Here is a 144,179-nt window from a genome sequence, read left to right as displayed (position 1 = left end):
AACTGTATGGGGATGTGAGGGACTAGGAGAAGAGACATATAATTTTTACTACTTAGTAGGAACAAATGATATGGCTCCTCTCCTCTAACAGCACAGGGATTTGTGCGTTTACACAAACGCACACAGAAGTCACACAGAGGTAAATAGCATTAAACTGGCAGTAACGCACACAGAAGTATATGGCGTTAAACTGGCAGTAATGCACAAAACTATATGGCATTAAACTGGCAGTAACTCACACATAACTATATGGCATTAAACTGGCAGTAACGTACACAGAAGCAAATGGCATTAAACTGGCAGAAATGCACAAAACTATATGGTGTTAAACTGTCAGTAACGCACACAGGAGTAAATGGCGTTAAACTGACAGTAGCGCACACATAACTATATGGTATTAAACTAGCAGTAATGCACACAACACTATATGGTGTTAAACTGGCAGTAACGCAATCAAATAGACTGTGTGGTCTGACTACACTACACTGAAACTATCTGAGCTGTTCCTACTCTACACTAATATATGTATTAATGACACGGTCTCACTACACTACAGTGAAACTATCTGAGCTGTCCCTACTCTAGCTGCACACTATGCAAAGTGAATGATGGTCCTCCCCACTACACTCACACTATCCCTAGACTGGTACTAAACTAATATTCTACACTGACAATTGAAGCAAAATAGCACAGTATAGCACACTAACTAATAGCACTGAACAGAGCCCTGTTCCATCTCTCTCCATGCCGAAATCACACTAAAAATGGCTGCCATTGAAAGAATACTTTTATATTGAGGGGCAGGAATGAGCCATGATTGGCTAAAGTCATGCTGACAGTGTCCAATTATGACTCTGACATTGCTCTGTGCCCTGATTTGCTGAAGCTTTCACTGCTTCGACCAATCAGGGCTTGCAATGCACTGTTCAGCGCCGCAATGCATTGTGGTCGGTTCGGGGGGCCAAACAAATGGTCAAACTAACAATTTGTTCACCTGTTTGCTGAACGTCCGAACAGCAAAAGTTTGGTCTGAACCATTCGCCCATCCCTACTTGTCATTAATGCTTGTAAAATGCCAGTCTAACACCTGTACCAATGCATATTAAAGCCACTCTAACGCCTATTCTAAAGCACATTAATGCCAGTGGGGTGCTTAGAGCGGCGATCTCTGGTGCAGAGTTTTAGTCTGACACAATCATGGGAAGGAGCCACTGATGGAGGCTCTTTACCACGTGATCAGCTATGACCAATCACAGTATGAACTAGGATGTGCCAGTAAACAGCTTTCCTCGATTTTCGCTGACAGGGAGAGCTGATCGGTGGCTCTCCCTGTCGGGGGGGGGGGGGGGGGGGGAGAACATCAAGAGAACTTACACAACTAACCACCCAAACTCAAAAAGACTCCCCCGTCCATCCATCAATCACTAAATATCATCAACTTGTCTAATTATGATATTTCAGTTGATGAAATAAAAGTTTTGAAAAAAGACTCTCTTTTTACACAGTAGCACAGATAGATAAATTCGAGTTGATCAAAGATGTACACCTTTTTGTACGCAATCTCTTACTTATATCTCTATATACCAAAAAACAAGCATGTGAAAGTGCTATTCATACTACCATGGAAGTAGAGGCAATTGAGAGCCTCATATCACTATTGGAAGACAATGAACCTCAAGAACTTATAGATTCTCTTGATTCAGATACTATGTTGGCAGAGGTTGATGATGCCATTCCGGTATCTTTTCCACATAAATCAAATCCAGTTTGCCCCAAAAACAAAATCCAGTCTCTACCCCACTCCAAGCTCAAATCCTAATGCTGCCTCATTTTTGAAGTTGGCCTTGAGTGAAATACGTAACTTGAAGATCTTTCCTCACCAACATGACAACCTTACCCACAATGAACTAGCACTACAATCATTGAGTAATAACTGGGAACATTGTGGTACAAAACAGTACTGACTATGTTGAAATGTGTAATAAAATACTAAATAACCCTCAATGGTACAGACCTATACCCAAATCCATTGGATTGATGGTTTTATAAGGAAATGTTGTGCTAGTTGACCAGGCCTATTTTCACAATATTATTGACAAAAATACTTGGGAATACATTAGAACAAGCTTCCCTAGGGAGGCAACGTTTTATGCAATCCCAAAAATACACAAGAATACCCATCAGCCACTTGGGAGACCAATTGTCTTATGTAGAGGCAGCCTAATGCCACGTACACACGATCGGACTATCTGGCGGACTTAGTACGGTGAACATAGTCCAGTGGAACACCCGCCAGACTTTGCAGTGGAAGTCTGCCGGACTTTCCGAATGAGCGGACCTGCCCACACACGACCGGACTTTTCCAGCGGACAAACCACCGGACTATGGCGGGAGTCCGCCGGACTTTTGAAATGAACGGACTTGCCCACACACGGAGGAAAGTCCGTTTATTTTGAACGTGGCTCTAGGTAGACGGAACTAGCGAAGGAGGTCAATGACGCCGCCTCCATGAGCAAGATTGACACCTCGCTGGCCCCGTCACCTGGTATGGACTTAAAGGGGAAGCCCTACGCCAATAAAACTACGTGGGGGTCCCCCCCAAGTCCATATAAGACCCTTATCTGAGCACGTAGCTCGGCCGGTCAGGAAAGGGGGTGGGTACGAGTGAGCGCCCCCCCTCCTGAGCCATACCATGCCGCGTGCGCTCAACCCATGTTGATGAGGACAAGGGCCTCTTCCCGACAACCCTGGTCGTTGGTTGTCGGGGTCTGCGGGCGGGGGGGCTTATCGGAATCTGGGAGCTCCCTTTAATAAGGGGACCTTCAGATACCGGCCCCCACGCTATGTGAATGAGTATTGGAGTACCATGTACCCCTATCCATTCACCTGGTGAAAAAAACATAAATAAAAAAAACACGTTTTTAAAATAATTTATTGCACAGCTCCATCTTGGGGGATCTTCTCGCCGGACTCCTCCGCTATCTTCTACTAGCGGAGGAGCCCCGCTTTCTTCTTCATCCTCGTCACCCGGGGGTCTTCTTTCGACTTCGGGGGTCATGTCCCCCTCTTCGGGTCTTCTTGCCGGGCCTCTGCTTTCTTCTTCCAGCTCTTTTACTAGCGGTGGCCCGGTCTTCTGTCGCCGTCGCCTTCTCGTCTTCTCTTCTTCCTTGAGATGTTGACTCGACGCTCTCTCTGGTCACAATGATAAGGACACTTTGTGCGTCGACTTATATAAGGACAAGGGACGGGGTCACCGTGTGATGTCACATGGTGACCCCGACCCTTATGATGTCACAGTCCCAAAGGATTCACTGTAGCATCCCTTGCGTTTATACTCAAACATAACTACTTTTCTTTCAATGGTTCCCACTACCTCCAGGTTCAGGGCGTTGCCATGGGCACATGCTATACCCCGGCATACACCATTCTGTACCTGGGGGAGTGAGAAAGTTTACTACCGTCTGATGGTGTGTCTTTGCTGGGCATACCAAGGACTTGTATCGCTACATAGATGATATCATCATGCTGTGGGATGGCCCTAGTGCAACCCTGTCTGAAATTTTGGAATACATGAATTTTATGCAATACATTCAATCTTAAATTCACCATGACCTACAATGCATGCAAAATCCCTTTTTTAGATTTGACAATTATTAGACCCCTTACACATTGAGGGCATTTTGCAGGCGCTATACCACTAAAAATAGCGCCTGAAATCCGCCCTCAAACAGCTGCTCCATGGTCTCCAGTGTGAAAGCCCGAGGGCTTTCACACTGGAGCGATGCGCTGGCAGGGTGTCAGGAAAAGTCCTGCCAGCAGCTTCCTTGGAGCGAGTGTTTACTGCTCCTCCACTGCTCCTGCCCATTGAAATCAATGGGGCAGCGCGGCTATACCGCCGGCAAAAACGCCGCTATTACGGAGCATTGCGGGCAGTTTTAACCCTTTCTTAGCTGTTAGCGGGGGTTAAAAGTGCCCCGCTAGCAGCCGAAATGCGCCGCAAATCTGGCGGTAAAACGCTGCTATAAATGGAGGCCTTTTACCGCTGACGCTATGGGCGGCACAGTGTGACAGGGGACTTAAGCATCCACAGGGCTCTCTTCAAAACGAGCTTTATAGAAAACCCACAGCGGGCAATACCATCGTGGAAGCCTCTAGCTCCCACACTAAACAGTTACTGGCATCTATTCCATTCGGATAATATATCAGAGCTAGACGCAATTGCTCTAGCGATGATTTGTTCAAGAAGGAAGCCAACTTACTTAGAATAAGACTACGAGCTCATGGTTACTCTAATGGTATTCTCAAAAACGCATACAAAAAAGCCAAAAGTAAATTCCGTAGGAACCTTCTTTTCTACAAAAAACAGAGTAAAGATTCTGTACCTACATGGGTTATTACCAAATACTGTCAGCAACATGGACAGATAAAGGTTATTCTACAAAAATATTGGCATTTACTCAGCATGGACACTATGTTAGCACTATTTGTTTCTACCCAACCACTAATCACCTACCGTAGAGCTTCTTCTTTACGTGACAAATTAGTAAAGAATCAACCAAAAAGGTAGTGTAGCGCTGACATCCTTGTGTATTGATATGTGTTTGCATACTTTAATATAAAGTCTATGGACATTGCTACGGTTCAGCATATAGAGCCATCTAGTGACTAAATGAGGTAATGCACTATTATGATTATTTACCTCAGAACAAACACAAAAAGACTGATACAGGAAGTGACTGATATTTTGATTGAGAAGGTTGACCTTATTACCCAGGAGTCTGTGTGACCTACCCATGAACACTCTCTGAAGCAGTGCATGCTGGGTAGGATATAAAAGGGACCCGAACTGACATTTTAGGTCTCTTGGGATCGCCTTGCCAGCCTGTGCGGATCTGAGAGGAGGCTCCCCGGAGACAGCGGCCCACAGCCATTGCAGAGCGCCATTCTGTTGGTGGAGTGACCTGATGGTGCCTGAGAGATGGTGACCGGATTGAGAAGGTTCAGCGACACTCATCGGAGCAGTGGAGGACCGGATACATCCAGAGGAGCGGTACAGAGCGACTGTCCCAGCTGACAGAGAAGCAAGCTGCAGTCACGGGACCCAAGTTATCACACGGAGCTCCAATCCAGTTGGTGAGCGGGTTACAGCCCATCGTTTGATAACTTTTACACGCAGTTAGACTCACATACAGGCCTCACTGGAATTTGTAGTTCCACGGAGGAGAAGCAGAGCAACTGACACTGAGCAGGCTCGAGGCCCATCTACTCTGGCGCCTCAAGCATTGTAAATTAGTTATTGGAGCCACACTAGGAGCACCTCAACCTAACTTCTCATAGACTGTGGATGTGGATACTTTAAGTGAGATCTCATTCTTAGCTTTTAAAGTGAGGTGAGCTCCCAGGTATTAATCCAGATATATATTGTTTTAAATTGTTCCTACTGAAATATATTGTGCTGTCGTCCTATGTTGGGATGCCAGCACAATTTCTGTAACCACTTGTTTTGAATATTCTACAGTAAAATATATTTCTGGTTGAGTATCCAGTGTTGTGGCGTACAGTTTTTCCCCACCAGGTGGAGCCAGTGGATCCTGAGGTTACAATACAGGTACTTTGCATTTGTATTATGTTGTATTGTGTTGCATTGCACGACAGCTGTGCCAAGGGGATTGAGTCAAGTTAGTGGGGTTATTGGTAGAGTGCAGGCCCAAATCAAACCAGCAGCTCCTTTGGGGGTTAGTGCTACAGTAGTGTTAAACTTTCAGGGACATTTAGATGCAGTAATTTTAACTATTGCCAATATATGTATATTGGAAAAAATATAGTTTTACCAAATGGGTAAAAAATTTAAACCTAGACACTTTGTCAACTGCCGCACCGCAGGGGTTGTTTACTTACTGCAGTGTGAATGCAATTGTTACAATGTGAGTAAAACCAAACTCAATTTTTTTGCAAAGAATTTATAGAAACATTGTGGGTTTAAAAAGAAGGACCCTGGTCTTCCCCTCGGCAGACATAGCCGTATAGTACATCATGATCGCATTCCAAAGGTGCGATTCTTGGCACTTGATCATATTCCAAATAACCCAAGGGGAGGAGACTTGAACAAGCAACTTTTACAAAGCGAATTGAGGTGGATATTCTGCCTGAATGCAACTATACCTGCAGGCCTCAATGAGGCGTTCAATTTCAAACCGTAATTGGAGGGCTTTCAATCGGGCATATGTGAATTGGATTTATAGAGGCAAACGGTTTTGATGTCTCTGATTTCTATTCATTACTCTGTCTCAATCCTTTTCCATAAGTATGTGCACGATACTCTTATTGGTATATATATCCTTGTGCATTTGGTTACTACTGGGTTACTCGATCGATAATATCATAACTATGGATTGATTTGTGGTGCTACTATTGCGCACTACTGATTTGATACTTGCTTATTTTATTTTAGTTTCACGGTTATCACTTTTCTGTTTTGTTTTCCAGACTGTTCAAATTCCAGGTTCTACCATGGGACTCTGGTTGTTTTCACTTGTGGGCGTTCTGTCACTGACCACTGGGTGTCACTGTCCCTTCTGGGTACCCGTGCAGCCTTTCATTGGCTTCCCATACTGGGTCACTTGGAAGCTGCTGCCATTGGCAGGCTCTGCTTGGTGGCGGGGGTGTTGCTCACTGCCCAGTGTGTGGGAGGCCACTGGTGGGTAGTCATTAGTTTGACTGTGCCTGGGGACCTCCTTGCTCCCATCTAACCATGTGGGCAAGGTCTCTTCCTGTTTGCATCTCACTCTGAGGCACGGACGTATGGGACACACGCTCGCTGGTGACGTCATGATGCGGGATGCCGATCTGGCCCTTGGGTGGGTGGGCTGGCGCCGCTTCGTCTGAGAGCACCACAACACACCGCCGCACCTATTCCATGGCACACCGTGAGTTGATTCCGGCCCCAGCTGACTCTGGTTGCTTATTAGCAATCACCGTCAGCTGTACTTACCTGTTTCTATATAACCCACTCCTTCAGCTTAGACGGACATTCGGATTGTGCCACGCTGTGGGATTGACTCTCATACAAACAGCTCTAAGGCATGTTATCAGCATTTATTTCATACTATTGGGACTATAGATCGGTCTGTATTTACATTGGACATTGATCTATTTACCCTTTGGTTACACTAGCCAATTTGTTTTATATTTCTAGATATTACCTAGTGCTAAGCATCGCACCTATATTACCTTGGCGTTTGTTTTCTGTTTTACATTTATAGACCCATATATCAGCTAAACGGCTACATATATACAGCAAATTTGTTGCGCTCAATTGTAAACCAAAAAAATTTAAAATTAAACAGTTCATTAAATTAAGCAAGTTGCTCACACAATATTGCTGGGTACAATAAATAAAATGTAAATAAAAGAAATGCGGCACTTACATACAAATACATTTAGATAGAATATACAATATATGTGAATAGTCCAAAAAAGATTCCACCAATCAGAAGCAGATCACTATCCACCATGTCAGGAATAAAAGAGGTAATTGGAACCCATCACTGTCACCCAATTATACTGACTCTTACCGTCAGAGCATGGGTAATGCACATATAGTAACACCAACTCAAAAGAGCAATCCCTCCTGGCCAGCGTGATAATAATACAGAACTTCCTTACAGCTTTAGGGCAAATTCAGCAAAATACAGGGCACAGCTTTAGGGCAAATACAGCTGAACATGGCTCAATATTCAAGGAAGTAAAAAAAAGATCGCTCACTGCACAAGCATCTTATTATAAATTGAAACATTTATTGTAGGTGAAAGTTGCACTCACATATTATGAAGCAAAAAGCGAGAAATAAGAAGCGACCAGCATTTCAGATTAAAAAGATTACCGCTGAGCAATAGTCCACTTGTGTCCCGCATCATACGAAGCTCCACCCAAAGTTTCGGCATTAGAGTGCGTCATCAGGGGCAAAGTCAAGTTAATGCCAAAGAGCTCAATTTTGGTCTCATCTGACCACAGAATTTTCTCCCAATCCTTCTCTGAATAATTTAGATGTTCATTGGCAAACTTCAGATGAGCCTGTACATGTGACTTCTTGAGGGGGACCTTGCAGGTGCTGTGGGATTTCAATCCATGGCAGCGTATTGTGTTACCAATGGTTCGTTTGGTGACTGTGGTCCCAACTGCCTTGAGATCATTCAAAAGCTCCTCCCGTGTAGTTCTGGACCAATCACTCACTTTTTCTCATGATCATCCTTACCCCATGAGGCAAAATCTTGATGGAGCTCCAGACCAAGGGCAATTTATGTTTTTTTTTGTATTTCTTCTATTTGCAAATAATCACTCCGACAGTCTTCTTCTGACAAAGCTTCTGGCTGATGGTTTCTTAGCCCATTCTAGCCATGTGCATGACTACTATTTTTTCCCCCGGAGGTCCTTGCCCATGATGGTGAGGTTTGAATGGAAGAAAAAGATTCTGTGGACAGGTATCTTTTATATACACATTGTCCTTAGAAGCACCTTCTTAAATTGACAGGACTAATCTGTTTACCTGTAGCCAGTCTGTGGGAGCCAGAATTATTGTTGGTTGGTAGGGAATCAAATATTTATTTTACTCACTGAACTGCAACTCAATTTATAACATTTGTATCGTTTCCTTTTCTGGATTTTTGGTTGATATTCTGCCTCTATCATTTAAAATACACCTATGATAAAACTTATAGACCCTTAATTTCTTTGTAAGTGGGCAAACTTACAAAATCTGCAGGGGATCAGATAATTGTTTTTGCCACTGTAGAAGACATCCCTATTAAATGCAATGTTTACTTTGTTACTGGAATTTACCTTTAGAAGTTTAATCATTCTTTTCTTTGGCTCTTTTTGTCCAGGGTTTGAAATTAGGCATAAAGCTTAATAAATGAAGAGACACACAGCAAGCACAGACATAAAATCTTTTCTCAGAGGAAACGTTACAGAAAGGCTCACTCAAAAGTTTCACAGAAATGTTTCATTCTCATGGGAAGCCACAAACTATTACATGGACTTACAAGCCTCTTCTGAGAAGACTTTGAATAATGTCTAATCCATCTTTCTGTGTATCTATACACTTTATCTGAAACAGATGAATTATGTATACATTTATTAAATGCAAACATAGAGAATGATTTTTTCCATAATGATCTGCAAAAGTATTTGAAGGAAATGGAAAGCAAGCCTGTTATAAAAATATACAAGACGATAAATATATCTATATGTTTATGTGATCTCTGTTGAAATACGTTTTAAAATATTGCTGGCCTTAAACAGAAGTAATTAGCTATGTGAACATTTCTTTCTCTTCTTCCTTGCATTTACACTGCTCTCCGTCTTGCCTTTGCCTAAATTTTGCGTAGTTAACTAGATAACAGCATATGTCAAACAATATACATGCAGCTTATGTCAAAACTTCGTCCTAGCAAATGCTTTTAAATTTACCCAAGCATAGGGGTGTAACCCCCTCCCTATACTACATAGGTTAAATGCTTGTTAGGTAAGAGAGGGAAACAAAAGTATAAATGAATGCCTAAAGGGTAGTAAACCGTGGCAAAGTAAAAAAAAAAAAAAAAAAAAACACCTGTAAGGCAGTTGCGTAATGTGTTATTATGTATCGCATACTAACACTTTATGAAATAGGTACATTAGAACAAAGCTCTCCAGTGGCATGCAGTTAACGCGGAGAGGGCTGACATCTTCTCCCGGTCTTTCTTCTAGTGTTCTGTAAAAAGAGTCAACTCATCAAAATCTTCAATTACATCACTTCCGGTACTCTCCAGCAGCAGAAATTGCTGATTTAGACGGCTTGGCTGTGTTTACAGAACACCAGCAGCGTATACACTATGGCACATGATATAATGAGTGAACATTGTTAGTCCGCCCCCTAGTAACCAACAACATGGTTGCCTACAAGGTGGCAACAACTCTTCTACTCCTTAGCTGGTGTTCAGTCAAAACAGCCAACTCATCAAGTATATCAGTGTATATGTTGCCAGTGTTCTGTGAATACAGCCAAGAAGTCAAAATCTGCAATTACTGGTGCTGGAGAGTCACCAGAAGTGACGTAATTGGAGAGTTTGACAAGTTGGCTCTTTTGACTGAACACCGAGTTTGCAGCCTCTGAGTGAGTGAGCGAGTGGCTGGAGCAGCAATGACGTTACTCCCGCACATGTACACGGGAGCCCTTGGTTCCGGCATGAAGCTCTGATGATCCAGCATGCTATGACAGAAGTTCAGAGCACATGCAGCAGTGACGTCCCTGGCTACATTCATGGCAGATATCTCCTAAACTGTGCATGTTTAGGAGATATTAATTTTACCTACAGGTAAGCCTCATTATAGGATTACCCATTGATAAAAATCACAAAGCGGGCTTTACTACCGCTTTAAACTTCACAGCTCAAGCCTCAAGCTTGCAGGGCTTTCTACAACTGGGCCCCTGAAACCACTTCACTTTCTTAGCTCTCGAACATCATCATGTACAATGCAGGGTGCTGAGGTCTTGCCTATATTTCAGAGTGTTGGACAGCAGAGTTGTTGGCCAGCTGCTAGGGGAGCCAGGAACAAGGTAAGTATTTTTACTTATTCCTTTCTGATTGCCATCTATTACATGGTGCTGGGGGACGGGGGCCTTGGTGAGCTGGTATAAATGGGGCTACATACAGGATATGGGTCCTCTTTGCATTTGGTACGCTCCCTTAATAACATCTAGGATTCTTGGACTGCGTGTATAAGTACATGTAAGTTTGGGATCCCAGCAAGACCATTGCTCACGCTACATTTACCCATGTAAGATTGGGGCATTCCATGTATTATGTACTTTAGGCATTTGTTTTTTTGCTATATCTGGTGGTAGAGTCAGTATTGGAAAATTATAGTACATTACCTTATTACCATAACAGTATTGTGTGAACTATTGTCACACTGTCATGTACCACTCTTTAGCATTACATGGATATATTTACAAATTCTACATAGGATTTTGTTACATGGCGGACACCTTTTTTAAAGGATAGGCTCACTTTTACAAAAAATAAGTAAATGCACAATTTTTTTTGAAAGGCTGTTGGGACACATAGTTTTACCATTCTCAGAACAGAATGAAAATGTGAATGAATGGCACAGCCGGGTGGAGCCCCACACAGCCATTTTTTTTTAGATTGTGACAGCGGATGGGCTTATCCTTTAAATATATGAGTTTACACCTAAGGCTGCATTTTTATTATATGGTCATGCACATTGCAATATTACCCTTTATATGTTTTTTGTAGGTTTTAGTAACATCTTAGCGGGTCATATTGGACCATTCCTCTCTACTGTTGTCCGAATGGACTGTGTGTACCCCCACCCTCTCACAGCTCCTAGTTTTTAACTTTTTTGGTTCTAACTTCTTTTTGAATCTGATTTGGAAGATTATAATTTTTGTAAATAGACATGAGACCAATGTTGTCCCCTTTATGAAGGCATATATATGATGATTTTTCTCAATTTGTTAATTTTTATCCTATAGCCACCCTGGCAGTAGCTTCTATTCATAATGCAATTCACCCATCTATTTTGCACATTTATAAAACTCAATCTTGAGCAAGTTGGAAGGGGGGGGGGGCACCATGTAAAAAAAGGAGTGCTTACATGTTAAACAACCTGCAAGACCTTTTTAATAAGTACTGACTGATGAAGCGTCAGTCAAAACTTTGACTCCTGCATTATTTTCTAATAAAGAAGACGTTTTTCTGGACACGGGTCTTGGAAGCTTTCCGATAGATGGCAGATTCTCCTGTGCAGGGTCTGGTATGCAGATGAAAAGTGTGTGTTCAGTATGTATGAGTTATAAGTATTTAGGAGTTCTAAGTAGTGACAACTGCTTCACACCGTGCCAGATTTAGGAAATACAGTTTTTTTGTTTTTTTTTTAGTCTTCTGTGTCTCATTGGGGAAATGTCCCTCCATGTTGGTAGACACAACAGTGAGAATAATTCTCTCTTGGACAGTTATCACACAGGTACATGTGTCCCTATGGGAAGATTTCCCTTAATTCCTGTTCTGGTGACAATTCAAAACATTTGGATTTTCACTTTCAGTTCTGAGGACAATGGTTACCATGACAAATACAAGTATAAGGGGAACCTTCCCAAAGGGGTTCAGACAGAAATCCACCTCCCCCACACTCCAAAAATAAAAATAAATGCTTTGGCATTAGGTTAGAGGCATCTGCTTGATTAATCTACACTGGATAATATTCCTGGCATGGTAACAATGCTAGGATTTCTTATGAGATATCTTATTAGAAATTCATTTCACAAACAGTCAGTTGCTAAAGGGAAATGTTGACTAAGCACTCTTTCCTAAATCTGGCACAGTGTGAAGCAGTTGTCACTACTTAGAACTCATAAATACTTATAACTCATACATACTGAACACACAATTTCCATCTGCATACCAGACTCTGCACAGGAGAATCTGCCATCTATCAGAAAGCTTCCAAGACCCGTGTCCAGAAATAGTTCTTCTTTATAAGAAAATAATGCAGAAGTCAACGTTTTGACTGATACTTCATCAGTCAAATACTTATTCAAAAGGTTTTTCGAGGTTGTGTAACATGTAAGCACTCCATTTTTTTTTTTTTAACAAAAAAACAACACAGAACACATTTGATAAGTGTCAACATGTCAAACATTATAAAACTTAAAACAAAACATAAATAAATTGATCAATTTTTGTTCAATACTTTCTTTTAATAAAAAAAAAGTTAAAAATAACTGTGCATAGTAAATAAAGTAGATGCAAACTCTAATTGAATGACAGTTTGTTAAAGCACCAGGTCTCAAATAATAGGATTTTTATAACAGCTTACCTGTAAAATCCCTTTCTTTGAAGTACATCATGGGACACAGAGCCATAGTAGTTACTATGTGGGCTATAGGCCACCTTCAGGTGATGGACACTGGCACACCTTAAGACAGGAAGTCCACTCCCTATATAACCCCTCCCACTACTGGGAATATCTCAGTTTTTGTAGCAAAGCAATACGTGATGTACTTCAAAGAAAAGGATTTTACATGTAAGCCGTTATAAAAATCCTACTTTCTTATAATACATCATGGACACAGAGCCATAGTAGTTACTATGTGGGATGTCCTATAGCAATGCCAACTGAAGGGATGCAACAAAAGTAGGGCACCATGAGATCAGAGTATTTATACTGCTGCCTTCAGCACACTGTGCCCAAAGGCGATATCCTCATGACCTTTTACATCTACTTGATAGAATCTGCTAAATGTATGGACTGAAGCCCAATTTGCGGCCTTGCAAATTTGAGCCATGGAGGCTTGGTGATGCACAGCCCATGAAGTACTACCACCCCTGGTGGAGTGTGCTTTAGGTGGAACCTTCCTCTTTAAACCATAAGCTTGAACAATCACTTGTCAAATCCATTTAGAAATAGTAGATTTCGATGTGGCTTGTCCTCTTTTAGGACCTTCAGGCAACACAAACAAAACATCCTATTTTTGAATCTGAGCAGTCGCCTTTAAGTAGACCTTGACTGCTCTCACCACATCGAGAGAATGCAGTGATTTTTCCCCCATAGTACAGGGTTCTGGAAAAAAAATTAAGGTAGAACAACATCCTGGTTTAGATAAAAACCTGACATCTTCGGTAGACATGTTGACAGGGAGATATCGGGGTCAAGGAACCATTCTCTCGGGAACAACTGCTGGCGACTCAAGTAATCTGCCTGCCAGTTTTCTATTCCTAGAATGAAGACTGCCAATAGGCAAAGTACATTGTTTTCCTCCCAAGACAGAATATGATTCACCTCTCTCTGGGCCGCTTAACCTCCTGTGCCCCCTTGGTGATCGACACAGGCCATTGCTGTGGCACCGTCAGATTGGATCCTGACAGGACAATTCCGTAAACTGAACGTTCCGGCCCTCAGGACCAAGAGCTTTGCCCAAATCTCTAGAATGTTAATGGGCAAGGTCATTTCTGATTTGGACCACTTCTCTTGAGACAGTTACCTCTTCCAGGACTGCTCCCCAACCCAAAATAGGTTGGCATATGTTGTTACCACTTCCCAGGTAACTGTAGGAAGGATTTTCCCTTTGCAGATTTTTGGTTATTAACAATAAACTGAGGCTCCGGCACACCTTTGGAGTCAGACACATTGGGAAATCTAGAGCTTGAACCTTTTTGTTCCAAGCTGAAAGGATACTGTTTTGCAGCATTCTCAAACGAAACTATGCATAAGGAATGGCCTTGAATGAAGCCACCATCTTTTCAAATAACCTCATGCAAAGCTGAATAGAAAGATTCATCTTGCTTTGACCACCTGAATCGGTTCCTTTATGGTGCTGATCTTTGCCTGGGGCAAGAATACCCTTTTCTGGGGGTATCTATGATCAGACCCAAATATTTTAGGCTTCTTCATGATTTTGAGGAAGATTTCTCTAGGTTGAGAATCCAAACTAGGTATTCCAGGTAGTTGAATGTGGTGACCATACTTTAGTCTAAGTGGGCTACCGACTGGCCTATCAAGAGCAGATTGTCTAGGTAAACCATAATCGTTATACCATGGGCCCTTAATCTGGATAGAGGAGGGGCCAGAAGCTTTGTAAACACTCAAGGTGCAGTAGCTAGACCGAAAAGCAGAGTTACAAACTGAAAATAAAGATTTTCTACCTTGAAAAGTAGATATTACTGCTGAGCAGGGAAATAGGCACATGGAGGTATGCATCTTTGACTTCAATTGATGCCAGAAGTTTTCCTCCTTGTAGGATGGAGACAACTGATTGGATGACTCCATGCGAAAAAAGAGCAGATATTCAGGAACCGGTTTAGATTTTTGAGATCTAGAATGTGTTTGACATCTCTATTCTGTTGTGCCACCGTGAAAAAAGGTTTGAACAAAACCCCAACCCCTGCTCTTTCATGGGGACCACCATGATCACTTTTTGCCAAAAGATGGTCCAATTCTTGAAAGAAAGACTTCTTTTTCTCTGGATCCTTAAGAATGTTTGATCTGAGAAAACAAGGAGACGGGAACTCTTGGAAATCCCGTTTGTACCCTGGAGCTATTGAGGAAGTCCCCCATATGTCTCAGCACTCTTCCTGCCAGATCCTTGAGAACTGCAGAAGTATTCCCCCTACTGGAGCGAGCAGGGGCGCCTCCTCATAAGGAGGCTTTAGTATTTTGTAGGTTTACTCCCCACAAGACCTCTTTTGTCCCTGGGGTTGACCCTGAGGATTACCTCTTGAACTTGACGGTGGAGGCTGACGTGACTGTCTGGAGGCTGATGCCCCTGGCACTGAAGGAGCTTGTTAATATGAAATACATTTACTCCTTTTCTTAAATGGTAAAGGGGTACTTTTTCCACTAGAAATTCTTTGGATGCATTACCCAAATCATTCCCAAACAGCCGTTTCACCGCAAAAAGGAAGACTAGCCAGGAGCTTCTTGCATGGCGCTTAGCGAAAAGCGCAAGGCCTGAAGGATAGAATCTTTCATAGCGACTATTGCAAACATTAAGCTGCTCAGAGCTTGCCAGATCCTCAGCCTGCTGAACAGGATAACCTTGAGAACCTGTTTAAACTGGTCTCTCAAGGATTGACCAATTACTGTCAGCGCAGGCTGAAACACTCAACCTGCCAGAGGAAAAAAAAGTGTTTTTTAATAGGAATTCCAACTTTTTATCTGTTGGATCCCTAAGCATTTGAGCATTGTCTGCTGGACAAGTCAATCTTTTATTCACAGAGGATATAGCAGCGTCAATTGCTGGTATCCCCATCTGAATTTTTTTTTCCTCCATAATGTAAAGTGTGGAAAAAACATTTTAGGAGGGAAAAATGCCTATCTGGGTGATCCCACTCAGATACAAAAAGCTTTTACAGCTATGAATGGACAGGAAGGGCATGCACAGCTTGAGGAAGCTTTAGCTAACACAAACACTCAGTTAAGGGTACATAACATTGAGGGTCCTGGGTAATGGAAGGGAACCTGTCGCATTTTGTCCCACACTGGGATGTAATTAAAGCCGCTAACCTTTTTTTTTTTTCACACATTTCATGGCTGGGGAAAAAAAACCTCTTTAGTAAAATAGACAGGGGCTGCAGTGTTAAAAACAATTGCAAACATTTCATGGCCCTGATGCTCACTCTGACCAGCCACCCCCTCTCAGGGGAGGATGTCATTGTAGAGATGAGTAGGCTTTCCAGAGCTTGAGGAAGACCATTTTAGCCCTCGTCTGACTATAGCCCGATGCACAAATGCAGAGGTACTATCAGAAGAAATCGCATCCACTGCTTGAGCAAAAGACCAGCCACTGCCGCTACTATTAACACTCAGCCTAATGCTTTTCGTAAATGTACCAAGGGAATGCCTGTGTCACCAACCTCTTACATGCACCTTTTTGCTCTTTGTCCCTCCGACATCTGCAGCCAGCAAAAATGGAGCTTTTAAACAAACTCCCACTCTGGACGTTGCACATCACGCCCCCCTCTTTATCTGAAAGAGGGTTTTCCCGCATGAACGCGGGCCTCTGATCCGACGGGATCGGCTTTTATTTGGGGTGGGAAATGGCGAGGATGAAACCCGAGACCGGCCGCCGTGCAGGGGTGGTTAAACAAATGGAGCGGCATCACTGATCATTTTTTGGCTTCCCCTTTCTAAGAAGAGGGGAAGCTTGGACCAGGTGGGTGGTGATTCAGTGAAGAAACCCCCACCCCCAATCTTCCCGAAGGTCTGAGCTGCTCGCCGTGATCTCTGAGGAAAGCATGGCAAGGTATGTGCTCTATACAGCCCCCAGTGGTGACTCTTAGGCATGACATTTACTTTTTTAAAGGAGACCTTTCATAAGAAATGTTTTTTCTTTTTTTGAAAAACCCACTACAGGGTTCTCTGTGATAAAACCAACAGATCCAATATTCACCCCTCACAGTGGGCTCTGTTACCAAATCTTCAGGAATCGGGGACCCTCAGGGAATCCACACTCCTGGACCTGTAAAGCACCCCACCAGTAAAACTTTATGGCTGAAAAAACCAAAGCTCTGGATCCCGGGGTCCAGCTCTCTAAAGAGAAGTGTTACAGGCAAAACCTTGTTTCTTCAGACACGAGGCCTGTGCACCATTCAATTAGGCCTAGAAAAGACACTTTGAATGGATTTGGTTGCCAGCAAAGGAATTTTCCAGTGGAGGTCAGCACAGCACATCTTTACTCCTGACCAACACCTAAGACAATAGCGAAAAAACTGAGGTACTCCCAGCAGTGGGAGGGGTTATATAGGGAGTGGACTTCCTGTCTTAGGGTGTGCCAGTGTCCATCACTTGAAGGTGGCCTATAACCCACATGGTAACTACTATGGCTCTGTGTCCCATGATGTATGATAAGAAAATTTCAGATAATCCCCTTTTTGTCCATATGTACGTACTTAAGAGATCGCTGCATGGCATTTCTAATATTGAGTTTTCTGGTGGGGATAACCATGGACTGTGCCTGCATAATGAATTCTAACCACTTCAATACTGGGTACTTTTCCCCCTTCCTGCCCAAGCCAATTTTCAGCTTTCAGAGCTGTCGCTGTTTAAATGACATTTGTGTGGTCATGCTACGCTGTACCCAAATACATTTTTTATAATTTTCTTCCTACAAATAGAGCTTACATTTGGTGGAACTTGATTTTTTTTTTGTTAAACAGATAAAAAAAACTGAAATTTTTGAAAAAAAAATAAGTTTTACTTTGTTATGCACTGCTGGGCACTGATAAGCAGACACCAATTAAGTGGTACTGATATGCAGCACTGATGGACACTCATAGGCGGCACAGATGGGCACTGAAAGGCTGGTACAGATAGATGGCACTGATAAACAGCTCTTTCTGCTTACATCGTGATCAGCTGTGATTGGACATAGCTGATTACATGATAAAGTGTCTCTGTCAGAGACTCTCTACCTAGATTGGAGTTGCAGAGTGTCAGACTGAAACGCTGCAACAACAATCGCCGCAATGCGGGTCCCTGGGGAGGCGAGGCGGCTTGTTATCCTGACCATGTATATGATGTCCGGTCAGGTTATCGCAACCACTTTGCCGACGTCATTTTGCTATATGTCAGGCAACAAGTGGTTAAACAGTCACCTGTAGGTTACTTTTTTAACCACTTTAGCCCCGGAAGAATTTACCACCTTCCTGACCAAAGCACTTTTTGCGATACGGTACTGCGTCATTTTAACTCACAATTGCGTGGTCATGTGACATTGCACCCAAACAAAATTTACATCCCTTTTTTCCAGAAATAGAGCTTTCTTTTAGTGTTATTTGATCACCTCTGCGTTTTTTTTTTTTTTGCACTATAAACAAAAAAGCGTAAATTTTGAAAAAAAAAAGCAATAATTTTTACTTTTTGCTATAATAAACATCCCCAAAAAATATTTAAAAAAAACTAATTTGGTCCTGTTTAGGCAGAGATGTATTCTTATACATATTTTTGGCAAAAAAAAAATTAAAAAAAATCGCAACAATTGATTGGTTTGTGCAAAAGTTATAGTGTCTACAAATTATGGTCTAGATTTATGGCATTTTTATTATGAACTTTTTTTTTCTTATTAGTAATGGCGGCGATCTGCGATTTTTATCATGACTGCGACATTATGGCAGACACTTTTGACAATATTTTGGGTCCACTGTCATTTATACAGTGATCAATGCTTTAAAAATGCACGGATTACTGTATAAATGACACTGGCAGAGGTTAAACACTAGAGGGCGATCAAGGGGTTAAGTGTGTCCTAGGGAGTGATTCTAACTGTGGGGGGATGGGATACATAGGACATGACAGCGATCACTGCTCCCTATGACAGGGAGCAGTAAATTTCTGTCATGTCACTAGGCAGAATTGGGAAATGCCTTGTTTACATAGGCATCTCCCCATTCTTCCGCTCCGTAACATGATCGCGGGACACCGGCGGACATGGTCGCACGCCCACAGTGTCACGTCTTAAAGGGGACATACCTGTACTCCCATTTGCGCAGCCGTGCCATTGTGCCGACGTATAACGTTGTGCACTGGTCGGCAACCGGTTAAGCTGTGTGACGGGGTGTGAACGTGGAAGCACATTTTGGGGACAGGGACAGAACACTGTAACCCTATAATAGGCGGTGCAAAAAGGGAAAGGCTGGCACCAAAAAAAACTGGCTAAAACATTATTCTGTATTAACCCCTTCCCTGCCTGCGCTATAGCCAAAAGACGGCTACAGTGCAGGCTTAATTTGCCTGGGAGGGCATCCATTGACATCCTCCCACGATCGTGGCGCCAAGATCGGGTAAAGGGCCACTCACAGCAGCCCTTCACCATGTAATCAGGTGGATCCAATGACAACTGATCATGGATGTAAACACAAGCTGGTTATCAGCTTTTTTTCCCTCATGCTGACAGCGTGAGGAAAGGAGAAGAGAGCCGATAACTGGAAAGGGACATCTACACTCATAATCAGGGCACTGATTATCAGTGCAGTCCCAACAGTGCCCACCAGTGCTGCCAATCAGTGCCTCATCTGTGTCACCTATCGGTACTCATCAATGCCGCCCTTCAGTGCCACCTATCAGTGCAGCCTCATCAGTGAAGGATAAAAATTACCTGTTTGCAAAATTTTATAACAAAAACTATGAAAAACGTTGTTTAGAAAAAATAAAAACCCAGTGGTGATTAAATACCACTAAAAGAAAGCCTTATTTGTGTGAAAAAAATGTGAAATGGCAACAATGTAGCATGGCTGCATAATTTTCATTCAAGTGTGAGTGTTGAAAGCTGAAAATTGGCCTGTGTAGGAAGGGGGTAAAAGTGCAAGTGGTCAATACAGGTGAAAAACAGCTATTAAAAGTTTTGGCAGTCAGGCCTTATTCATGGCATCATCATCTCCTTTCCAGTTCTCCTAAAGCAGAAGGTGCCTGAGCAAAGGCCTTCATGGAAAAATAAGATTAATAACAGCTGCATATTTGGAAACCCCTTCTGAAATCACACTAACATGTTAAAGCTTTTATGAAATTTTAGTGCTTGAGTTTATATATATATACTGGACGGCATATTTCTAGTTTTGCAGTTAAAGTTAAAAATAACCCACTCTATGTTTGTTATGCATTCTCAGTCACACAGCATGCCTATCAATTGTTGTAAAACATATATTTTACCCTTTAGATATTTTTCAGGAGAAAGTTCCATAGCTGACTGAAAGGATTTTTGAACAATGCTAGAGTGACACTGTCCCCAAGTTTGTCCTCATTGCCATACAATGCAAGAAGCCTGGTTTCTAAACCTCTAACCCTTTGTTAGGACAAGGCAGTGTTCAAATATAGTTACATGAAGCTATGCCTGCATTGTACACACAAAGTAAAGCCGACTATAGATGGATCGAATCTTGGCCAGTTTAGCAGGGACCGGCTGAGCTTTAATCCATCTATAGGCAAGCTGATTGCAACCAAGTCGATTAATCGATCCATTTGGGCACAACCAGCATGTAATTATCATAGCTGCTTAGCATGAATCGTAAATGTCCACCAGAAGAACACAATGGCTCTAAGGAAGGGATTCCCCCATCAGCACTGTGTTGATGGGGGAATCAAGCGATTTTCTTTTGGTTTCAGGAAATAAAATTGCATAATAATCTTTGGCCTGCTTTAATTACAGCAAACAAAGCTGCCTAGCCCCCTCATAAACAAAGGGAAATAGTAGGTTTCTCCAGAACCAGAACATTTAAAAAATAAAATTCAAGTTAGATTTACTGATAACTTGTTTTCCAGGAGTCTTTCAGGACAGCACCTGAGAGAGTGGCTCCACCCGCTAGGAAACATCAATTCCACCAAATTTTAAAAGGAGGCTTCTCCCCACAGCTCATCAGTTTTAGCAGAGTACCTCTGGCCCAAGCTGGAACACATCATCAGAATATGGTTAGTCACAGCAAATATATAAACAAGAAAAGGGAGGGTTGTTGCTGTCCTGAAAGACTCCTGGAAATCACGTTACCGGTAAGTCTAACTTGAATTTTCCCTAAACGTCTTTCAGGACAGCACCTGAGAGGATAATCGAGACTTACCAACTAGGGAGGGACAACAGCCTGCAGGACCTTTCTGCCAAATGCCTGATCATCGGATGACAGAAGATCCAGTCTGTAATGACGGACAAACGTTAGATAACTTGACCACGTAGCTACCTTACAGATTTGATCTGGGGTGGCACCAGCTTTTTCTGCCCATGTAGTGGCCAGAGCTCTAGTAGAGTGTGCTTGAATTTCCAGCGGGGGAGACAAATCCATCTGGGAACAAGCTTCTGAAATAGCTGATTTTAGCCATCTAGCAATTGACCCATTTGACGCTTGGCGGACCTTTCTGTTGCCAGAAAAAAGAACAAATAAAGAGTCCGAAGACCTAAAGTCCCTTGTTACTTCCAAGTAATGTAATAAAATTCTTCTTACATTTAAGTTATGGAATCAATTCGCCATTTTTCCAGAAGGATTTGAACAAAACGTTGGCAGGATGATTTCCTGTGACCTATTATGAACTGATGCTACTTTTGGAAAAAACCCCAGATCTGTTTTAAAGTTGTGCTCATAAGTTTGCATACCCTGGCAGAATTTATGATTTCTTGGCCATTTTTCAGAGAATATGAATGATAATACAAAAGCATTTCCTGCACTCATGGTTAGTGTTTGGCTGAAGCCATTTATTATCAATCAACTGTGTTTACTCTTTTAAAATCATAATCACAACAGAAACTACCCAAATGACCCTGATCAAAAGTTTACATACCCTGGTGATTTTGGCCTGATGTGTGCGTGTGTAAAAGGGCAAAAAAAAAAAAAAAGCAAAAGAATTGCCAAAGGTATACGGGAAAAGGTAGTTGAACTGTATAAAACAGGAAAGGGATATATAAAGATATCAAAGGAATTGAGAATGCCTATCAGCAGTGTTCAAACTCTAATCAAGACGGGGAAAATTAGGGGTTCTGTTTAAACCAAATCACAGTCAGGTAGACCAACTAAAATTTCAGTTACAACTGCAAGGAAAATTGTTTGGGATGCAAAGAAAAAAAAAAAACAACTTCAAATGAAATACATGTGGTATGGCACAATAAGGAGGCACTTGAAGAAAGATGGGCTGCATGGTCAAGTCACCAGAAGAAAGCCATTACTACTCAAATGCCACAAAATATACCGCTTACAATATGCCAAACAGCACAGAGACAAGCCTCAAACCCTTTGGCACAAAGTCATTTGGAGTGACGAGACCAAAATTTTGCTTTTTGGCCACAACCATTTACGCTACATTTGAAGAGGCGTTAACAAGGCCTACGATGAAAAGGTACACCATTCCTACTGTGAAACATGGAGGTGGATCCCTGATGTTTTGGGGATGCATGAGCTACAAAGGCACATGAAATTTGGTCAAAATTGATGGCAAGATGAATGCAGTATGTTATCAAAAAATACTGGAGGAACATTTACATCCATCAAGCCAGGAAGCTGCGCATGGGACGTACTTGGACATACCAAAATGACAATGATCCAAAACACAAGACCAAGTTGACCTGTCATTGGCTACAGCAAAATAAAGTGAAGTTTCTGGAGATACAACCATCAATTTCCTGACCTCAATACCATTGAGCCACTCTGGGGAGATTTCAAACGTGCAATTCATACAAGACAGACCAAGAATTTACAGAAACTGGAGGCTTTTTGCCAAGAGGAATGGGCAGCTTTACCATCTGAGAAGATAAAGAGCCTCATCCACAAATATTACAAAAGACTTCAAGCTGTCATTGATATTAAAAGGGGTTACTTTTGATCAGGTTCATTTGGCTAGTTTCTGTTGTGATTTAAAAATAGTAAAACACAGTTGATAAATGGCTTTAGCAAAACACTAACCATGAAAGAAAAGTTTTTGTGTTATCATTCGTATTCTCTGAAAAATGGCCAAGAAATAATAAATTCGGCTAGGGTATGTAAACTTTGGAGCACAACTGTAAGTACAATCCTGTCTGGGTAAATGAACAAAAAAGGTTCCTTTACTGATAGAGCGTGTAGTTCACCGATTCTTCTTGCAGACGTAACTTCAACAATACCGTTTTAAGAGTTAAATACCTTTAACCTTTAACCAGTTTGTCTGTAGCGGTTTAAAAGGATCCTTTGTGAAGACTTGAAAAACTACTGACAGATCCCATTTAGGAAAAAGTTTAGTAGGAGCTGGTCTGGACCTAGTAAGTGCCTTAAAGAATCTTATAACCAAAAGGAACTGAAGAAATTGGTCTTTCTAGGTATACTCCCAGGGCAGCCACTTGCACTTTAAGAGTGCTAATCGCAAGACCTTTGCACCGATGTCTTGGTGCAGGGAAAAGAACTGAGGGAGCTGAGAGTTTTCTTTTAACGCAAACAAATCCACTTGTGTATGCCCACACATCCTGGTGATCAATGAAAATATTTCCGGATTCAAGCACCATTCTGCTTCCTGAATTATTTGTCCGCTCCTTCGTTTAGTGTGCCTTTGAGATGCACTGCTGACAGGGAGAGTAAATGCTTCTCTGTCCACTTCAGGATTTCTGATGACAGCAATAGAAGAGCCTTGCTCCTTGTGACACCTTGTTTGTTCAGGTATGCCACGGTAGTGGCATTGTCTGAAAGAATCTTGGACCCCTGGAGGTTTGGAGAGAAGGCAGCCAATGCTAGGACAATTGCTTTTTAACTCCCTCCAGTTTGAGGACCTTCCTGCTTTGGATCGGGACCAAATTCCCTGTGCTATATTTTTATCCCAGTGGGCCCCCCCATCCCCAATTTCTGGCGTCTACCGTGACTCTTTTTTTCTAGTTGGAAAAGACCATATTAAGCCCTTTGACAAAACTGACTGACTTCTCCACCACCAAAGGGTCCCCTTCACCCTGGTGGGGAGTTTTACTTTTGTGTCTAAGGTTTCTGGCTGTGATCCCAAACTTTTAAGAGAAAACTCTGGAGGGGCCTGAAACGGAGCCTTCGCCCATTGAATGGTCGGCATTGTCAAAGTCAAGGTTCCCAGGGCTGACATAATCTTTCTGATTTATATCTCCTGGTTTGTTTGTAGCCTGGCTACTACACTCATGACTTTGTTTTTCTCTTCTTCTGGAAGAAAAAAAAAAACCTTTGTTCTACAGAATCTATTTGATAATCTAGAAACTGAGCTTTCTGAGCTGGATTGAAATTTGATCTCTGAAGGTTCACAAGCCCAAGGCTCCCGAATGATTGTGGGCCTTGGCCATGTCTACCTGCAATTTTTCTCTGGAAGGAGCAAAGAAGAGGAAGTCATTCAGATAAGGGATTACCGCAATTCCTTGCAGCCGGAGAGGAGCAAGAGCTTCCGACATTATTTTTGTAAATATTCGTGAGGCGGATGAAAGACCAACAGGGAGGGCCTTGAATTGTAGATGCAGCACCTCCTTCCCCATTTTTATTGCCAGCCTGAGGTACTTTTGAAACTTAGAGGCTATAGGCACATGCAGGTATGCATTTCTTAAGTCAATTGATGTCATGAAGCATCCCTTGACTAAGAGATTTCTGACCGAAAAAATGTAGTCCATCTGAAAATCTCCTATATCGGACTGACCTGTTAAAAAGTTTTAAGTTGAAAATGAGACAAAAGCTTCCAGACGGTTTCCTTACCAGGAAAATATGGGAATAGAAACCCTGATAACATTCCTCTGGAGATACCTGAATCACAACTCCCTGTTGCATCCTTACAGGCTCTTCATGGCTAGGGCCTTGGTTGTGTCCCTTGGCAGGTTTGTTACAAAGTATCTTTCTGGAGGAAGATCCGAAAGCTCTATTATGTATCCCTGGGCCAGCATGTCTAGAATAAATGGGTTTTTCTGTCAAGCTTGCCCAGTGAGGAAGGAATTTCTGAAGCCTTCCTCTCACTAGCAATGACGAGCCATTGTGATTTATTGGTTGGCGGCAGGAGGATGGAAAAGGACATTCCCTCTTCCTTTTCCCCTTTGTACTAACCAATTGGGGCCTATTGCCCTGTTCCTGAGATTTTTTAGGTTGAAAATGCCGCTTAACTGGCTGCTTTTTCTTTTTAACAGGAAAATATTTATTTTTATCAGCTGTTCTATCTAAAACATTCTAGATCAGGACCGAATAAAAGATCTCCCATAAATGGGATTCCACAAAATTTACTTTTAGACACTGCATCTCCTGGTCAGGTCTTCAGCCATAGGGCTCTCCTGGCTTAATTAGTTAAGGCCGCGGATCTAGCTGACATCCTTATTGATTCTGCAGATGCATCAGAAATGTAAGCCACAGTTTTTCTAGGGTTGAAAAAGAACCCAGAATCTCCTGCTTGGGTGAATCTTCTATAATGTGGGCTTTAGCCGATTTAGCCAGAACTCCATGTTTCTAGTAACGCAAGTAGTAGCCATAGCTGGTTTGAGGTTGCCTGTGATGGATTACCAAGCCTTTTTAAGCTGTTGATCCATCCTTTTGTCCATGGGATCTTTTAATATTCCCAAGTCAGTCGATCTGAACGGGAAGCTTTTATGCACTTTTGGGAAAAAACTTTTTTTCTCTGGATCCGCCCATTCTTTTTTTGATGGCTTCAGAGATTACTGAATGCATTGGGGGAAGTGCGATTTTTTGTTTCACTAAGCCCTGCATACATTCGGTCATGCAGCGATAATTTTTTTTCTTCACCTAAACCCAATGTTGCATAGACTGCTTTTAACAGACTGTCTACTTGTTCTAAGGACAGTTTGTATCTTGAAGGTGCATCTTCTGCCCCTTCGTCCTCCTCATTTTCTCGGGAGTGAGAGGGGAATGCTCCCCTTGGGTAGATGGGCCAGCTTCAGCCTCCAACACTGGGATTGTGAGCCCTGAGAGGATCCTGAGGTAGTTGGCTGATTCAGGAATGGTGTAAGAGAAGAGTGAAAAGATTAGATAGTAGCATCTAGCTCTTAACTGATGCAATTAAATCGCTTCATCCAGAAGAAGCTTCTTCCTTAACTAAGGAGTCAATGCAAATTTGACACAAAGTCTTCTTCCAACTATCTGGTAACTTAATTTTACATAAGGGACATCTATTTTTTATCCTTGGATCAGAGCTTTTAGCCTGACAAAAAAAACAACAAGAAAGAACACAAGAGCATCCCAGTGAGTCAGGGCTCCCTAACGGGCTCACCACAGGTGCACAGGTAGTACAACAGCCAAATTCCTTGTGCTCAGACAGGCCCCAGCCACCAGGGGGAAAAAATGGAAAGAGAGAGGCACCACAGTATACAGGGTAGACCCCCCATACCTGGGCTTTGCTGGTGTCTGGCCCACTTGCTCCTGCCACAGAGTCCATCATGGTGTTGCTCGTTAGTGGCTTAGAACGTGGTTCTGGAGCCCATCAGTGCTACTGAGCTGGACCAGAACCGTAATATAGGCAACCAGGACCGCTCCTCCCCTCTCCCGCTGCGCAATTTCCGGAGGAAATTACTCTGTACCCTGGTGCCGGCCCTTGCAGAGTCTCCACTCTGCCACCAAAAAGATGGCGTGACGTGTAGCGCTGACATGCTGGGGATCCCTGCGAATGGCTGCCACCACCTAGGTGCAGCCCCAGAAACAGTCAAGTTCTCTCTGAGCTGAAGAGGAAGAAGGAGCCCACTTACCAGCTATCCTTGGTGTGGCATGGGAGGGGCAGACTCTCTGGAGGCAAAAAGGTATGGTTGGGTAGACAGTCTGGCCTCTCAGGACAGCACCTAAGAGACCCCGACTCCCACTAGGTGTTCCCTTGCCAGAGGAAACGCAAAAGCTGATGCGATGTGGGGAGAAGCCACCTTTTAAAATTTGGTGGAGTTGGTGTTTCCTGTTTCCTAGTGGGTGGAGCCACTCTCTCAGGTTCTGTCCTGAAAGACGATTAGCGAAAATTATGCAATGTAATAAATATAAAGCAGATGTTATCCAGATTTGGCTGCAAAGGTGGACATGTGCTTTAAAGGGTACATGCACATAAGCTGGCAACAAAACCGTGCAAATTCAACCATTGCAACTGTGGCTGACAATGAATTTTCACTAGTTACTAGTTTTAAAACATAAACATATGTACAGTATTTCACAAAAGTGAGTACACCCCTCACATGTTTGTAAATATTTTATTATATCTTTTCATGTGACAACACTGAAGAAATTACACTTTGCTTCAATGTAAAGTAGTGTACAGCTTGCATAACAGTGTAAATTTGCTGTCCCCTCAAAATAACTCAACACAGCCATTAATGTCTCAACTGCTGGCAGCAAAAATGAGTACACCCCTGTAAAAATTTCCAAATTGGGCCCAATTAGCAATTTTACCTTCCCGATGTCATGTGACTCGTTAGTGTTACAAGGTTTCAGGTGTGAATGGGGAGGAGGCGCGTTAAATTTGGTGTTATTGCTCGCACCCTCTTATATTGGTCACTGGAAATTCAACATGGCACCTTGTGGCAAAGAACTCTGAGGATCTGAAAAAAATAAAAATGTTGCTCTACATAAAGATGGCCTAGGCTATAAGATTGCCAAGACCCTAAAACTGAGCTGCAGCATGGTGTCCAAGACCATACAGCAGTTTAACAGGACAGGTTCCACTCAGAACAGACCATGCCATGGTCGACCAAAGAAGTTGAGTGCACGTGCTCAGCGTCATATCCAGAGGATATCTTTGAGAAATAGACGTATGAGTGCTGCCAGCATTGCTGCAGAGGTTGAAGAGGTGGGGGCTCAGTCTGTCAGTGTTCAGACCATACGCCACACACTGCATCAAATTGGTCTGAATGGCTGTCATCCCAGAAGGAAGCCTCTTCTAAAGATGATGCACAAATAGGGCTGCAAATGGGTTGCGAAAGACAAGCAGACTAAGGACATGGATTAGTGGAACCATGTCCCGTGGTCTGATGAGATAAACTTATTTGGATCAGATGGTATCAAGCGTATGTAGAGGAAACCAGGAGTACAAAGACAAGTGTGTCTTGCCTACAGTCAAGCATGGTGGTGGGAGCATCATGGTCTGAGGCTGTATGAGTGCTGCCACCACTGGGGAGCTACAGATCATTGAGGGAACCATGAATGCCAACATGTACTTTGACATACTGAAGAAGAGCATGCGCCCTTTGGAGACTGGGCCGCAGGTCAGTATTCCAACAAAATGACCCCAAACACACCTCCAAGATGACCACTGCCTTGCTAAAGAAGCTGAGGGTAAAGGTGATGGACTGGCCAAGCATGTCTCCAGACCTAAACCTTATTCAGCATCTGTAGGCCATCCTCAAATGGAAGGTGGAGTAACGCAAGGTCTCTAACATCCACCAGCTCCGTGATGTCACCATGAAGGAGTGGAAGAGGACTCCAGTGGCAACCTGTGTAGCTCTGGTGAACTCCATGCCCAAGAGGGTTAAGGCAGTGCTGGAAAATAATGGTGACCACACAAAATATTGACACTTTCAACCCAATTTGGACATTTTGACTTAGGGGTGTACTCAATTTTGTTGCCAGCGGTTTAGACATTAACCACTTCAATACAGGGCACTTATACACCTTCCTGCCCAGACCAATTTTGAGCTTTCAGCGCTGTTGCACTTTGAATGACAATTGCGCGGTCATGCTACACTGTACCCAAACTAAATTTTTATCATTTTGTTCCCACAAATAGAGCTTTCTTTTGTTGTTATTTTTATTTTCTACTAAACAAATAAAAAAAAGTCAGAAAATCTTGAAAAAAAAAAAAACATGTTTTTTTTGTTTCAGTTACAAAACTTTGTAAATAAGTAAGTTTTCTCCTTCACTGATGGGCACTGACGGGGCTGCAGTGACGGGCACTGATAAGGCAGCACTGATGGGCACCGATGAAGTGGCACCAATGAAGTGGCACTGACAGGCGGCACCGATAGGTGGCACTGATATGCGACACAGATAGACACTGATAGGTGGCACAAATAGGCACTGATAGGTTTCATGGATTGTCATGGATAGGTGGCACGGATTGGCATGGATGGGCCGCATGGATAGGCGGCACGGATAGGCGGCATGGATGGGCATGGATAGGCGGCACGGATGGACAAGCACTGCCTTGCTAAAGAAGGTGAGAGTAGAGGTGATGGACTTGCCAAACATGTTTCCAGACCTATATCCTATTGAGCATCCTCATAGAGAAAGTGGAGGAGCACAAGGTCTCTAACATCCATCAGCTCTGTGATGTTGTCATGGAGGAGTAGAAGAGGACTCCAGTGGCAACCTGTAAAGCTTTGGTGAACTCCATGCCCAAGAGGGTTAAGGCAGTGCTGGAAAATAATGGTGGCCACACAAAATATTGACACTTTGAGCCCAATTCGGACATTTTCACTTAGGGGTGTACTCACTTTTGTTGCCAGCGGTTTAGACATTATTGGCTGTATGTTGAGTTATTTTGAAAGGACAGCAAATTTACACTGTTATACAAGCTGTACACTCACTACTTTACAGTGTAGCAAAGTGTAATTTCTTCAGTGTTGTCACATGAAAAGATAGAATAAAATATTTACAAAAATGTAAGGGGTGTACTCGCTTTTGTGACATACTGTACATGTGACCACCATATTTGCTCACTGTATATACCTGCTGTGCATACTGCATAGGGGTAACGCACTATGCCTGCTCTTTACTACTCCTATTCTTTCAAGTGTATGGACAGACCAAACTTTCTGTGAAAACAGAATACCATATGTGACTTCTCTAGCAAAAGATATACCGAGTGGCAGTCCTTAAAGCGATAGTAAATCGCTGAAAAAAGCCAATATCATAACCCGGTCACCACTGAAGGAGCTGACATGTTCCCTCTGCATTTTCTCCGGCTCCAGCGCTGTGAATGGCTGATACCAGGCGAGAGTTCTCCGTTCCGGCAAGGAGCTCTGAATTTCCATCACGATCCGCCGGACCTACAGAGCGCATACACTGCTGACGTCAGTGGCTGCATGCAGGGTTTATATCTCCTAAACTGTGCAGGTCTAGGAGCTATTTATTTTACCTACAGGTAAGCCTAATTATAGGCTTACCTGTAGGCAAAAATGACCAAGTGGGGTATACAACCGCTTTAAGAAAGCATGCCGACTGCACTGCCTGAAAGGTAGACACTAGACGGAGACAAAGTGTCTGTATACGAAATAGAAAAGTGACAATTTAGCACAAAAAGTAGGAAAAATTTGATATAAATGTTGCCATAATAGCTCAAGATAAATACTTAAAATATAAAATTGTGTTCCTAACTGAGGAATAGGCTAGTATTTGCAAAGGGATTCACCTGGAATTAACCTGTGTGTTGCCTATGCACAGAAAACCTTATAGGCACTTGCCCTGCTGCTGTGAGCTAGCATAAGTTTCAAATCACTTTGCTTCCCCGAGTAAATTAAGTGGCAAGGGGGAAAGTAAGATATACAATATATTGTATTAATATTACTTAGAAGTCCGTAGTCTAATAGAAAATATAACTTTAGAAAAAAATTATTAGCATGGGCTGCAATAGCAAATGCAATCTGTTTACCAAAACTGCACACAAAAGCACACAAATATTTTATGCATATTTTTATTTTAATTTATATTCATAAAAAAAAATACATATATATATATAAAACTTCAGACTCCTAGATTGTTCCCTTGCATTGTCTTCAATCTTTCAGAGCATAGCATAAAATATAAATGAAAATTGCTATGAATTTCTTCAGAGAAATAGAATGTTTGTGTCCTCGATTCCCTCATTTTCACTACAACAAAATCATTATGTAAAATAAAAATCAGCTGCTCCACCTGGTGGTTATTCTGGAAAGTGACTCATGTCTTAGAAAAAGCTGTCAGAAGGGAACCAGATAAGACAATACAAAACGCGAGTACTAGCAGCAAGTAATTTCTTCTTCCCTGCAAAAAAAATAAAAAAGCCAAAATGATTGTTACAAATAATACTTTTTTTTTTTTTTTTAACTGAAGCTAGTAGTATACACAGAGATAGTCAAGATCATTTTTGAAAGGAAAATTAAAAATGTAATGATTACATGTCTGGTCTTCTAAGTAAACAGTGAAAAAGGAACACGCTACCATGGGTGTCCTACATCAGATACTGTTTAGCATTACAAAAAATGTCAATATACATGCACATTATCAATAAAGCTTTTCAATTATAGGTGACTTACATTAAAGTCATTTTCACCCTCCCCACCCTGCGTTTTTGTTTTTTAAATGAATCCTTACCTTCACGGGATAAGCACATTTTAGATACTCACCCTCTCAGCAGATCCAGTGCTGTTCAGCAGTGATCCTCCTCTCTTCTGGCAGGGCTCGGTTCTGTGCCATCATCGAGAAGCTGTCAGCTAGGCCCACCCCCCTCTTCGTTTACTCAATGAAAGGCTTTGCCTACTGGGATATGTGACGTTCCTATCCCAGGAGGCAAAGGGGGGAAAGTGCACATCATCCATCTAGGTAAATGAAGTGCACGGGAAAACAGGGCCGGACAATTTCATTAAAGAGAAGTAAATAATGAAAAAAAAAAAAAAGGATCCATAATTGTGCAAAGCAGGGAGGGGTGTAGAGGAGGGATGATTACATAATTACATGGAGGGTAAAGATCCGCTTTAACTGGCGAGTATATATTCTGTATAACACTCACTTTTTCACCCTGAAAATCGGATGCAAATAGTGTGTGCTTGTTATACGCCGATGCTGCAATTCGGGCCACCTAGGGGGAAATGGGGAGGGGGCGGGGCGAGCGCCATCAGATTACATACAGCAGGAATCTCCTGTTCACTCAGTAGCCTCTGTAATAGGAAGTCCCGTCTCCTGGGCCAGCATTGGACCACAGCTCTGTCTATCATAGAAGCCGGTTCAGGAGGCGGGGCTTTGTATTAAAGAGGCAGCTGAGTAAATAGGAGATTCTCGCTGTATGTAATCTGAACCTGAAACGTAATCCCGCCCCCCTCCCTGTCCCCTCTGAGACAGCCATAATCTGATGCGAGACTGCAGATGGGCATTGATCAGGCTGGATTAATGGCAATGGTGAGGCTGCATATGGGCATTGATCAAGCTGCATTGATGGGCAGTGATCAGGCTGCAGTGAGGGGCAATTGAGAGACTGCAGATGGGCATTGATCAAGCTGCATTAATGGTCAATTGTGAGGCTGCAGATGGGCAATGGTAAGGCTGCATTGATGGGCACTGACTATTATTTTGCTTCAAAGTTCATCATTTAAAATGTAAGCTTTTTTCCTGAAACTTTCCTCTTAAAATGAAAGTGCGTGTTATACGCCTGTGCATGTTAAATGCCGATAAATACGGTACATATATTTATTTATAAAAGAGAAGTATGGGTTATGGGGTTTTTCCTGATTCATACTTCCCTAGGAGGAAGTATAGGTGAGCATGGGCCCTATGCTGTATCTGTCCCTCGGCACCTCTACACTGAGAACCGAGCAATCGAACATCCCTGATCGCTCTGTTCTGACAGCTCCCTGAGCTCACTGGAGCGCTGAGCTGTGGAGCGGGCAAGGAGCAGCGGGCTCATTCTATCAGCAGCTCGCTGAGAGGCTGAGCGCATTGTCAGTCCAGGCACCTGGCGGTCATGACTGTCGCAATGACGCAGTGCCTGGACTAATTCCAGTGATGTCAGCAGAGAGCAGGTTGAAGTCCGCTCTCTGCTGAAAACGAGTCACAGGAGTGCAAGATGAATTGCACTCCTGCGATCCATAGGAGAAGTACAGAAAAGCTTTGGCTATACTTTTCCTTTAAAGGGTTTGTTAATCCATATAACTCAAACACTGCCAGACCCTCTATTAGAGTCTTGCTTAGCTCACTGCATTAGAAAAACGAGCATTGTAAATACCTATTTAGAGCTGACTTGAGGCCGGCCAAATGACTCGCGGCTGCTGTACAGCTCCGATGGATGGCTTCTGCAGGAAGGGCCGTTATCTCCCTCTGACGTCAGCCGGAGAGATCACATGGCCGCTCAGCCCCTCCTGCAGTAGCCCTGGAAACTGGCCAAGAGTCACATGACTGGCTGAAGACAGCTCTAAATCAGTATTTACAAAGCTTGTTTTTATAAATGCCTAATGCATTGTGCTATGCCAGGATAGCATAAAGGGGCTGGCAGTGAGAATGTAACATTTTTAGTTTTGCTAATAGTGGCAGGGAGCAGCGGAGACACACAGACAAAAGCTGACAGGCAGAAAGGAGGGGGTGGGGGGGAAGAGAGGACAGCTGTGTATGACAGAGGGACACACTCTGACCACGGTGGTCAGGGCTCAGCAGCCCTGATTTTCATGGTCAGTATAGAGAGGGGATACAGGAAGTGGCTGGTTCAGGGAGGTTTTTTTTTTTATAAACTTTAGAGGGGGGCGGATTACACAGCAATGTGCTGTTTAATCTGCTTTAAGGGACCAGGAAATCCATTTTTTTTGTTTGGGTTAACAAAACACTTTAAGGCTGAACTCCAGGCAAACAGCTACACAGTTGAAACACTTTTGTGATCTTCGTTACCTGCAAAAGGATCTGCATTTCTTGCCCGTCCAGTTCTAAGATAAACACGGACCTACCACGAGGTACACTGAGCCTGCAACCTAACTTTTCTCTGCTGCAGTCAAGCAACACAGCTAAGTCACTGCCCTACCCCCAGCCTGTGACAGGGCAGTGAGCAAGGCAGCAAATGAACAGATTATATATATCTTCTCTTTATCTCGCCTTCTGTCAGCAATTGTAAATGCAGTGTTTAGAATTTTGTTAATACATACATAACTGGTACCTGCCTGGAATTCAACTTTAAGACACATATCATGCCACCAGACAGCTATGCCCTGGCAATGCTAAAATAACACAACTGAACTAGAACACAAATGTATGGCCTGTCCACAGAAAACAGTTTAGCACTGGATAATTGCTGGTGACCACCCACCATATCCTTCTATAAGTCAGTAACTCTGACAGATTTATTTTTATTTTTTTCGTTCTACCTTTACAAATTATCCCACTTTTTATTTATCATGTTTAACAAAGCTAAACAAAATGTTAAAATACAATTATTTCAATGCAATTCATTCCAAAATCTAGCAAACCTTACTCACCTAAAAAGGCATAAAACCAGCATTAGCATAATGTAAAGTTAAAATCTACTGAGGTGAAAGAGCCAATAATTCCAATGTGGGTAGCTCCCAGTATCAGAGAGATTATGAAAATCTTGAGTTTTTGAGGAGTACTATGATTGCATTACATCCCTGACTTCCACCAAGGCTGGAAACATTCTCAAAAATTTGGCCTATGTCATAGTAATACTAACTCCGGTTTTATGCAATGCTGAAAAATATTTTTTTTTTAGGAGTCTGCACTTTAGGAGGCAATTACATGACAGTACCGTACTTTATTTTTTTCTTTATTTGAGAATTGCAACATACACTTTAGGTTGACACACCCCTTAACGGGTAAAGTACTCATAGCAACCAATATAGCTTTAACCACTTGCTTACTGGGCACTTAAACCCCCCTCAGTCCCAGACCAATTTTCAGCTTTCAGCGCTGATGCACTTTGAATGACAATTGCGCAGGCATACAACACTGTACCCAAATGAAATTTTTATCATTTTTTTCCCACAAATAGAGCTTTCTTTTGGTGGTATTTAGTTACAGCTCGGAGTTTTATTTTTTGCTAAACAAACAAAAAAAGATGCAAAAAAAAAAAAAAAATCATGGTTGTTATAAAATTTTGCAAACGGGTCATTTTTCTCCTTCATTGAAGTGCGCTGATTAGGCGGCACTGATAGGCTGCATTGGTGGGCACTGATGGGCTGCATTGGTTGGCACTGATAGGCTGCATTGGTGGGCACTGATAGGCTGCACTGGTGGGCACTGATAGGCATAGTTAAGGCGGCACTAATAGGCACAGATAAGGCGGCACCGATGGGCACAGATAAGGCGGCACTGATGGGCAAAGATGGGCACAGACAAGATGGCACGGATGGGTGGCACGGATGGGCACTGATAGGTACCACTGATAGATGGGACTGATGGGCACTGATAGGTGGCTCTGATAGGTGGCACTACTGGGCGGCACTGCTGGGCGGCACTGGGGTGCAGCACCTTTGAGGCAGATTGTGGGCACTGTGGGTGGCACTGCTGGGTGGCACTATGGGCACTGCTGGGTGGCACTGACGGGGGGCACTTACGTTTTTATTAGGGTGGCACTGCAGGGGGCAGGTGGGCACTGGCAGGGGGCAGGTGGGCGCTTGCATTGCTGGCCGTGATCGGGACTGGTGTCCCGATCACGGCCGCCGGTGATCGGCTTTTTTTTTTCTCCTCGCGCTGTCAGCGCGAGGAGGAATACTAGCCGATTACCGGCTCCGTTAGGTCACCTGATCAGCTGTCATTGGCTGACAGCTGATCACGTGATAAGGGGTCGGGATCGACCCCTTGCACGGATCGGTGATCAGGCGAGTCTCATGGACTCGCCGATCACAGAGCCCTCAGGGGGCGCGCAGGCCGCTCGTACACGGGACTACGTCAATAGACGTAGTCCCGGAAAAGGAGATCCGCGCTGTAGCCGTCATTTGGCTATAGCGCGGATCTCAAGTGGTTAATCAAATTGTTAGTCAGGACAATGTAAATAGTTGTGATACATGCAAACTTGCTTTGTGCATAAAATGATATCAAACTAAGTACAGAGGGCTCAATTAAACACCACTTATAATGAAAATAAAGAACTAGAAGCTAAATAAAACTACAAATCTGATCCAAAACGTTTCATAAAAAGAAGCAAATGCAATTAAATGAAAATAAACTGAACATGATATAAGAAAATACGATGCATAACTAGAAGTAAAATCACTTTTTTTGGAAAATCTGCAAAATGCAATTTTATATTTTAACATTTAGTTTGGTAGCCAGCACTGCCAGATTCTAAAAGCCCAACTAAAGGTTAGGTATACATCACGGGAGTCCTTATTTATTCCTGCTATGTACCCAAGTTCCTACCAGGGGTGGATCCAAGGGGGGAAGGGACTAACGGGGAACCCCCCCCCCCCCACCCCAGAAAGTAATACAGACTCCAAGACTTTCTCCCTCCACCACCTCACCAGATTTGAGTTATGAGGCATCATCAAAATGCAGCTGCAGGGACTTTATTTCTGCTCCCAGGTGGCCTAAAATATATTCCCTGGGCCCCAGTGGTGTCACTATGGGGGTGTGGATCGCAGTGACACCGGGCCACTGCTACACACTGTAACATTACTGACAGAGTTGCAGCAGAGTGGTGCAAGTGTTGCTTCACTTCCCTGTCAGGCAGAGTAATCTCCACCCGACAGGTCCTAGACCCTACCCAGCACAGCAGCTGATTTGCCGATCAGCTGGGCTGAGGTAACCAGGGTGCATGCGCACATCGTAGGAGGTATCTCTTGATGGGAGATACCATTTCACAGGCACAATTTAAAACTATACAAACAGAGGGGGAGACCATAGTTCTCAGATTGTGCATTTCTGCTGCTGGAGGGTGGCTAGTGGCTGTGTTCAAGAGCTGGTTTTGTCTTTGTTGCAACCTGCCCTTTCACACAGCAAACCCGCCCTGCAACACAGACAAAACCAGACCATCAGCACACACTGTAAAGCAGCCCCGCAACAGCTAGATACAATGTGAGAACTATGGTCTCCCCCCGCTGTTTTGTACAGGTTTCAATTGTGGCCATGAAATGGTATCTCCCATCAAGAGATGCCTCCTACGATGTGCGCTTGTGCCCTGATCACGTCACTCCAGCTGATCGGCAAATCAGCTGAAGCGCAGCTCAGTCCTGTGCATGCGGGGCACTATTCAATGGGGGACACTTCTCAACAGAACACTGGCATCCCATTTATTTCTACTGAGACACACAGCCACTCCAATATGCCCTGTGGGTCCCAGAATGCATACAGGGTGTGTTCGGGGACCCGCACCAGCATGTTATATTGGCATACAGCGGCTGTGGGTCTCAGTAGAAATAAATGGGATGCATGTAACACTTTAAAACAGTGTCACGGTTTTAAACAAGGTTAGAACTGTATGATACATTAAATACAATTCTGTAAGCAACACCTTATTTTCTGGAAGTGCCCTTCCTGAGACTAGACTCTGGATCCGCCCCTGGTTCCTACTGCAGATACGCCACTTCTACGCTAAACAGGATCAAAGGGGTGAATGAGCGCAGGTGAATAATGTGAATGAGGGAAAGCGAACGTAGCATGTAAAGCACCCTCAGGTTTATGTTCCTGCTTGTAAAGCCCACTTAGATCCACAGCTTGGAATCGTGGCCCATTCCCAATAATGTCAGCCCTTCACAAATTTATAGGGAAACTTGCAAGTCTCAAGTAGATACTGAAGTAAGTTGCTAATCCCATAAATGGCCATTACAATTATAAATTAGGGTAGTGATGGCGAACCTTGGCACCCCAGAGGTTTTGGAACTACATTTCCCATGATTCTCCACTACACTGCAGAGTGCATGATAATCATGGGAAATAAAGTTCTAAAACATCTGGCGTGCTAAAGTTCATCATCACCGCATTACACCCCTTCTACCCTAAGCCATTGATTTTAATATAGAGTTGCATTATAAGACAAGTCTGCACAGTGAGAAAACCAACAATGATGTCCTGTTATAGTTAGAGTTTATGTTAAAATATTGAACACAGTCATGTGTTAAACGTACCTTTATTTCTTTAAATACAAGCACCCCCCACAAAGCAGCAACCAGTCCAGGACCCTGTGACCAGAATATTAAGTTAAGATACAATTGTGTACAAGTGTGTCAATACATTACATTTACATTGCCCTTAAATTATTTTGGTGTCCCTCTGTTGGTGGAGATTAATCATTGCTTCTTGTCCCAATGTTATTTGCAAATGGTGCAGAAAGCAAAGCAACATCCCCCATTGATAGCTAACACTGTCAAAGGAACAGGAGGCGGATAGAAATCTCCCAGTGAGGATGCTTGTCCTGCAGACATCTGCCAACGTAGAATTTCCTCCTCACTTCCTCTCCTAACATTGGGGTCAGAAAGTTATGGAAACTCTCCACAATAGGAATGTTTTCAATTGCTTTAGCATTAGCAAATAAAAAATTGGCTGGAGTTCAAACCCAAAACTAAAAAATTCTATACCACTTTACATGCAGACACTCTTGTTAAAGGCCTAACTCTAGTGATAGACAGCACATACCGTACCATATATATTATATTATACTTTATATATGCTTCAACCCATGATTTTTGAGTCTTAAGATGGATATACAGTACAGTGCTTTGAAAAAATATTTTCCTGATTCATTTATTTTTTGCATATTTGTCACACTTACGCCTCACGTACAGGGGGCGGTTGAAAACCTCTTCTGAACATTGAAAACTGACAGCTGATAAATGACAGTGAAAAACCTCCATTTAACAGCTTTTACATGCTAAGTTTAGCAGCAGTTAACAGCAGTTGAGGTTAGAAGCTTCTTTAAAGATAACCTCAAGAGAACCTCCCAAATGTCCCCAATGCAGCGAAAACATGGACATTATTAACTATTCCAGCCATTCTGTGAGAAGAGAGCAGTGTGCTTCAACTATGGAGTCTCTCTCTCGCGCTCTGCCAATCTCTCTCTCTCTGCCTGTCTCAGTCTCTCTCTGCCCGTGCCTCTCTCCTCTCTCTCTGCCCGTGCATCGCTCCCTCTCTCTCTCTGTCCGTGCCCCTCTCCCGCTCTCTCTCTGCCCGTGCCTCCCGCTCTGCCTCTCTCTCTCTCTCCGGCTGCCGCTCCCCCCTCAGGCAACAGCATGTGGTGAAAATAGTTTCTCCCATATCTTACATGTTCCCCTTTAGGAACGCTTATAAATGAAAATGTGCCTAAACTCAGGTTACAGCTTTTACACAAGTTTGTAATACGAAGAAAAAAAGATCTCACCGCTCTAGAAACACACATGCAGGTAATGAACTCCTCTCTCGGCCCGGAAGCCACAGGTGCAGGCAATTGCCGATAGCAACAAACGAAAGTAGACTCTGGACTGCCGCATTCTTGAGAAAAAACGCCTTTCTTTATTTTAAAAAAAATCACATAAAAAAAATACAACGAAAACAGCAGACAAAAAAAGGCTGACGTTTCGCACTATAGCATAGTATAACTTGGTTAGCTATGAGTAAGCACTACTGCTAGTGTTGGTGTTTTTTCTCAAGAGTGCAGCAGTCCAGAGTCTACTTTCGTTTTTTTACACAAGTTTACAAGCTGTTACAGGCATTTGGCCTTTCAAATGCCTCTGATTGTCCATCCTGATTTTCTCACCGTAAAATCCTTTTCTCTGTAATTCACCGACTGACACAGCTCCTCTCTTTAGACCATTGGGTTGTTAGGCCACCTTTAGGAGAGGACTAGGCATAAGATGTTAACATGTCATGAAAAAACTCAGAACTTCTAGTTCCGCCCAAGGGGCAGTCCCGTAGGCAACAACCCCTCAGCCTGCCATGCAGCTTCAGTACGTCAACAAGTAGTATAACGTAAAGAAAAATAGGAGTGGCAGGTGCTGTGTCAGTCGGTGAATTACAAAGAAAAGGATTTTACGGTGAGTACAAAAAAAATCCTATTTTCTCTTATATTCACCGACTGACACAGCTCCTCTCTTTAGACTATTGGGACGTCCCCAAGCAGTGCCAAAATGAGGGGTGGGAAAACCGCACAAAACTTCATCCACCATGGCATGTGGGAGTAGTACAAACTTTACCCACAAAACGACAGTGTGTAGGAATAACCAAACTTTTTTACCCAGAAAAAACAGGGTGCTCCTCAACAGAGGCACTACCCTCAAACCACACCAGAACTGCGGTAACAAATGCAACAGTGCATTTACTTAAAAGCACTGCGTTTTTAACCCAAAAAAACCCAGGAAAAAATGTATGTGCAATTGCAATTATACAGCCGTCTGCAAAACTTTGCAAACAAAATAGGCATCAGCCGATGCACTGACATCTACCTCGAAGAATTTTGTAAAAGTGTAAACAGACGACCAAGTCGCTGCTTTACACACTTCAAGACGCTTGATGTTGGAAGGCCCAAGACGTTCCGATTGCCCTTGTGGAGTGGGCCGTGACCGGAAAGGGGGGCACCTGTCCCTTTAAGGCGTAGGCCTGTACTACAATCTGTCTGATCCACCTGGAAATGGTGGCCGATGAGACCGTCATGCCTTTTTTCGGACCAGCCACCGAAACAAACAGGGAGTCCGACTTCCGAAATGGAGCTGTGGCAGACAAATACACCCTCAGAGCCCGAACCACATCCAGGGCATTAAGGGCCATCTCCTTAGGATGTATCGGTTTAGGACACAGAGATGGTAGCACGTCGTCTTCATTGATGTGGAATGCCAAAACCACCTTCGGCAGAAAAGAAGGTTGCGGACACGACACCACCTTATCCCTGTGGATAATCAGATAGGGCGACTTGCAAGACAAGGCCACCAGTTCTGAAACCCTCCTGGCTGATGTAATGGCCACTAGAAAGACCACTTTCTGGGAAAGAGTCAACAGAGGAATCTCTCGGATATTTTCAAATGGCGGTTTTTGAAGCGCCGATAACACCAGGTTCAGATCCCACGGGGGTAATGGCGGACGCTCCGGAGGAACTAAATGTCTGACCCCTTGAACAAAAGTGTTCACTAGAGAGTGAGATGCCAGGGGTCGCTGAAAAAAGACAGCCAAAGCTGATATTTGTCCTTTAATGGTGCTTAAAGCCAATCTCTGGTCTACTCCTTGCTGTAGAAACAGCAGGACCCTGGATATAGAAAAGGAGAGCCGACATCATCCTTTCTCCTCACACATAGAGATGTATGCCTTCCAGATACGATGGTATATCTTCTGAGAAGAAGATTTCCATGCTCTCAGCATAGTTAGGATCACAGAGTCCGAAAGACCCCTTTTCCTCAACACCGGGCTCTCAATAGCCATGCCGTTAAAACCAGCGATGGTAAAGCAGGATGGAGAATCGGACCTTGAGACAGAAGGTCCTCTCGCAACGGCAGTCGCCAGGGAGCGTCTGCCACCAGACGCACCAGGTCTGCATACCAGGACGCTGAGGCCAATCTGGGGCAAATTAGTATTACTGGGATCCCCTCGGCTTCCACTCTGCGAAGCAGAAGTGGTAACAGTTTTAGTAGAGGAAAGGCGTAGATCCCACGGAGCCACCAGCGCATTTGACGCGTCTGCCCACGGATCTCTTGTCCTGGACACGAATATTGGCACCTTCCGATTGAGATGGGAGGCCAGCAGATCTGGTGTGCCCCACTTCAGGCACAGTAACCTGAATATCTCCGTAATGCAATGCCCATTCTCATGGGTCCAGCATCTGTCGACTCAGTCCGCCTGCCAGTTCTCCACTTCCGGGATGTAAATGGTCGACAAGGCCGATACATGTCGCTCTGCCCACCGAAGTATGTGAGCGACCTCCCTAGCAGCGGCTGAGCTTCTTGTTCCCCCTTGGTGATTGACGTATGCCACTGCAGTGGCATTGTCTGACTGGATCCTGATCGGACGCCCTTGCAGTCTCGTCGACCATGTGGAGAGGCACAGCCTGATCACTCTCAATTCGAGCAGATTGATTGGCAACTTGGATTCTTCCGTCGACCAGAGGCCCTGAGTCGACTGAAACCCCATCACTCCACCCCAGCAAGATAGACTTGCATCCGTAGTGATCACTGTCTATCCCAGAGGTAGGAATGATTGTCCTGATTGAATCACCGGGGACCTCAACCACCATATCAGTGGGTCTCCGACTGACTGGCTCACCTGGATCTGTCGATCCAGGGACAACTGAGATTTGTCTCATTTTGTTAAAATCTCCTTCTGCAGGACTCTGGTGTGGAACTGGGCATAAGGCACTGCCTCGAATGAGGCTACCATGAGGCCCAGTACTCGCATGCAAAAGCGGAGCGACGACCACTTTCAGTTCATAAGCAGTTTTACCGCGGATCTCAGAGTCTGCAGCTTGTCTGAAGGGAGAAACACTCTGGCTTCCACGGAGTCCAGCAGCAAGCCTAGGTACTTCAGACGCTGGGTCGTTACGATCACCGACTTCCTTAGTTTCAACAGCCACTTAAATTCTCGCAGGGTCTGCATGGTGATCGCCACATCCTCCTCTAATTCTGAGGCGGAAGATGCCCTGAGGAGGAGATCGTCTAGGTATCCTATGATCGCGATCCCATGTTGCCGTAGCAATGCCAAAACTGGAGCCAATACCTTGGTAAAGACTCGGGGGGCTGATGCCAGACCAAAAGGAAGAGCCACAAACTGGTAGTGGGCTTCCCCGACTTCAAACCGCAGAAACTTTTGATGCCAAGGGCATATAGATAAGTGCAGGTACACATCCTGGATGTCTAAGGATGCCAGGGAGTTCCCCTGATGGAGTGCAGCGACTACTCAGTGAACTTGGGACTTTTAGGTCCAAGATTGGACGTACCCCTTCCTTCTTGGGAACCACAAACAGATTTGAGTAGAATCCCTGGAAGTGTTCCAATTCCGTAACCGGTACAATCACCCCGCGATTCAGCAGGTCCCTTAGCTCCCCCAAGAGGGCATCCCGGCGAGCCGGGGATACGGGTATGCTGGAGGGGAAGAATCTGTTTGGCGGCCAAGAGAGAAATTCTATCTTGTAGCCTGTGGAAATCAGATTGCAGACCCATTGGTGGAATAACCGGGAGGACTACCGGGCTGCAAACTCCCGAAGGCGACCCCCCACATGGGTGGGGGCAAACCTTCATGCTGTAGCACTTTTATTCGCAGGTTTGCGGTTCAGGGACGTTTTTGACCGTCCATGGACGTCCTGTCGGGCTGGGGACGCTTTGACGAAGCTCCGGGTGGATGAAAAAGCCATTTGTGAGAGGAAAAAAGAGGGCCCTTGCCTACGGCGTGGCTCCTTAGCCTTCCTGACCTGTGGGAGTAAGGTACTCTTAACACCGGTGGCATTTTTAATAACGTCATTCAAAGAGGCTCCAAAGAGCAGGTCGCCAAGGAAGGGAGGATCCGTCAGGACTTTTTTGGATGCCTGGTCAGCAGACCAGCATTTTAGCCAAATCAGGCGCCTCAGCACCACAGCTGACACTGAAGCCCTGGATAACAGAGGAAGAGTATCCAAGGCCGCATCACAGATGTACTTGAGGCCTTGCACTAGTTGGTCTGCTAATTCCACAGACAGGAGAAGCCTGTTGCTCTCCCAATTCGCGGTGCAAAAGTTTTGCCCACTCAGTCAGTGTCTGCGACACCAGTGCGAATGCCAGTACTGGTCGCACGGCGGACCCCACAACCGTAAACAGGGAACGAGCCACTGCCTCGGCATTCCTGTCCGTGGGATCCTTGAATGTAGGAGTCCCCTCAACCAGGATCGTGGTTACTTTATTTAATCTGTATACTGGGGGGTCCACGACTGGAGGAGCCGACCATTTTTTGAGAAGGCTCTCCTCAAAAGGGTAACGCACCGCCATGTATTTTGGGACCAAAAAGGTCAGTTGCGGGTGACCCCATTCCTTGCAAATGAACTTGTCAAAATAAGTCAGATAGGGGAACACCTTAGGTGAACGTGCTGGCTTGCGGGACCCAAAAGGGACCGGTACATCAGCAGAGGGATCCGCTGGCTCCTGAATCTTCAGGGTATCACGCACAGCTGTGATAAGTGCTCCAAGAGTTTTGTCGCGTCCGGACAGGGACTCATCCTCACTGTCCGAACGGTCCTGGTCAACGTCATCTGACAAGACAGAGCAGGGGTCACCAGACTCAGCAGGATTCGAGTCTGCATCAGAGCTCTCCCCAGAGGACGGGGAGTATTGAGGACCACCGTCAGGGTGTCCATGGGCACTGCGCAGTCCGCAGGTGACCCGGTTGCAATTGCCTGGATTTCGGGGGAAGAAACACCAGTTTCAGAAGCCATGCTGACCCTACTCTGTCTGCCACCCGAAGGGGACTTAGGACAGTGACAGTACCACCCTCCTTGCTCCCGCTGACTGAGGGGCACTTTCCCGCCGGACTCACCATCCTGAGGAGTTCCGCGCTGTCCACAAGTAGTGCCTGTAGTCCCTGAGTGTTCCAAAGTGCAGAGGAAACAAAAGCTGTGTCAGTGGCAGCCGCCGGAATGAGCGCTAAAATGTTCTAGAAATGTGCTCAGGCTTTAATAAAATGGCCGCCCAGCGTCCAGTACACAGACAGGAAACACAGTGAAAATGGCTGTGAGAGCACATGAGCCATGCTGCTGCTAGAGAACACTGAACGCGTGTTCAGGCTTCCAGAAAATGGCCTCCAGTGTCATGAATAGGAGATGGCTTGGAAAATGGCCGCTGAAGCCCAGGAAGGCATGCTTCCCTCGCCTACACCTAAAATGGCCACCAGCAGCTCCATGAGGTACAAAAAAAAAAACGAGGCAGAGACACGGCGCCGCACCAGACCACAGCAGACCCTCACAGGCACCTTCCAGGGGCATAAAACACAGGACCCAGGACATTACTAGCCAGCCAGCCCCTCCATCCCAGGTGAAAGCCCACAGAGATCCCCTGTATATGCACACATACACCGCTCAGCAGCCACATGCAGCATCCCCCCAGGGGGGGGGTGAGGGAAGATAGGGACAGGGGAGAGAAGAGAGGGAGGTGAGGGACCCTAAATCAACCTCCCAGGGAATGCCCAGCTGCTCAGCCCCACCAAGGCAGGGAGAGCTGTACTTACCAGTCCTGAAGAGCTGGGAGACATTCCATTGCAGAACTACTCACTGATCAGTACAGGGTAGCTGCTGGCCCGGCATACTGTGACGCAGACATCAGTAGCCCGGTCATATGTATGCCCGGAGCATAAAAGCTCACTGACCACCTCTGGAGCTGAGGTTCGTCGTGGCCTGCCGAGCATGTAGCTGCGGCCTGCACACGCTCAATGGCCGGACTGGGGAGACTACAAGGATAAGGGTATCCAGCCTGTCACCCAGCCGGCTGTTGATAGCAGATCACAGGATCATTCATCTTGCGCAAAAAGCCAAGCTTCTGCATAAAAAAAGCACGGACCGATGGGCCTGCAGGGTTTCTAGGTCCTTCTCCTTCACTAGGCAAAATAAAACTGAGGTCTGTCTGCAGACGGGAGGGTTGTTACCCAAGGGCCACCCCCCTGGGCGGAACTAAGAGTTCTGAGTGTTGTGTTACAACTAATGCCTAGTATTCTCCTAGTGATAAGGCTAACAACACAATGGCTAAGAGGGGAGCTGTGTCGGTCAGTGAATATAAGAGAAAAATGCATTTTTCACCTTAATGCATTCTATGCAGGTGAAAAATCTCCTGTGATGCAGCAGCCCCTCTTTTACTTAACTGAACCTGGTCTTTCCAGCGACTGGGACGAGCACCCCAGCAGCCTCTCTTTTACTTACCTGAACCTAGTCTTTCCAGTGACTGGGACGAGCACACCAGCTCCAGCTGATGTCTCAAATCCTGATTGGATAGATTGACAACAGCAGGAGCAAATGGCTGCGCTGCCATACATCAAATCCAATGATGCGGGATGTCTGTGTCAATGGAAACAGCAGCAGGACACCAGGGCATGCAAGCACGAGTCCCCAAGGGAGAGCACCTCTCCAAGGGGGCACTCGAAAAGAGGAAGAGCCAGGAGCACCACTGAGGGACCCGAGATGGAGGAGGATTGGGGCCACTCTGTGCAAAACTAACTACAGAGAGGAGGCAAGTATGACACCTTTGTCAGTTTTTTAAACAAACCTTTACATAGCCTTTAATTCAGCCCCAGCCTGTTTAAGGTCATGCCACAGCCTCTCCATTGGATTTAAGTCCGAACTTTGACAAGGCCACTCCAAAACCTTAATCAATTTTTTTTTGAGCCAAAGGTGGACTTACTAGTGTGTTTCAGGTCATTGTCCTGCTGTATAACCCATGTGTGCTTGACCCTGAGGTCAAACTGATGGCTGGACATTTTCCTTCAGGATTTTCTGGTAGCGTGGCGTTTTCATGGTTCCATCAAGTCGACCAGTTCCTGGAGGTGCAAAGCAACCCCAGACCATAACACTACCACCACCATGTTTGACTGTTGGTATGATGTTCTTTTTATTAAATTCTCTTAGTTTTAAACCAGATGTAATGCACACCTTCCAAAAAGTACAACTTGTGTCTCATGAGTCCACAAAATATTTGCCCAAAGACCTTAGGGATAATCAAGATGTGTTTTGTGAGACAAATTATCTTTTTGATCCACAGTGGCATTTGCCTTGGAACTCTCCCATGGATGGCATTTTTGCTCTGTCTCTAATTGTTGAATTATGAACTCTGACCTTAACTCAGGCAAAAGAGGCCTGCAGTTCTTTAGATGTTGTTCTGGGTTCTTTTTATGACCTCCCAGATGAGTAATCCTTGTACTCTTGGAGTAATTTTGGCAGGCCGGCCACTCCTGGGAAGGTTCACCACTGTTCCAAGTTTTCTCCATTTGTGGATAATGGCTCTCACCATGGTTCGCTGGAGTCCCAAAGCCTTAGAAATGGCTTTGTAACCCTTTCCAGATTGATATATGTAAATTCCTTTGTTTTCATCTGTTCTTGTATTTCTTTAGATCACGGCATGATGTGTTGCTTTTGAGATCTTTTAGTGTGCTTCACTTTGTCAGACAGCTTATATTTAAGTAATTGCTTGATTCAACAAGTCTGACAGTAATCAGTCCTGGGTGTGGCAAAGTGGAATTTAACTCAGCTTTTCAAAAAAAAAGTGTGGTTAGAATTAATTCATGATTTAGCAAGAACGGGGCGCAATTACTTTTTCACATAGGGCTAGGCAAGTTTGAGCAACTTTTTTCCATTAATAAATTAAATCATAATTTAAAAACTGGATTTTGTATTTACTTAGATTATTTGTGTGTAATATTAAAATTTGTTTAATGATCTGAATCATTTAAGTGTGATAAATATACAAGAAAAAGAAAAAAATCAGGAAGAGGCAAATACTTTTTCAGTTTTGTGAATGTGTCCTGGACAGCAAGTACATTTCCCTAATATTCGAGTTGTGGTCCATTTAAGGGGACGATTTGGAGACATTGCTGAATACTCAGGGGTTTTCACAAATTCAGGGTGAGGTGTCCTGTGGGAGTTTGCCTAGACAGAGGACTGACTTGATAAGTCCATATTGGGGACCCAGAATTTCGGAGGCTTGAAAAGTTCTGGGTTGGAATAACCTCCAAACCCTGAGTACAATTGCTCTGGTCCTGAAAAGGGGCGTGAAAGATGGTAGGATTGAGTCAGCACCTGTGTCTGCGGCAGTGTTGAGTAGCTCAGTAGCTAGTAGGCCCCAGGGGCCCCTTGCTTACATCTTGTGAGCTACTCAACACTGCCTCAGATACAGGTGCTAACTCAATCTTGCTGTCTTTCAAGCCTACCTTTCAGGACCAGAGCCCTTGTAGTCAGGGTTTGGAGGTTCTTCCCACCCAAAACTCTTCAATATATTTTATTAGATATATATATATATATATATATATATATATATATATATATATATATATATATATCTATCAAACACACATGTACGTACATACATACATACACACACAGGGCTCAACATTTCAAGTACTGAACTACTAGCCAGGCATCAAGGGTTACTCGCCACTAGTTGCCCCACCCAACCCCTGTCCCGCCCCTAAACACTCCCTCATAAATTATCTCATGAAATGACACTTAAATGTTTTATGCAGAATTAAGTTATAAAAATAAATATTAACAACAACTTTATCCATGCCTCATCTGTGTCCATCAATGCAGCCTGCCCTGTGTCCATCAATGCAGCCTGCCCTGTGTCCATCAACGCAGCCCGCCCCGGGTCCATCAACGCAGCCCGCCCCGGGTCCATCAACGCAGCCCGCCCCGGGTCCATCAACGCAGCCCGCCCCGGGTCCATCAACGCAGCCCGCCCCGGGTCCATCAACGCAGCCCGCCCCGGGTCCATCAACGCAGCCCGCCCCGGGTCCATCAACGCAGCCCGCCCCGGGTCCATCAACGCAGCCCGCCCCGGGTCCATCAACGCAGCCCGCCCCGGGTCCATCAACGCAGCCCGCCCCGGGTCCATCAACGCAGCCCGCCCCGGGTCCATCAACGCAGCCCGCCCCGGGTCCATCAACGCAGCCCGCCCCGGGTCCATCAACGCAGCCCGCCCCGGGTCCATCAACGCGGCCTGTGCCCACCATGCAGCCTGCCTGTGCAGTGGAAGAAGAGAGGGATAGGATTGCCGCCCAGATGCGATAACAGTTTTCATTTCAATTGCTGTGTTCCCCACTGCTCGCCATCACTTGCAACCCCTATTTCTGGCCGGGGAACTTTGATAGGCAGATGAAAGTGGATGGGTGATCTGTCTAACAAAGTCCCGGGACCAGGAAGAAGAGCTGTACAAGACAGCGAGCAATGGGGAACACAGCAATTGAAATGAAAGCTGTTATTGCGGTGTTCCTCATGCTCTGATCATCCAGGTGGCTCTCCTCTCTCTTCCCCTCCATGATTGCTGGGGGAAGGACTCCCATTCAACCCAGGCTGCTACTATGACATAACTTACCTTTAATGAAGTGAGTCCAATGTGTTTCACTGCTTTTATAAAACAATGCAAATGAGTTTAGTTTAATGCCTTGGAATGATGAGCCCTTAGTACCAGGCTCTGGAGGCCCAAAGGTCTTTGCACTTGTTGGCTTTCTTTGGAAGAGGAGAAAGCTAAAAGAGCTCATAAAATTTAGCCTGACAAAATATGTATATATGGCAAGTAAAATGTTATTTGGATGGTGTTATCTAACAAGAAGAGGCTTAAAACGAAGGGACTGAATCTTCTACATTCCTTAAAGGTCATTTCATGTTGTGTAATTGTGCAGTTTGACATTTGGAAGATTTACTTTTCTCTATCTAATATCACAACAGACCACAATAAATACTGACCGCAGTTATTATTGGGAAGCTGACCACAGCACTGAGGTAGTTATTAGCCAGGAACCAGCAGCAGTTTGCGATTGCCCAAAGGATGCCAGAGATAAAACCTTAGGGTTGCAGAGTAGGTAAAAATTGTCATTACAAAGTATATGCAAGCCAGAACAAAAATGGCTTTTAGAAAGCTTAAATATCACATAACTAACAGGTTTAGGAAACCCTAAAGACATTGCAGATTTCTAGGTATTGGGAGTGATATCAAATGTTAAATATGAGTTACCAATAATAAAAATATTAATTCTGTAACCATACAATTTGTAAAGTGTATATATGGCCAAATTCTTCTATTTTAAGTTTAAATAAGGTAAGGAATGATTAAAACCTCTGTACTTTTTTATTTTGGTTCTCTGTGTCCCACTATGGGAATTTCCCTTACCATTTTTTCAGGGAGACAGGACAGGAAGTGAGGGGAATCTCCCCACAATGAGAGGAAGCTGTTTAAAAGCTGTGTCTACAACAGATGTCCACATTGGAAGATATTTTCCTCACTAATGTATTTCCCATCACATATACAAGAAGAGGTTGTAGCGCCTGTAAAGCACCTCAGTGTGAAAGCAGTCTTAGGGCTATAGGAATGTGTTCTCAACTTTAGGGAGTTAGATATGTGAGCAGAGTGGGTTGATTTACTAAAACTGGAGAGTGCAAAACCTGGTGCAGCAGTGTATGGTAGCCAATCGGCTTCCAGGTGTTTTTGTCAAAACTTAACTGAACAAGTTTAAGTTCAAAGCTGATTGGCTACAATGCACTGCTGCACCAGATTTTACACTCTTCAGTTTTAGTAAATGAACCACATAGTATAGGGGTGTCAAACTCAATTTCATCACAGGCCGAATCGGCACTATAATTGGCCTTTAAGGGCCATTTGTATATGTAAGACCATATACATTTATCCAGGGTTTTTTTTCTCAGAGAATAGGTGCAAGAACTTAACCATGCCCCCTTGCTGAACCACACTGAACAGTGAGTGGGGCCAAATTGCTCTGTGCACAGTAGGAGGATCTTTAGGGGCAATAAATACTAGGAATGCGTTGTGTGTGATGTTCAGGGATGCACTATACACAGAGTTCAGGGGGATGCGCTAAATAGTATAGAGTTCAGAAGGATGCACTATGTACATAATACAGAATTCAGGGATGCCCTATGCACAGAATGCAGAGTTCAGGGATGACCTATGCACAGAATGCAGAGTTTAGGGGTGCACTACATACACAGTGCAGGGTTTGGAGGTGTGCTATGCACAGTTTGCATTTCTTTCACAGGAGTAAAGGGGGCAATAAATATCAGGATCCACTATAAACAGAGTGAAGAGTTTAGGAGGATGCACCAAGTACATTTTTAGGGGTGAGCTATGCACAGAGTGCAGAGTTCAGGGGTGCACTATGTAGAGATTGCAGGGTTTAGGGGTATGTTATGCACAGCTTGCAGGGTTCCGCTCTCTTTCACAGGCTGTCCACATTTCACTTCCACTCTTCTTTCTCTGCTCCGACCTCTACACCACCGTCCCCTAACCTCCACCTCTGCACACATCTCCCTACCAATGCATCTTGCATACTCAGCCTGGCTCTAGTACCTCCCAGCAGTGTAGGAGTCTCTGCATCTCTCACTTACAGATCATTGCTCGGAATCTGTCCCCCTGGGCACTGGTGGGGATCACAGTGCAGCATACCATGTGATGCCTCACACTGCACCTGCATTTCCCTTGTCTCCAGGCAGGGATCTGCGAGAGCCACTGAGACGAATGCTGTCCTTGTAAATACAGAAGGCTTCTGTGTTTACAAGTTACAGTGGTGAGCAGAGGGTGAGAGACGGAGGTGGTGGAAAAAAAAAGCCCTGGGTGAGAGGGCCATAGTGCATGTGAGAATATGTACACTATAAGCCATATTTATAAAGCAGTGTTGTGCCATTCACCAATTATTCACAGGTGGTTAATTACTCCCTATAATTTAAAACGCATACACCAGAAAAACTCTCCTGCAGTGAACGTTTGAAAGATGTACTGCTTTATAAATATGCCCCTAAAGCTGGCCATACATGGGTTGAATTTCAAAAGAGTTTTCTTTTGAAAGACGTAACCAAGAATTTTCGTTCAAATGTCGCACCATTAGTGACCACAACAATGGAATTTAAGTAACTGTTCACATTGGAAATTTTTTGACAAATTAATTTATAATCAATGATAGGAGAATCGTGCGAGAAACATAAAGAAAGGAAATATGCATGAGCTGTGACCTGGAAAGAAAAGAAGATTCACAAAAAATCTTTTCTGTAGCAACACAAGATGAAATTGAAGGCTTGGATGGTCAAATTTCGACATCAATGGTAGCACCATCGGATCACAAAACCCACCATATTTCTGGTTCTCGAAAGAAAATAAATCCAGAATTTGACTCATGTTTGGCCTGCATAAGTGTATATATGTTAGGGCAAAAAGAACAAAACATACACAGTACGTCTCTGCAATACAGGCACATTTCCTTGTTTTATAACCTACAAGTACAAAAAAGTTTCTCTTGATCTGCCAGAAATGCTCTGAGCTTCCAAGTCCTGTTCTGGGCCGACAACATGTAAAGGGGAATTCAATAAAGCTTTAAACAATGTGTTTTTGGAGGTAGCTACCTTTACAACTACCTGTACTTATTTAAACAAACATTTGCGCCAGTTTCAATAGCACTACCAACATATGCACCAAATTCGGGTAGTTCTATGGCCAATTTAGGAACCTGTTGCTATGGCAGCGATAGATGCTTAACTACCTTCCGCCCACCATATAGTAAAACAACGGCGGACGGGATCCCCTCTAGTCCTGGGACAACGTCATATGATGTCACCCAAGTGTCACTGCTCTCGCGCTTCCCTAGTACACGTACAACCCGATCTTGGCAAAGACCCAATGATATGACCCTTTACCTGTGTGATTGATTGTGTCCAATCACAGCCGATCACATGTAAAACAAGGAAGGGCCGTTTAGCAGCTCTCCTCGCCTCACACCGACAGTGTGCCCGATTATCAGTACATCCCCAGCAGTGCCCATCAGTAATGCCAATCAGTGCTGCTTTCCAGTGCCTGCTCATCAGTGCTGCCCATCAGTGCCACCTATCAGTGCCCATCAGTAATGCCAATCAGTGCCCATCAGGTAAAGAAATACCACCGGTTCACAGATTAGGAAACTGACAGTAATTATGACCAACTCAGAGCTGGTTTGCAGAAGCACATCAGTACTTGGATTGCACCATGACTATGCGGCAAAGTTGACAGTTCCCCATATTGTGGTGTATCCCAGCCCCATTCAGCTGTCTGCTGGGAGAGTCCCCGAGCGAAAGCTAAAAATGCGAACAAAGCGGTAGGGAATAGTGGTAATGTCATTTGGTGGGTGGGTAGAGTCTCATGGGGAACTGAGAGACTAGTTTTCCCATCAGCTCTAACTAGAGGTCAACCAATATATCGGCCGATTATTTGGCCTTTTTTTAACAAATCGTCATCGGTCAATAATTATGCAAATTAGGCCAATTAGTTTTCTAGGAGGAGGAGAAGTCAGCACACACCAATCCTGCAGCCTCACTCCGGCTGGCCTGGACAGGACATCTCCCACTCAGCTCTCCATCAGCTGGAGCCTGCCCTCCTGCCAAGGGCGTAATTGGTTCCATCCCCACTTGGTTTACAGGCCTGTTATCGCACAGCGGTAATGGTATATAATTACATCCACTAATTTTCTTTTGCGGTCAGACCTCGGGTTCCATCTCACTGCCTGGCGCACGGGAGACTTAGTGACCCCCTGCCGATTCATCGGGGTCATGCGGTCCCTTTGCCCTTTGGAACCCAGCCTTCTGGCCGCGCTCCTTCCCGTTTGCGCTCCACTCCGGAGCACAGATGGGAGGGCTCTACGCACTCCAGTGGCGGTGTGACGCGGGACGCTGCTCCGCCCCCTCGGGCGTGTGGCTGCGTCCCGTGGCGCTCAGCCAGGGAACTCTGAGACAGACCTGTTGCAGCCTATGGCGCAACAGTCTGTCTCATCGGCTACAGCTGAGGCAGGCGCTGATTGCGCCTGTCCTCAGCTGTCTTTAACTAGCCTTACTAGCTATTTAAGCTTTGCACCAGCGATAGTACACACACTGCTGGTACATGCTGTTTGGACCTTGAAACCATATGCAATTTCTACGGAGGTGAGCCTTTCCTTCTTTGAACTACCAAATTGGCACTTTGTATATCCATGATCAATGTTTACTACACATTGACATGCTTACCTATACTCTCTATACCTCCATTTATATACAGATATGAAAACCTGTGTATTTTAGCCGACCACATACTGAAAGGAGTTGATAATCTAATCAGTGGGAGTTCCTGCAGTGTATATTGGTCCCCAAGCTTTTTCTGCCTGCTCCATCTTTTGGCTTTCTCCATCAGCCACACATCCTTATACTGCACCGCACTGCTGTGTACATACAGGCCTCACCCACAGTGACAGCCCCCCTCTGCATGGCACGGTACAAAAAAAAAAAAACTTGGTTATTAATCGCTCTATATTTAATGTCTGTTTTGACTGAGATGTAAAACTAATTTCACTGCAATTATATTATTGTACTAATATTAATATGTTTACATTATAGAACATGTACATATGAGATGACTTAAATGCCTGTGAAAAAGGACGTAGAGTCTGAAACATGTCGGCGTCATCCTCAGTCAATTATCTGTTCTAGGCCCTATGTAGGGCAAATACTGTGATGCATACGCTGTTGTACTGATTGATTTTACAGTGTTTCATTAATTTATATACTTCATGAGCTTTTTCTAATAAAATTAATATATATTATAAATATTCACTGGTCTGTCTACAAAAAATCCTGAGGGGTCTTGTGCTGTACCTTGTGCACCAGGCCTATTTTTGTCGATTTGGATTGGCCAGACCAGTCTATTACACACTGTCACTCTATAAATTTCTTTCATTTCTCCTGCCAAGCTAATGTCTCATTTGTCGGCGCCACAGAGTGGAATTGGTCTTCAACAAAATTGCATCCAAAACCACAACTATGGGACAAATGTTATTTGTGAATGAGATAAACTACACTGAACAGGCAGGTGACATGAAGAGGGGGAGTGGGAGAGCCGGGAGGAGAAGAGAAGAGGATCAAAAAGCCAAGGCCTGCCTGAGCCTGTCCTGCACCCGAGCAATGGAGGAGGTGAGGTCAGTTTGACGGTTCCAGCCAGGCCACACAGAGTCTATGGGTGGGGGGGGGGGGGATCACTGTGGTCACCAGAGTCCCCCCTCCCCATTATACCCTTTACATCAAAGTCTAAAGGATTCCCCCGTAGAAAAATAAATAAATCGCCAACATATATTGGCCATTGGCCTCCCCGATTTCTAAATATCAGCATCAACCAGAGTAAAACCCATATTGGTTGATCTCTAGATCTAACCCAGCTTTTAAATGACAGCAAATGGCAAGATGAATTTTGAAAGCCTCTACTGAACTAAATAGGTTCTATGGAACTGCCCACTGTAGTGTGCAGTCAATCAAAAGTAAGGCAGACCTTACTTTTAGAGCCCCCCTGAACTCAATGTGCCTGTTAGTGTGATGGCAAAATACAAAAGAGTACCCTGTACAGACAGTCCAACCTTTTTGCCGGGCTTTGATCAAATCCCCAAAACAGGGAGCAAATTAGTTTATTGCTAAGGTTTACATACACTATAACACAAACAATGACTAATACAAAATGGTTATAATATATATATATATATATATATATATATATATATATATATATATATATATATATATATATATATATATCTTTTATTTGGAAGAAACAAACGGAGAAACTCACCAGGCAATATTGCTTGTGGATAAACTTTAGGACGATTTTTCATAACCGCACAGTAGATCAGGAAATAAACAGTGCTGGTGACAAAAATGCCACTGTAGTGTGCAAACACATAATCTAAATCTGAAAAAGAACATATATCGTTTTTAATAGACTGCACTAACAGAGGAATTACCCAGATCCCACTGAGAAAATAATTGCACCCCATCAGTTGTGGCATTAAAGCATCTCACAAGCTAATGCATAAATTGTATGCGTCATCACAGAATGCTGCCTACACAAAAAAAGGTCACAAAGCATAAATGGATTTATCAATTAAGAAGAGGTAAATACGTTTTACCATAAGACACAAAGTAGTATATAATTGTGTCTATTTGTTGAATTCAAGTCAGCAGGCAACATATTATCTTTACGGTTAATCATGCCTATAAAGTGCCATCATTTTCTTTAAAAAGTGTGATGCCACTATTTAAAGAGCAGTAGAAACACTCATAAATAGGCATACCCTTTCTCTCCTTATAGAGTAAATCCTGCTTTGCTGGAGCTATTTACAAAATATCTTCAACCATCAATAAATTGCAGAGCTAAGAAAATAAAAACTAAAAAAAAAGCAGATCCAGGTATCTTTCTCTTACCAAATTGGCTAGCTCCGGCATATATGCTTTCATTTTGCTTGCTGTGGTCTTTGATATACAGGACAGGAATAAAACAGGAGCCATAAAGGACCCCTGCACAAATTGCCATCACTGAGCCTCTGTCAGAAAAATAAGAGCAGAGAGAATATAAACAAACAAGTGCTGAACGCTTACAAGTATCTTTCATTTAACTACTTGCCCTCAGGAAGATTTACCCTCCTTTATGGCCAGGCCATTTTTTTTTCGATAAGGCACTGTGTTATTTTTACTAACAATTGCGCCGTCATACGATCCTGTACACAAATTAAATTTATGTCATTTTTTTCCCCACAAATTGAGCTTCCATTTGGTGGTATTTGATAACCTCTGGGTTTTTTTATTCCATAAAACAAAAATAGGCCATACAATATATATATATATATATATATATATATATATATATATATATATATATATATATATATATATATATATATATATATATATATATATATATATATATATATATATCCAGCCTTCTGCTATAAAACATATCCAATAAAAATAAAAAAATAAAATGTTTTCATAAAATGTAGGCCAATATATATTGGTTTGCGCCAAAAATTTACAAACTATGGGATATATGCTGGAACATTTATTTATGTTTTTTTTTTTACTAGTTATGGTGGCAATCAGGGAATTCTAGTGAGACTGCGATATTGCAGCAAACAATCTGACACTGACAGCAATCAGTGCTAAAAATATACTAAGTCACTGTACTAATGACACTGGCTGGGAAGGGGTTAAACGTCTATGATGATCAAAGGGTTAAATGTTTGCCTAACCAGTGTTTGTGTGTAATATGTGGGGTGTTTTCTTTGCAGGGAAATACAATTCAACCCCTCCCCTCCTTATAGGATGGAGCTCTGCATTGTTTACATGCAGAGCTCCATCCAGCGGGTTCCGGCAGACATTCATTGGCTGGCACCCACTGATCGGCTTATGCTGTGACTAAGCACAGCAGAAGTGGTGCGTGTCCCTAACCAGAAGTGCAGAATCAAGCATTATATTATATATAGCCATATATATATATATCTCTCTCTCTCGCTCTATCTATATATATATCTCTATCTATCTATCTATCTATCTATCTATCTATCTATCTATCTATATATATATATATACACACACACACGCACATAAGATTCTGCACAGATCGGCCACCCTATAGCAGTAAATCTGCTATGGGGTGGTCAGCAAGTGGTTACCAAAAATAATAAAAAATAACAGTGAATAGCACTGCTGAAGGCGTTATCACTGCCTTCAGGCAGCTGTCTAAATCCATTCTGATCCCGAACAAGCAAAGGTACTGTAAGAAGACACACATCTGCCAAATTCTTTTTAAATCAGGTAACCTTTTTATTTCTAACATGTACTAAGCATGCACATAAACCGAGTGCCCAACCCCAGACCTTGCTCACCCCCCTAAAACAGGTTTGACCCCAGATCTCCCTGAAGTATGGCTCTGTGCAGAGGTTCAGGACCAAAAAAAAAAAAAAAAAAAAAAAAAAAAAACAACAACCTACTACTCTGCTCTCTCCGAATAACCCACAAAATGTGTTATTGCTACCCCCTGCATTCAAGTATTGTTCATAGTATTATACATATAGTGCTAATCATCATTCCAAATGTTTTTCTTCAACTGACTGAACAATTTGTTTCCTAGTGTAGTGAGAATGACAGGATTACTTACTTACATTATTCGTCTTTGTAAAGGTGATAATTTGTCTAACCATGATTCATCTGATGGAGTGTCCCCCTTTGAATTGATCTGTTCAAACAAATTAAACCGTCTTTTTTTCAGCTGCACTTGCCACTTATTCAAACAAATGTCCTAATTAAGACTTGTTCAAATCAAAAGCACACAAAAACCCAAGCATTTTATTTTCAGCTAGCACATGAGAGATAATTATAAAGCACCCCATTCAAACTGGCTGAATTGCAAAATGCAGGTTAAAGCGGAGTTCCGCCCCAATTTTTTACTTTTAAGTCAGCGGCTACAAATACTGCAGCTGCTGACTTTTAAAACATGGACACTTACCTGTCCAGTGCGCCCGCAATGTCCTCACCCGAAACCGTTCTGTCCCTCGGCTCTCGGGTGGAGGAACCGCCATCTTTGGTAAGGGAATCAGGAAGTGAAGCCTTGAGGTCCCACTGGTCCCTGTTGTCTTCTGGGACCTGTGTGTCTCCCAGAAGACAGCGGGGGGGGGGGGGGGGGAAGAAGGAGGGGTCGGATATGGCATAGATCGCCATGGAGCCTGTGGTGATCTATGCATGGAAGTGGGAGCAAATACCTGGATTATACAGGTTTATGCATGTCTACTATATTAACGTGCCCCCACTCTGGATGAGGGGCACAGCAGACCACAGCATTGTTATTCTGGGGGGAGGGGGGTGTGCATAGACTATCAAATATAGATATATTAACAAATTGAGAAAACACTTCAGCTTAAAATGCAGTTACACAAGCAGTATTTTTTTCTTTTACATGAATAAATAAAAGCTGATCATTGGTACCACCAATCAGTAGTAAATGTTTGTCTCAGCACTCTTAACTGATACATTTGCAGGAGAGCTTGTTCTAATGACTTACTGGCTGGATCACCAGATGAAAATAAAGAAAAGAAAGTTTTATTTATTTTTTTAAACACAAAAGAACTGGTAAGCTGCACGGGGGGGGGGGGGGGGGGATGGGATGCGTGGCAGTGTTAGTGGAGGGTGGGATTAGTGGCAGTGCTGGGGGGAGTTGGGATGAGTGGCAGTGCTGGTGGGGGGGGATGAGATCAGTGGCAGTGCTGGGGGAGTTCTGATCAGCCAACTTAGATGCTCTTGATCAAGGTCATCTGCTGATCTGAGAACTGTAGTGGGGACTTTTAATGGCAACTCTAATCACAGGTAGTGTTCCTTACTGTGTCTACGGCTTCATTGTGTCTCCAGCTCTGTGGTGTCTCACAGCAGTGACAGCTATACTGAAATCAGGAGATGGGGTCTCCTCCAGCCCCTCCCACTTAAAATTCCTCACCAGTTAGCTGACCTCTAGTCTCTGCCCCCCAGCCATGCCGTAAACTGAATGGGTGGCTGGGTGGACACAGGCTCCAGGGACAGCCTTGCTGGGCGGCCACAAAAAAGCTGGGAGAGCGGTGCGGCTTCAGGAACAGCCCAGGATTCAGTGACCCCTATCAAATCGTCATTCAACCCCCATGGGGGTCCCAACCCCCAGATTGAAAACCACTGCCTTAGAACAAAGCTCTCCAGCTGCACATTGTCACCGCTGACAGGGCTTCCATCCTCACCCGATCTTCCTCCCGGGTTCTCTGGCTTCAGCTGTTTGACTGGCTGAGCCACAAATGACATCACTCCGGTTAATGCACGCGCGAGTCATGGCCACAGCACGGTCACCCTGCGCCGGTGACGTCAATGGCTGCTACTATGGTAAATATCTGCTAAACTATGCAAGTTTATGAGATATTTATATATTTTAAGCTTACCTGTAGTTACAAGTAAACAGGAACTTTGCTACAACTTTAAGGGATACTCCTGTTAGGGTCTTAATCATATTTTCTATTTCATTCCTAGAATCTTTAAATTATGGGCATTTCCAGAAGATATGAATAGGAGTCCCCCCAGAATTCTGACACAGCCAGCAGGTGTTAGGTACCAGGGCGGAACATGTGGCGCAGTTTTGCTGGAGTTCTGTACCACCGTGTGAGGAGCTTATATCCCAGCATCGACATCTGATGGTTTATGATCCAACCACACCTTTGTAGAATCTGAACAGTATTTTGGAAATTGACTGACAGGATCTGGTTTGAATGTTCTCTGAGCAGGAGGTCATCTAGATAGCCCATGATTGGGACACGTGAGCATAACAGAGCCAGACACAGGGCTAGAACCTTGGTTAATACTTGAGGTGCAGTGGACAGACAGGGAAGAGCTACAAACTTGTTGTGTAGGGTTCCCAAAGGAAATCACAGATAGTGTTGATGTGCTGGAAATATGGGGGCATACAAGTAAGAATCCTTGATTTCCACAGGGGCCAGAACGTCTGCGAGATGGATGGAGGCAATTACAGACCTGGTGGATTCCATGCAAAAGTTTTTCACTTCATCAAATCAATTTTTTTTTTTTTTTTTACACAAATTGATGTGTCAAGTGCAATCAAATCAATTTTTCATACTATAATTAAAAAATCATAATTCCTCAAATCCATAAAGTGCAAAAATACATACAACTTATGTGCAATAAAGTACAATATGCATTAAAAATTAATGAAATAAAGTGAATAAAATCTAAAATTATATATATATATATATATATATATATATATATATATATATATACACACATACACACACAGGTATACATACATACAAATGTGCACACACCCGCAGGTATATTTATATATTTATATCAAGACTTATGCTGTGAAGGATCCAACGAAATAGGATATCTTTCAAAGTGTTCCACCAAGCTTTGGACTCCAGAAAGTCACCACATCGATCAAAGTATAATGTTGCTCGGAAAGAACATACACAGAATCCATGGCCCAGTATCAAATAAACACAATTTTACTTGAAAGAATCGGAAACAATCAGTGTAAAGCAACTATCATAACATTTGCTTGGTGACGTCACACGTAGGCTCCACCCTATGCGTTTCACAGCATGCTGTGTTCGCTTGAACAAATGTATTAACATGAAACACGTCAGGGGGAGCCTACCTGTGACGTCATCATGCATGCCACAAGCTGAGAGCGTCAGGGCAAGCTTCATTATGCCGATTGTTTTTTTATTCTTGTGAGTGAAATTGCACAATAAAACAGTTTTTATTGGATACTGGGCCATGGTTTCTGTGTCACGTTTTGTGCTTGTATAAAATTATTTGTACCATTGCTTGTCATATTGAATGTTTTTCCCTTACTTTGCCAAACAAATGATCCAAAAATGCTATATAGCATTCTAAAATGCACGTCACATGTGTTGATTAAGGCATGTGAAAATGCATTAAGAGACGCAGGTTTATTAGTGCATATAAATAAACCCAAATTATAGCCATAAGGATCACTGGTCCTTGACTGGGTCTCTAAATTAAATGGTTATACTGCCCATACTAATGCATATATGTAAACATAAAAAAAAAAAAAAAAAAAAGTTCTAGGTAAAGTCTTTCCTCTTTAACTAGCTCTGACTAGATTAATGGGATAGATGGGAACGCTTCGTGTGGAATACACAGAACATAAAAGCAAGCAATAAACACTGCTTGGACTTTGTAATACATACACTCATTAGAAGTGGAGTTGTTTCTGGTTCAGATGTAACAGGTTTAATGTCAGTTTTCACAAACAGGAAAATAACTGCACTGTAAAACAAATATTCCGTACATGTTAATCTTATAACATAACACAAGCAACAAATAATCTCATTAAAAGAATTCTGTCAAAACATGACATTTCATGAATTTAAAATGACAAGAATATAGGGATTATAAAATACACATGGAGTTTCCAAAACACATAAAAATGCTCATGTAACAAATGATAAACATTACCTTAGTGCAGAAAGTCCAGCTCCTGCATAGTTTAAATAAGGCCTGTGAACTACTTCTGGATCGATTCCAAACATACCAAATCTGGAAAAAAAAAAAAGATTAGATACTTTATCTTGCGTTTAATAGAACAAAATTTTACATGATCTTTTTACAACAGCAGTAAATACATGCATATACATAAAACACATATAAAATGTTAGCAATAGCCACTGTAAATAATGTAAACATAAGTAAAGCAATGAAAATGTATAAACGCAAGAAGAAAGATACCAATATATTGTTTGCATATTAAAGATAAAATATCAAGATGCATTAACATTTTTGGAATTTTTGAAGAAGATGGAGTAATGGATAGTACAGCTCTGGAAAAGTAACTGTACTTCTGTAACTGTACAGATTTACCACCCCCCCCTTCATGACCAGGCCATTTTTTGCAATACGGTACTGCATTAACAATTGCGTGGTCATGCAATGCTGTACCCAAATATAATTTCTGTTATATTTTTCCCACAAATAGAGCTTTTTTTGGTGATATTTGATCACCTCTGCGGTCTTTATTTTTTGCACTATAAACAAAAAAACAAAACAATTTTTATACTTGTAGCTATAAAATATATCCAATAAAAAAAAAAAATTTGCATACTGCTACACTAAGTTTACATAGATTTGTTTACGTGAACCTTATAGCGTCTAAAAACTATGATATTTATGGATTTTTTTTTTTTTTTTTTTTTTTATACTAGTAATGGTGCAAATCAACCACTTATAGCAGAACTGCCATATTGCGGCTGACAATCGGACACTAACTGACACTTTGTGAGAACCAGTGATACCAATACAGTGGTCAGTGCTAAAAAAATATGCAGTGTCGCTGTACTGTTACCTCCTCTCATGCTCGCCTTCAGGACTTCCCCAAAGCCTCTCCCATCCTCTGGAACTCTCTGCCCCGGTATATCCAATCAGCCCTTAACCTGTCCCACCTTTAGGAGATCCCTAAAAACTCACTTATTCAGGGAAGTCTATCCCACACCCACCTAATAACGGTCCCCGGGCCTCCCCCATCAAATCATTCCCCACATCTATTACCTTTTGTACCACCACCCCCTTCCTTTAGAATGTAAGCTCTACGAGCAGTGCTCTCCTGTCCATTCTGTATTGTACTGTAATTGTGCTGCCCCCCCTTCTACATTGTAAACTGTTGGCTGGAACCCTCTAAAAAGAGGGTATCCGCTCCCCTTCCAAAAAAATGACATGCCAAATGTGGCATGTCAGGGGGTCACCAACACATAAAGTGGAAGTTTCCATTTTTGGGTGGAACTCCGCTTTAAAGATGAACCACAGGTTAACAGCTAAATACACAGTTGGAATGCATGCATGCATGGTGGCTGCCGATAACTTCCCAAGACACATACAGCCTTTGTCAGACTGTCAAACCAGGTTGGTGTCCTGACTTTTGTCTGCTTCAGTTAGGCCACAGAGTGAGGTCACCTTCCTGACCCCAACCTGTGACTGGGCAGCGAAGTACCAGCAACAGATTGATAAAGGTATCTCTCTGCTCTTTCCTCCATTTAACCTGACCTTCACATGTGCCCCTCCCACACCCGTCTAAGGCTGGCCATACATTTTATTATTTTCTTGTACAACTTTCCTTTAGCTTTACCAAATTCATATAATGTGAAGTCAAACCTAAACACTTTCAATTTGTATGCAATCAGGCAGGCCCTTGCATTACAATATTTGAAGATAAATCTAAAGAAAGTTGAATAAGAAAAGTGTATAATGCCTGTCATAAAAAGAGGATTACACGTGCTAAATCAAATTCAGTGAATTGGCTGCATTCAGAATACATTTTATATACCTACAGATGAAATATAAATACCTCGAACTTGCCCAGCCAGTGAGAAGGTTGGTAGAAGCCCATAGGAGAAGGCCTAACCCAAGTCCTACGGTTTTCACAATTGGAACAACTGTAATATTACCTGCACATATAAAACAATACAGAATTACTAAATTAACTTGCAACAGCAATTAGCAAACGTTTTTAAGGAACATGAACTGGATGCACAAGCATTGCTTTTACTGTGAAGAACTTGGCTATAAAGTTTGACAAAAGCCTCTGATAGAAAGGTCTTGTGCTGTTAAAGGGCTCTGATTAAGGCAGGGTTAACAGTTATGCCCTGTACACACAGTCGGACATTCCGACAACAAAATCCATCAGATTTTTTCTGAGGGATTTTGTGCCAAACTTGTCTTGCATACAGAAGGTAGGACAAAGTTGATCGAAAATTTGATCGTTCTTAACGAGGTGACCTATAACACGTATGTCGGGACTATAAACGGGCCAGTAGCCAATAGCTGTGGTCTCTTAATTAAATTTATTCTGAGCATGCGTGGCACTTTGTCCGTCGGAATTGTCTACACACGATCGGAATTTAAATGATCAAATTTTGTTGTCGGAAAATTTTAGATCCTGCTCTCAAATGTTGTGTGTCAGAAATTCCGATGGAAAAAGTCAGATGGAGCCCACATGCGATCGGATTTTCCGACAACACGATCTGATCGCACATTGCGACCGTGTGTACAGGGCATTAGTGTGGACGTGGCTCACAGCAGGGGTCCGGTGCGTCCCTGTTCTCCATTTCTCATCTGAATTCGGACCTGAAACGGGGCCAAAGACGCACAGGGAGGGAATTAAAAAATAATGCATGTTTCTTAGGCTAGTGCACGAGATATGTAAATCACCTGTCACTCACAGCAAGGGGGAGGATTTGACAACGTTTTTCTCTGTTTGTCAAGATTTATCTCACTGAAAAATAAAAGAGGATTTCTCAGAGCTGGATTAACTCTTTGTGGCAAGACTGGGCTCAAATGATAGGAAATCTTATACTCTACATTATGACATAAAAAAAAAAAAAAAAAAAAAAAAAAAAGATAAAAAACCCTTCTGTGTGTAGTAGCCCCCTAATTACTTACCTGAGCTCCTCTTTCCAGCGATGTCCATGACCACCTCAGCCATCAAGTACATTCCTCCCGATTGGCTGAGACAGAGCAGTGGCACCATTGGCTCCTGCGGCTGTCAAAGTCAGTCAGCCAATCAGGAGAGAGGGGGGTGGGCCCAGGTCGGGATCTGTGCCTGAATGGATACACGGAGCTCTGACTTGGCTTGGGTGCCCCCTGTAGAAAGCTGCTGGCTGAGGGGCACTCAAAGAAGGGAGGGACTAGGAGCAGCAAAGCGGGACCCGAGAAGAGGAGGATCCGGGCTGCCCTGTGCAAAACCAACTGCACAGAGGAGGTAAGTATAGCATGTTATTTATGCATTTTTAAGCCTTTACAATCACTTTAAGCCTTCTTACACTGAAATGCCTTGGCGTACCTGGCATGCTTCTATGTAGTGGTTTATCTTTAGGCCTCATGCACATGGGGCTTAAAAACACCTTTTTTAAAAGGAGTTCCAGCCTGTAAAAGCACCTATATGTTAGCCTATGTATCCATGCACAAATAAGCTTATAAGAAGAGAAGTGCCTAGACCTGAAAAAACAAAAAACAAACACACAACACAACCATCACCAGCGCTTTCCGGAAAGTAGCTTTTTAGGCAGAGTGTTCAATTCCAATGGCCAGAATAAATGAACATTCTGGCCAATGGAATCCATAAATTATCAAATGATTTACATACCTAAAAGCACATGCAGACAATAAATAACTCAAGTGCAAATAGGGGAGCAGCAAGTGGTTAAAAACATCTGTGAGGCAGTCAGTTATGAGAAATTCAAAATTCTCCAAAAGCAGCACAAAAGCCTACGTAATATGCTGCTTTAGGTGAGTTTTTTAAGCTGCTTTTCTTTAGGCTGTAGTATTTGTGGTCTTCTTTCCATTTCCCTGGGATCCCAAGTACTGCTTTTCTGCTTCGCGTACTGCTGTTGACGGTCTCGGCCTGCTTTATTCAATAAGGGAGCCTACTGTGTTCATGGTCTGAGGAGGTGCTGTGGCGATTGACTATGGGCATCAAATTGCTTGCCTTTTGGTAAGCGCATATTTTGTGTGGTGGTGGTCACGATCCTTGGTGTTTTTTGGTTGCACAGAAGACTGAACACTTTTTATTTTTATTTTCACATTATTATTACACTCGTTATTACCACCAATTTTGTTTTATTATTATCACTAATATATATTTTTTTAAATGTTAGTTTTATTTCTACTATTAACTTAATAATTTTTATTTTTCTTGAATTCTTATGAATTTTTACTTTTTATCAATTTAGGTATTTATTAAGTTCTCACTGGACTATTTTTCATTTATTGGACTTTTTTTTTATCACTTCACTGGGATTTTTCGTATTTCATTAACACTTATTATTTATAATTCTTTTTATAAATTATGTTATGTTTGATTTATTAGAGGGGTAGATCAACTTTTCTCACTATTACTGCCATCAATTAATCACTCATAGGGGTTTATATTTAATTAATTTATAGTATTTATGTATGTGTGTGGCTTTTTCCTTTTGTTATCGCTTTGGATAAGTCTCTATGAGCTTGCCACATCTTACCACTGGGATTTTTGCCCATTGCTCCTTGCAAAACTGCTCCAGCTCCTTCAAGTTTGGTTGTTTGCATTGTAAACATCAATCTTTAAGTCTGACCACAGATTTTCTATTGGATTGAGATCTGGGCTTTGACAAGGCCATTCCAACACATTTACAGGTTTCCCCTTAATCCACTCAAGTATTTCTTTAGCAGTGTGTTTGGGGTCATTGTCCTGCTGGAAGGTGAACCTCCGTCCTAGCCTCAAATCACACACAGTTCTACAGGTTTTGCTCAAGAATATCCCTGTATTTAGCACCATCCATATTTCCGTCAACTCTGACCAGTTTCCCAGTCCTGACTGCTGAACAACATCCTCACAGCATGATGCTGCCACCACCATGTTTCACTGTGGGGATGGTGTTCTTTGGGTGATGTGATGTGTTAGGTTTGCACCAGACATAGTGTTTTCTTTTATGGCCAAAAAGTTCAATTTTAGTCTCATCAGACCAGAGAACCTTCCTCCATATATTTTGGGAGTCTCCCACATGCCTTTTCGCAAACTCAAAACGTGCCATTTTGTTTGTTGCTGAAAGTAATGGCTTTCTTCTGGCTACTCTGCCATACAGCCCAACTTTATGGAGCGTTCAGCATATTGTCACCCTATATACAGATACTCCAGTCTCTGCTGTGGAACTCTGCAGCTCCATTATGGGCTACATTATGTCTCTGTGCTGCCTCTCTGATTAATGCCCTTCTTGCCCAGTCCGTGAGCTTTGGTGTGTGGCCGTCTCTTGGCAGGTTTGCTGTTGTGCCATGTTCTTTCAATTTGGTTATGATAGATTTTTAATGGTGCTCCTTGGGATCATCAAAGATTTGGATACTTTTTTATATAACCTAACCCTGACTTGTACTTAACAGCAACACTGTCCCTTACTTGTTTGGAGAGTTCCTTGGTCTTAATGGCAGTATTTGGTTAGTGGTGCCTCTTGCTTAGGTGTTACAGCCTCTGGGGCCTTTCAAAAAGGTGTGTGTGTGTATATGTAATGACAGATCATGTGAAACTTAGATTGCACACAGGTGGACAACATTTCCCTTATTATATGACTTCTGAAGGCAATTGGTTGCACCAGAGCTTTTTATGGGCTTCATAACAAAGGGGGGAAATATATATGCACATGCTAACTATCAGTTTTTTATTTCTGAAAGTTTTATGTATATATTTTTCTAATTTTACTTCACCAACTTAGACTAGACTATTGTGTTCTGATCCATCACATATAATTCAGATAAAAAAAAACCCCAATGAACTAAAAGGCTGTAACGTAACAAAATAGGTATATACATACACACACACACACACACACACACAGTATCTCACATAGTGAGTACACCCTTCACATTTTTGTAAATATTTTACTTTATCTTTTCATGTGAAAACACTGAAGAAATTACACTTTTTAAGACTTACCTGTAGGTAAAAAATTAATATCTCCTAAACGTGCACCCTGGATGCAGCTGGTGACATCACTATCGCATGTCCTCTGAAGCTCCAGCATACTGTGCCAGACCTTCAGAACAGTGCATCGTAACCGAGGGTTCCCGTGCATGTGACGCCATCACGGCTCCGGCCACCCACACAGCCGAAGTCAGCGAACCCGGAAGGAAGACCGAGTGAAGATGGAAGCCCTCTCAGTGGTGACAGCACGCAGCTGGAGGGCTTCGTTTTAAGGTATTTTATAATGCGCCAATATGTGAAGCATACTAACACATTATGCTATTATTTTGCAGGTGAATGTTTGCTCTAAGTTTGGCCACCACACGCTTGTGTCCCCCATAGTGGACTTATTCAAATGTTCCCAGAGGGATAATTTTAACAGGTACTTTTCAGTATCTCCGTATGTTCCTTTATCCACTTAATAACCGGCCCATAGCCGAATGACGGCTACGGGGTGGTTGCTTAACTCTGGGAGGACGTCATATGATGTCCTCCCAGAATTCCACTCTCTCGCCCCCTGGGGAGCGCACTCGAGAGCATCCGTGATGCGCCGGGTCCACAGGACCCGACGCATCAAGGATCACGGTAAATGGCCACTCATAGCGGCTGTTTACCACGTGATCGCTCCGTCAAATGCCAGAGCGATCACTTGTAAACAAACTGGCATCATGTTATGACGCCGGTTTCTCCCTCCCCTCTCTGTACCAATCGGTACAGCGAGGGGGGAGAGATTGGTGACAGCAGCGCTGTGGGCTGAATCTGCAGTGCTTCTCACCAACAATTAACCCTGCAATTCCCTGCCAATACTCTGCAATACCCAGCAATGCCCTGCCAATACTCTGCAATACCCAGAAATAATCTGCAATACCCTGCCATACCCAGCAATACTCGCCGACACCCTGCAATACCCAGCCATACTCGGTGATACCCTGCAAGACCCAGCCATAGTCGGTGATACCCTGCAAGACCCAGCCATAGTCGGTGATACCCTGCAATACCCAGCCATACCCGATGATACTCTGCAATACCCAGCCATACTCGGCCATGCTCAGCCATACTCTGTGATACCCTGCAATACCCAGCCATACTCGGTGATACCCTGCAATACTCAGTGATACTCGGCCATACTCTGCTGTACTCGGCCTCTGTATGTGGCCAGGCTGTGGAAGTCTCACACATGTGGTATCGTCATACTCAGGAGGAGTGTCATTTTTGGTATGTACATGCTATGGGTTAGAAATATTGTATAAAATGGACAACTTTGTGTTAAAGAAAAAAAAATGCATTTTAACAACTTCCCACCCGCCGGCCGTCATATGACGTCCTTGAATTTGTGCGGGATATCTGAATGATGGGTGTAGCTACAGGCATCATTCAGATATCGGCTTTTTCAGCCGGCGAATCCCTACACCATAAGGATGATCATAGCGGCTGTTCCACTGCTTGATCGTTCTTACAGGAGGCGAGAGGGGATGTCCCCCCCTCCTGCCGCCCTCCGGTGCTTCTACCGACTCGCCAATACGATCAGAGCCAGAATCGTTTTTGTTTTTTTTATTATTTCAGGCTTCCCAGTCTAGAGGTGAGATGTGGGGTCTTATTGACACCACATCTCACTGTAAAGAGGACCTGTCATGCCATATTCCTATTACAAGGGATGTTTATATTCCTTGTAATAGGAATAAAAGTGATCAAAATATTTATTTTTGGGGAAAAAAAATGTCAAACTAAAATAAAGTAAAATGAACAATAAAAAAATAAAATAAAAAAAATTGAAAGCGCCCCTGTCCCCATGTGCTCGCATGCAGAAGCGAATGCATACGTAAGTCCCACCCACATATGAAAACGGTGTTCAAACCACACATGTGAGGTATTGCTGTGAACGTTAGAGCGAGAGCAATAATTCTAGCCCTAGACCTCCTCTGTAACTCAAAACATGTAACCAGTAAAAAAAAATTAAAGCGTCGCCTATGGGGATTTTTAAGTAGCGACGTTTGGCGCCATTCCACGGGCGTGTGCAATTTTGAAGGGTGACATGTTAGGTATCTATTTACTCGGCGTAACTTCATCTTTCACATTATGCAAAAATATTGGGCTAACTTTGTTTTTTGTTTTTTTAAAGCCCAAAACTGTTTTTTTTCCCAAAAACGCTTTCGAATTGCTGCGCAAATATCGTTGCAACGACCACCATTGTATTCTGTAGGGTCTTTGCTAAAAAAACATATATAATGTTTTGGGGTTCTATGTAATTTTCTAGCAAATAAATGATGATTTTTACATGTAGGAGAGAAATATCAGAATTGTCCTGGGTGTTCCAGAACGCCTGATGGTGCTCCCTGCATGTTGGGCCCTCTGTATGTGGCATCGCCATACTCGGGAGTAATAGCAGAATGTGTTTTTGGGTGTAATTTGTGGTATGCATATGCTGTGTGTGAGAAATAACCTGATAATGTGACAATTTTGTGAAAGAAAAAAAAACATCTTGATTTTGCAAAGAATTGTGGGGAAAAATGACAACTTCAAAAAAACTCATCATGCCTCTTACTAAATACCTTGGAATGTTTTCTTTCCAAAAATGGGTCATTTGAGGGGTATTTGTACTTTTATGGCATGTTAGGGTCCCAAGAAATGAGATAGGCCGTCAGTACTTCTGGTGTGATCAATTTTCAGATATTGGCACCATAGCTTGTGGACTCTATAACTTTCACAAAGACCAAATAATATCCACCAATTTGTACTTATTTTTACCAAAGATATATGTAGTAGTATAAATTTTGGCCAAAATGGATGAAGAAAAATTACTAAATTGCTAAATTTTAACAGAAACAAAAGAAAAATTCATTTTTTTTTTCTTACAGAATTTTCGGTCTTTTTTTCTTTTATAGCACAAAAAATAAAAAACCCAGTGGTGATTAAATACCACCAAAAGAAAGCTCTATTTGTGTGAAAAAAAGGACAAAAATTTCATATGAGTACAGTGTTGCATGACTGAGTAATTGTCATTCAAAATGTGAGAGCACTGAAAGCTGAAAATTGGTCTGGTTATTAAGGGGGTTTAAGTGCCCAGTGGTCAAGTGGTTAAATGTTCTTAATATTTCCACTCACTCATTCCAGGTGAGAGCAATTCTGGTGGAGCGTGTTTCAAGTTACTTATAAAAGTACTGGCACAGAATGGCAGTGATTAAAGAGGATGTCAACACTGGCAGAATTGAGAATACTTTGATCTGATTGCACATTGATACATTGAGACGTGTTATTTTTTTATTGCATTATTATTATATTGATCACAAGATTGAACTGTAAGTGGTAATTATATTGTGAAGCACGGCACTGATTGATAATAACTTTTGTTGGCACATGAGAGTGTGTGCGATTCATGACAAATACAATTTGAACAGCTCACAAGGTTCTTACTTTTTAAATGAAGAATTTCTGAGTTCTATAGAGTAGCATTATGAAGAAATACTGCATATAGTGTATGCATTGCTTAATGCACAGAAACATAGAAGCATGGTCCATCAAGTCTGCCCCTTTTTTCTGTTTTTTAACCCTTTTACTGAGCATAGATCTAGGATTTTCTCAAGTGTGCTTATATTCACTTACTGTAGATTGACTTACTTCTTCTGCTAGAAGCCTATCCCGAGCATTGAATACTCTTTTGGGAGAGAAGTATGTAGAATCACTACCCGAATGACCACTTATAACATAGAGCCCACCCCGTCCCAATGCCTTCAACATCTCTCACCCTTACCGAGACGAGTCTATCATAGCTCCCTGGCGATGCATATGCTTAATTCGGCAAAACATTGTATCCCTATTCACTGGGGAACGCCCAGAGTTCCCTTCATTAAGGAATGGTTTACCAGAATCAACAAAACAGCTGAAATGGAAGTACTGATCCACGTATCCAGAGACACCCCCTTGAAATTTAGTATGAAATGGGCCTGTTGGAAACACTTTCAGACCACCACGGATTACGCGGATGCGTACAAGTAAAGACCTCAGAACCATAGATTTCATACCTTTGACTTATAAGGCCTAGCATACATATAGAGTACTGAATTTGAGCCTCCAGAAACCGGAAGACGAGTAGGAATTTAAGCTACATACCTATTGATCTGCTCTGAGGGGGGTCACGGGAAAGGGGACCCACTTGATATGGTCCCCCCCCATCACCCCCCCCTTTTTTTTTTCTTTCCCCCTCCGGTCCCATTCCTCCGACCTATTCTTGTAACATAACATCCCAGATTAAATGTGCGCACACGCCATTTTACCTTAACACCACAGGCGCCCAACAACATAACTTTCACCATCTCAGGTGGAATCCCACCTGGGAATCCCTTGTTGCGACCCGCTAAGTTAGACACTAAAAATGACTCACCGCCCGCTCCATGACCACATGAGGGCTGACTCAACATTCCATATTTTTAGTCCCTATACCCTCCCTTAAACCGACCTCTTCTTAGACCCAGGGGCAATGACCTCCAGAGTGATACGCTGAGAACCAAACCAGGCCGCTACCATTTTCCGACCCCCCTCCTTTTTTTTTGCTTTCAGATTGCCGACCTGTTAAGCACTTAGCTGGATCATGGCACAAGCGTGTATGGACATGTGATTTTAAGAATGTTTATATGCAATGTGTACTCTGTTTACTCTGAAACTTCGCTGGTATTATATTCAACCAGTTGTTGGCGATGTCTGTTCTTCTGTATTTTTGTGCTTTCTTTAAAATAAAATTTGTAGAAAAAAAAAAAAATTACTCTTTTGGTAAAGAAGCAGCTTTAACAATTGAAAAATGTGTATGCATGTAAAACCTTTAAAAAAAAAAAAAAATGATTGCAATGTCAACTCTGATCTATAAGGCTACATTTCCATACAAATTATAACAATTTTACGCCTCAACTTATTGTGGAGCTTTTGGTTCAAATATACAAACCATGTAGCTCTTTATGGAATACTGCATTTGTATTGGTCTATGTGATAATGAGTTCGCAGGAAGAGGATTCTTCAGTGTTTTTTTTTTTATTATTTCCATTTGTAGGAAGCTGATTTGGGCAATTCATAATTTCTTTGAAATATAGATTCGTTTCTACCTTTTTTTTTTTTTTTTTTTTCCAAAAATTTTTTATTTTCAGTATAACAAGATACAGAGAATTACACCTTCATTACATGAATGCTTCTTAAGAGGAAAAGGAAGGCGGATAAACAGCATGTTGTTTCTCAAGTAACAGATAATTCAGATGTAACATAGGACATAAAACTGATAACTTAGACAATGGGAGTCATCTGATATGGAATAAAGAACATTTAAGATTATGTTTACTAACCGCATATAAATCTAACTAAGACCAAATCTTGAGCTTTAGAAACCTGTATGATACTATCGACATCTCAATTTACTGAGGCGGGTATAGGCCATGTGGAACATGGCTGTGTGGTAGATATGGGAGGGGGAGGGGCCATAGAGAGATAAAGGGATTGAAGTAGAAAGTGGGACAGGGGTACAGAGAAATGTTCCAACACTCGTCTCACATTATTGATCAACAGAACGTACAAATAAGGATATCAACTCGCTAAATCATGAAATGTATCAGAGGTTATGAATATCTGCCAAGGAGTCCACTTTGAACCAAATTTAGCCGGCGTATCTTTAGTAATATGGATCAGTTTTTCCATGTTAGCAATTTTGTCTACTCTGTGTAACCACTCTTTAATGGAGGGTGTATTGGAGGACTTCCAATAGATCGGGATACACTGTTTGGCTGCGCTAATCAAATGAAGTGTCAGAGATTTTCGATAAGAGGATTTCAGGGAGGTATTATGATGTAGAAGATATTGGGCCGGAGTAAAGGGTACAGTCGCGTCTTTTATCTTGTGGATTACTTCGTGGATTTGTTGCCAAAAGGGTTGTATAGCTGGGCATGCCCACCACAGATGTAGAAGTGTGCCCCGGTGGTTATGGCATCTCCAGCAGGTATCTGGAGTATGCGGGTCCCAGGTGTGAAGTAGAGCCGGAGTTCGGTACCAACGACTCAGGATTTTGAACCCGTTTTCCTGAGTGGAGACATTTAGCGTGCCTTTATGAATATTAAGCAATATCTTTTCCCAGTCCTCACAGGAGAAGGAAGTGTCTAGATCTCTTTCCCAGGCCTTACATGCTAAAGAGGACGTGGGATCGTGGTCTTCAAACAAAAGAGAGTGAGTTAAAGAGATAAGATGTGTCATGGGCGTCGTGGAGGAGCAAAGTTTTTCAAATGGGGTCAGTGACCTAGAGAACTCTGAGTGTCGTGCGGAATGTGTCAGGAAGTGTTGAATTTGCTGGTATGTCCATAAAGGTATGGGTGGTGAACGCATAGCTAGAGCCAATTGTCCGGCTGTGAGCATTCGTCCATGTTTATAGAAGGATTTAACCAATATCGGTTCCTGTGTCCAGTGCTTAACGAGGAAGGACTTGTGCATACCTGGAGTAAAATTTGGAATTATTTTCAACGGAGTAAGGGGACTTGAAGGAGATGATATGTTATTTTGTGTGCAGGTAGTGTGGAAGCATTGTATAGTAGGAGCGACAAGTGGATGGGATTTGACCGTGGCCATCATATTAGAGTGATTAATCCATGGTAAATGTTTCAGAGGGGCAGCTACGAAGGAAGCTTCTAGGGCTACCCAATCTTTAAAAGGCGAATGAATGTTCCAGTCTATTATCCTGGTTAGATGAGTAGCTTTGTAGTAATTATTGATATCTGGGAGGCCTATTCCACCTTTGTCTTTAGGAAGAGAGAGTTGGAAGAAACTGATTCTGGGTCGTCGCCCATTCCATAGAAAATTGGTGCAAGTCTGCTTATAGGATTTAAAGAAAGCCAAAGGAAGTTTGATTGGCATAGCTTGTAGAAGATAAAGAAGACGGGGCAATATATTCATCTTCAAAATAGAGGCTCTACCAAACCATGAGAAGATCGGTTTATTCCATTTTTTTAGGTCTGATATAATTTTATTAAGTGTGGGTATATAGTTTTTTGCGTACAAATCATCCAAGTTTTTTGTAATTTGGACGCCCAAGTATGTGATATTCTCGTCAGTCCATTGGAAAGGGAAATTATGCTTACATTGTTCTACTTCCGTGGGAGATAATGATATATTTAGGGCATAAGATTTCTTGAAGTTTATTTTAAGGTTGGAGAGGGAATGAAATAGGTTAAATTCTTTTAGCAGGGAGGGGATCGTTATGTGAGGGTTAGTAAGGAACATTAAGATGTCGTCCGCGTAAGCGGCAATTTTATATTCTTTCAATGTGGAGTGGACCCCTGTGATGTCCGTGTTTGCTCGTAGGCTGTTCAGGAAGGGTTCCAGAGTAAGGATGTATAAGATCGGGGACAGAGGGCATCCTTGTCTGGTCCCGTTGTGTATGGAGAAGGCATCCGACAGGGTGTTATTAACTCTGATCTTCGCTTTTGGGTGTACATACAATGAGTCCACAAATCTACGTATCTGGGGTCCCAAGCCAATGGTCTGGAGGACCCACTGCATGTAATCCCATGCCACCCTATCGAATGCCTTCTCCGCGTCAAGTGAAAGGAAGAAACCCCTCTGACCAGTAGACGTAATCAAGTGATGAATGTTGAGGGCTTTAAGCGTGTTGTCCCTTGCCTCTCGGCCAGGGACAAAACCAACTTGGTCAGAAGAGACTAATTTGGGGATAAGTGGGAGAAGTCTGTTAGCAATAATTTTGGAGAAAATTTTTAGATCAGTATTTAGGAGGGAGATAGGCCTATAGTTTTCAGTCTTGGTCGGGTCTTTGTCGCCTTTCGGTATCACTACTATATGGGCTTCAAGCATGTCTTGATGGAGAGGCATAGTGTCAGATAAGGAGTTGAAGGCTCTTCTAAATGGTTCTTGAAGGACCTCCGAGAAGGTCTTATAGTAGACTGCTGGTAGGCCATCTGGGCCAGGGCTTTTGCCACTCTTAGTTTGCTTGAGGGCATTCTCCCATTCTGCTTGTGAAATGGGATTATCCAGGTCTGACACTATGTCTGCGTTGTTAATTTTGGGACAGAATTTTTCCAGGAAGTCAATTATTTTATTTTTTCTGAGAGGGTTAGTCGCGAGGGATGTGTCAGACTGGTTAATGTTATACAAAGTGGAGTAGAAACATTCAAACTCCTTGGCAATATCTCTACTGGATGTGAGTTTTTTGCCTGTGGGGGTATGTATGGCGTGAACAGTATTTTTAGCTTGTTTAGCCTTCAGGGCTTGGGCTAGAAGGTGGCCGCTCTTATTGCCGAATTCGTAGAATTGTCGTTGGGCAAGTATATATTTCTTGTGAATTGCCTTTCCTAATTCCTCTCTATTGGAGGTACGAATGAGTTGAAGATCGTTCAGAGTATGGGAGGCTAATGTGCGTTTGTGCATTGTTTCGAGGACTTTAAGTTTCTCGTATAAACCCGATAAGTGTTGTTTCCTATCTCTTTTTATTTTGGCCATGATAGATATTAGTTTCCCCCTTATCACACTTTTATGTGCAGCCCATTGTGTGATGAAGGAGGTGTCTGGAGTATTGTTGTTTATGAAGTATTCCTGAAGACTTTGTTGTATTTGGGAAGTCAGTGCAGTATCAGTCAGTATAGTGGGGTCCAATTTCCATGTATGTGTGCGGTCTTGTAGTACGGGCATCTTCAAAGTGATTGAAATGGGATGGTGGTCTGATAAAACCATAGGTTCTATCGTAGCATGCTGAAGATATGGAAGATCAGATTGAGTCATTAGTAAGTAGTCGATTCTAGAGTACCGGTCGTGCGGGTTGGAGTAGAATGTATAGTCCTTTTCAGTCGGATGTAGGGTCCTCCAAGTGTCGTGAAGTAGAAGTTGTTGAAAAGACAGCTTGATCTGTTTTAGGGCCCTATATGGGAGAAGAGAGGTACCAGTCGATGTATCTACAAGAGGGTCTAGGGGGAGATTAAAGTCTCCCCCTAATATTAGAATACCTGATTGAAAGGCTGCTAGGTGATCCGTGATTGACCTGAAAAAGGGGACTTGCGAAGAGTTAGGGCTATATATGTTAGCTAATGTGATGGGTTTGTTGTGTAGAACACCCTTGAGGAAAACAAACCTTCCCTGATCATCTATAGCGGAATCAGTTAGTTGGAACGGAGTACTTTTGGCAACCAATATAGAAACACCTTTCGTCTTGGAGTTCGGAGTAGTTGAATGATAACTGTGTGGAAAGTGGTAGTTGGCTAGTTTTGGTGTAGCTTGAGAGCTAAAGTGGGTCTCCTGAACGAAAACCACATCGGCTTTCAGGGATTTCATATGCGCTAAGAAGCTAGAACGTTTCTCTGGGACGTTCAATCCTTTAGCGTTCAGGGACACTATCTTTAGTGAATTAGCATTTGGCATCTTGGTATGCGTTCTGGTGTATGTATTGGGAGAGAAAAATGCAATAGTACAAAGGTGTGTAAGACGAGTGATGGAGCTCTAAATAAAGTGGAGGGGGGGTGTGAAAGGGAGGGGGTATAGGGAAGGAAGAGCAATGATAAGGGTAAGTCAAAGGTATGAATGGGTAAGCACAGTAGCAATAGGTAGATCCAGTAATAACGTGTGAAGTGGAAGCTCACTGGGGTTGGAAAGTACCGAAAGGTATTCCCAACTAAATACAAAAACCAGTATGGGTCAGGAGAATCTCACAGAGATTTCCGATGTGGAGAGTGATTGGTGACCAAAACAAGATGAATCGATCTCGTGTTTCCTAGAGGTCAGAGAAGTGAAAATATAGGATATCAAATGTAAGGAGTGGTTGAGTTGCAAGGGGAGGAGAGTAGAATGTGTATGTTCGGAATTGGTAGCATAGAAAGGAGCAAACTGGACCTAAGTACGGAGTCACCTTATAATGCTAGCAATAGGTAACAGATTGATCTTTACAGAAATGTAAATCTAAATGCAGTGAGAGAGGCATAGCAGTATATATAAGAAAAAAAAAAGAAAAAGAGATGTCATCCATTTACATGTTAATCTTAATAGAGTATCATAGGAGACAAAAGATCGTCAACGGAAAGGAGAAACATAGTCTAGAAACCTTAGCATAACAAAACGTTCCAACTATGTCATAGGCAGGCTATAAGTCAGATCGATAACCACAATACTGACCTGTAAGGAGGGTGCAACCAGATAACGACGGAAAATTGCACAGAGCCCTTGGGAGGGAGACTTAGTGGAAAAAGGAACATTAAATAAACACAGAGTAGGGTACATATATCATATCACAGGAGCTGATGAGGAGCAGTGATGAGAACGAATAGTAAACTGAGTATGCAGAGTGTATGCACACAGATAGAGGGAAGTGCAAATGAAGAGTGGAGAGACTTCCTCCTCCTCTGTGTCCATAGTATCAAACTAAATTAAAACGTATAGGAAAATAACTGAAAGAGGCAAGCCTCCAGAGGTTAAACATCTAGAAAACAGGCATGAGCTAACAAACTTCTAGACCAAGTAAGCAATGAGGCAAAGCGGTATAAGAGTAATTGAAATACCAGTATTGCGCTGCAGCAGCCGCGAAAGGAGATCTATCAGAAGCCTTCCCCTCAAGGGTTACCATGAGAGGGAGAGATGCGGCTTCCGGGGGAGAGGAGGCAACCCTGGAGAGGGCAGCGATAATCAGTCAATGCATCACTGGAGAATAAGCAAAACAAAACGAGGCAAAAAAGAAAAAAGGAAATAAAAAGGAAAAACAGAAAGTCCCTTCGTTGGAGGTATGTTGCGTGTCATAGCGCAGTAGTGAGCCAACTCTTTGTCCCTTCGTTGTGGCAGAAAGTTAATGGCTGGAGCTAGTAGATCCTATAATGCTGCGTCTCAGCAAAGAGGCAGTGTATCAGGTCATGAGGGGAGGTCAATCTCGTAAGCAATGTAAAGCGCAAAATGTAAAGAGGAGTGAGAACTGTTGTTGAATTGCCCACAATCCAGAACGGATTAGTGATGGAAGGCTAAAGCTTGTAGGTAGTCAGCTGGATTTCCACAAGCAGTACAAAGCACAGAGTGTAAAGCGAAGAGGAGGGGAAGTCCACAGCAGAACTGTCCACAATCCAGAACAGTATAGTGGTGGAGGATAGGGGTGTGTAGGCAGCAAGCTGGGAAGAGGTATACATACAGCTCCAGGGTGGAGAGAATTAAGATCGTCGTGGTTTCCTGTGATCAGGCGAGGCAGTGGGGCTGTGATTCCTATAGTTGCCTCGGGCGTTTGGAGAGGGTGGAGGGGGGTGAGCCCTCCTGCGTCTGTTGACGCTGTAGTTCCCAGCCTCCGATATGCCATCCATGGAGTCAGCTCTCTGCAAAGTAGGCAAACGGAAATCGCTGTACCAGTCAGGTACTTCCACCGGAGGTAGGTTAAGCGAACTGCAAAAGTGATCCAAGTCTTCTGGCACCCTGAGATTAACGGTGTGGCCATTATAGGTAACAGAGAGACATAGAGGAAACTTCCATCTGTATGGGATGGCACGAGCTCGTAGCACATCTAGTACAGGTCTCAGCTCCCTTCTCCTTTGTAAAGTGATGGCTGAGAGATCCTGGAAAAGTTTTATATCAGAGCCTTGGTGGTGTATCCTTTCCCCGTTCCTAGCCTTTCGCATGATCTCTTCTTTTAAAAGAAAGTCAGCAAGACAGCAGATGACATCCCTGGGGGGATCAGCCTCTCTGCCTCTTGGTCTCAGGGCCCTGTGAATTCTCTCCAGAGTGATGGGCGTATCTGGTGGTCTTTCTAGGAGGCCATTGAATATGGCCGTAACAGAGCGGGATAGCTGGGATGATTCGATAGATTCGGGCAAACCTCTCACCCGTATGTTATGTCTCCGTCCGCGGTTATCAAGATCTTCTAAATGGCGATTCATATCGCGGAGGTGGATCGCATGAGATTCAGACACTTGTTGAACTCTGCAGAGGGTGACATCATGGCGGGCTTGCGTCTCTTCAACTTCTTCTACTCTCAGGACCATGGATTGAAAATCTGCTCTTAGCTCCGATACTGCCGCCGATAGTGCCCCTTTTATGTCCGCTGTCATTGCCTTTAAATCCGCCAGGCTAAGCGCTTGAGTCGGTGATGGATCAGGCGATGCAGTTTGTGGACTTCTGCTTCTAGATCTGGTAGATCTCCTGCTGTGAGTGGATGCTTCGTGCGGAGCGGCCTGGTTGTCTGTCGCCTGTCCTCTAGGCCGCGCTCGGAAAATCTCCGGGATCTGCTGATTATTATGGGTGTCCTGGCTCCTGGAAGAGCGGGAGGGCAACCCCGACGGGTTCTGCGGTGTGCTCCCCATTTTAGACGTGTAAAGGGTATCCGATTGTACAAAAGCAGGACCTCAGGGAGTGAGAGCTCAGCAACTAGCGACCATCTTCCTCGGACCTCAAGCCACGCCCCACCTTTTTTAACATTCAGTCTTTCAGCAATAAGTGCTGTGCAGTATAGTGAGAAACAGGACAGATAAAAAAAAAAAAAAAAAAAAGGAAGGAAACTACAGTAGACATGTGCACTTACAAAAAATGTGTTTGTTTCATTAGTTTTTTTGCTTTTTCCGGAAAATCGAAAATTCCGATTTTCAAATTTCCAAATTTGGAAATTCAGAAATTAGAAATTTCATTTGTTTAGATGCTGCATTCTTTATTTCAGATAATTCGTAACTTCGGATAAATTCGTACTTGTTACGTTCACTAACAGCCAAATTTGAAAGGAAATTCCAATACCTAGAATTTAATATTTATTATTAGTTATTATTTCAGATTTTCATTCTTTTGAATGTTCAGATTTTCATTCTCATTTTTGGACTTTCAAATTTACTAATTTCAAATTTCCCAAATTTTGAATTTCCGAACATCCACATTTCCAATTTTCACATTTTCGAAAATTTGAAATTTGGAAATTAACGAATTTGTCAAAATTGATTAAAAAACAAATTCAGAACTAAAATTGCACATGTCTAATTTACAGTACATGTTCTAATACATGGATCATACTATAAAAGTAGTCATTTGCCATTACATTTGACTTTGAATGTGTCAAATGAAGCTATGGTATTTAGAATTAAAATCCAGTAGTTTGGAGAATATGTGGATTTTATTTTTTATCTTTGCAGTGGGTGGCCATTGCTGTACTGCTTTCCAGGCTGTCATAAGACAGACACAGAAAACTGGAAGACTTAAAGTGCATTGAATTTTCTATGGCTTAGAGCAGCAGTCTCCAAACTGTGGCCAGTCGGACATAGGACACAGACAATGGGGCACCATTCTTCCCACTGACAGCAATGATGGTGTACTATTCCTCCCACTGACACCAACAGTGGTCACCGACAGCTCGTGGTCTCGCACTAAGACCCTTCTTACACTGACAGCACCTGCCGTTCACGCTAAAGCACCTTTGGTTTTAGCAGCACTTTTGCAGCCCTTTTTAGGCCGATAGGCGGGCGTTTTAAACACCCCCCAAAAAAAAGGTTAAAAACTCCTGTTTTGCGGAGCTTTCAAAACGATTTTAAGGCGCTTTGGATGCGCTGCCCATTCACTGCAATGGGCAGGGATTTTTGGGAACGCTAAATACAGCGCTCCCAACCCGCACCAAAGATGCTGATTGCAGGACTTTTAGCAACGTCCCGCGAGCGCACCATCCGAGTGTGAAAAGTCACACTGCAGTGAACGGGGGGTGGTTTTCAGGCTCTTGGCAGAGGATATTTCTAGCGCTAAAGCACCTGAAAACTGCCCCAGTGTCTAAAGATCGGGAGTCGGGAGGAAGGACTCCCAATTATGTCATCACTGTGACTGGCCAATCACAGTGATCACTACTCACTGCCCCAGTAGTGTGCCTCCTCTGCAAAGAGAAAAAGATACACTGTATGTATGTCATGACTAAAGTCGCGGTAGTGTGAAAGGGGACTAAGGCCGCGTACACACGGGCGGATTGTCTGCCCAACTAAGTTCGTCAGACAATCCGACAGACAGTCCATCCAACATTTGAATGAACGGACTTGACCACACACGATGAACAGACAGTCCGCTGAAAGCTTGCGCGATGACGTGTACAGCACGTACGACGGGACTAGAAAAACGACATCCAATACACTGCAATGCAACCTTCGGCCGTGTAAATCCTTTCTGAGCATGCGTCATACTTAGTCCGTCCAACTTGCCTACACACGAGCGGACTGTTCGCTGAAACCAAGTTTGGACGGACAAAATTACGGAAATTCCGAAAGACTTAGTCCGTCAGACTGTCCGCTGAAAAAGTCCGCTGAAGCCCACACACGAGCGGATTGTCCGCTGAAACACGGTTCAGCGGACTAAGTTGGGCAGACAATCCGCCCGTGTGTACGCGGCCTAAGGCTCCATTTACACCTAAGCATAGTGCAGCCAACAGCTGCTGCACAGCATTTTTTTAAATGTTTTGTAGCGCGTTTTTGGAGTGGCACCATTCATTTGAATGTGCCTCCCTCCACCCCAAAAATGCTAATGTACCAAATCTTGGCACAGAGTCAGGAGCATTCGGCATTGTGATTTTTGAAACGATTTAAATGCGTTTTGTCGCCTGACAAACACCACAAAATCGCACCAGGTTTGGGGTGCCATTAAGAAATAATGGCTTTGTAAACACGTCCAGTGTTTTGCCACAATTCTGGAATCAGAGGAAAAAACGCGATTCCGCCCACGATTCCAGTACGCTCAGGTGTGTGGACACTAAAGCACCAGTCTGCGTCAAATTCAGAGTGCGTTTAGGACACAGAGGGAAAAAAAAAGTATATTAATTGTTTCTTTACCCTACTATAGGTACAAAGAACAAATAACACATAAAGTATGTGGTATATGCTGCAATTGTCAGCAGTACAGGAATTTATTTTGGGGGGTAGGTTATGTTAGTGACATAAATATTTTTTACTATTTCAGGCCATTTTTTTCTTTTGGCAATAAAACAAAATCAGAAACATTTGGCACCAAATATAAGCCTAATCAGTCCAAAAAAAACAAAACAAAAAAAAAACTGTATAATTCGCTTGGTAACACCAAGTAGTTACAAAGATATATACAGTTTAACCAACATATGGCAAGGTTGCAAAATTAAGGAGGCAAAAAAATAAAAAACTTGGATTGCATTACAGTAAGCTTTCATCACTTGGTCACTGCAGCTTACCTTCTAGAGTCTTTTTAATGAATGATAATGAATCTGCTGACATGCCTTTTGTTTTAGATATTGCATTTACAGCTACATGGTAATAAACAATCGCTTCTCTAATAAACAATCGGATAGCAATGTAAAGCCAATAATTTGCTTTCAGGGCATGTTTTTTTTTTTTTTTTTTTTTTTTTTTACTAAAGTACAAAAATAAGCCTCAGGATTTAAAATAAAAGTGTGTCAGTGTTACCAGTCTAATCCCCTTATCTTTACACTCTGGAGGATTTAGGATTAGGAAATTTCATAAATACACTTTTCTGGGGAGTATAGACAGTTTAAACCACTGCCAGGATAAATGACAGAAAAATCAGGATACAATTTATTTTAAAAAATGCAAACCTGAAGACTACTTATATTCCATGGTAACAAAATAGGTATATGCTAATAAATTTTAATAAAAAAAAAAAAAAAAAACTGAACAAATAAATGAAAAAAGTCTAATTTGATGTATGCACCTGATGGAACTATGACTCCATACACACTATTAGATATTCTGCAGATTTTTGTCTTCAAATGTATCAAAACCATGTAGTGCAAGGGCCTGCCTGATTGCATACAAATTAAAACTCAAAAGCCACATACACACTATATGATTTTCTGCTGATTTTTGTCTTCAGATTTACTAAAACCATGTAGTGCAAGGCCCTGCCTGATTGCATACAAATTGAAACTCCTAAGGGTTGACCTCATATTATATGGTTTTGGTAAATCTGAAGGAAAAACTCAGCAGAAAAACTGATAGTGTGTATTATACGGTTTTTGTAAATCTGAAGACAAATATCTGCAGAAAATCTAATAGTGTGCATGGGGCTTAAGTCATATTTCTGAAACTGCATTATTGTGTTAAAGTGATATTTAAATGTAAGACTTACTAAAAAAGGTGAAAAATACTTTTACATTTATCCAGATTAACGTAACTAAAATCCACAAAAGCCTTGTGCAAATCCATGCTCTAGATGCTGTCCACCAATCTTTAAAGTGAACATGTGGAAAGGAAGGGGGCAGATCAGACACCTGACAGTATAGGCAATCAGTACATACAATCTACATAATTGTCCATCCAGTGCCACACAGGGTTTTTTTTTTTAAATCTTTTTTTAAAGGGTTTACAACCACTTTAAGGAAGAAATAGACAGAGCTTTGCACAAAAAGCCAAGAGGCTGAGAAATATGTGTGCTCTTTGTTACACTGAATAAACCTTGCGAGGGTAGAACCTTGTGTTACTTCTAATGCCCTGTACACATGACCAGTTTTCCCGTCAGAATAAACTTTGAAGGTTGTTCCGACGGAATTCCGCTGAACCTGTCTTGCATACACACAATCATACCAAAGTCCGATCAAGAACGCGGTGACGTACAACACGTACGACAGGACTAGAAAAGGAAGTTCAATAACCAGTGGCCAATAGCTTCCGTCCCGTACTTGCTTCAGAGCATGCGTCATTTTTGGTCCGTCGGAACAGCATACAGACGGGCGGTTTTCCCGATAGGAGTTGGTTCCGTAGGAAATATTTAGAACATGTTCTATTTCTAGGTCCATCAGAATTTTAGAAAAAAAAAAAAAAAGTCAGATGAGGCATATATACGATGAAAAGCTTCTGTTGGACATTCCGCTCATGTGTACGCGGCATAAGTCTTGGATGAATAAAAGTGGGCAAAAAAAAAAAAAAAAACCCCTCTAAAAAGTACACTACTGAGTCCTTGAAGTCAAATCTCATATTACAAAACACACACACACACACACACACAATCTGAAAATGTCCTGCATTGTTTACATTCTGTCATTGGAGTAGGGGAGATTGTGATGTTCATTTGCACCTCCTCCACAGGGTTTGGCTTTAGCAACAGAAAGGATGCATTTAAAACCCCTTTGGGATAAAAACTGGTTTGTATCCTAGCTTGTGTGATCCCTAAAGGAAAGAAATCTATACTAACATCAGCTATATTTCACACCAGATTAATTCCACAGCATAATGCTGGGTCCTGTGACAGCATAGTATGTTTGTTAAAGCCTACACCCAGGGCCCGTGCTACCACTAGGCAAACTAGGCAGCCGCCTAGGGTGCACTGCTGCCTAGGGCACCCGGCTACTAGTGTTCCTACTCTTTTCTCTCTGCAGCAAGCAATTAAGTCTCAACAACAGCAGGCAGCCGCCGCTCCAATTGCACATAGTGTCAGAGGCACAGTGGCAGCGGAGGACTGTGTCTGTGTCCCAACCCCCAAATGAATGGAAGCAAGCAAACATACATTGATGAGCGCTGGAGAGGGCGCATTTGATGGGCGCTGGAGAGGGCGCATTTGATGGGCGCTGGAGAGGGCGCATTTGATAGGCACTAGAGAGGGCGCATTTGATGGGCACTAGAGAGGGCGCATTTGATGGGCACTAGAGGGCGCATTTGATGGGCACTAGAGGGCGCATTTGATGGGCACTAGAGGGCGCATTTGATGGGCACTAGAGGGCGCATTTGATGGGCACTAGAGGGCGCATTTGATGGGCACTAGAGGGCGCATTTGATGGGCACTAGAGGGCGCATTTGATGGGCACTAGAGGGCGCATTTGATGGGCACTAGAGAGGGCGCATTTGATGGGCACTAGAGAGGGAGCATTTGATGGGCACTAGAGAGGGCGCATTTGATGGGCACTAGAGAGGGCGCATTTGATGGGCACTAGAGAGGGCGCATTTGATGGGCACTTCATTAAAAAGGTGGGGTATACATGGGCAGGACAAAGGGGTGGGGTCAAGGGTGGAGCCAGGGGGGGGGGAGCAAAATGAGGTTTCGCCTAGGGTGTCAAAAATGCTTGCATAAGCCCTGCCTATACCTCACTCCTACGTGTTACTTTAGTTGCCCCATTTACACCTTGGTCGTATACATTTTTGTGTGTAAATTTTCTCCTTGTTCAGTAGTTTTAGTCCTTGTCCAAAATAAGAATATGAAAGGGAAATTGCAATCTGAAGGCCAGAAATAATGTGCACACAGTGCATACAGCGAGGGGAAAAAAGTATTTAATCTCCTGCTGATTTTTTTTACATTTGCCCAGTGACAAAGAAATGATCAGTCTAAAATTTTGATGGTAGGTTTATTTTAACAGTGAGAGACAGAATAACAACAAAATTTCCAGTAAAACTCATTTAAAACGTTATAAATTGATTTGCATTTCAATAAATTAAAGTATTCGATCCCCTAGCAATCAGCAAGATTTGTCTCCCATGCGTCTTCTATACAGGTAACAAGCTGAGATTAGAAGCACTCTTATGCCACATACACACGATCAAACAATCCGGTGGAAAAGTCGGACTTAGAAAGCAGTTTTGCACCAAAATTTGTCTGCCGGACTGCGCCATGTGTGTGCTGGTCCACCGTACTTTTGAAATGAACGGACTTTCCCATGCACGGAGAAAAGTCCGTTCATTTTGAGCGCGGCTCCAGGTAGCCAGGACTAGCGAAGGAAGTGTCGCTGACCCTGTCACCTGGTAAGGACTTAAAGGGGAAGCCCTACACCGAAAAAACGGCGTGGGGGTCCCCCCCAGGTCCATATCAGACCATTATCCGAGCATGCTACCCGGCCGGTCAGGAAAGGGGGTGGGGACGAGCAAGCGCCCCCCCCCCCCCCTCCTGAGCCGTACCAGGCAGCGTGCCCTCAACATGGGGGGGGGTGTGCTTTGGGGAAGCCCCCAAAGCACCTTGTCCCCATGTTGATGAGGACAAGGACCTCTTCCCGACAACCCTGGCCGTTGGTTGTCGGGGTCTGCGGGTGGGGGGCTGATCGGAATCCGGGAGCCCCTTTAATAAGGGGGCCCCCCGCATACCGGCCCCCCACCCTATGTGAATGAGTATGGGTTACAATGTACCCCTACCCATTCACCTGTGAAAAAAATGTAAATAAAACACAACACAGAAGGGTTAAAAATAGTTTATTGCACAGCTCCAGGGGTCTTCTCACCGGACTCCTGCGCAATCTTCTGCTCTTTTACTAGCGGAGGAGCCCAGCTTTCTTCTTCGCCGCCGTCCAGGGGTCTTCTTCCGACTTCTGGGGTCTTGTCCCCCTCTTCGGTTCTTCTTACCGGGCCTCCGCGCCTTCTTCTAGCTCTTTTACAAACGGTGGCCCGGTCTTCTATCGCCGCTGTCTTCGCTGCCTTCTTTTCTTCTCTTCTTGAGCTGTTGACTCGACGCTGGCCACAATAACAGGGACGTGGCGTGCGGCGACTTATATATATAGACATCGCCGGGTGATGTCCCCACCCATTATGATGTCACAGTCCCAGCATCCTCTGGGACTGTGACGTCATAATGGGCTGGGACATCACCCAGCGATGTCCCTATATAAGAGTCGCCGCATGCCGCGTCCCTGTCATTGTGGCCAGAGACAGCGACGAGTCAACAGCTCAAGAAGAGAAGAACAGAAGGCGGCGAAGACAGCAGCGATAGAAGACCACCGCTTATAAAAGAGCTAGAAGAAGGCGCGGAGGCCCGGCAAGAAGAACCAAAGAGGGGGACAAGACCGCCGAAGAGGAGGACAAGACCCCCGAAGTCAGAAGAAGACCCCCGGACAGCAGCGAAAAAGAAAGCTGGGCTCCTCCGCTAGTAAAAGAGCTAGCAAAAGAGCAGAAGATAGCGGAGGAGTCTGGCGAGAAGACCCCCCAAGACGGAAGAAGACCCCCGGAGCTGTGCAATAAACTATTGTTAACCCTTGTGTGTTGTGTTTTATTTAAATTTTTTTCACAGGTGAATGGGCAGGGGTACATTGTACCCCATACTCATTCACATAGGGTGGGGGGCCGGTATCCGGGGGCCCCCTTTATTAAAGGGGGCTCCCGGATTCCAATAAGCCCCCCGCCCGCAGACCCCGACAACCAACGGGCCTTGCTCCCCTTCCCCAAAGCACTCCCCCCATGTTGAGGGCACGAGGCCTGGTACGGCTCAGGAGGGGGGGCACTCGCTCGTCCCCCCCCCCTTTCCTGACCGGCCGGGTAGCGTGCTCGGATAAGGGTCTGATATGGACGTGGGGGGACCCCCCACATCGTTTTTTCGGCGTAGGGCTTCCCCTTTAAGTCCGTACCAGTTGACGGGGCCAGTGACGCTTCCTTCACTAGTCCTGGCTACCTGGAGCCGCGCTCAAAATGAATGGACTTTCCTCTGTGTGTGGGCAAGTCCGTTCATTTCAAAAGTACGAGGGATAGTCCTGTGTGTGGGCAGGTCCGCTCGGTCGGACAGTCCGGCAGACTTTACGGCGGTTTGTCTGCCAGACTAAGTCTGCCGGATAGTCTGATCATGTGTACGTGGCATTAAAGGAACTTGTTACCTGTATAAAAGACACCCGTCCACAGAAACAATCAGATTCAATCTCTCAACCATAGGCAAGACCAAAGAGCTGTCCAAGGATGTCGGGGATAAGATTGTAGACCTACACAAGGCTGGAATGATCTACAAGACCATCACAAAGCAGCTTGGTGAGAGGCTGACAACAGTTGGTGCGATTATTCGCAAATGGAAGAAACACAAAATTACTGTCAATCTCCCTTGGTCTGAGGCTCCATGGAAGATCTCACCTCATAGAGTTTTAATGATCATGATAACAATGAGGAATCGACCCAGAACTACACGGGATAATCTTATGCTTTGGGGATGTTTTTCTGCTAAGGAGACAGGACAACTTCACCGCATTAAAGGGAAGATGGACAGGGCCATGTACTGTCAAATCTTGGGTGAGAACCTCCTACCCTCAACCAGGGCATTGAAAATGGGTCATGAATGTATATCCTTGTCATGCTGGAATACCCAATGTAATACTAACATATAATCACACACATAGGTTGGACTTGTGTCTTTTTTCAACCTCAAGTGGCTCAAGAAGAAGCACATTAAGGTCTTGGAATGACCTAGCCAGTCTCCAGACCTTAATCCCATAGAAAATATGTGGAGGAAGCTGAGGGTTTGAGTTACTAAATGTCAGCCTCAAAACCTTAATGACTTGGAGAGGATCTGCAAAGAGGAGTGGGACAAAATCCCTCCTGAGATGTGTGCAAAGCTGGTGGCCAACTACAAGAAACGTCTGACCTCTGTGATTGCAAACAAGGGTTTTACCACCAAGTACTAAAGCATGTTTTGCAATACTTATTTCACTCATTAAAATCCAAGTCAATTTAGAACTTTTCTGAAATATGTTTTTCTTGTTATTACGTCTCTCACTGTTAAAATGATAGACTGATCATTTCTTTGTCAGTGGGCAAATGTATAAAAACAGCAGGGGATCAAATACGTTTTTCCCTCACTGTAAATGTAAGCAAATATCTGGTAAATTAAAGGACAGAGCAAGCTTGGGCTCCATAACATTATGGGCTTGAGAACAGCAGCATCCTCAGTGACAGCTGTATTAACCACTTCAGCCCCGGAAACATTTAACCCCCTTCCGGCCAGAGCACTTTTTACAATTTGGCACTACATTGCTTGAACTGACTATTGCACGGTCGTTCGACGCTGTACCCAAACACAATTTGTGTCCTTTTTTTCCCCACAAATAGAGCTTTCTTTTGGTAGTATTTGATCACCTCTGCGGTTTTTATTTTTGCACTATAAACAAAAAAAGAGTGACAATTCAAAAAAAATAAAAATATATATATTTTTTTTAAAAGTAATATTTTTTACTTTTTGCTATAATATCCCCCAAATTAAAAAAAAAATGTCATCAGTTTAGGCCAATATTAATTCTTCTACATATTTTTGGTAAGAGCAAAAAAAATTATATATATAATTAATAAGTGTATATTGATTGGTTTGCGCAATAGTTATAGTATCTACAAACTATGGGAAAGATTTATGGCATTTTTATTATTATTATTTTTTTTATTAGTAATGGCGGTGATCTGCAATTTTTAGCAGTACTGCGACATTGCAATGGACAGATCTGAGACGTTTGACACTTTTTGGGGGATTTATAAAGCGATCAGTGCTATAAAAATGCACTGATTACTGTTATGTCACTGACAGGGAAGGGGTTAACACTAGGGGGAGATCAAGGTGTTAATTGTGTGCTCCGTCAGAGTGTTCTAACTGTGGGGGGATAGGATTGACTAGGACAGGAGACATCGTTTTTCCTACTTAGTAGGAACAAACGATATGGCTCCTCTTCCTGACAGCACAGGGATTTGTATGTTTACACACACAAATCCCCATACTGGAGCTCGTGAACGTGATCGTGCATGACAGGCGGTGATCATGCTCGCCGGCCACGCGCATCGGGTCCCCCATCGTGCAGCGGGTGAGCGCCCTCTGGTGGCGACAAAAACAAATAGACGTACCCGTACGGGATTTCGCCCAGGGGAGCCATTCTGCCACAGTATATCTGCGTAAGCTGGTCGGGAACCACTTAAACATGCTACCTGATAATGCTGATTTCAGAGATTTGCTGGACGACAGCAAGTATATGTCCTGAATAAATGACAGAGCAACAAGAGAAAGTACATACAGTTATCTATACAAAGCACATTTAGTGCAACTTTTTCCAAAAATCCACCAACCATATTTCCCTCATATTTAGCTAAAAAAAAAAAACTATTTTTGCCTACTATTTGTAGGTCCAAAAATTAGGATATTTGTTTTTACCAAACTTTCTAAAGAAAGGGCCAGTTTATTGTCCAACTTTAGGAGGCCAGACTGTGGCCAGCGCGAGTGGAAATTTTCCTGGCATCAGTGGGAGTAAACATTGCCACATTTGATATTAGGGAGAGGAAGTGTACACCATCATTGGAAGGAATAGTGCCCCATTGTTGGTGTCAGTGGGAGAAATGGTGCCCATTGTTGGTGCCAGTTGGCAGAATAATGTCTTGTATCAGTGGGGGGGAATAGTGCCCCAAAGGCCAGATAAAGGCAAGCAAAGAGCTGGATTCAGCCTCTGGGCCACAGTTTGGAGACCAATAGTGTATAATAAAGGTCTGACTTAACGTGATAGATTAGACAGAGTTTACATAATGAGGCAAGATGGACAAAGGAAAGCTTCACATCTTGTTTGCCAAGTATACCGATTCATAGCAATCCCTTTTATTCTTTTGGGAGGGTTTAGTCTGCCTCATAGCCAAAGTTACATATGAAGTAGTCTTACCTGTTGCCCATACACAGCCTCCAACCATAGCAAGAGGCCAGAATTTTGGACAGCGCAAGATCAGGTTCACCACTAAAGCAACTATCCATATGGAAGCACAGAGAATCCACTGGAAGAACATACCTGGAAGACAAAAATAAAAAAATATATCAATATATATATCTATCTATCTATCTATCTATCTATATATATCTATATATATATCTATCTATATCTATCTATCTATCTAGACTAGACCAGACATCCTATTTTATTTTACAATGAATTTCCAAAACGAATAAAATACATTTATGTAGGGACATATAGCAAAACTAAAATATACTGAAGTCAGCAGATTTCTTGCCTCTAAGTTTCCAAACCTAATTTTATCTAACTTGGTTGCAGGCAATGTTCTCTCTCAGTGCAGTGATCTGGAAACTAAAGACTTAAACTAATAGGACCTTCTCTAAGAAGCAAAGGCTTGAGAATCTGCTGTTTGGCACAGCCCAGAGAAAAAAAAAAAAAGGGAGGTTTTCCTAATTAGTCTAGCTGGAAAATACTCAATATTTCTTAGCAGAGGAAAACTATACCAGGTACCAAAGATGAAATATTACTAGACTTTATAAAGTTATTTCATTCTTTATAATGTAAGATGGGGGAATAGACTAACTATTCCCTTACCTGCGCCAATGTGTATGTGTATATCAATAATAGTGATATGAGGGGCTGCCCGTCGTTACAGTTATTATCACACACTGGAGAAATCTGGAGACATGTATATGTTTAACTATCACTTCCGCATATGGTTAGCAACCTGCTAGGGACACCTAGTGGTTGCTTATAAAAATTGCATGAATTTGCAATCTATGAGAAATAAGTTTTTGTGAGTGTTTCCCACTCTAAAGTTCCCTTTAAATTTTATTTCATTTTTAATGTTTTAGAATGGACCCTACCTTGTTACCATTGCCTTTTTAAAAAGCCAGATACACCAAGACAGTAATTATTATTATTGCATGGACAAGACTTCTAGACCTTTAGAATCATATAGATTGAGACTTTACACTCACCGGCCCCTTTATTAGGTACACCTGTTCAACTGCTTGGTAACACAGATTGCTAATCAGCCAATCACATGGCAGCAACTCAATGCATTTAGGCATCTGGACGTGGTGAAGACAACTTACTGGGATACAAACCGAGCTTCAGAATTGGGAAGAAAGGTGATTTAAGTGACTTTGAACATGACATGGTTGTTGGTGCCAGACAGGCTGGTCTGAGTATATATAACTGCTGATCTACTGAGATTTTCATGCACAACTATTGCTATGATTTAAACAGAATGGACTGAAAAAGTTACGTGGACAAAAATGCCTTGTTGATGTCAGAGGAGAATGGGCAGACTGGTTTGAGATGATCAAAGGGTAACAGAACACAAATAACCACTCGTTACAACCAAGATTTTCAGAATTCCATCCAAATACACAAAACATCAAACTTTGACGCAAATGGGCTACAGCTGAAGACCCCACCGGGTGCCACTTCTGTCAGCTAAGAACAGAAAACTGAGGCTACAATTTGCACAGGCTCACCAAAATTGGACAAAAGAAGATTGGAAGAACGTTGTCTGGTCTGATGAATCTCGATTTCAGCTGCGTCATTCAGATGGTAGGGTCATAATTTGGCATAAATAATATGAACGCATGGATCTATCCTGCCTTGTATCAATGGTTCAGACTGTAATGTAATAGTGTGGGGGATATTTTTTTGGCACACTTTGGTCCCTTTAGTACAAACTGAATATCATTTAAAGTTAAATGCCATGGTCTACCTGAGTATTGTTGCTGACCATGTCCATCCCTTTATGACTACAGTGTACCCATCTTCTGATGGCTACTTCCAGCAGGATAATACACCATGTCACAAAGCTCAAATCATCTCACCACTGGTTTCTAGAACAGGACAATGAGTTCAGTGTGCTCCAATGGCCTCCGCAGTCCCCAGATCTCAGTCCAATAGAGCACCTTTGGGATGTTTTGGATCGGGAGATTCATGGATGTGCAGCCGACAAATCTGCAGCAACTAAGTGATGCTATCATGTCAATATGGACCAAAATCTCTGAGAAATGTTTCCAACACCTTGTTGAATCTGTGCCATGATGAATTAAGGCAGTCCTGAAGGCAAAAGGGAGCCCAACCTGGTACTAGTAAGTACCAAATAAAGTGGTCGGTGAGTGTATAGGTCATTGCTGTATTGTATTATCATGTAACCCTTAAAATATGTACAATCCTTGATATCATATACAATGTTTTCTCTGATTTTTGTACTATGGCATAGCAATGTATAGAATATTAATATTTAAGGTGGATGCTCTATATCCTGCATCCAAAAGCATTAAAGTTTCCTTCCTGCACCATGTGTTTTTCACCTGCATAATAAGTGAATTGATAATGGAGACTCATGGTCAAATTTGTTGACTTGTACGCACAACCTATAGTAGAGTAAATCCTGTGTCAGCGCTTTCAGTTTACAGTGTACAAATAACCCCCAAATTATACTTTTTGGAAAGTAGACAGTCCGAGGCTTGGAGTTTTTTGATGTTTTTTGTCACAATTTTTTGGAAAATGAAAACAAAAAGTTTGTCACCAGTGCAAAAACAAAAGAAAAGTAATAACTTTAAAATTTTTATAAATACGTTTTTCATTACATTTTCTTTTTACATACTGTGACCAGAGAAATACAGTGTTATTAAAGTAACACTATACTACTCTGGGGAGGTGATCAAGATTTGTTTTTCTTTTTTTTTTACACACACACACAATTGCTTAGAACAGTTTATTTCACTGTTATAAGCAACCATTTTTTTCTGAATAAAAACTATTCATTCAGTGTTTACTATTGTGATTAGCTGTGATTGGCCTTAGCTGATCACATAGTACAGATGGGCTGTGACTGGCCCTGTCTTTACCATGTGATCACTGTGAGCCTTCACAACAATAGTACACAATGAATGACATGAACTAAAGCCATCCATTGTGTACAATTGTCATGTGACCTGCTGTCATCGGTCACATCGATCACAAGGTTACAACAGCGGGTTGGTACACTGATCTGTCATCCGCTTTGGCCAGTGGACAAAGCAGGTGACAGATTGCGCCGCAGTGGGGCCCGTGAGGAGAACGTCATATATCGTCCACTCAGAAAGAGAGACTACAGACAGAGGTCATACATTAACACCTTTCTGCCCAGCCTATAGTCAAATGACAGCCCAGGAGGGAACTTGTTAATGCATGAGAAAAGTACTTAAAGTTGCCTGGTCCTCGAGGTATAAGATAAGTTACCTGCAGCCATACATGTTCATAGGGAAATCGATCAGCCACAACATTTGAGTGCATCATTCCAAGGCAAGTCAAACAAACACCACAAGTAATATATTACACGAATACCTAGTTAAAACAACAAAAACATTTGAGCGTGCCTTTAACATTCCACTCTAGCTTCCTAACAATTACTATATCCTAAATCTGGCAATAATATTTACAATTTTTGTAGGTATTGGACTAGTGAATAGTATTGATTATCTTCAGAAAATCATGTTCACACGCCCCGTACAGTTTTTTCTTTTTTTTTCTTTCATGAACATCATCTCTTTTCCTCCCCAAAAAACAGTCTGCATTAGTGGGTATTACTGTAGCAGGGCAGTGGCAAAGCATAATGGTCACTGTCCCTTTGTTTAGTTAACACACCCATGGGGATATTCCCTCTCCCTTCCCTGAGACAAGCCTTGAAGTCATTGTAATGAAGTTGGAACCTTGTTTCCATGAGGAGCATAGGCTGTGAGCTGTCCTGTGCTCGGCTTCAATGCGAGGGCACCAGAAAGCAGACAAGCACTCCCTGAGCGATCCTCATTTTTTTACAGGGTCTGTGCGCAAATTTGTGCGCAGAAATATACAAGCCTGCGCTGCATCCTGTATAGTTTATCAACCCCCCTTTGTATACCATATGAGAGATGCTGTCTTGTTAGTTATAAAAAGAAAAATGCTGAGTGAAATAAAAATTGCTAAGTGATTTGCACTTCCCCCTAGCAGCAATACGGTCATTGGTTTGAATCCTAACCATGACACTACCTGCTCTCTCTGTGCCTATATGGGCTTCCTTTAGGTATAAAGGTTTCCTCCCACACTCCAAAGACATGCTGCCGGGTTTATTTGCTCCTGTCTTAATGGTCCCTAGTATGTGGATGTATGAATGCGAGTTATGTCTAATATACACTAAAGCCCCATACACACTATCAGATTTTCTGCTGATTTTTGTCTTCAGATTTACCAAAACCATGTAGTACAAGGGCCTGCCTGATTGCATACAAATTGAAACTCCTAAGGTTTGACCTCATATTATATGGTTTTGGTAAATCTGAAGGAAAAAAAAATCTGCAGAAAATCTGATAGTGTGCATGGGGGCTTAATAGTTTTTCATTCAACTCCAAAAAAAAAAAATTGACAGTTTAGGAACAGCCACTATACGAACCATGTAATACTAGTACAACGATCTCCCTTGCTGTACTATTGTGTTCTGACGGGGAGACTTCCCCCTGCCAGAACACTCCAGCCAATGGCTGAGAGCGCTGATTGAAAGCCGATCGGCAGACCTTTTCGGTCATGCCCCTTCAATTCTGCCTGTATGTACTAGGATTCTTAGATTGTAAGCTCCTTGAGAGCAGGGACCGATGTGACTGTATAATACATATGTAAAGTGCTCTGTAAATTGACAGCGCTATAAAAAGTACCAATAACAAACAAACAACATATTAAGCCAGCAGCAGAATGCATGATTACATAAAAGTTCACATACCATCTCCAGTGTCAAACTTCTTCACTGGCACAAAATTTGATCCAAACAAAATAACGGATATGGCAGAAGATGCAAAGCCAATTGCCAGATTGGAACTGTCATTGTGGACAGTATGATTGGTATCAGTGATCCAGAACTCCATGGTTTTTCTGTTGTTTCTGTATTTATGGAGTCTAAAGAAAATAATAATAAATAATAATAATGAATACATAAAAAGTATTTGCTTTATCTCAGGCAAGCGGGTAAAAATACATTTTGATGCCAGTTTGTTATCATTATGCACAATATCACTATGCTAAATGAATGTAAATATTGGGTCTGATGAAGGGGTGGAACCGAATGTTGCTACAGGAGAGGTCAACTCTTGTTGAAATTGTTTTTAAGGGATAAGAGCATTGCAACTAGCCATCTTAGGAAAAAAAAAAAATGTAAATACAATCACATCCCTCCCATGTACAGGAAACTAGCTTTATATTGTCCATCCTGCCAGGACCAGAATGAGGTTTCTCAACTTAACAGATCCCAGCAGGCTTTGATATCCCGGACATGCCTTAAGCATTGAAATAAAATTCAAGGAGATCCAGTCACCAAAATGTACTGCTGCCCGACGTCCGAATCTCAAGTCTGTGCCATGAACGATTGTACGCATCTACTTTCCTTTTTTGGGGCAAGCCATGCTCTGTGGTGCTTTTGTTATTGTTTCCTCCACACACTCTGGTAATACTCTGTAAATATAAATGGGATGTTCCCCCTTACATCAGGTGCCCCTATCAGAGTAATTCATTACATTGGGTGCCCCATCAAACTACTCCCATAAATCAGCTGCCACCATCAGAGTACCCTCTTATATCAGGTTTCTGCAAAGGAAGACCCCCTAACATCTGGTGTCGCCCATTGGTGTGTGCCCCCTTACATCATTTGTCCCCAGAGTGCCCCATTATATAAGGTTTGCCCATCACAGTGCCCCCTTACATAGGGTGTCCTCATCAGAGTGACTCCTTACATTAGGCGTCGCCATGAGAGTGCTTCCTTACATCAGGTGTACCCATAATATCAGGTGTGCTCATCAGAGTGCTCCTTTACATCAGGCATTCCCGTCACAGTGCCCCCTTAGATCAGATGTGCCCATCAGCGTGCCCCTTAACATAAAATAAGGGGTATGCTGATGGGCACATTTTATGTTTAAGGGCACATGTTGTACCCAACAGCGTGCCCCTTAACAGAAAGTGTGCAACTGTAAATATTACACCTCACATAGCTTGAGGGCAGCAGCTGGCAGAGGTAGCAAGCTGCAGGGGGAATCTTTTTGCACACTTTCTGTTAAGGAGCATTCTGATGGGCACCATACCTCGCAGCCGGCAAGGAGTGAGAGCCAAGACCCATGAGAGTCAGCAGCAGGGGGCGGGGAGCATACATGATGTCATTGGTTGTTGGGACTCCCACGGTCCCAGCAGCCAATGACTGCTGAGCAGCGAAGATCTGGCACTACACTGGCCTTCCTGAAAGGCAGGACAAGAGAGTCACCCGCTCCCTGTTCAGACCGTGGGCCACCATTTAATGTCGGCTGCCATAGAGAATACTGACCAGCTCCACCTTTAGCTCAGTAAACGTGACATGCAAAGCCACTTGTTATGTCCAGTTTGGTGCATGCTGAGTTAAAGCAGTTGTCCGCTGAGGATAAAAAAAATAAACTGAATAAAAGCCAGCAGCTACAAATACTGTAGCTGCTGACTCTTAATAAAAAGACTTACCTGTCCATGGGTTCCAGCACCGTCCTCATCCGAGCCGATTCTTCAATCGGCTTTAGGTCCAGGCGCCATAAGAGCCCAGCCATGCTGCTTTAGGCTTCACAGCCGGCTTCCCACTGCGCATGCACCAGTATATGACCTTTGATGTGTTCCATAATATTGTGGGGAGGGAGAGAACTTCAATCCTAGCAGAAGTGGGAGTGGGAGTGTGTACCTACCTGTCAAAACTAGGTACCTGCTCCCCCCAAAATAATATGTCAAATATGGCACAGGAAGGGAGGAGGAGGTCTTAAAGCAGAACGTTTGAGTGGAGTTCTGCATTAAAGACAAACGTATGATGTAAAAGTACTGTGCATTCACCAGAGACAAACTTTTCATTTCAGCTACACTGCGACTGATTTGGTCATGCTTTTAATTTTACTATGTGGAGAAAAAAAACAAATGTTACTAATCAAATTTAGAAAACGGTGCTCTATAACTGAAGAGGCTGAAGTTAGAAGTTGATTGGCTACCATGCCAGCTGCACCACATTTAGCACTGTACAGTTTAAGTAAATCAACTCTCTTGTCTATTGAGAGTGTACGTCATTCCTTTTGCCATCTCACCTATTAGTACATGTGCACAGAAGCTGCTGCAAGTTCTTTATTGCTCTCTATCTCATGTCATAGTTCTCCAGCAATTCTCACATTATAGGGGGAATTAAAAAGCTATAAAAAAGTGTTATTTGCAATTACGATAATTATTAAATATTATTGGGTGCACAGTAAATTGTTATGGAAGAGAACATGTATTTTAGCTTTGTTAATTGATAATGACTTTAGTATTATTTAAATTTATTACCACGTAGTGCTAATTTAAGGGAAAAGTCAATTCACTAACATTTATAGCTGTAATTTCATGCCTTAATACATTAGACTTGTAGGCCAATTTAACAATTACCTTTGTCATTGTCGATATATTGTGCAGAGGAGTTGAAGAAGGCCGGTTAAAATAACCCTCAATAATATTTTGGATGAGTTAAAGAGGTATAATTCCCCAGTAAGGATGAGCCGAACACCCCCCTGTTCGGTTCGCACCAGAACCTGCGAACAGACCTAAACTTCATGTGAACTTTAGAACCCTATTAAAGTCTATGGGACTCGAACGGTCAAAATCTAAAGTGCTAATTTTAAAGGCTAATATGCAAGTTACTGTCCTAAAAAGTGTTTGGGGACCCGGATCAATGCAAAAAAAAAGTTTTAAAAACTGCAGTTTTTTCGGGAGCAGTGATTTTAATAATGCTTAAAGTGAAACAATAAAAGTGTAATATTCCTTTAAAATTTCGTACCTGGGGGGTGTCTATAGTATGCCTGTAAAGGGGCGCATGTTTCCTGTGCTTAGAAATGTCCCTGCACAAAGTCATTTCAGCAGGAAAAAAAGTCATTTAAAATCACTCGCGGCTATATTGAATTGTCGGCTCCCGTAATACAGAGAACACTCATTGAAAGTCATTGATAAGTAGAAAAAAAAAAAAGCGTGTGGTTCCCCCGAATTCAATTACCAGGCCCTTCAGGTCTGGTATGGATATTAAGGGGAACCCCGCGTCAAATAAAAAAAAAATTACGTGGGGTTCCCCCTAAATATCCATACCAGAGGGGGCTTTCTCACCCCCCCTTTTCCTGCGGCCTGCCAGGTTGCGTGCTCGGATAAAGGGTCTGGTATGGATTTTTAGGGGGCCTGGTAATTGAATTTGGATGAACCCCACGCTTTTTTTTTTGTTAATCAATGACTTTCAATGAGTGTTCTCTGTATTAGGGGAGCCGACAATTCAATACAGCCGTGAGTGATTTTAAATTACTTTTTTTCCTGCAGAAATTACACTTTGTGCAGAGACAGTTCTAAGCACGGGAAACATGCGCCCCTTTACAGGCATACTATAGACACCCCCCCAGGTACGAAATTTAAAGTAATATTAGACTTTTATTGTTTCACTTTAAGCATTATTAAAATCACTGCTCCCTAAAAAACGTTTTTGTTGCATTGATACATGTCCCCTGGGGCAGGACCCAGGTCCCCAAACACTTTTTAAGACAGTAACTTGCATATTAGCCTTTAAAATTAGCACTTTAGATTTCTCCCATAGACTTGTACAGGGTGTTCCGCGGCTTTTCGAATTTGCCGTGAACACCCCAAATTGTTCACCGAACATGAGTTTGACTCAAACTCAAAGCTCATCCCTATTCCCCAGTCACATACCTAGAAATGTAAATCTCTGTGTAAGTTGACAGTGCTATAGAAGTACTTTTAATAAAATAAATTCTTTGTACATTCGATGACGGAATGAATGTGGTTTGAAAGGACCACACTGTTTTGTTTGATTTCCAGATGAATGGACTTCCCTGAATGAAAATCACATTCACTGTTAGAAATTCATTCATTCACCACTTCCCGCCTGCCATATAGCAAAATGAGAGCTGGAAAGTGGTTGTATTATCCTGACTGGACGTCATATGACGTCCAGTCAAGACAAGTCGCTAGCAGGCGCCCGCAGGGGTGCACAGCTCAGTGATTGGTAGCAAGTCAGTCTGATACACCTCATCTCTATGACGTAGGCTCTTTACCATGTGATGAGCTGTGTCCAATCACAGCTCATCATATGGTAACCAGGAAGTGCTGTTTATTGGCTTTTCCTCTATACGCGCTGACAGGTGCAGGTAGAGAAGAGTAGAGGTCGACCGATAAGGGTTTTTCTCTGGCCGATGCCGATATTTAGAAATCACGGCGGCCGATGGCCGGTATGTGATGCCGATTTTTTTGGGCTGATACGTTAGGCCGATTTTATTTTTTCCCCTTCATCTCATAAAATCTAACAGTTAGACACCTTTCACACTGGGGCGTTTTTCAGACGGTTTTGGGCTAAAAACAGCACTTGTAAAGTGCCTGCAAAACGGCTCCCCTGCAGGCTGTGTGAAAGCCAGAGTACTTTCACACTGCAGTGATGCACTGGCAGGACATAAAAAAAAAAAAGTCCTGCAAGTAGCATCTTTGGAGTGGTGTATACCGCTCCTCCACCACTCCTGCCCATTGAAATGAATGGGCACCGCTGCCGAAGTGCCTGCAATACGATTTGCCAGCGGCGCTTCACGGCACATTTAACCCCTTCCTCGGCCGCTAGCTGGATTATAAGTGCCCTGCTAGCAGCCAAATAGCGCCTCTAAAATGACGGTGAAGCACCGCTAAAACTAGCAGCGTTTTACCGTCAACGTCTGGCTGCTCCAGTGTGAAAGCAGTCTTAAGTAATAAGTGATACAGAAAATTTCTTACATTTAAACATTTATTAAACAAAACAAACCTCCAATCAGTTCACTCGTATGTATAATTTAGATAAAAATATATATTAAATACACAAAAACAGGTAATCAAAACTTTTGGATGAAAAAAAAAAAAAAAATGGGCTAACTTTACCGTTTTATTTATTTATTTATTTTAAATCATTAGTGTATTTTTTCCCAAAAAAATTGCATTTGAAAGACCTCTGTGCAAATACCCTGTGACATAAAATATTTCAACAACCACTATTTTATTCCCTAGGGTCTCTGCTAAAAATATATATATCATTTTTGGGGGTTCTAAGTGATTTTCTACCAGAAAATACAGGATTTTTACTTGTAAGCATCAAGTGTCAGAAAAGATTTAGTCTTTAAATGGTTAAACTGAGATCTCCTACACATGGAGTTCAGTTCATTGATAATTATAAACATTGCATCTCTTTGCTCTTTTCTTGGCAGGCTGCCCAGAAAGGAGACAAAGTCCTTCCACTGAAGTCTTCAAGTGGTTGTAAACCCTTACAACCACCTTTGACCTACAGGTAAGCCTAGATTAAGGTTTACCTGTAGGTCCAAGAAATATCTCCTAAACCTACACTGTTTAGGGGATATTTGCCGAAAGACATGCGCCGTAGACAGCGGCGCGCAGGCGCAGTGGGCGCGCCGCTGTCAACGGCGATATGCCGCGAGTGGCGGCTCCCGTGCGCATGCACGGGAGCGGTGGCTTCGCCGAATGACAGCGGCAGAGCAGAGAGACCCACCGAGAAGATGGACGCTCCGGACTATAGGGGACAGCGGTGACTTCGCTGGCTCCTGTGTCAGGTAAGTGACACATAATGGACTACTATGCATATGCTTTACCTTTGCAGGGAATCAAAGAGGAAGTAAACCCATCAGGGTTTACTTCCTCTTTCAGGCAACTTGCATTGACTTCTATTACAGAAGTCATTTGCAAGTCGCGCTGAAGATATAATCGGCCTTTTTTAACAACACAATCGACCGATTGATTAAAAAATGCCAACCTCTAGAGAAGAGCCAATTGGCTGCTCTCCTGATGGGAGGGGGGGGGGGGGTCTGCGTTGACAATCAGCGCATTAATTATCAGGGCAGACCCTTCGAGGATGCCCATAGCAGAGCACCAAGGATGCCTGCCAAGTGCCTCCTGATCAGTGCCGCCTATAAGTACCTCATCATCAGTTGCACCTCATCAGTGCACATCAGTGAAGGAGAAAACTTACTTATTTACAATGTTTTGTAACAGAAACAAAGAAAAACATTTTTTTTTGGTCTTTTATTTGTAGCGCAAAAAATAAAAACCCCAGTGGTGATAAAATACCACCAAAAAAAAGCTCTGCTTGTGGGGAAAATAAATGATAAAAATGTTGTTTGGGTACATCCATGACCGTGCAGTTGTCAATTGAACACGGGAGCTGCACACTGAATATTTTATGCATAAAAAACCTTCAGCCTTTACAATCACTTTAAAGACATCCATCTAGTGTCTTGGATTCTGTACACCACCTCATCCCTTTAAACCCAAACATTTATGAATTACACAGGTTCTGAGGCTAATTTAATCCCGATAAGGCACCAAGTGAGTTTAAATAACCACCTGAACCTGCATAATTAAAGGGCTTGTAAAGTAAAATTTTTTATTTTTTTAAAATAACAAACATGTCATACTTACCTCCACTGTGCAGCTCGTTTTGCACAGAGTGGCCCCGAACCTGCTCTTCTGGGGTCCCTCGGCGGCTGTCTCTGCTTCCTCCCGCAGGTGCTTCTCACGTTAATGTGAGCTCCCTCGCATTGGTGAGAAGCACTGCGGGCGCGCTCCCGTGATACAGCCGGCGGCTATAGCCGCTCGCTGTATCACAAGGCCCCGCCCCCCGGCGCGCTGCGTCATTGGATGTGATTGACAGCAGCGCGAGCCAATGGCTGCGCTGCTTTCAATCCATCCACTCCAGCCAATCAGCGGCCAGGCTGAGCGGCGAAGAGGACGGCGGGGGCGAGCGCGGGATTTTCGAAGGGTCAGGTAAGTAAAACGGGGGGACTGGGGGCGCCGGCAGTGTGAGATGTTTTTTCAGAATGCATTAAGGTGAAAAAACATTTACCTTTACAACCCCTTTAATGTGCTCAGTTTTAAAGGGATGAGGTGGCAACCCCAACACCACTACAGATATCCATCTATGTCCTAAGCCAGTGTTTCTCAACTCCAGTCAAATACCCCCAACAGGTAATTTTTTCAGGCTATCCATTATTTTGCACAGATGATTTGATCAGTCTCACTGCCTTAGTAATTACCACAGCAGTTTTATCTGAGGAAAATCCAAACAATCCGGTGGAAAAGTCTGGCGGACTCTAAAACAAGTCCGCCGGACAATCCCCCCGTGTGTAGGCTCCGGCTTTTGTTACCCAAAAGTCCGGCAGACTAAGAAAGTATTTTTGCATTCCAATCTGTCCGCCGGACTCGCATTTCGGCGGACAATCCGGCCGCGTGTGTGCCAGTCCGCCGTACTTTTTAAATGAATGGACTTTTCCCGCCCGGAGAAAAGTCCGCTCATTTTGAGCGCGCCTCCAGGTAGCCGGGGCCAGCGAAGGAGGCGTCGCTGGCCCCGTCACCTGGTATGGACTTAAAGGGGAATCCCTACGCCGGAAAAAAAAAAAAAAAAAAAAAAAAAAATCGGCGCGGGGGTCCCCCCCAGGTCCACATCAGACCCTTATCCGAGCACGCTACCCGGCCGGCCAGGAAAGGGGGTGGGGACGAGCGAGCGCCCACCCCCCCCTCCTGAGCCGTACCAGGCCACGTGCCCTCAACATGGGGGGTGCCTTGGGGAAGGGGGGGCCTCTTCCCGACAACCCTAGCCGTTGGTTGTCGGGGTCGCGGGGGCAGGGGGCTTATTGGAATCCAGGAAGCCCCTTTAATAAGGGGGCCCCCGGATACCATCCCCCCACCCTATGTGAATGAGTATGGGGTACAATGTACCCCTACCCATTCATCTGTAAAAATAAAAAAAAATAGTTTATTGCACAGCTCCGGTCTTCTGTCCGTCTTCGGGGGTCTTCTCGCCGGACTCCTCCGCTATGTTCTGCTAGCTCTTTTGCTAGCGGAGGAGCCCAGCTTTCATCTTCGCCGCCGCCCTCTTCTTCCGACTTCGGGGGTCTTGTCCCCCTCTTCGGTTCTTCTTGCCGAGCCACCGCGCCTTCTTCTAGCTCTTTTACAAGCGGTGGCGCGGTCTTCAGTCGCCGCCTTCTGTTCTTCTCTTCAGATGTTGCTTCGTCGCTGCCTCCGCTCACAATGGCAGGGACGCGGCGCGGGGCGACTTATATAATGGGGACATCACCGGATGATGTCCCGCCCATTTTGATGTCACGGTCCCAGCACCCTCTGGGACTGTGACATCATAATGGCCGGGGACATCATCCGGTGATGTTCCTATATAATTCGCCGCGCGCGTCCCTGCCATTGTGAGCGGAGGCAGCGACAAGGCAATATCTCAAGAGAAGAAGAGAAGACAGCGACGACAGAAGACCGGGCCACCGCTTGTAAAAGAGCTAGAAGAAGGCGCGGTGGTCAGGCAAGAAGAACCGAAGAGGGGGACAAGACCCCCGAAGTCTGAAGAAGAGGGCGGCGGCGAAGAAGAAAGCCGGGCTCCTCTGCTAGCAAAAGAGCTAGCAGAAGATAGCGGAGGAGTCCAGCGAGAAGACCCCCGAAGACGGACAGAAGACCCCCGGAGCTGTGCAATAAACTATTTTAACCCTTGTGTGTTGTGGTTTTTTTACTTTTTTTTTTACAGGTGAATGGGTAGGGGTACATTGTACCCCATACTCATTCACATAGGGTGGGGGGACGGTATCCGGGGGCCCCCTTATTAAAGGGGGCTCCCGTATTCCGATAAGCCCCCCGCAGACCCCGACAGCCAATGGCCAGGGTAGTCGGGAAGAGGCCCTTGCCCTCATAAACATGGGGACAAGGTGCTTTGGGGTGGGGGGCCTCGCGGCCCCCTCTTCCCCAAGGCACCCCCCCATGTTGAGGGCACGCGGCCTGGTATGGCTCAGGAGGGGGGGGGGGCTCGCTTGTCCCCACCCCCTTTCCTGGCCGGCCGGGTAGCGTGCTCGGATAAGGGTCTGGTATGGACCTAGGGGGGACCCCCCCATGCCGATTTTTAGTTTAAGTCCATACCAGGTGACGGGGCCAGCGACGCCTCCTTTGCTGGCCCCGGCTACCTGGAGACGCGCTCAAAATGAGCGGACTTTCCTCCACGTGTGTGGGCGAGTCTGTTCATTTCAAAAGTACGGCAGATAGTCCGGCGGACTTAGTACGCCGTATTAGTCCACTGAAAAAGTGCTGTGTGTGGGCAAGTAGCTCGTTCGGATAGTCCGGCGGACAGTCCGGCAGAAAGTCCGCCGGATAGTCTGCTACGTGTGTACGCGGCATAAGTGGCAGTTCACACCAGACGCAGTTCCATTCACTTTTTTTCTGCACAAAATGCAGGCACAGCGTTTTCCACCATGCAGTCAGTTTCTGCACCGTAAACTGACTGCATAGTGTAAACTAGAGCCATTGGACTACATGGAAAATAAGATTGAGCTCCAGAATGTTCGCACACTCCCCTGCAGAGCCTGCCAGGAAATCGGCACTGTGCTGTGCTGCGCTGCGCTAATCACAGGCAGTGAGACATTGCCACAATGCGTGGCTGCAGAGATCGGGAAATGTCTCACTGCCTATGATTAGCGCAGCACTGCGCTGACTTCCTGCTCTGCACGTGGTGTGTGCAAACGCGCTGGAGCTCATCCCTAATGGAAAACACTGTGCAGGCATTTTTAGTGCAGAAAAAAGCACACGAAACTGAAATTGTGCCAGGTGTTAACTAGCACTAAAGGTTTTTTTTTTAAAACAAACATAACATACTTAAAGCGGAGGTCCACCCTAAAGTGGACCTTCCGCTCATCGGAACCCTCCCCCCCTCCGGTGCCACAATCGGCACCTTTCAGGGGGGAGGGGGGTGCAGTTACCTGGATAATCCAGGTAACTGCACCCACTTCCGGGATAGCTCTCTGCGGAAAGGGGCGTAACTTACGCCCCTTTCCGCAAGTGCCCGCCCCTTCCCGCAAGTGCCCCGCTGCCTGCTGGGAAACACACAGATCCCAGAGGCAGCGGGGAGCGTCCTTATTGCGCAGCGCGATTCGCGCATGCGCAGTAGGGAACCGGGAAATGAAGCCGAAAGGCTCCATTTCCTGATTCTCATACCCAAGATGGCGGCGGCAGGACCCGACAGACGACCTAGAGATCGGCTTCGGGTGCCGATATCGCGGGCGCGCTGGACAGGTAAGTGTCACTATTTTAAAAGTCAGCAGCTGCAGTATTTGTAGCTGCTGGCTTTTAAAAAAAAAAAAAAAATAAAAAAAAAAAACCGCGGAGTCCCGGTGGACTCCCGCTTTAACTCCACTGTGCAGCTCATTTTGCAGAGTGGCCCCAAACCTGCTCTTCTGGGGTCCCTCTGCAGCTTTCGGCTCCTCCCTGCATCAGATAACCCCCTGGGAGAAGCACTCTCCCGGGGGGTTACCTTGCAAGCGCTTCTGAATTCATAGACACCAAATGCAGAACTCAGCTGTGTCATTGAATTTGATTGACAGCAGAGCTGCAACTAACGATTATTTTGTCTGTCGACTAATCTAGCGATTATTTTTTCGATTAGTCATCGACTATAACGATTATTTTTATTTTATTTTTTTACTTAATCTAGTGTTCTTTTTTTTGATTAGCTAATTAAGCCTTTGGATAACTACAAAAAATAAGTACATAAAAAAAATAAAAATAAAGTAAGATAAAAGAATATAACTAGTACACACACTATATATATATATATATATATATATATATATATATATATATATATATATATATATATATATATATATATATAGTCATATTATTTTATCTTACCTAAGTTAAGATAAAAGAATATAACTATATATATATATATATATATATATATATATATATATATATATATATATATATATATATATATACACACATACATACATACATATACACATATGTAGATATATTCTTTTATCTTAGCTTTTTTTTTTTTCTGTTCAGAAGTTAATGAATGTTTATAATTTATTTTTTACAATGCTTTCTTTCTTTAAGGGGGAGGGTGTGTGGGGACAGTGTCAGTGTGTTTTTTTTTTGTTTGTTTTTTATTATTATTATTATTATTATTCATTGCAATTTTTTTTATCAGCCCTGTTGGGGGGGCTATGGTGAGATATCAGGGGTCTTAACAGACCTCTGACATCTCCCATTTGAGACAGGGAAAGGAACTAGGGACAGAGATTCCCCAGTCCCTTTCTCTGTAGCCTCTTCTGCACTGATAATGAATGCAGAGAAGACAGTGGCTTCTCTTCATTCATTAACTGAGACATCGTAATCACAGGAGGTTACAATGTTTCAGTTATGCAAATGGCCAGAGTCAGTGGTCACTGACTTTGTCCATTCAGAAAATGAAGGAGTCGGGTTTACCGGCTTCTACCTCCGCTCTCCATCCTGAGATACTGAGGGGGTGGCAGCACGGAGGGGGAGAAAAGAGGGGGACGGCAGCATGGAGAAGAGTGGGAGACACGGAGCAGCATGGAGAAGGACAAATGGGGGCTGGAGGAGGATAGGGGACAGTCAGCGGTGATCGTGTGTGGGAGAGAAGCACCGCCCTGAAAGCCGCGGTGGAGGTGTGGACCTGCAACTCTCAACGTGTGACGCATCAACGCCTTTCATGCACATCGACGTATTTTCGTAGTCGATGTAATCAATTACGTCGACTCGTCATGGCAGCTCTAATTGACAGCAGCGGGAGCCAGTGGCTGCGCTGCTATTAATCTATCCAATCAACAGCCAAGAGCCAGCACATCCCCATGGGACAAGTTCGAGGGGTCAGGCAAGTAAAACAGGGGTTGGGGGCCGGTCACTGACAGGTGTTTTTTCACCTTAATGCATAGGATGCATTAAGGTGAAAAAACACGAACCTTTACAACCCCTTTAAGAAACACTGTCCTAAGTAACATGATGTTCTTGCTTCAGCAGCACAGGAAATGTTAGGATCAAACCCTTGGGGTCACTGTACCTCTGATTCTGTAACCAAAACTCCCCAGGAATGGAAGAACTAGTCTATTCACAACACACACTGACTCACTCTCTAATTCCTCTGCAGACTCTTTTATTACAGTAAAAAATCAATAGCGCTATGTGTACATGTATGTCCCCCCCCCTGTGTGGAAGGATCAGCTCACCTACCTGTCTTAGTGATCAGCCCATAGACTTCTGTGAGCTTTGTTTCCTCATTGTAACCTGATCAGATCACATGACTTACTTCCGGGTCACATGACAGCTGCTGAGCATTGTCCTGGCTCACCTCCCAGACTAGTCTTGTGATCGGAGAGAAGCTATGCATGTCATGTGACCTCACCTTCTCTCTCACCCTGATCGCCGTGTGCTGATTGGAGGATGGCACAGAGCTCAGTTTAGTTTTTTTTGTATTTGGAGAGGTGTTGGGTTTCCTTTAGCGAGGGATGATTAGTAGTCTCGGTAGAGAGCAGAGCAAAGAAAACAATGGCCCAGAGAGATTCCACATTCTATATATAAAACATTGAGCTGTTACAGGGGTGTGAGCACGTGTTAGCTCTGAACTCCGCTTTACACATTGTTATACACCTTTCCATATTCATAGCAAACATTTCCAGAAAAACAGGAATTTTTGGTTCACATATATGACAATGTGTGTCTAACGTGTCACTAAATGCAAAACTTTATTTTCATTTTGGATAGAGCAAGGGAGGGTTATAACCCCTTCCCATGTTTTCACCTGTGTCCCATTGGAGAGATTTCCCTTCACTTCCTGTTCCATGGAGAAAACAGGAAGTCCCTTCAAAGTGAAAGAATCTCAGGGTGTCACCAGAGTAGGGGTTTCCACCTCATCCCTTTAAACGCAAACACACTTATGTTTTGAGGCTAATTTAATGCAGATGAGGGACCAAGTGAGTTTAAAGAGGGATTTCACTGTGGAAAAAAAATATTAAAAGCCAGCAGCTACAAATACTGCAGCTGCTGACTTTTAATAAATGGACACTCACCTGTCCCGGGGTCCAGCGTTGCCGGCAGCCGAGGCCGATCGATCACTCGGCTCTCGGCTGCTGCTGCCACCATTCTAGGTGAGGGAATCAGGAAGTGAAGCGCTGCGGCTTCACTTCCCAGTTGCCTACTGCGCATGCGCGAGCCGCTCAGCACGAGTCGCGCAGCGCAATAAGAATTGTCCGCGCTGTCTCTGGGACCCGTGTGTGTCCCAGCAGACAGCGCGCAGGGACAGGAAGAAGCATAGACTCCCGTAGGAGTCTATGCCCGGAAGTCGGTGTAAATACCTGTCTTTGACAGGTATCTGCACCCCCCTACCCCCTGAAAGGTGCCAATTGTGACACCGGAGGGGGGGAGGGTTCCGATGAGCGGGAGTTCCACTTTAGGGTGGAACCCCGCTTTAACTGACACCTTAATCAGCCACAGAACCTGTGTAATTGATATGCGTTCGGTTTTAAAGGGGTTGGAAAAGTTTGTGTTTTTTCACCTTAAGGCATCAGATGTCTAATGCCGCTTACACACGATCAAATTGTCCGGTGTACTTAGTCCGCCGGACCACATTTCATCTGACAATCTGATCGTGTGTGGGCTTCAGCGGACTTTTTCAGCGTAAAGTCCGGCGGACTTAGAAAGTAGTTTTGCAGCCCAATCTTGGACTTGGGTTTCAGCGGACAATACGCTCGTGAGTATGCTAGTCCGGCGGACTAAGAATGACGCATGCTCAGAAGCAAGTACGAAAAGGAAGCTATTGGCTACTGGCTGTTGAACTTCCTTTTTCTAGTCCCGTCGTACATGCTGTACGTCATCGCGCTAGCAATCGCCGGACTTTCCGTGCGTCCGTGTGTGGCCAAGTCCGTTCGGTAGAAAGTCCGCCGGACTATCCGCCGGTTTGTTTGCCGGACTAAGTACACCGGACAATTCGATCGTGTGTACGTAGCATTAAGGTGAAAAAACACGTGGCAGTAACCAGCCCCCAACCCAATTCCCCCCCCCCATTTCACTTACCGTAACCCCTTCATTCAGTCAGGGGGGATGCGCTGACTTTCTCTCTACGCGCTCCTGACTCTTGATTGGATAGATTGACCATTGGCTCCTGCTGCTGTCAATCAAATCCAATGGCACCAGGAGCCGGGCCGAGTCCTGCACTCAGCCTCTATGGACACCGAATGCTGGACTCGGGAGCGCGCATCTCACGGGGTTATCTGTCTTATGCGGGGAGGAGCCGCCGAGGCACCCCAGAAGACGAGGTTTATTCCCGCATGTCAGTCCCGTCTTCGGGGGAGATTTCAGAGCTATCTGTGCAGGTTTCTCCATAGATGTCTATTGAAATCGCACTCCCAAGTCACCAAAAGTAGTACAGAAACGACTTTTGGGAATCAGTGATTGAAATCAATGGGGCAGCGCAGCTATACCGCTGGCATATCGCTTCCGCAGTGGCGCTTTGCTGTGATTTTAACCCTTTCTCGGCCACTAGCGGGGGGTTAAAAGCACCCCGCTAGCGGCCGAATAGCGCTGCAAAATTGGTGGTAAAGCTCCACTAAAAATAGCAGCGGTTTACCGCCACCCCCGCCCCAGTGTGAATGGGGTCTAAGTGTTCTTTCTGAGTTTCCTTTTACTTTCACATTCAATGATAATGGTAAACAGTGAAGGAAAAGAAAGAAAACGTGGGGAGACCAGGATAGCCGCCCACGAAACAGTAGTTGCATATGGAGAACCAACAACGGTATTATTTGAAAAGTATTGACTTTATTGAACATCAAAAAATTGGCAGGCACAATGGCCCACCCCTCCAAACACCATTTAACCACTTCAATACCAGGCTATAGTCATCTGACGTCTGCAGATGGGATCTCCCATCCTGGGCAGGCATCATATGACGTTCTCATCCTTTCACTGCTCCTGCGGTCCCCCGGGGGCCCGTAGCGTGGTGATCGGGGATGGGACATGTCCATCAGACACAGCCCATCCCAGATCCGTGTAAAGAGCCAATAAAAAATGTCTCTTTACCACGTGACCAGCTTTGTAATGAGATGTTACCGGGTTCTCCTCCTCACACTGATCATGCGTGAGAAGGAGATTGTGGTAACATCTCGTTACCACTTACAGTGTACACCAACCACACTGATTGCCAATATAGAGGACCTGTCACCAGCCATCAAAGTACCTGTCACCAGCCATCAAAGTACCTGTCACCAGCCATCAAAGTACCTGTCACCAGCCATCAAAGTACCTGTCATCGCCCATCAAAGTACCTGTCACCACCCATCAAAGTACCTGTCACCAGCCATCAAAGTACCTGTCATCACCCATTAAAGTGCCTGTCACCAGCCATAAAAGTACTTGTCACCACCTATCAAAGTACCTGTCACAGCCCATCTGAGTACCTGAGTATTCTTATTCTACGCTTGATCTATTTAAAGGTATGCTATTTGTCTTACTGAGCCCTTGATGGGCCAATCTTTTTGCTACTTTTTTTAAGCCTTTTTTTCATATCCATAGAGTATGAATTCCTCTGACATGATTTGCAACTAATAGCGGTTGTTCACTATGAGATGTCTTTCTTTCTTTTTTCTGCGATAGATTTATTGTTATTTGACTCCATAATATTGAGCATTGCGGCTGCTTGGCCATATACTTACTGTGGGTTTTATATATATATATATATATATATATATATATATATATATATATATATATATCTAGCAGTAAGAAGGGTCTCTGGTTCGAATCCCAACCACGGCACTACCTGCCTGGAGTTTGCATGTTCTCCCTGTGCCTGCGTGGGTTTCCTCCGGGTACTCCGGTTACCTCCCACACCCCACAGACATGCTGGTAGGTTAATTGGATCCTGTCTAAATTGTCCCTAGTATCTATGAATGTGAGTTAGGGACCTTAGATTGTAAGCTCCTTGAGGGTAGGGACTGATGTGAATGCACAATGTATATGTAAAGCGCTGCGTAAATTGATGGCGCTATATAAGTAACTGAAATAAATAAAAATAAATAAATATATATATATAATGTGTTTGGTGCAATTTAGGTTTTTTATTACTCACGTCCATATAAGGGATTCTCCTTGGACTTGGTTTAGCTTAGTTTGATAAATATCCTATATATTATCCTTTTATTGTTTCTTTTTCTTTTTGTTAGATTGTATATCTGGGAGCTTTTTTCTTACAAAAGCAGCAGTTTACACTCATTTGTGCACCACTCTTTGCTACCTCAGTGTGAATGATTTGTGGCCCACTCTGTACTTCTTTGTCCTTGTGACATCTTTGGTGTATGTCTGCAGTGTCATATACACTCTCAGTCCAGCAGCACTACTATATGATGACCTTTGATGGTATGCCCTTATGTAATTTTCATGATGTATGTCCTATGATATAAATATAAAATTATTGTTACTTATTTATGTATTTGATTTCTATACAGTGTGATTCCTTCCTGACTATTGCCCCTGACGAAGGGAAGCTTGTGTACTGAAACATGTTGGACTGTCTGGACTCTATGGGAACTCATCTTCAAGTTTCATCCAATTTTTATTTGGTTTGATATTTCTAAATTTGTATATATGTATATTTATTCAATAAATTATACTGTATTGTTGTACTCTGTTGCTGTTAAAGTCCCAGTTTCTTGGGTGGTATTGCCTTTTTTGAAGAATCTGAGTACCTGTCACAGCCCATTTGAGTACCCGAGTACCTGTCACAGTTCATCTGAGTACCCAATTACCTGAGTACCTGTAACAGTTCATCTGAGTACCCAAGTACCTGAGTCCCTGCCACAGCCCATCTGAGTACCTGCCGCAGCCCATCTGAGTACCTGTCTCCTCCCATAAGAGTACCCGAGTACCAGTCACTAGCCCATCAGAGTACCCGAGTACCTATCTGTAGCCCATCAGAGTACTTGAGTACCTGTCACCAGCTATCAAAGTACCTGTCACAGCCCATCTGAGCACATGTCACAGCCCATCTGAGTACCCGAGTACCTGTTGCAGCCCATTTGAGTACCTGTCATAGCCCATCTGAGTACCCTGATTACCTGTGTACCTGTCACAGTTCATCTGAGTTCCCGAGCACCTGAGTATCTATCACAGTTCATCTGAGTTCCCCAGTACCTGTCACAGTTCATCTGAGTACCCGAGTAGCTGTCATAGTCCATCTGAGTACCTGTCACTGTTCTTCTGAGTACCCGAGTACCTATCACAGTCCATCTGAGTACCTGAGTATCTGCCACAGTTCATCTGAGTACGTGTCACAGTCCACCTGAGTACCTGTCACAGCCCATTTGAGTATCTGTCACTGCCCATCTGAGTACCTGTCACCATCCATCAGACTACCCGAGTACCAGTCACCAGTCCATCAGAGTACCCGAGTACCTGTCAATAGGCCATTAGAGTAGCCGCGTACCTGTCCCAAGGCCATCGGAGTACCCAAGTATCTATCTCCAGCCCATCAGAGTACCCGAGTACCTGTCACCAGCCCATCAGAGTAACCAAATACCTGTCTCCAGCACATCAGAGTACCCGAGTAGCTATCTGCAGCCCATGTCTCATAGAATATACGTTGGGGTGTTTTCTTTCCAAGATGGGGTCATTTTGTGGGTAATTCCACTGTCCTGGTGCTCAAGGACCTTCAAAAGTGTGATAGGTAGGAATGAAATGAGATGTGTAATTTATGCTCCTAGAATGCCTGAAGGTTCTACTTAAATGTTGGGCCTATGTATGTGGCCAGGCTGTGTAAAAGTCTCACACATGTGGTATCGTCATACTCAGGATGAGTAGCAGAATGTGTTTTGGTGCGTAATTTTTGCTATATACGTGCTATGTGTTAGAAATATCTTAAATTGACAACTTTGTGTAAAAAAAAAAAAAAATAAGTTTTAATTTTCTTTTCACATTTTCTGAAGATTTGTGGAAAAAATGAACCGTTCAAAAGACTCATTATGCCACATAAAATAGATGTTGGGGTGTTAGCTTTCCAAAATGGGGTCATTTTGTTGGTAATTCCATTATCCTGGTGCTCCAGGGCCTTCACAAATGTAATAGGTCGTTAGGAAATTAGAGGTGTAGTTTATGCTCCTAGAACACCTGATGGCGCTCCCTGCATGTTGGACCTCTGTATGTGGCCAGGCTGTGTAAAAGTCCCACACATGTAGTATTGACATACTCTGGAGGAGTAGCAGAATGTATTTTGGGGTGTAATTGGAAGTATGCATATGCTGTGTGTGAGAAATAACTTGTTATTATGACAATTTTGTGAAAAAAATTAAAATGTAATTTTCCCAAGACTGTCTACTGTTTCAAAAAGGGGTAATTTGGGGGGTATTTGTACTTTCCTGACATTTCAAAGCCTCGAGAAATGAGATAGGCCATCAGTGCATCAGGTGTGATCAATTTTTTAAATAATATTCACTAATTTGGGTTATTTTTACCAAAGAGATGTAACAGTATACATTTTGGCCCACATTTATGAACAAAAATGACTTACTTGCAAAATGTTATCATAGAAACTAAAAAAAAAGTTTATTTTTTTTCAAAATGTTCACTCTTTTTTTCACTTATGTTGCAAAAAAATAAAAAAACTCAGCGGTGATTAAATACCACCAAAAGAAATCTCTATTTGTATGAAAAAAAAAAAAGATAAACATTTTGTTTGGGTACAGTGTTGCATGACTGAGTAATTGGCACTCAAAATGTGAGAGCACTGAAAGCTAAAAATTTGTCTGGGTAGGAAGGGTGCATAAATGTCCTGTACTGAAGTGGTTAAAAATAGGTTTAAAAAAGGGAAACAACATTGTTATTCACATACAACACAACAAGGCCCCACTCACATATGCAGACATACCACAATTACCTCCAAATATTTCCTGGTATCTGTGCCCGAGAGGTCTGGATAGGGGGTCACAGGGTGCTGAGCTATACTTACCCCATACCGGGCTAATTGTAAGCTACTGGCACCACTGGCTCCTCTACTACCTTTGACAGTCCCGTGTCACCATGTCACCACGGCTTTCAGCTCTATGATTCACTACAGGAAGGCGTAAAGTATAATGCCCCGTACACACGACTGGACTCTCCGACAACAAAATCGTGGATTTTTGTTCGAAGGGTGTTGCCTCCAACTTGTCTTGCATACACACGGTCACACAAATGTTGGCCAACAATCAGGGGTGTTACTAGGTGGCAAAAAGACCAGGGGCTTCAGTCTGGCATGGGGGGGGGGGGGATGGTGCAGCGGGCGGTGGGGTTGTATGGAGGGGGGTGTTACCTACCTGACACACACTGACCTACCTCGCTGACATGCACTGACCTACATGACATGCCTGACACGTACTAACCTACCTGACACACACTGACCTACCTATCTGACCCACACTGACCTACCTATCTGACCTACACTGACCTATCTGGCTGACATACACTGATCTACCTGACACACACTGACCTAACTACCTGACATACACTGACCTACCTGACACACACTGACCTACCTACCTGACATACACTGACCTACCTGACACACACAGACCTACCTCGCTGACATACACTGACCTACATGACATGCCTGACACATACTAACCTACCTGACACAAGCTGACCTACCTATCTGACCTACACTGACCTATCTGACTGACACACACTGACCTACCTGACACACACTGACCTACCTATCTGACATACACTGACCTATCTGACTGACACGCACTGACCTACCTATCTGACATACACTGACCTACATGGCACACACTGACCTACCTGGCTGACATACACTGACCTACTGACATACACTGACCTACCTATCTTTGGGGCGGCACAGTGATGTAGTGGGTAGCACTCTCCCCTAGCAGTAAAAAAGGGTCATTGGTTTGAATCCCAACCACGACACTACCTGCCTGGAGTTTGCATGTTCTCCCTGTGCCTGCATGGGTTTCCTCCGGGTACTCCGGTTTCCATCCACACTTCAAAGATATGCAGGTAGGTTAATTGGCTTCTGTCCAAAATTGACCCTAGTATATGAAGGGGGGCCTTGGATTGTGGGCTCCTTAAGGGTAGGGACCAATGTGAGTGTGCAATATACAGGGATAGGGACAATTGAAGACACTCACTCAGGTTGGATTGGTGTCTTTATTCAACCTTACTAACTACTATGTACTTCCTCACTGTAATCTGGCTGACACACACTGACCTACCTGACTGACACACACTGACCTACCTGGCGGACATACACTGACATACACTGACCTACCTATCTGACTGACACAAACTGACCTACCTGATCTACTTGACATACACTGTCCTACACTGACCTACCAATCTGACACATACTGACCTACCTGATATACACTGACCTACCTAACCTACACGACACACACAAACCTACCTACATGGCATACACTAACCTACCTGACGCACACTGACCTACCTATATGACATACACTGACCTATCTAGCTGACACACACTGACCTACCTGATATGCACTGACTTACCTATCTGACATACACTGACCTACCTATCTGCCTGACACAAACTGACCTACCTATCCGTCAAATGAAGCCACTGTGCGCCGTCAATTGCAGCCACTGTGCCCCGTCAAATGAAGCCACTGTGCCCCATCAAATGAAGTAACTGTGCCCCATCAAATGCAGCCACTGTGCCCCATTAAATACAGCCACTGTGCCACCAAATGAAGCCACTGTGCCTGTCAATTGCAGCCACTGTGCCCCGTCATTTGCAGCCACTCTGCCCTGTCAATTGCAGCCACTCTGCCCCATTAATTGCAGCCACTCTGCCCCATCAAATGAAGCCACTGTGCCATCAATTGCAGCCACTCTGCCCCGTCAAATGAATCCACTGTGCCATCATTTGCAGCCACTGTGCCCCATCAAATGAAGCCACTGTACCATGAATTGCAGCCACTGTGCCCCGTCAAATGAAGCCACTCTGCCCCGTCAATTGCAGCCACTGTGCCAGTCAATTGCAGCTACTGTACCAGTGAATTACAGCCACTGTGCCCATCAAAATTGAGAGAGAGAAAGAGAGAAACACACACACCTTCTTTTATTTTTTTTAAATCTTCGTTCTGTTACTGTCCCACTCCCAGCCACAGCCACCATGGCCTCCAGTGTGACTCTGGGAGGTTGAGAGTGAGGGAGAAGGGGGCGTTGCCACGTTCTCCTGACCTCCTGCTGCATACCTCAGGCCGGGCTGGCGGCATATCACTCCACCTGTCAGTCATGCAGTGAACTGCGCCGCACAATACAGAATCACGCGGGTAAACGGCTGCTGTCTGACTAACCTATTTTCTCTCCCTTTCTCCGGCGCTTAGACACTCTGGGCTATTGGCCACACATTCGAGGCTCCAGCCTCAATAGCATTACAAGACCGAGCGCTTACGGTTCATTCCTTGATTCCGGGCATGTGTGAGCTTTTGTGTGACAGACTTGTGTACAGATGATCGGAAAGTCTAACAGCAAACATTTGTTGGTGGAAAATTTGAAAACTTGCTAGCCAACATTTGTTGGCGGAAAGTCCGACAACAAATGTCTGATGGAGCATACACATGGTCGGACTTACCGCCAACGAGCTCACATCCAACATTTCGCCATCGTAAAATCCGACATTACAGTAAACTGGCAGGGTAAGGCTAATTATATTGCAGTGCCCCTGTAGGAAACTATATGTGGGCAAAACAAAATGCCCTTAGGTCTGGTATGGATTTTAAGGGGAACCCCTACGCCGAAAAAATGACGTGGGGGTCCCCCCCAGATCCATACCAGACCCTTATCCGAGCATGCTACCCAGCCGGCCAGGAAACCCCCGAAGACCCCTGGAGCTGTGCAATAAACTATTTTAACCCTTGTGTGTTGTGTTTTTAAATTTTTTTTTCCACAGGTGAATAGGTAGGGGTACATTGTACCCCATGCTCATTCACATAGGGTGGGGGGCCGGGATCCGGGGGCCCCCTTATTAAAGGGGGCTCCCGGATTCCGATAAGCCCACCGCCCGCAGACCCCGACAACCAACGGCCAGGGTTGTCGGGAAGAGGCCCTTGTCCTCATTAACATGGGAACAAGGTGCTTTGGGGGCACGGGGCCTGGTAAGGCTCAGGAGGGAGGGGGCGCTCGCTTGTCCCCACCCCCTTTCCTGGCTGGCCGGGTAGCGTGCTCGGATAAGGGTCTGGTATGGATCTGGGGGGGACCCCACGCCATTTTTTCGGCGTAGGGGGTTCCCCTTAAAATCCATACCAGACCTAAGTGCCTGGTATGCTCTCGGAGGGGGAACCCAGGCCCTTATTTTTAAATTTGGCGTGGAATTACCATTGAGAGCTCATTCTCTGATTGGCCACTGCAAAAGTCGCCTGGCCTGGGGCGACTTAAAGTCGTGTTGTAAGTCGCCCCAAGTCCTGTCCAAGTCGTGTTAAAGTCGTGTCCAAGTTGCCTCCAAAAGTCGTGTTGAAAGTCGTGTTGCCCCTGTGTGAACCGACCCTAATAGTGTTATCGCTGCTAACCTGGATATTGTAGATGTATCCCTAGGGCAACAACTGCTCTATTTTACATGCAGAAATAAACATGCAAGGAAAATAAAAAACAGCATTTTAGCTTGTACATGATTGGATAATAAAAACAGCAGAGCTTCCACTCATTTCAGATTTACCCCTTATGCCGCGTACACACGGTCGAACTGTTTGACGTACTTAGTCCGTTGAAACACATTTCAGCGGACAATCCGCTCATGTGTGGGCTTCAGCTGACTTTTTCAGCGTGCAGTCCGGAGTACTAAGAATTTCGGATTTTCCAAAAATCTGTCTGTCGTACTTTGGTTTCAGCGGACAATACGGTCGTCAGTATGCTAGTTTGACGGACTAAGAATGGCGCATGCCCAGAAAGGATTTACACGGCGAAAGGTTGCATTGCTGTGTATTGGACTTCCTATTTCTAGTCCCGTCGTACGTGCTGTACACGTCATCGCGCAAGCTTTCGACGGACTGTTTGTGTATCCGTGTGTGGTCAAGTCCATTCAGTGGAAACTACGACGGATTGTCCGTCGGATTGTATGACGGACTAAGTACGCCATACAATCCGCTCGTGTGTACGCGGCATTAGATTTAGAGTGCACTTCCAAGTGCAAGTGCACTTTTAAGTGCACTTCCAAGTAAATAACCCCCTTTGCCTGTCTCTGTATGCTGCTGCAACGCAGGACTCCTGCAGATAGTCAGTGTAATCTGTTGATACGATGTACAGCCAGGCAGTTTCACACTGACAGGAAGAATCAATAAACCTGTGTAGCGCTCAACAGCGCCGTGGTAGTTCAATGAGAACTACAAGCTAACATCCTTTGTGGATGTCGACACATTTAGTCGATTAATTCAAAAAGCTCTGTGAATGAATGACGCACCCGCTTTGGTGGATCCCGTATGGGCACGCTCTTTTCAAAAAGTGACAGCTGATAAGGTGAACTTCTCCCCCGTACTGCTGTCACACAGAGGATTTAGGATCACCAAACTGCTGCAGGCACAGGAACATGTTACATTGTGGAACCTGTAACATGTTTCTGAAGGTGAACTTATACTTTAACCCTTTTGTTGCCAGAGCCGTTTTTTGCATTTTTTGCACACATGTTTAAAAATAATTTTAGGCCTGAACATTACCTAAAACCTCCAAAATATTATATATTTTCTGAAAGCAGACACCCTAGAGAGTACAATAGTGTAACTTAAAATTATTTATGTCACATGATTAGGGATGGCCTTGCGGTTCACCCGGCGGTCGGTTCGCGGAGAATTTTGCGTGTTTTCGATTTGCCAAACCGGCGGACTTCTGGCGCTGTTCACGCGGCGGACATATGCGTTGTGAAATAACTTTGACCCATTAAGACACATCCACCATGGGGTACAGGACAGCACATGGACAATTGGACATTCCCCCTACCTTATAAATAGACCTGATCTGGCGGCCATTTTATATTCTCTCTTTTGTCAGTGTAGGGAGAGGTTGCTGTGTGGAGCAAGGACAGACTGTAGTGACACAAATCTCTAGCTATTAGGTCCACAAAAGTCCTTTTAACCTCCCTGGCGGTACGATTATTTCGGATTTTAGGTGCTAAAAGTGGTACAATTACTTTGCATGAAAATTTGGCGTTTTATATTGTAGTAATTCTTAGGAATAACTCACTTAAATCTGTCCAAACCAGAGTCTAGCAGGCATCCCGGGTATGATAAAGTTTGAAAAATGAAATCATAAATTATAATATAATAAATAACTATAAATAATTATACCAAATAATAATATAACAATAATAAAAATTATTCAATAATGTAATCAAATCAAAAACACTGAAATTTGCTCAGTTGCAGAATTGTCGCTGTCATTACTTTTCAATATTTGATGACGGATCTCCCCACAAATCGCTATCGATCAATTCTGCGAGTGATTACAATTTATTATCGCTGTTTTCTAGCTGGTCTAAAATCATTTTTGATGTAAAGGGACAGTTTTGGTTGCTATGGACAATCTCCAGTTTCCAGACATAAAGAACAGTATTTATATTATAAAACTTCATGCAGGACACTGGGCAGACCACTAGGGACAAAGGGGATGTGAAATAATTACATACAGCAATGTAATCTGTAAGTATACTGTGTGTTTCACTTTTTGAATTTGGCGCCAATCTCCGTCCCCATGCGTCGCAATGCTCCGCGATGAATCGAGCGGAGGAAGAGCCGCTCGTACAGCCCCGTGACATCGCTGGATCAAAGGGAGAAGGTAAGTAAACCTCCTCCTGGATTCAGCGATGTGGTCCCGAGTCTGGCTCGGGGTTACCGCTTTTGGTCTAAAACTTCCACCCCAGGCCAGACTCGGGAATACCGCCGGGGGGTTAAGGACTGGAATAGGTGTACAGTATATAGGGTTCTGGTGCACTGCTGCTGACTACTGTGCTCCTGATTGCTGAGTGCACTGCTGACCGATTCTGCAGCTGTCTTTTGTCAGTGTAGGGACAAGACGCTGTGTGGAGCAGGGACAGTCAGCTTAATCACTAGCTATTACTATTAGGTCCACAAAGGTCCTTTTAAGGACTGGTATAGGTGTACAGTATATAGGGTTGTAAACGTATAATATACTTTCTTTCAAATATAGAAAGCCTATTATACTTAACTGCTGAGCTGAGTGCTGACCGATTCTGCAGCTGTCTTTTATCAGTGTAGGGACTGAGGGACAGTCTGCAAATCACTAGCTACTAGGTCCACAAAGGTCCTTTTATAGGTGCACAGTATATAGGGTTGTACACGTATAATATACTTTCTTTCAAATATAGAAAGCATATTATATATCAAGGTGCTGGTGTCAGTGCTCTCTATCATTGTGCTGGTGTCAGTGCTCTCTATCTCAGTGCAGGTGTCAGTGCTCTCTATCTCGGTGCTGGTGTCAGTGCTCTCTATGACGGTGCTGGTGTCAGTGCACTCTATCTCGTGCTGGTGTCAGTGCTCTCTATCACGGTGCTAGTGTGGTGTCAGTGCTCTCTATCTAGGTGCTGGTGTCAGTGCTCTCTATCACGGTGCTGGTGTCAGTGCTCTCTATCTCGGTGCTGGTGTCAGTGCTCTCTCTCTCTCTCTGCCTCAGTGCTGGTGTGGTGTCAGTGCTCTCTATCTCGGTGCTGGTGTCAGTGCTCTCTATCACAGTGCTGGTGTCAGTGCTCTCTATCTCGGTGCTGGTGTCAGTGCTCTCTATCATGGTGCTGGTGTCAGTGCTATCTGTCTCGGAGCTAGTGTCAGTGCTCTCTTTCACGGTGCTGGTGCCAGTGTGCTCTATCTCGGTGCTGGTGTCAGTGCTCTCTCTCTATCTCGGTGCTGGTGTGGTGTCAGTGCTCTCTATCTCGTGCTGGTGTCAGTGCTCTCTCTCTATCTCGGTGCTGGTGTGGTATCAGTGCTCTCTATCTCAGTGCTGGTGTCAGTTTTCTCTATCATGGTGTTGGTGTCAGTGCTCTCTATCTCGGTGCTGGTGTCAGTGCTCTCTATCACGGTGCTGGTGTCAGTGTGCTCTATCTCGGTGCTGGTGTCAGTGCTCTCTCTCTATCTCGGTGCTGGTGTGGTGTCAGTGCTCTATATCTCGGTGCTGGTGTCAGTGCTCTCTCTCTATCTCGGTGCTGGTGTGGTGTCAGTGCTCTCTATCTCGGTGCTGGTGTCAGTGCTCTCTATCATGGTGCTGGTGTCAGTGCTCTCTATCACGGTGCTGGTGTCAGTGCTCTCTATCTCGGTGCTGGTGTCAGTGATCTCTATCACGGTGCTGGTGTCAGTGATCTCTATCACGGTGCTGGTGTCAGTGCTCTCTATCACGGTGCTGGTGTCAGTGCTCTTTATCTCGGTGCTGGTGTCAGTGCTCTCTCTCTATCTTGGTGCTGGTGTGGTGTCAGTGCTCTCTATCTCAGTGCTGGTGTCAGTGCTCTCTATCACGGTGCTGGTGTCAGTGCTCTCTATCTCGGTTGTTGGTGTCAGTGCTCTCTATCTCAGTGCTGGTGTCAGTGCTCTCTATCATGGTGCTGGTGTGGTGTCAGTGCTCTCTATTTTGCTGCTGGTGTCAGTGCTCTCTCTCTATCTCTGTGCTGGTGTCAGTGCTCTCTATCTCGGTGCTGGTGTGGTGTCTGTGCTCTCTATCTCAGTGCTGGTGTCAGTGCTCTCTATCTCAGCACTGGTATCAGTGCTCTCTATCACGGTGCTGGTGTCAGTGCTCGCTATCACGGTGCTGGTGTCATTGCGCTCTATCTCGGTGCTGGTGTCAGTGCTCTCTCTCTCTATCTCGGTGCTGGTGTGGTGTCAGTGCTCTCTATCTCGGTGCTGGTGTCAGTGCTCTCTCTCTATCTCAGTGCTGGTGTGATGTCAGTGCTCTCTATCTCGGTGCTGGTGTCAGTGCTCATTATCTCGGTGCTGGTGTCAGTGCTCTCTATCACGGTGCTGGTGTTAGTGCTCAGTCTCTATCGTGGTGCTGGTTTCAGACAGTGAAGGAGATAGCAGTGGAGAAGCCAATCAGCAGGCAGTGCCAGCACCATGGCTGAGGAACAGCACTGGACTGGCACCTCCGGACCACCGCAGTGGAGCCCTGCATAGGTGGGGGTAAGGGCCGGGCAGAGGGAGGGGCTCAAGCACAGGTTGGCACACTGGGACACTGGCACAGGACTGCACTGCCCTGACTGTTGCACTGATCAACTCCTGCACCCTCTTCATAGCCTGGCCTGACCTTGCCTCTCCTCCATGGCCTTCATGCACTCCTGAATTGTCAAAATGTCACAGATAAAAAAAGAATGCTTGTCGTTGTCGATCCCAGATTCACTTCATACTTTTGTTATGTCAGTGTCCATGTTAAGGGACTACGTGTGCACAGCTAGTAAGTATTTTGTGGCTGAAAATATGACCTGAGGTTTTTAAGGTTCGCCTGCCATTAAAGTCAATGGGGTCCGCTGCGATCTTTGCGGTTCCCAAACTTTTGGCCTCGTTTGCGGTTTGCGTTCGCGAAAACGTCCTGTCGGAAGTTCGTCCATCACTACACATGATATTACTGCAAAGGTCAAGGCATTTGGCCCGTGTGTACTAGGCTTAAGACAGGAAGTTTACTACTGGGCAGATTACCAGTTGAATTAAAAAGGAACAAAAACCTAAACAGAAAAACATAAAAATAATTGGAGCCACCACATGTAATAATTGCTAAACTACATTATATTACATTTTTGTTTTTTTGGGTTTAATACTGCTTTACGTTTTAACCACTTAAGGACCGCCGTATTGCCAATGTACGTCATTACAATGGCACAGGCAGGCACAAGCATGTACATGTACGTGCCTGCCTTCCAGCGGGTGGGGGGTCCGATCGGACCCCCTCCCGCTGGATACGGCAGTCCGGTTCGCTGCAGGAGCGATCCGTGATGAGGGGAGGGCCGTTGGTTTCTGGCCACCCCCTCTGGATCGCTCCTGGCCAATGAGAAGCTTCCTCCCACTGTGTATTGTATACACAGGAAGGAGGAAGTGATGTCATTCTCCTCGGGGCGGTCTTTTTGACCGGACTACGAGGAGAAGACAGAAAGTAAGTGCACCAAAACACTACTCTAACACATAGGTACACATAGGTACACAACCCCCCCCCCCCCGATCCCCCCCCGATCGCCCCCGTTAACCCTTTCACCCCCTTTTGCCAGTGTCACTAAGTGATCATTTTTCTGATCGCTGCATTAGTGTCGCTAGTGTCGCTAGGTAGCTAGTTTTTTTTTAGGTTCACCGCCAGGTTTTTATAGCGCTAGGTACCCCAATATACTACCCAATAATGTTTTTAACCCCCTGATTGCCCCTAGTTAACCCTTTCACCCCCTTTTGCCAGTGTCACTAAGCGATCGTTTTTCTGATCACTGCATTAGTGTCACTAGTGCCGCTAGGTAGCTAGTTATTTTTTTAGGTTCACCGCCAGGTTTTTATAGCGCTAGGTACCCCCATATACTACCCAATAATGGTTTTAACCCCCTGATTGCCCCTAGTTAACCCTTTCACCAGCGATCACAGTATAAGTGTCACTGGTGACGCTGGTTAGCCAGTTAGTTATTTAGGTTCCCCGTCAGGTTTTTATATAGCGCCAGGGACCCCCATATACTACCTAATAAAAATTTGAACCCCCTGATTGCCCCTAGTTAACCCTTTCACCACTGATCACCGTATAAGTGTTACGGGTGACTCTGGTTAGTTTGCTTTTTATAGCATCAGGGCACCCACCATTTATTACCCAATAAAGGTTTAACCCCCTGATCACCCGGCGGGTGATATCAATTAGGTTTTAGGGTCAGGGTCTGCGTCGCCCCAGGCAGCGCTAGGTTAGTGCCAGTACTGCTAACACCCACACGCAAAGCATAAACCTCCCGTAGTGCCCCTAGAGTTAACCCTTTCACCCCCTTTTGCCAGTGTCACTAAGCGATCATTTTTCTGATCGCTGCATTAGTGTCGCTAATGTCGCTAGGTAGCTAGTTATTTTTTTAGGTTCACCGCCTGGTTTTTATAGCGCTAGGTACCCCGATATACTACCCAATAATGGTTTTAACCCCCTGATTGCCCCTAGTTAACACTTTTACCCCCTTTTGCCAGTGTCACTAAGCGATCATTTTTCTGATCGCTGCATTAGTGTCGCTAATGTCGCTGGGTAGCTAGTTATTTTTTTAGGTTCACCGCCTGGTTTTTATAGCGCTAGGTACCCCGATATACTACCCAATAATGGTTTTAACCCCCTGATTGCCCCTAGTTAATTCTTTCACCCCCTTTTGCCAGTGTCACTAAGCGATCGTTTTTCTGATCGCTGCATTAGTGTCACTAGTGTCGCTAGGTAGCTAGTTATTTTTTTAGGTTCACCGCCAGGTTTTTATAGCGCTAGGTACCCCGATATACTACCCAATAATGGTTTTAACCCCCTGATTGCCCCTAGTTAACCCTTTCACCCCCTTTTGCCAGTGTCACTAAGCGATCATTTTTCTGATCGCTGCATTAGTGTCGCTAGTGTCGCTAGGTAGCTAATTTTTTTTTTAGGTTCACCGCCAGGTTTTTATAGCGCTAGGTACCCCAATATACTACCCAATAATGGTTTTAACCCCCTGATTGCCCCTAGTTAACCCTTTCACCCCCTTTTGCCAGTGTCACTAAGCGATCATTTTTCTGATCGCTGCATTAGTGTCACTAGTGCCGCTAGGTAGCTAGTTATTTTTTTAGGTTCACCGCCAGGTTTTTATAGCGCTAGGTACCCCCATATACTACCCAATAATGGTTTTAACCCCCTGATTGCCCCTAGTTAACCCTTTCACCAGCGATCACAGTATAAGTGTCAATGGTGACGCTGGTTAGCCAGTTAGTTATTTAGGTTCCCCGTCAGGTTTTTATATAGCGCCAGGGACCCCCATATACTACCTAATAAAAATATGAACCCCCTGATTGCCCCTAGTTAACCCTTTCACCACTGATCACCGTATAAGTGTTACTGGTGACTCTGGTTAGTTTGCTTTTTATAGCATCAGGGCACCCACCATTTATTACCCAATAAAGGTTTAACCCCCTGATCACCCGGCGTGTGATATCAATTAGGTTTTAGGGTCAGGGTCTGCGTCGCCCCAGGCAGTGCTAGGTTAGTGCCAGTACTGCTAACACCCACACGCAAAGCATAAACCTCCCGTAGTGGTATAGAATCTGAACAGATCAATATCTGATCTGATCAGATCTATACTAGCATCCCCAGCAGTTTAGGGTTCCAAAAAAACGCATTGTTAGCGGGATCAGCCCAGATACCTGCTAGCACCTGCGTTTTGCCCCTCTGCCCAGCCCACCCAAGTGCAGTATCGATCGATCACTGTCACTTACAAAATACTAAACACATAACTGCAGCGATCGCAGAGTCAGGCCTGATCCCTGCGATCGCTAACAGTTTTTTTGGTAGCATTTTATATTTAAATCCGGAAAGCAGGGCTTGGTTTTCGGGGTCCCGTACGTGGCTAGGCTCCCAAAAAGTCCCCCACATGTGGTATCCCCGTACTCGGGAGAAGCAGCAAAATTTATTTTGGGGTGTAAATTGACTTATGCCCATAGCATGTGTGAGCAATATATCATTTAGTGACAACTTTGTGCAAAAAAAAAAAATGGTAAAATTCCTGCAACTTGTGGCAAAATATAAAATATTTCATGGACTCAACATGCCTCTCAGTAAATAGCTTGGAGTGTCTACTTTCCAAAATGGGGTCATTTGGGGGGGTTTGTGTTATTTTGGCATTTTATGGCCTTCGAAACTGTGATAGGTAGTGAGGAGTGAAATCAAAAATTTGCACCCTTAGAAACCCTGAAGGCAGTGATTGGTTTTCGGGGTGCCGAATACAGCTAGACTCCCAAAAAGTCCCACATATGTGGTATCCTCGTACTCAGGAGAAGCAGCAGAATATATTTTGGGGTGCAATTCCACATATAACTATGGCATGTGTGAGCAATATATCATTTAGTGACAACTTTTTGTAAACTTTTTTATTTATTTTTTTGTGTCATTATTCAATCACTTGGGACAAAAAAATAAATATTCAATGGGCTCAACATGCCTCTCCACAACTTCCTTGGGGTGTCTACTTTCCAAAATTGGGTCATTTGGGGGGTTTTGTGTTATTTTGGCATTTTATGGCCTTCGAAACTGTGATAGGTAGTGAGGAGTGAAATAAAAAATTTGCACCCTTAGAAATCCTGAAGGCAGTGATTGGTTTTCGGGGTGCCGTACGCAGCTAGACTCCCAAAAAGTCCCACATATGTGGTATCCCCGTACTCAGGAGAAGCAGCAGAATATATTTTGGGGTGCAATTCCACATATAACTATGGCATGTGTGAGCAATATATCATTTAGTGACAACTTTTTGTAAACTTTTTTTTTTTTTTTTTGTGTCATTATTCAATCACTTGGGACAAAAAAAAAAAAATATTCAATGGGCTCAACATGCCTCTCCACAACTTCCTTGGTGTGTCTACTTTCCAAAATGGGGTCATTTGGGGGGTTTTGTGTTATTTTGGCATTTTATGGCCTTCGAAACTGTGATAGGTAGTGAGGAGTGAAATAAAAAATTTGCACCCTTAGAAATCCTGAAGGTAGTGATTGGATTTCGGGGTGCCGTATGCAGCTAGACTCCCAAAAAGTCCCACATATGTGGTATCCCCGTACTCAGGAGAAGCAGCAGAATATATTTTGGGGTGCAATTCCACATATAACTATGGCATGTGTGAGCAATATATCATTTAGTGACAACTTTTTGTAAACTTTTTTATTTTTTTTTGTGTCATTATTCAATCACTTGGGACAAAAAAAAAATATTCATTGGGCTCAACATGCCTCTCCACAACTTCCTTGGGGTGTCTACTTTCCAAAATGGGGTCATTTTGGGGGGCTTTGTGTTATTTTGGCATTTTATGGCCTTCGAAACTGTGATAGGTAGTGAGGAGTGAAATCATAAATTTGCATTCCAAAATGGGGTCATTTGGGGGGGTTTTGTACTGCCCTGCCATTTTAGCACCTCAAGAAATGAGATAGGCAGTCGTAAATTAAAAGCTGTGTAAATTCCAGAAAATGTACTCTAGTTTGTAGACGCTATAACTTTTGCGCAAACCAATAAATATACGCTTATTGACATTTTTTTTACTAAAGACATGTGGCTGAATAAATTTTGCCCTAAATGTTTGACTAAAATTGAGTTTATTTGATCTTTCTTATAACAAAAAGTAGAAAATATAATTTTTTCTCAAAATTTTCAGCCTTTTTGCATTTATATCGCAAAAAATAAAAATCGCAGAGGCAATCAAATACCATCAAAAGAAAGCTCTTTTTGTGGGAAGAAAAGGACGCAAATTTCGTTTGGATACAACATTGCATGACCGCGCAATTACCAGTTAAAGCAGTGCAGTGCGAAATTGTAAAAAGACCTCTGGTCCTTAGGCTGTTTATTGGTCCGGGGCTGAAGTGGTTAAAAAAGAAAGAATCCTCCATATCACAGAAACCAAAATCAAGCTTATCCCAGCCTGCTGTTTTCTGCATATATCCAAATCTCCCCTAGGAAGATATTATGCCATATACACACGGCCGGACTTTTCGACAGCAAAGGTCCAACGAAACGAATCCTTTGGACAATTTGACCTCGTGTGGGCTTCATAGGACCTTTGCTGTCGAAAAATCAGACGGAACATGAACATGTTTCGAATCTTTCCGACGGACTCGAGTCCAGTCGAAAAATCCTTTCGCCTGTTCGCCTGATCCGACGGACGAAAACCGACGCTAGGGCAGCTATTGGCTACTGGCTATGAACTTCATTCTTCAAGTTCAGTCGTACGTCATCACGTTCAAATCTGTCAGACTTTGGTGTCATTGTGTGTGGTCAAGTCCGTTCGTTCGTAAAGTCTGTTGGAACACCGCCGAAAGTCAGTCGGGAAGACCGTCAGACCTAGTCTGCCGGAAAGTCCAGTCGTGTGTACGTGGCATAAAAGATCTCTGACAAAATCCCTGAACCCCAAGTATTGTAAACTTACAACAACCCCCTCAATTAGAGAATGGACCCATACAGTCAACCACATCTTTGAGTTACAAGAAACGCTGGCCATAGCCAATGAATCCTCAGATAAATTCCACAAAACATGGGCCCCTTGGATGCAGTTCAAATATTCTGATGCATTTGAAAGACTGATGACTGGGTGAGATTTTTTTCTTTCTTTTTTTCTCACCCTTTGTCCCATTTATGTACAAACCGCTACTTCCGCACATCTGTTGGAAACAGTAGTGAGCTGCTCCAGTTTAGAATATTAATCTTAAATCTACACAGCAAACAAGATGTTAATGTATCTGCATTCTTAATTGATGCTAACTTTCACACAAGTTTGACTCTGTATACCGATGTGCAGTTTGTCTTTGATAAATGTACCAATATTGTGTGGTTTATATTGTAACCTCCTTTTGCTCAATAAAAACCTTTATTGTTAAAAAAAATGTAAAAAAGTAAAGAATGTGTAAAAAAAAAGAAAGTTAAAAAAATTTAAGTTTAATTTAATAAATAAAACCAAAAAATGTTTTAAAAGCCCCCACCCTCATGTACACGTACATATGAATACAGGCACATGCATTGGATGCCCACCCCATACATAATGTTAGTTATTGCTGTGTACTTGAATGTTAGGTGTTGCTGTATACAGTGGAGCAAGAGAAATCATTTTAGAGTCATCATTCACTGTTAACTTTAAATCGATGAGCTGCAAAGGTTTTCTAATAGTCCCCTGTGGAGAATTTTGGGCAATGACGTTTTTTACTGTTTTGTGGGCAACAACTGCTCTATTTTACGTGCAGAAATAGATTACAAGTAATTAGGCACCCTATTGTTAAAGTACTTTACTCATCTTGCAAGTTTATTTTCTTAATTTCCAATTTCGCAGCTTGTGGCAAAATTCTATAGCATAAAGGATGATGGTGAATAAACTGTGGGCGCTAAACAAGTTAAACTAATGAATAGATATGACATACATAATCCCACACAAGCTTTTATAAACCGATTTGTTAATCATAAAAAGGCACTTTAGTAATTTCTGAAGTCTTGTAGACAAATTATACACAAGCCACTAGAGGGCTCTCATGTATCTGAATTTTAACACTTCTATGCAGAAGCATTTAAATAGAGCTTTTTAAAAAAAAAAAAAAAGCCTTTCTATGAAAGGATGATATTTCACCATGCTTTTATTTTATATAACAGTTCAGACAGTTTTACTGTTTATAACACTGTTTTGGGCAATATCTTTGTCATATTTTGGCTCAGGGAAGTTTATCTTGTTAATAGACTGCTAGTTTATTACACGTTTATTTTTTTCCTGAGATCTGACTTAAAGTGTAACTAAAGAAAAAACTTTTTTTTTTTTCATTTTAGGTAGAGTAAGGGAGTTTTATAACCCCTGTCATTTTTGTTAACCATTTGTGTAGCATAGGGGAGATTGCCCTTCACGTCCTATCTCATAACCAATATAGGATGTGACAGGAAATCCCTACAAAGTGAAGGAAACCTGTTGTGACCAAAATTTGGGATTTTCTTTCTTTTTCACTTTTGTTGATAACAATAAACAGGACAAATAGAGAGGGTGAATCTCCCTAACGGGGACGCAGATGGCAATAAAAACAGGTGTTTTAACTCCTCTCCACTCTATCCAAAGCTAAAAGAAAAGTTTTGCTTTTAGTTATATTTTAGGGGGGGGGGGGGGGCTTCACACTGCTCTGGTGCAGTCCCTTTGGGCTTTGGGTAAAGCACAGCTAACCCGTTTGTTGCATGTGGGTTAGCTGCGCATTCCCATAGACTTCTATGATGCTCGCAGTTCTGGTGCGGTGTCAGAAAGCATACCAAAGATGGAGTATGTAGGGGTTTTGGTACATTTTTTGAGACTTTAGATACAGAACAGTGCAGCACTAATATGAAACCCAAAAATTCTCTCAAAAATTAAGAAGCTGAGTTTGTGAGACTGCACCAAAACCGCAGGACCCTATAGATGTGTAGCACCCTGCTGTTATACAGGGTTGCTAACAAAATTAGTTTACCAGGAGGTAATTATCCTGGCTAATTGTTAGGAGATCCACTGATTTCGCCCTAATTCTGGAATTGCTGCACTTCTCTCTTCTGTCACTAGGTGGTATTGTAGCTGGTGACATTAGATAGACAAGGGCATAGCAAGGACAGATCATGAATGGATGGGCTGTCTCAGCCAATAGGCAAGGGTTTCTTTAAGTCCCTTGGCCTGCTGGAGAGAGCCTATTTATTTGGATGGAGTCAGGTGATCTGGGTTCTGTGCCACCTGGATGGCTGTCTTGTGGATGTGTTATGTCGCCCCAGGCTGCTAGACCAGAAGCCTGAGGCCTATCCCGTGGACACCTGGCTGCTAGGCTGCCTGAGGCCCATCCAGGGGCAGGAGAAGAAGGGTATGGTTGAGACTGCAGGATTGGAGTCCAACCGAGTTGCGATGGTTCAGCTGGAAATTGTCGCCACTAAGGGACCATCCACCTTGTTACCGGAAACTACTATGAGTAAGCTGAAGCAAGTACATGAGCAGTCTTCTCAGCAGCAAGGGATGGTGAAGAGGCGGAAAAGCGTTAGCAAGTGCCAAGCCAGGGACCCAGCAGAATAGCGGGGTGACGCTTGAGAAGTATGCAGCAGGATCCAGTGACAACTGGGATCTGGAAGTCTAGTGAGAGAATGAGAGCTCAGTGAGTGAAGATCTACAGTGGGATACTGTGAGATAAGTAAAGGACTGTGCTGTGTTACCAAGCGTTATGTACAACTATCGTTAGTGACTGTTGCAAGTTTAGTTGCCATTGGAGACAGTGGTCCTACCTATACTGATGTATAGCTGTCTACCTATAGAAGTCTTGGAGTCTGCCAATCATCATTGCATCTACTCAAGGGTACCCTGGCCCTAACTTTCTCTCCCACAGTTCTGTTAAGAGATAATAAATCTCTTATTCGCATCCAAAAGTGACTGGGGCCCATCATTTCTTCTTGCATCCCACCATGCCTTGTAACCCACTCTACAAGGATGGATGTCAGCTCTCCTTAACCTTTGAAGTCACCATTAGGCTGCTGGGGCCCTGGGACCTTGGTACAGAAGTCCATGAGAAAGCGCAGCTAACCCGCATGAAAACCACGGGTGCTTTGGCAATAGCACAGTGGGGCAATGTAAAGCCACTTTATAGTTAAAAATAAAATTTGCTGTCATACCCCCAGACCTTGCCCTGCTGCCATCAACACATAACTTGTGCTGTCATACCCCCCAGTCCTTGCCCTGCTGCCATAAACAAGCCATGTGCCCCTTCCTCTGATTTCTGTCAAGATCGATGGCACAACTATCAACCTGTCCACGCATGCCAAGGTTTTTTCAGGAAAGGTTCCACCTGCTGGTGGTGCTGTCGGACATTTGGCTTGCAGTGCTGATGTCTACCAGCGGGTGTCTCCTGGCAGTCTGCAACTGTCAGGAAAGGTTTCACCTGCTGGTGGCACTAATTGATCCTTGGGCCGCAGTACCAGCCGGTGTTTCCCAGTAGTGTGGAGCCGACATTATCTCCTGCAATCAGGCGTCACCTGAGCCTGATTGCAGGAGATGTGTATTAATACCCAGCAAACACACACACACACTTGCCTTGGTATCTTCCTTGCGCCCTGACCTGAATCTGTCATCTCTGAAACTGGTACCTGAACCCTGTGCCCTGTACATGAACCTGTCCCTCCTGTGACCCTGTTACCTTTACCTTTGCCCTGCCCCTTGATCCTTGTCCTGTTTGTTCCCTGTCCCGATCTGCTGATCTCCTGTTGATGACCCTAGCCTAGCTATGTTTACGATTCTGGTATTCCCCATTTATTTGTATATACCTGTCTGACTGTTGCTATTTGTGGGTCTCTAGTACGCAGCTTCCTTACTAATGACACCAAAAATCTTCTAGTTCACTCCCTGGTCATCTCTCACCTCAACTACTGCAACTCCCTTCTACCTCATTGGATTACCTTTACATAGGCTATCCTCCTGTCAGTCCATCATGAATGCTGTTGCCAGACCCATCCACCTTACCCACCATTCAGTGTTTGCTAACCTACAGTAGTCTCCAAATACCAACCTAATCTTTCTCTTTGTTACTCACAACATCTCCTGCTCTCTATCTCCCTTGCCACCTCCTCCCATACTCACCTCCAGAACTTTTCCAGAACCTTTCCCATCCTCTGGAACTCCTAACCCTAATCTGCTTATCTCCTACTCTGTCTGCTTTTAGACAATCCTTGAAAACCCTTCTCTTCAGAGAAGCCTATTTTGTCCCCACCTAACAACTGTACTTTTATTTTCTAAATCAGTTCATCCCCCACAGTTATTACGTTTGGTATCCCCTGACTTTCCCTCCTAGATTTTAAGCTCTAATCTGCAGGGTCCTCTGATTCCTCCTGTATTTTGTATTGTAAGCATTCTGTATGTCCCCATGTTGTAAAGCACTGTGCAAACTGTTAGTGCTATATAAATCCTGTATAATAATAATATGCAACTCTGAAATACATGTTCACTAAGGTGAGCTTCATCCCCAAACAAGCCACTTCTAGTTCTCCGACTTTCATTTCTTTTGCATGGCCAAGACATGTTCAGTGTCAGGCAGGGGGACTGATTGACTGCTTAGGGGGTGGCATTGAGAAGCCAAATCATACGTGTCTGAGAATTACAGTTTAAGTGTAAACTGTTATTTTTTTAATGGTAGCAATAAGGATTCAACAGTCGATAGATCTGTTTCTTTATCATTAAACCAGCTTTTATTTCATCATTTATTTATTTTTTATCATCAGAGTTTCTTGCACCTCCCATCCACACTTAAACTTTCCATGTGTGGGTCACTTGTTCATATATTTACCATGAGCATATGATGTGGTCAACATGGCCACAAGAAAGTTGTCTTTGGACATAGTGGCATTTTTGCTTGTTTATTTATATGACCTGTTATTGGCTGTATAAAAGTGCCTTCTCCTACCAAGTGACCACTGCCTTCTTCTAGCAAGTGCTATAATCCATATTGTGAATGTGCTTTATTCAGTTTTACCTCCTTTGCAAAACTAGCTCTTTAGCTTGACCTTGACTCACCGCTGCTAGAGTGTTGCTTTGTTCCTAACCATGGCTTTCTTTCCATCCTGTTACCTTGGGCCCTTCACACCAGTCCATTGTGGTAATGAGCATTGTTGGTTGGTGTGAAGTGGTACCGTTCATTCTGGATGGCATCCAAATGTACCATCCTGGTGCACCTGACAAGTGCTAATGCACTCTTGTGTTTTGCATTGCTCTTCCAAAAATGCAGCACAGTGACTTTTAAACTGTTGTAGTGCATTAGATAGCCCATTGAAATTAATGGGCAGCCTTAGTGCAACACTTGTATATTTAATGCGCTGCAATGGACCTTAGTGGTGTGTACCCTAATTATTTGTCTTGCGTGACTGTCTTAGCTACGATTCCACCTAATATTTAGTCTTGCTTTAGCCCTGCTGGTCATCCCAGCATTCCAATATCAGGACGTTTCAACAAAAAGATGCAATGCTTTGCATTAACATTTAATGATATGCTCTGGAGCAAAAATCTATTACACTAATCTTTATAAAGATAGTGAGACCTCTCTTCACCCACTTGGGCCAGAGGAGCACCCAAAAAAGCTCCCTGAGGCTCTTTGGATACCTTGGCAGCCTCAACTTGCGATTCCATCACACACTCAACCCCCAGACCCGTATGATCTCTTGTCTCCTCATTTGGCTCCCGATCCCCCGGCACAGGCACAGCACCAGATTCCGCCGCTTCCTCACTAGTGGCATCACTCATAAGTAGTTTCTCCACAAAAGGCAGCAGAGTGGATGTCTCTTTCCAAGCTCCCTACAGATAGACTCAAACCCTGTGACATTGGGGGAACCTGTCTGCTACTCACTGACAGCATAGGGTGTAGGACTAGGAGAGTCCAGATGCTCCATCTCCTGTAGTTTTACAGGCTCTTCCTAGCAGATACCCTCATCCCAGGGCAGTTGCTCACAGTAGGAAAGAACCTCAAAGAGGAACACACGGCATCTCCAGCATTGCGCCCAAGGTTCAATGGTTGCATTCAACTGCCCACAGTAAGAGTATATTGGCACTGGGGTTTCACTCACCCTATTTGGGCAAATAGAAAACCCTTTGGGTGGGGTCACCCACAGTCCAGTGTCCATTGTAATACCTCAATAAATCAGCATAGCAATCTGGGGCTTAATCTCCTCCTGAGAAACTCTCTTAAATGAGCACATCCCAGATGCAGTTTGTTCACATTGTTGAATGACTCCTTCTTGTTCTCACATTGAACACAGCCACACCTCATAAACGCCCCCCCCCTCCCCAGCACCCCTTCTCCTAGTAAGGCCGACAAATCTTCTCCAGGTGGTGAAGCACCTTATCCTGCCGACTACGCCAAGTGTTGGCAGCCCTGATCCTGATTTAGGGATGTATAACTCTACCCCCCCCCCCCACCAATCCTACTCAAAGGAAGGATCTGCCTAAAAGGTGGTACTAACCCCTGCTTACATGGAGGTGTGGGATACGTCTCCTCCTAAACTTAAGTACATGAGTTGTAGTCTGCCATGTAGACATACTGGTAACAGTGTGCATGCTGTCTGTACTTTTCTAGGAACTTAAACTCCTCATGGGTGACAACATTGATTTTACACTATATGATGCACTTAGATAGGGAGGGGTAAACTCACACACTTACCCTAACAACTTTATGGATGCCATAAATTGTAGTGTAATGGTGGCCTACATCACCCGCTAATTACATTTTTCTGCTTTTTAGCTTATAGGTCAGGACCTGGATCTGGATTGTGCCATTTGATTACAGCTTTTTTTTTTTTTAGGTGTCTGTGTACTTGTGTGTACCAGAGACTGAGATTTTAGAATACATTTTTTGTAGATTTCACATTTTCACATTTCATGAACTCTGGCTGGGGTCATCTTGTGGTCAGAATAGAGATGTCTGCAAAATGAAGAATGATGCATTAGTCTGCTTCTCAGCATCAGTTTCTTGTGACTTCGAACAAGTCTTGTGATTCTTTATTTACCAAGAAAAATGTAAATATGATGATTGAGTAAAATGTATATGCTGGTGTGTGCTATGTTAGACATATCTTTATTGAAGAGGTATGGTAATAAAACTGTTTGTTGAAAGATGAAAGAATAACACACAAAGTCTTTGCATGCAGTTTTTTATTATATCTCTCTACTAGTCTCCACATGCTTGCATCAAATATTAAATATAGGAAAGGTTTATTTGTAAAAATTTCAAAATAACATCCAAGTCTTAAAGCAACCAAACAGAAGATAGTCAGCAAAACCATACCATTACTTATCTTTCATGCTGCCCAGGCTGGTGAAATCCTCTCTGATGCTGTGAAATGGTCCCTTGGAGTCTGCTGGGAAACTGTCACTTCTGGGCGTTTCGATCTCCATGCCCCCTTAACTATCAATGGTTCTTCTCTCAGCTTGTGTCACCACAAAGGAGAGTGGTGAAAAGTGACTTGAGGTCAGTGGGATAAACTAGTAATAGACCTTTGGTAACAGGGCTGGGGAAGTATTAACGAAAATGCAGGTACGGTGATGTCACCACACTTGTGTTCTATTGAGATCAATGAGTCCCTCTGCCATGGTGGCAGATGGGACTTGCAATCTCTCCATTCACATATCTCCGTGGGTGGATGACGCAGCTGTGTGGGCAGAGCTGTGCAGAACCACACCAAATTACTGAATATGTGTGGGGGGAAAAGAACACATATTCAGTAAGGATGGTGGGGTTCTGTGGACTGTAACACTATTTAATGTTACACGCTAAAGATGTAACTTGAAACATAGTTAGAAAGGTGTACTTGGCCTTTAACAAATAGTTTTTATGTAGCAATATACCTCATGTACTTCTGTTGTTGCTGTCTCCATTGTTTTTGCAGCTTGAGTTTGCAGCACAATCCTGCAACTAAACTATTCCCCTGGTATTTCTGCCTATATGGTGGCTAATCTGCCATACAGGGTCTCCCTGGAATCCCATTGTAGAAACCATGATGTGCACATTCCTGGCTGGGAAAAAGGTTTGGGTGGAAGGACCATCTGAAGCTCCATTAGAGAAGACACAACCTATTGTGCCAAACCCACCACTCTGGCAGGAGAGGTAAAACAGTGTTATTTCCTGGATAAAAGTTCTGTTGTCTTATTGCTTTGCATACACTACTGTACAGAAGTTATGGTTTCCATTGCTTACACCAGTGATGGCAAACCTTGGCACCCCAGATGTTTTGGAACTACATTTCCCATGATGCTCATGCACTCTGCAGTGTAGGTGAGCATCATGGGAAATGTAGTTCCAAAACATCTGGGGTGCCAAGGTTTGACATCACTGGCTTACTCCAACATGTAAAAGGCTTACACATTTGTACGCAAAGTGGACGAATATGACTGAATATTTTAGGATATATTTGTGCTAATAACCAGTGATACATCAGCATAGATCAGTGATTGGTATTGCTCTGACCACTATACCCTATACTCAGGGCCGTCTTTAAGGCAGGGCAAAAGGGGCAGCTGCCCTGGGCCCTGTCATTGTTGTGGGGCCCAAAGTAGCTGCCTCATACTTGCCAAGTATCGCAGTTTAAATTCCCTTGTCTCTTGAAGATTTAGTCCTGTGCTATGTCCCGATATCTCAGTGTGAAGACCTGGTACTAATGCTGCCTAGCTCTGCCCTATTGTTGTGTACAGATGACTCACCTGCAGACCCTGTGTTTGCATGTAAATAACCGGCATTCATATGTAAATAGCGGCATCATTACTAAGTAAATAGCTGCGGCCGGTGGCATTGATATGTAAATAAAGGCAGCATTCGTATGTATATCATGCTCCCCTGCACTGAGGAGATGATGTGCTGTAACCTCTAGCAACTAACCAGTGAGCCATAGTGTGTGCTGTAACCTCTAGCAATCAGTAAGCAGTAATGATATGCTGTAACTGCTGGAAACCAATTGCAATTTCTGCCTGATCTGATACAATAAACAGATTTTAAGTCTAGCTGCTATGTATTGTATGTCTCAGAGCAGGTGGAGAGTGAAATTGCATCGGGGGGGGGGCCCAAGACAATTTTTGCCCAGGGTCCATTTAGTATTAAAGCCTATAGCCTGCATATACTTTTACTGACATTAGCTGCTATTGCTGACCTCCTTTTGAAAATGCTTTTGCCTAGCTGCTTTGGCTTTTCTAATGTCTGATTCGAGCATCTTTAATGGCCATGCAGCAGCAAGTCAGATGAAGGCAGGTCAAGTGAAGGCAGGATGCTCATTTGCGGTCAATACTGTGCCAAAGTTATGAATTTTGTGTGTGGGCTGGGACTCCAGTAGAAGAATTCTCTTCACCGGACTTTATTTCAGTTAAGTTTTACTTAAGTGTTGTGACCATTACCAAGTTAATCAATGGTGTCAGTTTCCATGCATTCTCCATTAATTTGAGTAAACAAATATTTGATGAATACAGCTTGTAGACAGGTTGGAAATGTGTACAGTGAATTTATTCAGCACATGCCCAGGCTGGGGCAGGGGTTAATTGCTTTTAACTCAGTTCCCGGGCTTTGGGTCCTGGCCAGCCCACCTGACCTATAACAAGGGGGCAGCCAATGTCCAGAAATCTGGAATGTAGGTACTGATGGATTCAATGTGGCGCTGCTGAAGAAACTGGGAATTGCAGAGGACATCCAAGCCATGCACTATGCCATAATAGACTCTCAACTCACGGAGGTATGCCTAGGCCACTGCATTATTCTAATTAGCATTAGGGACAGGACGGTGCTTATATTGAACTGTATCATGCATTGTGTTAAGTATAGTTACAATAACAGTTATGAGCCTGGTCTGAAGTTACTCAAATAGGTGCTTGTTGGTTCTGGCTTTTAAAAGAACCTGGGTCTGTAAAGCACTATGGGGTGGGAAGTGACACTACTTAAAAAGGTTAACTCTGCCAGACAAGAACTGAAGTGTAGTTGCTAAGGGTAATCAAGCACAAGTTCAAGGCAGAAAGCAGCCAGTCCTGAAAGGACCTCGGGTAGAAAAAGAAGCAATTTTCTGGCTTCCTCCCTAGCTGTAGTTATCCAACTGGATCCGAACCCGCTTTACAGAGATCTATGGCCGGGTCTTAAGGTATGGGAAGTAAGGAGTTAAAGTGTTGCTAAACACAGGATCCTTCTTTCACTATATCTAGTCTTCCACAGTACACAGAACATGGAAAACGAGAGTTAGACTTACCGGTAACTCTGTTTCTAGGAGTCATCCAGGACAGCACTAGAGAGATAGGCTCCACCTCCAGAGGCAGGAAACACAAACCAGATCTTTAAAGGGCGGTCTCCGTCCCTTCCCCTTCAGTCTTGTAAACGAGAACTTCCCCGGAAACGGCTTCTGTAACGACAAAAACACTTGTCCAGCATTATAACAGCATATAGGGAGGGAATCCATGCTGTCCTGGACGACTCCTAGAAACAGAGTTACCGGTAAGTCTAACTCTCGTTTTCTCTAGTCGTCTGTCCAGGACAGCACTAGAGAGGATCAACGGGAACTTACCAGATTAGGGGGGGACTACCGCTTGAAGGACCTTTCTCCCAAACGCCTGGTCTTGCGCTGACATAAGGTCCAATCTGTAATGCTTCATAAACGTCGAGTAGCTTGACCAAGTTGCTGCTCGACAAATTTGTTCTGGTGTTGCTCCAGCTCGCTCTGCCCATGAGGTCGATAACGCCCGTGTGGAGTGAGCCATGGGGGAAAAGGACATTCCATTTTCATTCCTTTGTAGGCTTCTACAATAGCTTGTTTGATCCACCTTGCAATTGTATTTTTTGAAGCTTGTGACCCCAATTTTTTACCCGCATGTAAAACAAATAATGCATCTGATTTTCTAATGTTTTTTGACATCTGCAGATATTGTAAAACACAGGCTCTCACATCCAGTTGGCTGAACTCTACCTCCTTAGGATTAGCGGGAGACCCACAGAATGAAGGCAAAACCATTTCCTGTGTTCTGTGGAATTTTGTCACTACTTTGGGTAAAAACCCAGGGTCCGTGCGCAACACCAGCCTATCCTCAAAAACTTGTAAAAACGGCTCTTTCACCGAAAGTGCCTGAAGCTCGCTAATGCGTCTGGCTGTGGAAATAGCCACTAGGAACACCGTTTTAAGCGTGATCCATCTCAAGGAAGGTTCTTCTTCCAGAGACTTTTTTACCCAACCCTGTAACACAATTGACAGGTCCCATTTGGGTAAAATTTTGAAAGGAACAGGTTTAATCCTGGTTAACCCCTTAAAAAACCTGCTAACTAGCGGGTCTATCGCCAGAGGTTGATCCAAAAAAACAGACAGGGCCGCAATTTGTACCTTTAAGGTACTAATGGCCAGTCCCTTATCCACACTGTCTTGTAAAAATTCCAAGACTGTCGGGATACTTATAGACACCTTTTTAGTGTCCAACCATGAACAAAAAACTTTCCAGTACTTAACATAAATTGCTTGGGTTACCTTCTTCCTACTAGAAAGAAGTGTTTTAATTACCCTATCCGAGAGTCCCTTAGACTTCAAGAGACTCTCTTCAGACGCCAGGCCGATAATTTTAGGGTCTGTAGTTCTGGTAACAGAACTGGACCCTGGGACAACAGATCCTCTCTCTCGGGCAGTATGAGGGGAGGTTCGTCTGTCAGGCCCAGCAGCACCGAGAACCATGGTCTCTTCGGCCAATACGGAACCACTAGAATCAATGTGATCCGTTCCTGCAAAAATTTCCTCAGGACTAGAGGAATTAGCTTGAATGGGGGGAAGGCGTAGCAAATGTGAAATGCCCAGCTTTGTGCCAAAGCGTCTATCCCTTTGACCCTGCCTCCCTCTCTAGGGAGAAGTATACTGGGACCTGGGTGTTCACTTTCCTGGCGAACAAGTCCACTTCCGGAAGACCCCATTTGCGCACTAACATCTGGAAAATCTCCCTGTTTAGTGACCATTCTGATTCGTACACCCGGTGTCGACTCAGAAAGTCCGCCAGGTGGTTGTCCACCCCTTTTAGATGGACCGCTGAAACCGATTTTAGGTTTTCTTCTGCCCAATGCATGATCGTACTTGTTAGCTTGATCAAGGATGGGCATCTTGTTCCCCCCTGCTTGTTTAGGTAGGAAACCGCCACTATACTGTCCGAGAGAACTTGTACATGGTGGTCCTTCAGATCCCTGGCAAATACCCTTAAGGCTTCCCAGACTGCCTGCAACTCCCTCCAATTGGCTGACCTCTGGGACTGTGTCTTCCCCCAGCATCCTTGGGCTACCTTCGACCCCAAGTGGGCCCCCCAGCCCCAAGCACTGGCATCCGTGGTGATGCGAACAGACACTGGAGGAGACCACCAAAGACCCCGTACTAGGTTCTCTTCTCTCTTCCACCACCAAAGAGACCTTTTGGTCTTTGAGGATAGATGGATAGTCCCGTCTAGGGACTCTTGTGTCCCGTCCCAGCTGCTCAGAATATTGGCCTGGAGACACCTGAAATGAGCTCTTGCCCAAGGAACTGCAGGGATTGTTGCCACCAATAGGCCCAATCCTGCCATAGCTGACCTGATGGAAATTGTCTGATTGGACTGCAAGAAGGTTACCATCTCTTTCACCTTTATCACTTTTTCCCCTGTGAGGAAGACTTTCTGTGATACTGAATCTACCAGAAAACCTAGATACTGTAAGGCCTGTGTTGGTATCAGGTGCGACTTCTCTTGGTTTATCAACCACCCCAGCCTTTTTAGGCAAGAGATAGCTACCCTCAGATCTCCCTGCAGTTGGAGCTTTGAGGGGGCAAAGAATAAAAGGTCGTCCAAGTACGGTATGACAGCGATCCCTTTCAGTCTTAGGGGAGCCAATGCTTCTGCCAGGACCTTGGTGAAAATCCTGGGAGAAGAAGACAGACCGAATGGCAGAGCCCTGAATTGGAGGTATCGAATCAGACTTCCCCAAAGAATCGCTATCCTCAAATACTTTTGAGAGTCTTCTCGAATCGGGATGTGAAGATACGCGTCCCTTAGATCGAGAGAGGCCATGAAACAATTTGGAGGGAGTACTGATCTCACTGTAAAAATTGTTTCCATCCGGAATTTCTTGTAAGTTACCCACTTGTTCAGTAACTTCAAATTCAAGATCAACCGGAATTTGCCTGACGGTTTCCTTACTACAAACACGTGTGAATAGAAACCGTGATTTATTTCCTGTGGCGGAACTGGCACTAGAACCCTCTGATCTATTAAATCGCCAATTTGCGACAGCAAAGCTGACGCTTTCTGGGGGTCTTTGGGAGGTTTGGTCAGACACATCCTTGCAGGTGGGACGTGTCTGAACTGTATTTTGTAACCCTCCCTGATGATCCTCAGGATAAAAGGATTTGGGGTAGCGTATTCCCACTGTGGGAGGAACTGCCCCAGTCTCCCCCCCACAGGAACCGCGTCACTGGGATTTAGTGGTTTTTTTAGAAGAGGAAAAGAGATTGCTTTTCTGTTTTCCTCCCATCCACTGTTTCTTAGGAGTTGACTCCTTAGAGGTCTGTCCTTGTGACTGTCCCTGCCTTTGAGGACGAAAAAAGCGTTTACCTGTAGTCTTCTTAGATTTGACAGGAAAAGCCTTCTTCTTGTCCGCAGTACGGTCCAGGACTTTCTCAAGGTCCTGTCCGAACAGAAGGTCTCCCTCAAAGGGGATGCCACATAACCTCACTTTTGAGGCCGAGTCTCCCGACCAAGACTTCAGCCAAAGTGCCCTGCGCGATGAATTTACTAGGGCAGCGGTCCTGGCTGACAATTTAACAGACTCCGCAGAGGCATCTGCTATATAGCCTGCTGCTTTATGTAGCATAGGAAGGGAATCCAGAATTTCTTTTCTGGAGGTCCCTCCTTCCAAGTGGCCTTGTAATTGTTCCAGCCAGACCTCCAAGTTGCGAGCCACTATTGTCGTGGCCATTGCAGGTTTTAAGTTATTCATGGTTACTTCCCATGACCTCTTTAACAGTACCTCCATCCTTTTATCCATGGGTTCCTTTAGAACACCCATGTCCTCAAAGGCGAGATCTGTTGACTTTGCACACTGGAAAAAAGCTGCATCTACCTTGGGCACTTTATTCCAAACACAAGAGGGGTCCTCGCTGAAGGGGAATCTCCGCTTCATGCTTTTAGGGAAAAATAACTTTTTCTCTGGCTCCTCCCACTCTTTTTTGATTGAGTCTATCAGTGTGCTATGAACCGGAAAGACCCTAACTGAATCAGTTTTTAGGGTCTGATACATCCGGTCATGCAAGGACAGGGAGACTGGCTCCTCTCTGATTTCGAGCGTCTCATAAATTACCCCCAGTAAGGCATCAACCTCCTCGAGTGAGAGCCTGTATCTGGGAGAGCTTGACCCTTGAACAGGAACATCTCTGGATGATGCCGCCTCACTTAGGCCATCCAGAGAATCAAGTTCCTCCTCCTCCGATTTGTCACCTTCTACTGGGGTGGAAGCAGAGGGAACTGCGGCTGGTTTTGGGGTTTCAAGGTTCGCTAACATTGCTTTGATGGACTCCATTTCTTTCTGTACTCCAGAAATCAAATCCTTACAAGCTCCCGTAGCTTCCTTATAGACCAATTTGTCTATGCATGGTTTACAAAGGGGCTTGGACCATCCTTCTTTTAATTTACTCATACATGAAGGACATCTCTTCTTCCCCCCTGACCTCTCTGGTTCTTTGGGCAGAGCCTAAGGCAAGAGAAGGAGAGAAGAAGGAAGGGAAAAAACAGACAAGCCAACGTCAGCGAAACCTTTAGCAAAATAGGACGCCTTCACCAAACACCTATGTGCACCCCACCAACCGCTAACAGGATTCGCAAGACTCTTTAGTCCGGATCCTGTTTGAGAGAGGGAGGGAGGAAAAATACACCTGGACCATTTCAAAATGCCTATGCATTGATTAGTCCATTACTCCCCCCCCCTCTCTCCCAGCCCTGTAGGTACAAGACACCTCTGTGTTTGCCTACCTGAGCTGGTTCGGCTCCACTGCCACTCTCCACTGCATCCATTTTGATCGGAACACGCCTGGAGGCTTCCCTTCGTAATGGCGATAAAGCGATGCAGCACGAACGCTTGAAGCACACGCCTAACCGCCTGGATCGTAATGGTGATAAAGCGATGCAGCGCGAACGCCTCGTGGCTGCGGCTTTTTAAAATAGCCGCCAAGGTCCCGAACGTCCACGCTCGCCGCGCGACCCGGAACCGGTAGTGGATTGCCGGAAGTCCTCTATCCTCCTCCTGTGATGCACAGGCCGGAACTCGAAGCCTGTGCCCGCCCCCCACCTGACTTTGCGCCCAATTTTGAACCTATTGTCAGGTGGGGAAACGAACGCCCTCCCCGGGCTTCAGAAGGAGCACGCCGGTTCGAAGCTGCAGTCAACCCGACCGGAGGACTTCAAAACGTCCGTTTACCAACAGGTAATCCGAACTCCTTCCCCGTCTCTTATGGGCTATCCCACCGTCAGGGGAAGGAGAGCTCCTGATCCAGCCTCCTCCTCCGGTGGAGGAAACACAAAAGACTGAAGGGGAAGGGACGGAGACCGCCCTTTAAAGATCTGGTTTGTGTTTCCTGCCTCTGGAGGTGGAGCCTATCTCTCTAGTGCTGTCCTGGACAGACAACTAGAGAAATGTAATTATTTTACTAAATATAAACTGCTAAATACTGAAGCACCC

At 43.9% G+C, this 144,179-nt stretch overlaps 1 protein-coding gene across 3 annotated transcripts; it reads right to left on the bottom strand.

Annotated features, from left to right (window-relative positions):
• Positions 1 to 30,584: 30,584 nt before the first annotated feature.
• On the bottom strand, positions 30,585 to 107,660 carry TMEM144 (transmembrane protein 144). 3 transcript variants are annotated; one of them, XM_077477113.1, is made up of 12 exons: positions 107,526 to 107,660; positions 95,179 to 95,351; positions 90,351 to 90,473; positions 62,927 to 63,026; positions 61,048 to 61,128; positions 60,780 to 60,858; positions 57,198 to 57,271; positions 55,462 to 55,580; positions 54,830 to 54,949; positions 48,955 to 49,052; positions 37,721 to 37,774; positions 30,585 to 30,929 (listed from the first exon to the last, which is right to left on the bottom strand). In XM_077477113.1, exons 2-12 carry the CDS (start codon positions 95,318 to 95,320, stop codon positions 30,846 to 30,848), a joined length of 1,074 nt encoding a protein of 357 aa, XP_077333239.1. In that variant the 5' UTR covers positions 95,321 to 95,351; positions 107,526 to 107,660; the 3' UTR covers positions 30,585 to 30,845. The 3 variants fall into 3 exon arrangements, with proteins under 3 accessions (XP_077333239.1, XP_077333243.1, XP_077333242.1); XM_077477117.1 differs by lacking the exon at positions 107,526 to 107,660 and adding an exon at positions 93,669 to 93,773 and having other exon boundaries at positions 95,179 to 95,310; XM_077477116.1 differs by lacking the exon at positions 37,721 to 37,774.
• Positions 107,661 to 144,179: the final 36,519 nt, after the last annotated feature.

This window comes from Lithobates pipiens, unplaced genomic scaffold, assembly GCF_037356315.1.
Source record: "Lithobates pipiens isolate NorthernLeopardFrog02 unplaced genomic scaffold, aLitPip1_a1.2 Scaffold_13, whole genome shotgun sequence".
NCBI classification, from domain to species: domain Eukaryota; kingdom Metazoa; phylum Chordata; class Amphibia; order Anura; family Ranidae; genus Lithobates; species Lithobates pipiens.
This window is presented reverse-complemented; position numbering and strand designations above follow the sequence as displayed.

Excerpts from the sequence above, each read along its gene's own strand:
- TMEM144 (XM_077477113.1), bottom strand. The coding sequence starts at position 95,320 with ATGGAGTTCTGGATCACTGATACCAATCATACTGTCCACAATGACAGT. Across the intron at positions 61,129-62,926 it reads ACTGGCTGGGCAAGTTCGAG|ATTTGGTATGTTTGGAATCG; the intron begins GTATTTATATTT and ends TTTTTTTTCCAG. Across the intron at positions 30,930-37,720 it reads TTGTATTTAAAGAAATAAAG|GGAAGAAGAAATTACTTGCT; the intron begins GTACGTTTAACA and ends TTTTTTTTGCAG.